General features: G+C 45.6%; 3 protein-coding genes across 7 annotated transcripts; 1 reads left to right on the forward strand and 2 right to left on the reverse strand.

The window, feature by feature from the left end:
* Positions 1–7,927: 7,927 nt before the first annotated feature.
* Positions 7,928–61,234, reverse strand: BATF2 (basic leucine zipper ATF-like transcription factor 2). The gene is made up of 3 exons (XM_069738812.1): positions 61,066–61,234; positions 53,942–54,049; positions 7,928–11,116 (listed from the first exon to the last, which is right to left on the reverse strand). The coding sequence occupies exons 1-3, from the start codon at positions 61,129–61,131 to the stop codon at positions 10,916–10,918; spliced, it is 375 nt and encodes a 124-aa protein (XP_069594913.1). The 5' UTR covers positions 61,132–61,234; the 3' UTR covers positions 7,928–10,915.
* Positions 61,235–77,515: 16,281 nt separating this feature from the next.
* On the reverse strand, positions 77,516–114,604 carry LOC138648856 (RNA-binding protein 4-like). Of its 5 annotated transcripts, none has more exons than XR_011315201.1 (5): positions 114,264–114,602; positions 105,199–105,262; positions 103,874–103,987; positions 95,987–96,110; positions 77,516–77,997 (listed from the first exon to the last, which is right to left on the reverse strand). XR_011315201.1 is itself a non-coding variant. In XM_069738810.1 (3 exons), the coding sequence occupies exon 3, from the start codon at positions 103,942–103,944 to the stop codon at positions 102,910–102,912; it is 1,035 nt and encodes a 344-aa protein (XP_069594911.1). In that variant the 5' UTR covers positions 103,945–103,987; positions 105,199–105,262; positions 114,264–114,603; the 3' UTR covers positions 96,238–102,909. The 5 variants fall into 5 exon arrangements, 2 of the variants coding, with proteins under 2 accessions (XP_069594911.1, XP_069594912.1); XR_011315200.1 differs by having other exon boundaries at positions 77,516–78,007; positions 114,264–114,561; XR_011315202.1 differs by lacking the exon at positions 105,199–105,262 and having other exon boundaries at positions 77,516–78,007; positions 114,264–114,599.
* Positions 114,605–114,797: 193 nt separating this feature from the next.
* Positions 114,798–137,603, forward strand: ARL2 (ARF like GTPase 2). The gene is made up of 5 exons (XM_069740291.1): positions 114,798–114,932; positions 116,992–117,102; positions 124,979–125,141; positions 126,810–126,890; positions 137,036–137,603. The coding sequence occupies exons 1-5, from the start codon at positions 114,868–114,870 to the stop codon at positions 137,168–137,170; spliced, it is 555 nt and encodes a 184-aa protein (XP_069596392.1). The 5' UTR covers positions 114,798–114,867; the 3' UTR covers positions 137,171–137,603.
* The last annotated feature ends 6,576 nt before the right edge of the window (positions 137,604–144,179 follow it).

Consider the following 144,179-nt stretch of genomic DNA (forward strand, 5'->3'; position numbering starts at 1 on the left):
TGGTGCTTTCAATATAAGCCCTATGCCCCAATTCTTATACTCACCCTCCAGCATCTTCATATAGTACTTCACAGCCACCACACTGGTCCTGCAGCTTCCAACATAATAACCTACTATTATATATAATAACACCACATATAATAGTATGTTATTAAATATTTTACCACATTTTTTTGCTTCAAATATTTGTTTCCCTATTTTCCACCTCTAAAACCTGGGTGCGCCTTATAGTCCGGTGCGTCTTATAGTCCGGAAAATACGGTAACTGTATGCTGGCACAGGAATCAGCACTAATTCAGTGCAGGGACTTTGAATGGTTTAAAATTGAAGATAATGTTTACTTTAAAGGGTCACTGTCACCCCCTCCAGCCGTTATAAACTAAAAGAGCCACCTTGTGCAGCAGTAATGCTGCATTCTAACAAGGTGGCTCTTTTAGTTTTTTGTTCATGTATTCCCAAAATAAAGCGCTTTGAAACTTATCCAAAATACCTGTCTTTGTCCATGGAGGTGGGTCCTCACTCCCCAGCTTGAACCGATACTCTGCTGTCACTCACATCTTCAGGGGCTTTCGGCGCCGCCCCCTCCGTGCTTTTTTCGCTTCAAAACCGGCGCCTGCGCTGTGTACAACTGTGTGGGGCAGGTGCAGTAAGCTCTGGCCGTCTGACGTCCAAGCTAGGCTTGCAGACTGCAGCTGTGCGGCCGCCCTGCCTATGAATCCCAGGTGTAAAACATAAAAACTGCAATTGAAGCAAGTGAATCCAGGATCCAGGTAGCATCAACCGCAGTGATTAGCAAAAAATCAATATAGGTGCTATTATTATGTGTAAAGCATAGAGTCTGTTGTTGAGGCAAGTGAATCCAGGTTTATCTTGGACCCAGATGCATCAACCGCAGTAATTTGCAAAAATATATATACAAAAAATACCTAAAATTGGACCAGACGTATGGAATTATACGTATCTGGAACACGTGTACAACTACCAAAAAGTTAGGCAGTATATTAAATATTAATAAAGTGACATTACAAGGTATGTAGTGATTCGCCAACTAAGTAAGCTTCGACACATACGGTATATTACAGCTTAAACACTTAGTCAAATACCACCTCTTTTCAGACATTTGGTTACTAACATATTTTTCCTTTGCTCTCTTTCTTTTTTGCTCCCCTGCTCCTTTCCTTCTCCCTCTCCCCTGGTTCCGCTCTCCCATTTCCCTGCTCCCAGTTTACCTCCTGCGGTGAGAGCGCTCCAACACTGTTCGGGTTACCGCGTTACCGTGGCAGCGCGTCCGTGACGTCACTGACTCCGCCCCCCGGCCTGACGCGTCGGACGGGAAAGTGGTACAGTGACGTTGGACGCCGACCTGCGCATGCGCCGGAGCCCGATTCAGTGATGTGAGCGCCATTGCCATGCCGCTGCCACCTATGAAGGATAGGGCTATAAATACCTCCAATACTGACACTTACACATACAGTTCTGTTGTGAGTTCTGTTTTTGGGCTCCCTCTGGTGGTTACTGATGGTACTGGGTGACTTGTGTTCTCTGCGGTCTCTGGTGTCCACCTGTTCCATCAGGTTATGGGAGTTTCCTATTTAACCTGGCATTTTTGTCATTTCCTCGCCGGCTATCAATGTAATCAGCGTGTCTTTTTACCTCTGCTCCCTGCGTCTGTTATCTTCAGGACAAGCTAAGTTTTGATTTTCCTGTTCCACGTTTTGCTTTATTTTTGTCTTAGTCCAGCTTGCAGATATTTGATTCCTTGCTGCTGGTTGCTCTAGTGGGCTGAAATTACTCCTCATGTTCCATGAGTTGGCACATGAGTTCAAGTAATTTCAGGATGGTTTTTTGAAGGGTTTTTCGCTGACCGCACAGTTCACTTTTGTAGCCTCTGCTATCTAGCTTTAGCGGGCCTCATTTTTGCTGATTCTATTTTCATAACTACGTATGTGCTTTCCTCTCATTTCACCGTTATTACATGTGGGGGGCTGCTATTTCTGTGGGGTGTTTCTCTGGAGGCAAGTGAGGTCTGTGTTTCTTCTGATAGGGGAAGTTAATCCTTCGGCTGGCGCGAGACGTCTAGGAATCATCGTAGGCACGTTCCCCGGCTACTGCTAGTTGTGTGTTTAGGTTCAGGATCGGGGTCAGCTCAGGTTCCATCACCCTAGAGCTTGTTTTGTTTTTGTGCTTGTCCTTTTGTGATCCCCTGCCATTGGGATCATGACAGTATAGCCGGCCCAAAAAAAAATTGGTCATCGTTTTGGCTGAAGTAGGAGGAAAAGTAGTCTGAGGAAGTTTTTTTTTTTTTTTTTTTCCCTCCTCAGTGTTTGCTGCCTAGCCTTAATTGCAGCTTGGCTACTTCTTTCCTCCTCTTAATCCTTGAATGGCTCTGACCTCAGCTGTTTATCATGGACGTCCAGAGTTTGGCTTCCAGCCTGAATAATCTTGCTGCTAAGGTTCAAAATATACAAGATTTTGTTGTACATACGCCTATGTCTGAACCTAGAATTCCTATCCCAGAGTTTTTTTTTCTGGAGATAGATCTAGTTTTCTGAATTTTAGGAAGCATTGCAAGTTGTTTCTTTCCTTGAAATCTCGCTCCTCTGGAGACCCTGCTCAGCAGGTCAAGATTGTTATATCTTTCCTGCGGGGTGACCCTCAGAATTGGGCATTTGCATTGGCACCAGGGGATCCTGCGTTGCTCAATGTGGATGCGTTTTTTCTGGCATTGGGTTTGCTCTATGAGGAACCTAACCTAGAGATTCAGGCTGAAAAAGCTTTATTGGCTCTCTCTCAGGGGCAAGATGAAGCAGAAATATATTGTCAGAAATTTCGGAAATGGTCGGTGCTTACTCAGTGGAATGAGTGCGCTCTGGCTGCAAAATTCAGAGATGGCCTTTCTGAGGCCATTAAAGATGTTATCGTGGGGTTCCCGGCGCCTACAGGTCTGAATGAGTCCATGACTATGGCTATTCAGATTGATCGGCGTTTACGGGAGCGCAAACCTGTGCACCATTTGGCGGTGTCTTCTGAACAGGCACCTGAGATAATGCAATGTGATAGAATTCAGTCCAGAAGTGAACGGCAAAATTATAGGCGGAAAAATGGATTGTTTTTATTGTGGTGATTCAGCTCATGTTATATCAGCATGCTCTAAACGCACAAAAAAGGTTGATAAGTCTGTTGCCATTGGTACTTTACAGTCTAAGTTCATTCTGTCTGTGACGCTGATTTGTTCATTATCATCCATTTCCGTTGATGCCTATGTGGATTCAGGCGCTGCCCTGAGTCTTATGGATTGGTCATTTGCCAATCGCTGTGGGTTTAGTCTGGAACCTCTGGAAGTTCCTATTCCTTTGAAAGGAATTGACTCTACACCTTTGGCTATGAATAAACCTCAGTACTGGACACAAGTGACCATGCGTATGACTCCCGTTCATCAGGAGGTGATTCGCTTCCTGGTACTGTATAATTTACATGATGTCTTAGTGCTTGGTCTGCCATGGTTACAAACTCATAACCCAGTCCTGGACTGGAAAACAATGTCTGTGTTAAGCTGGGGATGTCAGGGGGTTCATGATGATGCATCTCCGATTTCTATCGCTTCATCTACTCCTTCTGAGGTTCCGGTATTTCTGTCTGATTATCGGGAGGTTTTTGAGGAGCCTAAGCTCAGTTCGCTTCCTCCTCACAGGGATTGCGATTGTGCTATAGATTTGATTCCTGGCAGTAAATTCCCTAAAGGTCGTTTGTTCAATCTGTCAGTGCCAGAGCATACTGCTATGCGGAATTATGTTAAGGAGTCCTTGGAAAAGGGACATATCCGTCCATCTTCGTCCCCTTTGGGAGCAGGTTTTTTTTTTGTGGCCAAAAAAGATGGTTCCTTGAGGCCTTGCATAGATTATCGTCTTTTGAATAAGATTACAGTCAAATATCAGTATCCTTTGCCATTGTTGACTGATTTGTTCGCTCGCATTAAGGGGGCTAAATGGTTCACTAAGATTGATCTTCGGGGTGCGTATAATCTTGTGCGGATAAGGCAGGGTGATGAGTGGAAAACCGCATTTAATACGCCTGAGGGCCATTTCGAGTATTTGGTGATGCCTTTTGGACTTTCTAATGCTCCTTCTGTCTTCCAGTCTTTTATGCACGATATTTTCCGTGAATATCTGGATAAATTTATTATCGTGTATTTGGATGATGTTTTGGTTTTTTTCTGATGACTGGGAGTCTCATGTTCAGCAGGTCAGGAAGGTGTTTCAGGTCCTGCGGGCCAATTCTTTCTTTGTAAAAGGTTCTAAATGTCTCTTTGGAGTCCAGAAGATTTCTTTCTTGGGGTATATTTTTTCCCCTTCTACTATTGAGATGGATCCCGTCAAGGTTCAGGCTATTTGTGACTGGACGCAGCCTACATCTCTTAAGAGTCTACAGAAGTTCTTAGGCTTTGCTAATTTTTATTGTCGCTTCATAACTAATTTTTCTAGTGTTGTTAAGCCTTTGACGGATTTGACTAAAAAGGGTGCTGATGTTACTGATTGGTCTCCTGCGGCTGTGGAGGCCTTTCAGGAACTTAAGCGCCGGTTTTCTTCTGCTCCTGTGTTGCGTCAGCCAGATACGTCGCTTCCTTTTCAGGTTGAGGTTGATGCTTCCGAGATTGGAGCGGGGGCGGTTTTGTCACAGAGAAGCTCCGATGGCTCAGTGATGAAGCCATGTGCGTTCTTTTCTAGAAAATTTTCGCCCGCTGAACGGAATTATGATGTTGGTAATCGGGAGCTTTTGGCCATGAAGTGGGCATTTGAGGAGTGGCGTCATTGGCTTGAGGGTGCTAGACATCGTGTGGTGGTCTTGACTGATCACAAAAATCTGATGTACCTTGAGTCTGCCAAGCGTCTGAATCCTAGACAGGCTCGTTGGTCACTGTTTTTCTCCCGTTTCAATTTTGTGGTTTCATACCTGCCAGGTTCAAAGAATGTGAAGGCGGATGCTCTTTCTAGGAGTTTTGTGCCTGACTCCCCTGGAAATTCTGAGCCCACTGGTATCCTTAGGGATGGGGTGATTTTGTCGGCTGTCTCCCCAGACTTGCGACGTGCTTTGCAGGAGTTTCAGGCGGATAAACCTGATCGTTGTCCGCCGGAAAGACTGTTTGTTCCGGATAATTGGACCAGTAGAGTCATCTCCGAGGTCCATTCTTCTGTGTTGGCAGGTCATCCTGGAATATTTGGTACTAGAGACTTGGTGGCCAGGTCTTTTTGGTGGCCTTCCTTGTCGAGGGATGTGCGTTCTTTCGTGCAGTCTTGTGGAGTTTGCGCTCGGGCTAAGCCTTGCTGTTCTCGGGCCAGTGGATTGTTGTCACCTTTGCCTATCCCGAAGAGGCCTTGGACGCACATTTCCATGGACTTTATTTCGGATCTCCCTGTCTCTCAAAAAATGTCCGTCATATGGGTTGTGTGTGACCGCTTTTCTAAGATGGTTCATCTGGTACCCTTGCCTAAGTTACCTTCTTCCTCTGAGTTGGTCCCTCTGTTTTTTCAAAACGTGGTCCGTTTGCATGGCATTCCGGAGAACATCGTTGACAGGGGATCCCAGTTTGTGTCTAGATTTTGGCGGACGTTCTGTGCTAAGATGGGCATTGATTTGTCCTTTTCGTCTGCATTCCATCCCCAGACGAATGGCCAGACGGAACGAACTAATCAGACTTTAGAAACTTATTTAAGGTGTTTTGTTTCTGCTGATCAAGATGACTGGGTTTCCTTTTTGCCGCTTGCCGAGTTTGCCCTTAATAATCGGGCTAGTTCTGCTACCTTGGTTTCTCCTTTCTTTTGTAATTCGGGGTTTCATCCTCGTTTTTCCTCTGGTCAGGTGGAGCCTTCTGATTGTCCTGGAGTGGACATGGTGGTGGATAGGTTGCATCGGATTTGGAGTCATGTGGTGGACAATTTGAAGTTGTCCCAGGAGAGGGCTCAGCAGTTTGCTAATCGCCGTCACCGCGTGGGTCCTCGACTTCTTGTTGGGGACTTGGTGTGGTTGTCTTCTCGTTTTGTTCCTATGAAGGTCTCTTCTCCTAAGTTCAAGCCTCGGTTCATCGGTCCCTATAGGATCTTGGAAATTCTTAACCCTGTGTCGTTTCGTTTGGATCTCCCGGCATCGTTTGCTATTCATAATGTGTTCCATCGGTCGTTGTTGCGGAAGTATGAGGTACCTGTTGTTCCTTCGCTTGAGCCTCCTGCTCCGGTGCTGGTGGAGGGTGAATTGGAGTATGTTGTGGAGAAGATCTTGGATTCTCGTGTTTCCAGACGGAAACTCCAGTATTTGGTCAAGTGGAAGGGTTATGGTCAGGAGGATAATTCTTGGGTGATTGCCTCTGATGTTCATGCTGCTGATTTGGTCCGTGCTTTTCATAGGGCTCATCCTGGTCGCCCTGGTGGTTCTCGTGAGGGTTCGGTGACCCCTCCTCAAGGGGGGGTACTGTTGTGAGTTCTGTTTTTGGGCTCCCTCTGGTGGTTACCGATGGTACTGGGTGACTTGTGTTCTCTGCGGTCTCTGGTGTCCACCTGTTCCATCAGGTTATGGGAGTTTCCTATTTAACCTGGCCTTTTTGTCATTTCCTCGCCGGCTATCAATGTAATCAGCGTGTCTTTTTACCTCTGCTCCCTGCGTCTGTTATCTTCAGGACAAGCTAAGTTTTGATTTTCCTGTTCCACGTTTTGCTTTATTTTTGTCTTAGTCCAGCTTGCAGATATTTGATTCCTTGCTGCTGGTTGCTCTAGTGGGCTGAAATTACTCCTCATGTTCCATGAGTTGGCACATGAGTTCAAGTAATTTCAGGATGGTTTTTTGAAGGGTTTTTCGCTGACCGCGCAGTTCACTTTTGTATCCTCTGCTATCTAGCTTTAGCGGGCCTCATTTTTGCTGATTCTATTTTCATAACTACGTATGTGCTTTCCTCTCATTTCACCGTTATTACATGTGGGGGGCTGCTATTTCTGTGGGGTGTTTCTCTGGAGGCAAGTGAGGTCTGTGTTTCTTCTGATAGGGGAAGTTAATCCTTCGGCTGGCGCGAGACGTCTAGGAATCATCGTAGGCACGTTCCCCGGCTACTGCTAGTTGTGTGTTTAGGTTCAGGATCGTGGTCAGCTCAGGTTCCATCACCCTAGAGCTTGTTTTGTTTTTGTGCTTGTCCTTTTGTGATCCCCTGCCATTGGGATCATGACACAGTTCCCCCGGAAGAAGCTATACGCGAAACGCGCGTTGGGGCTCAGGACTACACGTGCAGGTTATGTATTGCCTCCATTTCCTTGACGGTTTATGTATATGACTTGGGGTTTGGCTTCTGGTGAGCCTTCAATGTATTAATATACTCTGACCACCACTGACTGCTCTCTGGGTGTGTCACTAAGGACCCTTACTATACCCTTTTTCTATGTGATTTTTTGAATACAGCTTGCTCTAGGACTCATCTATGTGGTGGACATAAATTACTATGCACTTTGCAAAAACAAAGCAAAGCACTCAAGCACTTTTTCTGCCTCCACCTCTGGATCAGTTCTATGTACCGGTTATTGGGTGTAGAAACCCTTACTAGGAGTGATACTTTTGACTCATTTGGATGGTCACCTTACCCCCATGTATATTAGAATTTTTGGATATATAAATGGTATGTGATACCTGATCTGTACTTTGTAGTCTATTTGCATGTGTATCTCCATTGTGGATATAAGAAAGAGAGTGTTTATCTTTTTTTTTTTTAAAGTGTTTTAATTAATGACTTAATAAAGATTTTTTGTAATTTATACTTATGACAGTGGCTTCCGTTCTATCTTTGGATTTTCTAAATTATATATCAGCCCACAATAAATACCGTAATACACGTAAAACGGTAATACTAAAACAATCAAAACAGATCAAAAGCAGCACTAAGACAGTTGTCTCGTAAAATTTTCTGTATTGTTTATTTGTAACTAGGTGTTTTCAGGAAAGCCATATGTTGGAAAGTGCAAATCTTTCACACCAATAAAGGTAATATAATTTAACAGCGTATAAAAACAAAGCTGATTCAGGAGATGAGGATAATGCTCATTAACACTTCTAAATCCTAATTCACAGCAACGTATAATTCTATGAATTCAAGTTCAATCAAGAAAAAGAACCTTCAGTACGTAAACATCCCCAGAATGTGAATGTCAGGTTGACAATGCGAAATAACGCATTGAACATCTTCAGTGCATAAGAGACTATGGCCCTGATTTATGATGGGGGTGGGTAGGAGTCAGACGCCTCTAATTCATTAAGGGGCGCACCCTTCCTAATGAATCAGGAGCTTCTAACCAGTCTCGTGTGCCTCCATGTGCCGCACCAGAAAACCTACACCAGTCTATGAAACTGGTGTGAAAACAACAAGTCACAAAAATTCTGCAAACATTTTCTTACTTTTAAAAGCAATTCACGCCAGAATTCTGGCAAAATAGCTTTGATGAATTGGGGACGATTAATCAAGACTTTCGTAGAGCACGCTCACGTTACGCGAGTCTTGCAGTTTTTCAAAACTTTTTTTGTCATTTTTCTGACATAATTTCATAAATTGGCCCCTTTAGCGTTAGGAATTTTGAACATTTTTCGGTCAAGTGCATCCACTAGAAATCATAGTGCACAATTCAACAACTTTTTTGTAAGCCATTACATTTTACCTTCAGCTGGTAAAAACAATTGGCAGAAAATGTTTTGATTGTGATGGATTTTGGTTTAATGCTACCCTTGACAATAAGTTTTTGCCAGGCAGGTCAGGGATAAAGTTGCAGAGATGAGTAAAGCTGGGTTAGGTTCTAAACAAAATAGCCCAAAAGCTGAACATCTCTCGGAGAACTGTTCAATCCATCATCCATGGAAGTAGGTTGGCACAACTGCAAACCTACCAAGACATGGCCGTCCACGTAAACGAACATCCCAAACAATGAGCACACAAATTAGAGAAGCAGTCAACAGGCCTATGGTCACTCTGTAGGAGCTGCAGGGATCCACAGCTCAGGTAGGAGAATCTTTCCACAGGAAAACTATTAGTCGTATGCTCCATAAATCTGGCCTTTATTGAAGAGTGGCAAGAAGAAAGCCATTTTTGAAAGCAAGTCAAAAGAAGACCCATTTGTAGTTTGCATAAAACCTGCGTAGGGGACACAGCTCTATGTGTAAAAAGGTCCTCTGGTCAGATGAGGCCAAAGTAGAACGTTTTACGCCAAATGCAAAACCCTATGTGTGGCGAAAAAAAAATACTAACACTGTACATCACCCTAAAAATATCATCCCCACCGTCAAAAGTAGTGGTGGCAACATCATGCTTTGGGGATACTTTCTTCAGCCAGGAGAAGGGAGCTGGTCAGAGTTGATGGGAAGATGATTGGAGATAAATACAGGTGAATCCCAGAGTAAAACCAGTTAAGAGGCCACAAAAGACTTGAGATTGGGGCGTAGTTTCACCTTCAAGCAGGATAGTGATGATGATGTCTGTAAAGCGCTGTGGAATTAATGGCGCAACATCCGCGAGTAAAATAAATGTGAGTTTATACTGTAATAAATCCATCTTTACTAAGCTGCTAAACTCTACCTAGTTGTTGCTACAGACAAACATATATAATACACCTATATGGCTGTGTGAAGAAATGCAGATCTGAGATTTTCTACTAAACTTTACTATGAGATTTTATACTAAACTGTTTGTAAAATATATTTTGGTGCTGCAGTTGCTGCGAGTAAAGAAGTGGATGCACATGCGCTGCTCTATTTATTGAAACATTAAAAAAAAATTAATAATTTTGTACAGTGTGAAAAGTTATGAAACTTTATAAATTACATTCTTAGAGGATTTATGATCATTCATTGCATGTACATGGATTTCAAACCTCTACTTTTCTCACAGTCTACAAATGCTTCTCACTAAATTAGAAGCAATTAGAGCAACAGTACAGTTCTTTTCCTCCTTGGCCCAGTTAAGACGCTTTGCAGGTGTTTTTTCTTAATTATTCTAATTTACTGAGATAATGACTTTTGGGTTTTCATTGGCTGTAAGCCATAATCATCAACATTAACAGAAATAAACACTTGAAATCGATCACTCTGTAATGACTATATATAATATATGAGTTTCACTTTTTGTATTGAAGAACTGAAATGAACTTTTGATGAACAGAACACTCAGAGGAGGACACAGGCGCTGACCCATCACTGCCATCCATCTGTACTCCAAATGAGTATGTTCTAATATCAATGCAGCTGAAGGCAGGAAAATAGACTGGTGAAAAGCAGGAGTTTGGATGCCACTTACATGGAAGGTTTTTTTCAGCAAGAAAGTCTAATTCCCTAATAAAGTGATTTGCATAAGTTTCCATGCTGAAAAAAATGAACGTTTAGTTACTTTTTAAGGATATCTGTTATAATCTGATCTGATGCTTTGCACTGAGGAGGGGCAGCAACCCGAAACACGTCTGCAAATTGAGATTTTGGTTTGGCTTTCACCCTAAGTCATGTGGCAAGGCTTGTTAAAGGGTCGATACTGACATTTAGGATTGCTACGTTTTTTTTTTATAACACAAACTTTATTGGTTCCAGGATTGCTACTTTTAATAGGTGACGCTAGAGTTCAAATTCTCTTCTTGTCTAAAGTGGAAATTTTATATTTAATTTCCCAGAGGAGCATTGCATGGCCTATAAGTCTCCTTACACTCGCATTTCTTTCTCACAAGGAGAAACATTACCCCTTATACACCAATCTATCAGTTTAGAACTTTTCAGTAGACCTTCTAAAAGAAAAAGTCATTGGGAGGGATTATGCATAAAGTTTGGAAGGTGCAAATTGGCATTATGTAGGCAATAAATCTAGTGTTTTATTTGGTGTTTGGTACTAAAAACCATAAGCGTCCCTGAATAATATTTAGAAATCAGTAAATTGGTCTATATCGTTTGAAGGGAACAGGGCTTCTGGTTTGAGTAACTCCCGGATGATATCGGGTGACAGAAGAATGCAGGTGTCTTCATGTTGTTGTAAGACTTTAGTCCAGTAGGTTTGTTCCTCTTGCAGCTTCTGGATCTCCTTACGCAAGGCAGCGTTATCCTTCTCTAATTTTTCAAATTCCTGAAAAGGAAACGATGTAAGTAAAATAAGTCAAGTCACTACAAACACAGCAACAAGACAATTTCCTTTAACGTTCTAAAAAGTCAAAAGGATTTACCAGCCGATGAAGCTCATTCTTAAAAAGGCTTCGAGAAGTAGAAAAAAATAAATGTATTGATTCTCACCCTCAGTCATCCATCGCAGATCTTGATTTACTGGTTAGGGCTTCCTGGTCCTTTTTTTTTTCAATACACCAGAAATGGCTGCTCAACCAATTACTGGATGAGACCGATCACCACTGAGGACAGTGATTGATTGAGAGGGAATTTCTGGCTAATTTTGGTTTGTTGAGGACCAGCAGGGACTTACGTGATCATTGGAATTGGACCCACAAGGGATCTTTGAAGTTGGGAGTCACTTCTATTATTAATTTAAAAAAAATGTTCATCTACTAGAAAATGTCTTTAAATTTTCTGTAGATATAATAGATATCTATATAAGCACTTCTCATATTTTAAATTTTTATACCCTTCAACAAGATGTTCCTTAGAGACACAAACAACTACTAGATATCACGTGACTTTATCCAAGGTTGAAACTACGATGGTAAGAGCCGTCAAATAATAAACCTGAGAAAGTTTCCATGACATCAGTTTTCCTGGTTTTTCCATGGGGTGGATGGTTGGATAGTTCTAAAGTATCAGAACAAGATGAGACAGCTAACATGGCTCATGCAATATCCACCCACAGTGTTTCTCCATGTTGCTAAGAGATAGTATATTTCAATAGAGTTCCACTAATCCGTGCTACTTGTAAATCACGGGACAATGTTTGCCGACCTTGTTGTGGCTTATTATATTCCAAACCACATGAATTCCATTAGATGCCAAATATCTTGAAAAGTACAAGCATGGCAAAATCTATGGAACAATATCCAGCTATAAGATCCAAAGGTGAGAAGAAACGTGTGATGGACGCAGAACGTAGCACAATAGAATAACAATTCTGCTGGTAGAAACTAACATATGGCTTGAATTGACCAGGAGCCATAGCAGAAGAACCATCTCAGGTCTCCAAACCATCTGGGCATCTACTGAACTGAATTCAGATCACAATTAGGCAGAGTTGCAAAGAAAATGCGTCTGCTTCCATAGCAAATTAGGTTTATTAGCAAAATTTACAAACTTTATGATGTTCGCAATAACTAAACAAGAATAATTAGAATAACTCAACACACATAATTTTAACAAGAGGTTTCTCCAAATCCATCACAAAATGCCACTTTTACTGACTACTGTAGTCTCAGAATTATTCACCCCATCATGGCAAGCGTCTTTAGTATTAAGTAGAGCACCTTTGGCTGTGATGAGCTGCAGCAAACATGATGCACAGTCATAGACCGTCATTCCTGAGCAATCCTAGTCCATTCGTCATAAGCAATGGCTTCCAGTTCACTAGTGTTCTTGGGTTGTGAAAGAGTGGGCCAAGAAGTTAAGCAAAGAGATTATTGAATTGCACAAGCAAGGAAAAGGATTCAAAAGATACAATGGCATTCAATGTTCATAGAGATAAAATTGAAGTCAAAGAACACAAATTCAAAGTTACAGGAACACTGGCTACACTACATTTATGTCGCTGAAAGAGGACATGCCACCAGATTCCTGAGAGACTGTAAAAGAGCTGCAGCAAAATTTAGTGGCAGCAACACTAAAGGTTCAGTTTTTTAAATAAAGTACATACTAAATGCAGAAAGACTCTGTGCCAAAACGCCAAGATGTTCACCTCTAATGGCCCAAAAGCAGAAGAAAAGTCTTATCTAACATCCTAAAAACGACATAAATTTTTCTGGTCTATGGATCAGCGATACGATATGTCAGGAGGAGTAAAAATGAAGCATATGGTGAAGAGGTAAAGAAAACACACTGCCTACAGTAAAGCATGGCGTTGTTATAGTGATGCCTACAGTGAACCATAGCGGTGACTTGGTGATGCCTACAGTATTGCATGATGGGTGCTCAGTGATGCCTACAGTGAAGCATTGCGTTGGTATGGTTATGCCTGCAATAAAGCATAGCGGTGGCTTGGTAATGCCTACAGTGATGCATGGCTGGTGCTTGATGATTCCCACAGCGAAGAATTGCTGGCGCTTGGTGATTCCCACAGTGAAACATGGCTGGCGCTCAGTGATGCCTACAGAAAAGCATGGCGGGGGCTCGGTGATGCCTTCAGTGAAGCAGGAAGGGGGCTCGGTGATGCCTACAGTGAAGCATTACTGGTGTTTAGTCATGCCTACAGTAAAGCATGGTGGAGGCTCGGTGATGCCTACAGTGATGCATGGCGGGTGATTGTTGATGCCTACAGTGAAGCATGTCGGGGGGCTTCGTGATGCTTTGGTGCTTCTTTGCTTACTCAGGTGCTGGAAACTTGCAACGTGTTTAAGGAAGATAAATCTGTTTAAGTGTCAGGAAATCTAAGGAGACAGCGCCGTGCATTCTGTGAGGAAATCAAAGCTTGGGCACCAATGAACCTTATAACAGGACAGTGATCTTAAGTAACCTCAAAGTCCACTAATTATTAGTTTCAGAAGAAGTCCTGGAAAGTTCTGGAGTGTCCGTTATAATTTACAAACTTAAACTCATAGTAGATCTTTGGTGAAATTTGAGGAAGGTGATTGTAGAACGCTTAACCCGAGAATATAAGTGAACTGGAATCATTGTCCTTGACGAATGAGCTGAGATTCACCAGGAACACTGCCCTAAGCTGGTGCCTGGCTATACATCATGTTTGCAGCCGATCATAACAGCTAAAAGTACTAAAGATGCTTGTCATGTGGGGTGAATAATTCTGACAATGGAGTAGTCAGTAAAAGTTATGTTTTGAGATGAATTTGGAGAAACCACTTGTTATATTAGATGTGTAGATCTATTTAAGTTCTTCTTGATTGATTGGATTGTTAAAAACAATCAAAATTTTGTAAGTTTTGCTAATAAACTGAATTGGAAATGTGGGTTGAATAATTTTGAATACATAAATAAATTTATCATATATTTATAGAAAAAGCAAAACAATAACACAAAGCTAATTTGTAGAACATTCCACCTTGGTCTATATACTAGTACGGGGTCTTACTGTATCTCTGTATGCCTCCAATGTTATGTTGAGGCAAAAAAACTTTTTTATATTCATATAACAAATAAAAAACAGGTGACCTGATGCATCGGGAAACTTACATCCAGTCTAGCCAACCTTCCGAGCTGTGCAATCTGCACTCGGGGCTCATAGATTTTGCTTACACTGAAATACATTTAGCTTACTACGGATTGTTTAGACTGGATGTTTCCAACAGTGACAAACATTAACGCAGTCAGGAAACTAAACTATTAAAGGGGTTGTACACTTTCTTCCGTTAACAGTGCCACACCTGTCCCATGGGTTGTTTGTTGTACCCCAGCTAATCTTTACCGGGCCTGGACTTCAATACCATATGATCTGTGATCAACACAAGTGTAGTGCCGTTTGTTGAAGAAGGCGACCATGTTTTCCTAACCCTATACAGCCTCCTTTAAAGACCTATTTTGAAACTTTAAAACATTTTAAAGACAATGAGTAAAAGGATCTGTAAGGTCAACATTTTATCATGACTGTTCCGATGAGTTATTTTACCAAACGGCCCAAAAATGTGTGTAAAAAACAAAAAGGAAGAATACAGCAGACTCAGTGATGAGTCCGCTGTGTCCATGAACCCACACCTCTCTCATACCCTCTTACCAATCAGTGATGGCCAGAGTCTACCGTAATCCTGTGAGCAACGCCCTCTTGGTAGAGACCATAAAAATTTACATAGAGTGCAATATATAAAAAGGAATTAAGTGGGCGTGGAGTGGAGAAATAAGAGCAAAAATTGGTCACTTTTGACCTGACAACAGGTCCTCTTTAAAGTGGTTGTTCTGCTTTAAGTTCCAAGTCTGCAGTTACTCTATGTGACTGCAGACTTGTGAATTTTTACAATGTCCACAATGCGCGCTGTGAAGATTCGCTGAAGCTGAGAGCGGGTGGTCATGTTACTGCAAGTATGCTATTTGTATACTTCCGCCCACATTCCGACTAGACTGTATCAATACAGTTGCACGTCTAGTCGGTACATGACCGCATGTATGCAAATCACAGGCGCATGCCGGTCCCAGCAACGGAGAATCCTCACAGCATGCGGGGCACATAGAGTGACTGCAGACTTGTAGCTTAAGGCCAAACAACCCCTTTAATGCTGTCACTGCTGGATCATGGGTGTTTGCGGTCAGTCATAGATAGTCACAAGCTGCAGTTGAAAGAGCTGTAATTTCATCATTATTTGGCCCATATGTATTGCTATTCTACCATTCATTCAACCACAAGGCTCAATATACACTGTGCCCCTCCTGCTCTTGTGTAAAGACACGAGTCCGACTGACATCTAGTGGTTAATGTAAAAATAATTCTACAAACCAAAACAGAAATATACTCAGGATGCATTTTATTTTAACCCTTTCAGGACCAGAGCTATTTGGACCTGTATTTTTCCATGGCACCGCCGATGCCACCAAGCACAAGATCTCGTGCTTTGCACTCATCAAGTGCTATATAAAAATAAAAAATATTAAAATGGCAACCATGAGAAAAATGTAACACAAATACCATAATCAGTCTTTATCATAGTATTATAATTAAATGATTACATGATTAAATCCAATTAAAAATACAGAGGATCGTCAAGTTACCAGGAATCAAAGGGGAAGAATACATCATTACTGCTCATCTATGGTAACAAAGCTCATATGCCAAGGGCTCCATTGATGACTATCATGCTGGGGAATGTTGATACAGTTAAGAGCTTCCTCACTGGTACATGAGTTTTATAAGTAAAGTATAAATGCAAGCATGAAAATTATTAAAGATCATATAAGATGCTAAGAATGCAAATGCATAGATACGTGGGAGACTACGATCCATATGCAGCTCTGGTAATTATCACTTACGCTGTCTATCTTCTTACCTGTGAGTCTTTTGTGCTCTGCTTTTGAGGTCAAATATGATCCGTACGTACAGTGGAATGTAAAAGTTTGAGCACCCCTGGTCACAATTACTGTTATTGTGAATTGTTAAGCAAGTTGACGATGAAATGATCTCTACTAGGGCTAAAGTTACAGTTGGCACATTTCCTTTGCATTTCAGGCAAAAAAAAATGTCATTTTTTAAATTTTAAAAATTACAAAATGGTAAAATGGGATGATGCAAAAGTTTGGGCACCCTGCATGGTTAGTACCTAGTAGCACCCCCTTTCGCAAGTATCACAGCTTGTAACTCTTTTTTTTAGCCAGCCAAGAGTCTCAATTCTTGTTTGAGGGATTTTCATCTGTACTTCCTTGGAAAAATATTTCAGTTCTGTGAGATTCCTGGGTCGTCTTGCATCATCTGCTATTTTGCAACCCCAAGGCTTGATTGATCCACCCCTATGCTCAATGGTTGGCGAGATGTTCTTTTCCTGAAATTCTGTGCCCTTTTATCTTCACACATACCTTTGATCATTGTGGCCAGCAAGTTCTATTTTAACCTCATCGGTCCACAGGACCTTTTTCCAACATACATCAGGGTTATTTAGATGTTCTTTTGCATACTCCTTATGCTGAATGTTATGGTGAGGATGCAGGAGAGGTTTTCTTCTGATGACTCTTCCATGAAGGCCATATTTGTGCAGGTGTCTCTGAACAGTAGAACAATGTACCACAATTACATAGTCTGCTAAATCTTTATCAAGGTATTTTGCAGTCAAGCGGGGGTTCTGATTTGCCTCTCTAGCAATCCTACCTGCAGCTCTCACTGATATCTAGCTTGGTCTTCCAGACCTTATCTTCTCCTTCACTGTTCTGTTATCTGCCATTTTTTTTAATTACATTTCAAACTGAGGAAAGGACAACTTGAAGACCCTTTGTTATCTTCTTATAGCCTTCTCCTCCATTGTAGGCCTTCACCATTTCATTTTCAGTGTGCTAGGAAGCTGCTTAGAAGAACCCATGGCTGCTGTTTTATGGCACAAGGTTAGAAGAGGCCCTGTTTTTATAAAGCTGGGAAATCTGCGTTACCTGGCCTTTCCTAATGATGACAGTCAGCAAGCCATAAACCTAACATGCTAATTAAGGTCTGAAGCCTTGGTCAAAGTTATTTGATCACCCAAATCTCCAAGTGTGACCGAACTTTTACATCAGTCCATTTTCCTTTTTGTAATTTTTAAAATGTAAAAAAATTACAATATATTTTGTTTGCCTAAAATACAATGGAATCTTTAACCCTAGGCCTTTTAGAGATCATTTTTAGAGTTGAGCGACCTTGACCTTTTTAGAGTCGAGCCGGGTTTCGCGAAACCCGACTATCTCAAAAGTCGGGTCGAGTGAAATCGGCCGATTATGACGTAAAGTCGGGATCGACCGAAACACGAAACCCAATGCAAGTCAATGGGGCAGCATAGTCGGCAGTGAGTGGGGGCCAGGAAAACACCTAGAGTGCCCATTTTAATGTCAAAACCATCCATTCTTCTTAATGAAGCTTGTCAAGCGTAATTTACCTTATAATAATTGGAAGGCATTTGAAATTGGGGGTCATTTGGCTAAAGTTGTGGTGGGTAGGGCTGGTTCAAGTAATTAGTGGGCCCAGGAAATCTGGACCACGTCACGGCAGTGGAGCAGGGAGAGGTAAGTATTTCAACTTTGCAAGTGCTGTGAACCTGAGCAAGCAGGGGGGGCCCACTCGTTGGCATTGGCACTGGCACAGGGCCCCTCAAAGTACAGCGGTGTGTTTGCACGGCGGGGGCGCCTCCCACCGGCAGCAACACTTTTGCGTACTATGAGAGGCCCTGTGCCAGTGACGTCGCCAACTAGTATTCCTCCCCCCACCTGATGAAGGAACCTGCACTTTCATCTGCACCTTCCTCTTTGTCCCCGTGTAAGGTGGTATGGTATGCGGGAAGAGCAACCTGACTTTCAGCAGGGTCACAATGTTGTTGTGTAGCGTGCACGGGGAATGTTGCGTTATGGGTCAATGTACCAGCAGACTCATCTATCACTGGCTGGGCAATGGGCAGGATGAGGAGGAAACACAGATATAGGCCCAAAGAATAAAGTTGGCTAAATGCAGTTCAAAATTGGTAACACAGGAATAACCAGGGGGCATTGCAGTGGAGGACAACTGGAATGAGAGGCTGACACAGAGAGTAGGCCCAAATCAGTAAGTAGTCGAAATGCAGTTCAAAATTGGCAACCGTAGTAAACAGGCGGCACAGCTTTGTTCAGTGGAAGAGAACAGCAAGGAGTGGCAGACACCGATAGTAGGCCCCAACCCAACTAGTAGGCCAAATGCAGTCTAACATTAACAACTACTTAACGAGCGCCTGAAAACGGAATTTCAGGACAGGAAACCAGGAGAACAGCAAGGAGTGGCAGACACCGATAGTAGGCCTCAAACCAACTAGTACGCCAAATGCAGTTGTTCCGTTTAACCACAATTTAATGAGAGCCTGAAGATAGAAGTTCAGGAAAGGCAACCTGGAGAACACCTTGGAGTGGAACACACCATCTCTCTACACCCCATACCCAATTTGTAGGCCTAATGCAGTGTAGTTTCCAAGAACTACTAAACGAGAGCCGGAAGATCGAAGCTCAGGAAAGGCAACCTGGAGAACACCTTGGAGTGGAACACACCATCTCTCTACACCCCATACCCAATTTGTAGGCCTAATGCAGTGTAGTTTCCAACAACTACTAAACGAGAGCCGGAAGATCGAAGCTCAGGAAAGGCAACCTGGAGAACACCTTGGAGTGGAACACACCATTTCTCTACACCCCATACCCAATTTGTAGGCCTAATGCAGCGTAGTTTCCAACAACTACTAAACGAGAGCATGAAGATCGAAGCATTGGCGAGGAAACCTGGGGAACACCTTGGAGTGGAACACACCATCTCTCTACACCCCATACCCAATTTGTAGGCCTAATGCAGCGTAGTTTCCAACAACTACTAAACGAGAGCCGGAAGATCGAAGCTCAGGAAAGGCAACCTGGGGAACACCTTGGAGTGGAACACACCATCTCTCTACACCCCATACCCAATTTGTAGGCCTAATGCAGTGTAGTTTCCAAGAACTACTAAACGAGAGCCGGAAGATCGAAGCTCAGGAAAGGCAACCTGGAGAACACCTTGGAGTGGAACACACCATCTCTCTACACCCCATACCCAATTTGTAGGCCTAATGCAGTGTAGTTTCGAAGAACTACTAAACGAGAGCCGGAAGATCGAAGCTCAGGAAAGGCAACCTGGGGAACACCTTGGAGTGGAACACACCATCTCTCTACACCCCATACCCAATTTGTAGGCCTAATGCAGTGTAGTTTCCAAGAACTAATAAACGAGAGCCGGAAGATCGAAGCTCAGGAAAGGCAACCTGGAGAACACCTTGAAGTGGAACACACCATCTCTCTACACCCCATACCCAATTTGTAGGCCTAATACAGCGTAGTTTCCAACAACTACTAAACGAGAGCATGATGATCGAAGCATTGGCGAGGAAACCTGGGGAACACCTTGGAGTGGAACACACCATCTCTCTACACCCCATACCCAATTTGTAGGCCTAATGCAGCGTAGTTTCCAACAACTAGTAAACGAGAGCATGAAGATCGAAGCATTGGCGAGGAAACCTGGGGAACACCTTGGAGTGGAACACACCATCTCTCTACACCCCATACCCAATTTGTAGGCCTAATGCAGCGTAGTTTCCAACAACTACTAAACGAGAGCCGGAAGATCGAAGCTCAGGAAAGGCAACCTGGAGAACACCTTGGAGTGGAACACACCATCTCTCTACACCCCATACCCAATTTGTAGGCCTAATGCAGCGTAGTTTCCAACAACTACTAAACGAGAGCATGATGATCGAAGCATTGGCGAGGAAACCTGGGGAACACCTTGGAGTGGAACACACCCTCTCTCTACACCCCATACCCAATTTGTAGGCCTAATGCAGCGTAGTTTCCAACAACTACTAAACGAGAGCCGGAAGATCGAAGCTCAGGAAAGGCAACCTGGAGAACACCTTGGAGTGGAACACACCATCTCTCTACACCCCATACCCAATTTGTAGGCCTAATGCAGCGTAGTTTCCAACAACTAGTAAACGAGAGCATGAAGATCGAAGCATTGGCGAGGAAACCTGGGGAACACCTTGGAGTGGAACACACCATCTCTCTACACCCCATACCCAATTTGTAGGCCTAATGCAGCGTAGTTTCCAACAACTACTAAACGAGAGCCGGAAGATCGAAGCTCCGGAAAGGCAACCTGGGGAACACCTTGGAGTGGAACACACCATCTCTCTACACCACATACCCAATTTGTAGGCCTAATGCAGTGTAGTTTCCAAGAACTACTAAACGAGAGCCGGAAGATCGAAGCTCAGGAAAGGCAACCTGGGGAACACCTTGGAGTGGAACACACCATCTCTCTACACCCCATACCCAATTTGTAGGCCTAATGCAGTGTAGTTTCCAAGAACTACTAAACGAGAGTCGGAAGATCGAAGCTCAGGAAAGGCAACCTGGAGAACACCTTGGAGTGGAACACACCATCTCTCTACACCCCATACCCAATTTGTAGGCCTAATGCAGCGTAGTTTCCAACAACTACTAAACGAGAGCATGATGATCGAAGCATTGGCGAGGAAACCTGGGGAACACCTTGGAGTGGAACACACCATCTCTCTACACCCCATACCCAATTTGTAGGCCTAATGCAGCGTAGTTTCCAACAACTACTAAACGAGAGCATGATGATCGAAGCATTGGCGAGGAAACCTGGGGAACACCTTGGAGTGGAACACACCATCTCTCTACACCCCATACCCAATTTGTAGGCCTAATGCAGCGTAGTTTCCAACAACTAGTAAACGAGAGCATGAAGATCGAAGCATTGGCGAGGAAACCTGGGGAACACCTTGGAGTGGAACACACCATCTCTCTACACCCCATACCCAATTTGTAGGCCTAATGCAGCGTAGTTTCCAACAACTACTAAACGAGAGCCGGAAGATCGAAGCTCAGGAAAGGCAACCTGGAGAACACCTTGGAGTGGAACACACCATCTCTCTACACCCCATACCCAATTTGTAGGCCTAATGCAGCGTAGTTTCCAACAACTAGTAAACGAGAGCATGATGATCGAAGCATTGGCGAGGAAACCTGGGGAACACCTTGGAGTGGAACACACCATCTCTCTACACCCCATACCCAATTTGTAGGCCTAATGCAGCGTAGTTTCCAACAACCACTAAACGAGAGCCGGAAGATCGAAGCTCAGGAAAGGCAACCTGGAGAACACCTTGGAGTGGAACACACCATCTCTCTACACCCCATACCCAATTTGTAGGCCTAATGCAGCGTAGTTTCCAACAACTACTAAACGAGAGCCGGAAGATCGAAGCTCAGGAAAGGCAACCTGGGGAACACCTTGGAATGGAACACACCATCTCTCTACACCCCATACCCAATTTGTAGGCCTAATGCAGCGTAATTTCCAACAACTACTAAACGAGAGCCGGAAGATCGAAGCTCAGGAAAGGCAACCTGGAGAACACCTTGGAGTGGAACACACCATCTCTCTACACCCCATACCCAATTTGTAGGCCTAATGCAGCGTAGTTTCCAACAACTACTAAACGAGAGCATGATGATCGAAGCATTGGCGAGGAAACCTGGGGAACACCTTGGAGTGGAACACACCATCTCTCTACACCCCATACCCAATTTGTAGGCCTAATGCAGCGTAGTTTCCAACAACTACTAAACGAGAGCATGAAGATCGAAGCATTGGCGAGGAAACCTGGGGAACACCTTGGAGTGGAACACACCATCTCTCTACTCCCCATACCCAATTTGTAGGCCTAATGCAGCGTAGTTTCCAACAACTACTAAACGAGAGCATGATGATCGAAGCATTGGCGAGGAAACCTGGGGAACACCTTGGAGTGGAACACACCATCTCTCTACACCCCATACCCAATTTGTAGGCCTAATGCAGTGTAGTTTCCAAGAACTACTAAACGAGAGCCGGAAGATCGAAGCTCAGGAAAGGCAACCTGGAGAACACCTTGGAGTGGAACACACCATCTCTCTACACCCCATACCCAATTTGTAGGCCTAATGCAGTGTAGTTTCCAAGAACTACTAAACGAGAGCCGGAAGATCGAAGCTCAGGAAAGGCAACCTGGGGAACACCTTGGAGTGGAACACACCATCTCTCTACACCCCATACCCAATTTGTAGGCCTAATGCAGTGTAGTTTCCAAGAACTACTAAACGAGAGCCGGAAGATCGAAGCTCAGGAAAGGCAACCTGGAGAACACCTTGGAGTGGAACACACCATCTCTCTACACCCCATACCCAATTTGTAGGCCTAATGCAGCGTAGTTTCCAACAACTACTAAACGAGAGCATGATGATCGGAGCATTGGCGAGGAAACCTGGGGAACACCTTGGAGTGGAACACACCATCTCTCTACACCCCATACCCAATTTGTAGGCCTAATGCAGCGTAGTTTCCAACAACTACTAAACGAGAGCATGATGATCGAAGCATTGGCGAGGAAACCTGGGGAACACCTTGGAGTGGAACACACCATCTCTCTACACCCCATACCCAATTTGTAGGCCTAATGCAGCGTAGTTTCCAACAACTAGTAAACGAGAGCATGAAGATCGAAGCATTGGCGAGGAAACCTGGGGAACACCTTGGAGTGGAACACACCATCTCTCTACACCCCATACCCAATTTGTAGGCCTAATGCAGCGTAGTTTCCAACAACTACTAAACGAGAGCCGGAAGATCGAAGCTCAGGAAAGGCAACCTGGAGAACACCTTGGAGTGGAACACACCATCTCTCTACACCCCATACCCAATTTGTAGGCCTAATGCAGCGTAGTTTCCAACAACTAGTAAACGAGAGCATGATGATCGAAGCATTGGCGAGGAAACCTGGGGAACACCTTGGAGTGGAACACACCATCTCTCTACACCCCATACCCAATTTGTAGGCCTAATGCAGCGTAGTTTCCAACAACTACTAAACGAGAGCCGGAAGATCGAAGCTCAGGAAAGGCAACCTGGAGAACACCTTGGAGTGGAACACACCATCTCTCTACACCCCATACCCAATTTGTAGGCCTAATGCAGCGTAGTTTCCAACAACTACTAAACGAGAGCATGATGATCGAAGCATTGGCGAGGAAACCTGGGGAACACCTTGGAGTGGAACACACCATCTCTCTACACCCCATACCCAATTTGTAGGCCTAATGCAGCGTAGTTTCCAACAACTACTAAACGAGAGCCGGAAGATCGAAGCTCAGGAAAGGCAACCTGGAGAACACCTTGGAGTGGAACACACCATCTCTCTACACCCCATACCCAATTTGTAGGCCTAATGCAGCGTAGTTTCCAACAACTACTAAACGAGAGCATGATGATCGAAGCATTGGCGAGGAAACCTGGGGAACACCTTGGAGTGGAACACACCATCTCTCTACACCCCATACCCAATTTGTAGGCCTAATGCAGCGTAGTTTCCAACAACTACTAAACGAGAGCCGGAAGATCGAAGCTCAGGAAAGGCAACCTGGAGAACACCTTGGAGTGGAACACACCATCTCTCTACACCCCATACCCAATTTGTAGGCCTAATGCAGCGTAGTTTCCAACAACTACTAAACGAGAGCATGATGATCGAAGCATTGGCGAGGAAACCTGGGGAACACCTTGGAGTGGAACACACCATCTCTCTACACCCCATACCCAATTTGTAGGCCTAATGCAGCGTAGTTTCCAACAACTACTAAACGAGAGCATGATGATCGAAGCATTGGCGAGGAAACCTGGGGAACACCTTGGAGTGGAACACACCATCTCTCTACACCCCATACCCAATTTGTAGGCCTAATGCAGCGTAGTTTCCAACAACTACTAAACGAGAGCCGGAAGATCGAAGCTCAGGAAAGGCAACCTGGAGAACACCTTGGAGTGGAACACACCATCTCTCTACACCCCATACCCAATTTGTAGGCCTAATGCAGCGTAGTTTCCAAGAACTACTAAACGAGAGCCGGAAGATCGAAGCTCAGGAAAGGCAACCTGGAGAACACCTTGGAGTGGAACACACCATCTCTCTACACCCCATACCCAATTTGTAGGCCTAATGCAGTGTAGTTTCCAAGAACTACTAAACGAGAGCCGGAAGATCGAAGCTCAGGAAAGGCAACCTGGGGAACACCTTGGAGTGGAACACACCATCTCTCTACACCCCATACCCAATTTGTAGGCCTAATGCAGTGTAGTTTCCAAGAACTACTAAACGAGAGCCGGAAGATCGAAGCTCAGGAAAGGCAACCTGGAGAACACCTTGGAGTGGAACACACCATCTCTCTACACCCCATACCCAATTTGTAGGCCTAATGCAGCGTAGTTTCCAACAACTACTAAACGAGAGCATGATGATCGAAGCATTGGCGAGGAAACCTGGGGAACACCTTGGAGTGGAACACACCATCTCTCTACACCCCATACCCAATTTGTAGGCCTAATGCAGCGTAGTTTCCAACAACTACTAAACGAGAGCATGATGATCGAAGCATTGGCGAGGAAACCTGGGGAACACCTTGGAGTGGAACACACCATCTCTCTACACCCCATACCCAATTTGTAGGCCTAATGCAGCGTAGTTTCCAACAACTAGTAAACGAGAGCATGAAGATCGAAGCATTGGCGAGGAAACCTGGGGAACACCTTGGAGTGGAACACACCATCTCTCTACACCCCATACCCAATTTGTAGGCCTAATGCAGCGTAGTTTCCAACAACTACTAAACGAGAGCCGGAAGATCGAAGCTCAGGAAAGGCAACCTGGAGAACACCTTGGAGTGGAACACACCATCTCTCTACACCCCATACCCAATTTGTAGGCCTAATGCAGCGTAGTTTCCAACAACTACTAAACGAGAGCATGATGATCGAAGCATTGGCAAGGAAACCTGGGGAACACCTTGGAGTGGAACACACCATCTCTCTACACCCCATACCCAATTTGTAGGCCTAATGCAGCGTAGTGTCCAACAACTACTAAACGAGAGCATGATGATCGAAGCATTGGCGAGGAAACCTGGGGAACACCTTGGAGTGGAACACACCATCTATCTACACCCCATACCCAATTTGTAGGCCTAATGCAGCGTAGTTTCCAACAACTACTAAACGAGAGCCGGAAGATCGAAGCTCAGAAAAGGCAACCTGGAGAACACCTTGGAGTGGAACACACCATCTCTCTACACCCCATACCCAATTTGTAGGCCTAATGCAGCGTAGTTTCCAACAACTACTAAACGAGAGCATGATGATCGAAGCATTGGCGAGGAAACCTGGGGAACACCTTGGAGTAGAACACACCATCTCTCTACACCCCATACCCAATTTGTAGGCCTAATGCAGCGTAGTTTCCAACAACTACTAAACGAGAGCATGAAGATCGAAGCATTGGCGAGGAAACCTGGGGAACACCTTGGAGTGGAACACACCATCTCTCTACACCCCATACCCAATTTGTAGGCCTAATGCAGCGTAGTTTCCAACAACTACTAAACGAGAGCATGATGATCGAAGCATTGGCAAGGAAACCTGGGGAACACCTTGGAGTGGAACACACCATCTCTCTACACCCCATACCCAATTTGTAGGCCTAATGCAGTGTAGTTTCCAAGAACTACTAAACGAGAGCCGGAAGATCGAAGCTCAGGAAAGGCAACCTGGAGAACACCTTGGAGTGGAACACACCATCTCTCTACACCCCATACCCAATTTGTAGGCCTAATGCAGTGTAGTTTCCAAGAACTACTAAACGAGAGCCGGAAGATCGAAGCTCAGGAAAGGCAACCTGGAGAACACCTTGGAGTGGAACACACCATCTCTCTACACCCCATACCCAATTTGTAGGCCTAATGCAGCGTAGTTTCCAACAACTACTAAACGAGAGCATGATGATCGAAGCATTGGCGAGGAAACCTGGGGAACACCTTGGAGTGGAACACACCATCTCTCTACACCCCATACCCAATTTGTAGGCCTAATGCAGCGTAGTTTCCAACAACTACTAAACGAGAGCATGATGATCGAAGCATTGGCGAGGAAACCTGGGGAACACCTTGGAGTGGAACACACCATCTCTCTACACCCCATACCCAATTTGTAGGCCTAATGCAGCGTAGTTTCCAACAACTACTAAACGAGAGCATGATGATCGAAGCATTGGCGAGGAAACCTGGGGAACACCTTGGAGTGGAACACACCATCTCTCTACACCCCATACCCAATTTGTAGGCCTAATGCAGCGTAGTTTCCAACAACTACTAAACGAGAGCATGAAGATCGAAGCATTGGCGAGGAAACCTGGGGAACACCTTGGAGTGGAACACACCATCTCTCTACACCCCATACCCAATTTGTAGGCCTAATGCAGCGTAGTTTCCAACAACTACTAAACGAGAGCATGATGATCGAAGCATTGGCGAGGAAACCTGAGGAACACCTTGGAGTGGAACACACCATCTCTCTACACCCCATACCCAATTTGTAGGCCTAATGCAGTGTAGTTTCCAAGAACTACTAAACGAGAGCCGGAAGATCGAAGCTCAGGAAAGGCAACCTGGAGAACACCTTGGAGTGGAACACACCATCTCTCTACACCCTATACCCAATTTGTAGGCCTAATGCAGTGTAGTTTCCAAGAACTACTAAACGAGAGCCGGAAGATCGAAGCTCAGGAAAGGCAACCTGGGGAACACCTTGGAGTGGAACACAACATCTCTCTACACCCCATACCCAATTTGTAGGCCTAATGCAGTGTAGTTTCCAAGAACTACTAAACGAGAGCCGGAAGATCGAAGCTCAGGAAAGGCAACCTGGAGAACACCTTGGAGTGGAACACACCATCTCTCTACACCCCATACCCAATTTGTAGGCCTAATGCAGCGTAGTTTCCAACAACTACTAAACGAGAGCATGATGATCGGAGCATTGGCGAGGAAACCTGGGGAACACCTTGGAGTGGAACACACCATCTCTCTACACCCCATACCCAATTTGTAGGCCTAATGCAGCGTAGTTTCCAACAACTAGTAAACGAGAGCATGAAGATCGAAGCATTGGCGAGGAAACCTGGGGAACACCTTGGAGTGGAACACACCATCTCTCTACACCCCATACCCAATTTGTAGGCCTAATGCAGCGTAGTTTCCAACAACTACTAAACGAGAGCCGGAAGATCGAAGCTCAGGAAAGGCAACCTGGAGAACACCTTGGAGTGGAACACACCATCTCTCTACACCCCATACCCAATTTGTAGGCCTAATGCAGCGTAGTTTCCAACAACTACTAAACGAGAGCCGGAAGATCGAAGCTCAGGAAAGGCAACCTGGAGAACACCTTGGAGTGGAACACACCATCTCTCTACACCCCATACCCAATTTGTAGGCCTAATGCAGCGTAGTTTCCAACAACTACTAAACGAGAGCCGGAAGATCGAAGCTCAGGAAAGGCAACCTGGAGAACACCTTGGAGTGGAACACACCATCTCTCTACACCCCATACCCAATTTGTAGGCCTAATGCAGCGTAGTTTCCAACAACTACTAAACGAGAGCATGATGATCGAAGCATTGGCGAGGAAACCTGGGGAACACCTTGGAGTGGAACACACCATCTCTCTACACCCCATACCCAATTTGTAGGCCTAATGCAGCGTAGTTTCCAACAACTACTAAACGAGAGCATGATGATCGAAGCATTGGCGAGGAAACCTGGGGAACACCTTGGAGTGGAACACACCATCTCTCTACACCCCATACCCAATTTGTAGGCCTAATGCAGCGTAGTTTCCAACAACTACTAAACGAGAGCCGGAAGATCGAAGCTCAGGAAAGGCAACCTGGAGAACACCTTGGAGTGGAACACACCATCTCTCTACACCCCATACCCAATTTGTAGGCCTAATGCAGCGTAGTTTCCAACAACTACTAAACGAGAGCCGGAAGATCGAAGCTCAGGAAAGGCAACCTGGAGAACACCTTGGAGTGGAACACACCATCTCTCTACACCCCATACCCAATTTGTAGGCCTAATGCAGCGTAGTTTCCAACAACTACTAAACGAGAGCATGATGATCGAAGCATTGGCGAGGAAACCTGGGGAACACCTTGGAGTGGAACACACCATCTCTCTACACCCCATACCCAATTTGTAGGCCTAATGCAGCGTAGTTTCCAACAACTACTAAACGAGAGCCGGAAGATCGAAGCTCAGGAAAGGCAACCTGGAGAACACCTTGGAGTGGAACACACCATCTCTCTACACCCCATACCCAATTTGTAGGCCTAATGCAGCGTAGTTTCCAACAACTACTAAACGAGAGCATGATGATCGAAGCTCAGGAAAGGCAACCTGGAGAACACCTTGGAGTGGAACACACCATCTCTCTACACCCCATACCCAATTTGTAGGCCTAATGCAGCGTAGTTTCCAACAACTACTAAACGAGAGCATGATGATCGAAGCATTGGCGAGGAAACCTGGGGAACACCTTGGAGTGGAACACACCATCTCTCTACACCCCATACCCAATTTGTAGGCCTAATGCAGCGTAGTTTCCAACAACTACTAAACGAGAGCATGAAGATCGAAGCATTGGCGAGGAAACCTGGGGAACACCTTGGAGTGGAACACACCATCTCTCTACACCCCATACCCAATTTGTAGGCCTAATGCAGCGTAGTTTCCAACAACTACTAAACGAGAGCATGATGATCGAAGCATTGGCAAGGAAACCTGGGGAACACCTTGGAGTGGAACACACCATCTCTCTACACCCCATACCCAATTTGTAGGCCTAATGCAGTGTAGTTTCCAAGAACTACTAAACGAGAGCCGGAAGATCGAAGCTCAGGAAAGGCAACCTGGAGAACACCTTGGAGTGGAACACACCATCTCTCTACACCCCATACCCAATTTGTAGGCCTAATGCAGTGTAGTTTCCAAGAACTACTAAACGAGAGCCGGAAGATCGAAGCTCAGGAAAGGCAACCTGGAGAACACCTTGGAGTGGAACACACCATCTCTCTACACCCCATACCCAATTTGTAGGCCTAATGCAGCGTAGTTTCCAACAACTACTAAACGAGAGCATGATGATCGAAGCATTGGCGAGGAAACCTGGGGAACACCTTGGAGTGGAACACACCATCTCTCTACACCCCATACCCAATTTGTAGGCCTAATGCAGCGTAGTTTCCAACAACTACTAAACGAGAGCCGGAAGATCGAAGCTCAGGAAAGGCAACCTGGAGAACACCTTGGAGTGGAACACACCATCTCTCTACACCCCATACCCAATTTGTAGGCCTAATGCAGCGTAGTTTCCAACAACTAGTAAACGAGAGCATGATGATCGAAGCATTGGCGAGGAAACCTGGGGAACACCTTGGAGTGGAACACACCATCTCTCTACACCCCATACCCAATTTGTAGGCCTAATGCAGCGTAGTTTCCAACAACTACTAAACGAGAGCCGGAAGATCGAAGCTCAGGAAAGGCAACCTGGAGAACACCTTGGAGTGGAACACACCATCTCTCTACACCCCATACCCAATTTGTAGGCCTAATGCAGCGTAGTTTCCAACAACTACTAAACGAGAGCCGGAAGATCGAAGCTCAGGAAAGGCAACCTGGAGAACACCTTGGAGTGGAACACACCATCTCTCTACACCCCATACCCAATTTGTAGGCCTAATGCAGCGTAGTTTCCAACAACTACTAAACGAGAGCCGGAAGATCGAAGCTCAGGAAAGGCAACCTGGAGAACACCTTGGAGTGGAACACACCATCTCTCTACACCCCATACCCAATTTATAGGCCTAATGCAGCGTAGTTTCCAACAACTACTAAATGAGAGCATGATGATCGAAGCATTGGCGAGGAAACCTGGGGAACACCTTGGAGTGGAACACACCATCTCTCTACACCCCATACCCAATTTGTAGGCCTAATGCAGCGTAGTTTCCAACAACTACTAAACGAGAGCATGATGATCGAAGCATTGGCGAGGAAACCTGGGGAACACCTTGGAGTGGAACACACCATCTCTCTACACCCCATACCCAATTTGTAGGCCTAATGCAGCGTAGTTTCCAACAACTACTAAACGAGAGCCGGAAGATCGAAGCTCAGGAAAGGCAACCTGGAGAACACCTTGGAGTGGAACACACCATCTCTCTACACCCCATACCCAATTTGTAGGCCTAATGCAGCGTAGTTTCCAACAACTAGTAAACGAGAGCATGAAGATCGAAGCATTGGCGAGGAAACCTGGGGAACACCTTGGAGTGGAACACACCATCTCTCTACACCCCATACCCAATTTGTAGGCCTAATGCAGCGTAGTTTCCAACAACTACTAAACGAGAGCATGATGATCGAAGCATTGGCGAGGAAACCTGGGGAACACCTTGGAGTGGAACACACCATCTCTCTACACCCCATACCCAATTTGTAGGCCTAATGCAGCGTAGTTTCCAACAACTAGTAAATGAGAGCATGAAGATCGAAGCATTGGCGAGGAAACCTGGGGAACACCGTGGAGTGGAACACACCATCTCTCTACACCCCATACCCAATTTGTAGGCCTAATGCAGCGTAGTTTCCAACAACTACTAAACGAGAGCCGGAAGATCGAAGCTCAGGAAAGGCAACCTGGAGAACACCTTGGAGTGGAACACACCATCTCTCTACACCCCATACCCAATTTGTAGGCCTAATGCAGCGTAGTTTCCAACAACTACTAAACGAGAGCATGATGATCGAAGCATTGGCGAGGAAACCTGGGGAACACCTTGGAGTGGAACACACCATCTCTCTACACCCCATACCCAATTTATAGGCCTAATGCAGCGTAGTTTCCAACAACTACTAAACGAGAGCATGATGATCGAAGCATTGGCGAGGAAACCTGGGGAACACCTTGGAGTGTAACACACCATCTCTCTACACCCCATACCCAATTTATAGGCCTAATGCAGCGTAGTTTCCAACAACTACTAAAAGAGAGCATGATGATCGAAGCATTGGCGAGGAAACCTGGGGAACACCTTGGAGTGGAACACACCATCTCTCTACACCCCATACCCAATTTATAGGCCTAATGCAGCGTAGTTTCCAACAACTACTAAACGAGAGCATGATGATCGAAGCAATGGAGAGGAAACCTGGGGAACACCTTGGAGTGTAACACACCATCTCTCTACACCCCATACCCAATTTGTAGGCCTAATGCAGCGTAGTTTCCAACAACTACTAAACGAGAGCATGATGATCGAAGCATTGGCGAGGAAACCTGGGGAACACCTTGGAGTGGAACACACCATCTCTCTACACCCCATACCCAATTTGTAGGCCTAATGCAGCGTAGTTTCCAACAACTACTAAACGAGAGCCGGAAGATCGAAGCTCAGGAAAGGCAACCTGGAGAACACCTTGGAGTGGAACACACCATCTCTCTACACCCCATACCCAATTTGTAGGCCTAATGCAGCGTAGTTTCCAACAACTAGTAAACGAGAGCATGAAGATCGAAGCATTGGCGAGGAAACCTGGGGAACACCTTGGAGTGGAACACACCATCTCTCTACACCCCATACCCAATTTGTAGGCCTAATGCAGCGTAGTTTCCAACAACTACTAAACGAGAGCATGATGATCGAAGCATTGGCGAGGAAACCTGGGGAACACCTTGGAGTGGAACACACCATCTCTCTACACCCCATACCCAATTTGTAGGCCTAATGCAGCGTAGTTTCCAACAACTAGTAAATGAGAGCATGAAGATCGAAGCATTGGCGAGGAAACCTGGGGAACACCTTGGAGTGGAACACACCATCTCTCTACACCCCATACCCAATTTGTAGGCCTAATGCAGCGTAGTTTCCAACAACTACTAAACGAGAGCCGGAAGATCGAAGCTCAGGAAAGGCAACCTGGAGAACACCTTGGAGTGGAACACACCATCTCTCTACACCCCATACCCAATTTGTAGGCCTAATGCAGCGTAGTTTCCAACAACTACTAAACGAGAGCATGATGATCGAAGCATTGGCGAGGAAACCTGGGGAACACCTTGGAGTGGAACACACCATCTCTCTACACCCCATACCCAATTTGTAGGCCTAATGCAGTGTAGTTTCCAACAACTACTAAACGAGAGCCGGAAGATCGAAGCTCAGGAAAGGCAACCTGGAGAACACCTTGGAGTGGAACACATCATCTCTCTACACCCCATACCCAATTTGTAGGCCTAATGCAGCGTAGTTTCCAACAACTAGTAAACGAGAGCATGAAGATCGAAGCATTGACGAGGAAACCTGGGGAACACCTTGGAGTGGAACACACCATCTCTCTACACCCCATACCCAATTTGTAGGCCTAATGCAGCGTATTTTCCAGCAACTACTAAACGAGAGCCGGAAGATCGAAGCTCAGGAAAGGCAACCTGGGGAACACCTTGGAGTGGAACACACCATCTCTCTACACCCCATACCCAATTTGTAGGCCTAATGCAGCGTAGTTTCCAACAACTACTAAACGAGAGCCGGAAGATCGAAGCTCAGGAAAGGCAACCTGGAGAACACCTTGGAGTGGAACACACCATCTCTCTACACCTCATACCCAATTTGTAGGCCTAATGCAGCGTAGTTTCCAACAACTACTAAACGAGAGCCGGAAGATCGAAGCTCAGGAAAGGCAACCTGGGGAACACCTTGGAGTGGAACACACCATCTCTCTACACCCCATACCCAATTTGTAGGCCTAATGCAGCGTAGTTTCCAACAACTACTAAACGAGAGCATGATGATCGAAGCATTGGCGAGGAAACCTGGGGAACACCTTGGAGTGGAACACACCATCTCTCTACACCCCATACCCAATTTGTAGGCCTAATGCAGCGTAGTTTCCAACAACTACTAAACGAGAGCATGATGATCGAAGCATTGGCAAGGAAACCTGGGGAACACCTTGGAGTGGAACACACCATCTCTCTACACCCCATACCCAATTTGTAGGCCTAATGCAGTGTAGTTTCCAAGAACTACTAAACGAGAGCCGGAAGATCGAAGCTCAGGAAAGGCAACCTGGAGAACACCTTGGAGTGGAACACACCATCTCTCTACACCCCATACCCAATTTGTAGGCCTAATGCAGTGTAGTTTCCAAGAACTACTAAACGAGAGCCGGAAGATCGAAGCTCAGGAAAGGCAACCTGGGGAACACCTTGGAGTGGAACACACCATCTCTCTACACCCCATACCCAATTTGTAGGCCTAATGCAGTGTAGTTTCCAAGAACTACTAAACGAGAGCCGGAAGATCGAAGCTCAGGAAAGGCAACCTGGAGAACACCTTGGAGTGGAACACACCATCTCTCTACACCCCATACCCAATTTGTAGGCCTAATGCAGCGTAGTTTCCAACAACTACTAAACGAGAGCATGATGATCAAAGCATTGGCGAGGAAACCTGGGGAACACCTTGGAGTGGAACACACCATCTCTCTACACCCCATACCAAATTTGTAGGCCTAATGCAGCGTAGTTTCTAACAACTACTAAACGAGAGCATGATGATCGAAGCATTGGCGAGGAAACCTAGGGAACACCTTGGAGTGGAACACACCATCTCTCTACACCCCATACCCAATTTGTAGGCCTAATGCAGCGTAGTTTCCAACAACTACTAAACGAGAGCCGGAAGATCGAAGCTCAGGAAAGGCAACCTGGAGAACACCTTGGAGTGGAACACACCATCTCTCTACACTCCATACCCAATTTGTAGGCCTAATGCAGCGTAGTTTCCAACAACTACTAAACGAGAGCCGGAAGATCGAAGCTCAGGAAAGGCAACCTGGAGAACACCTTGGAGTGGAACACACCATCTCTCTACACCCCATACCCAATTTGTAGGCCTAATGCAGCGTAGTTTCCAACAACTACTAAACGAGAGCATGATGATCGAAGCATTGGCGAGGAAACCTGGGGAACACCTTGGAGTGGAACACACCATCTCTCTACACCCCATACCCAATTTGTAGGCCTAATGCAGCGTAGTTTCCAACAACTACTAAACGAGAGCATGATGATCGAAGCATTGGCAAGGAAACCTGGGGAACACCTTGGAGTGGAACACACCATCTCTCTACACCCCATACCCAATTTGTAGGCCTAATGCAGTGTAGTTTCCAAGAACTACTAAACGAGAGCCGGAAGATCGAAGCTCAGGAAAGGCAACCTGGAGAACACCTTGGAGTGGAACACACCATCTCTCTACACCCCATACCCAATTTGTAGGCCTAATGCAGTGTAGTTTCCAAGAACTACTAAACGAGAGCCGGAAGATCGAAGCTCAGGAAAGGCAACCTGGAGAACACCTTGGAGTGGAACACACCATCTCTCTACACCCCATACCCAATTTGTAGGCCTAATGCAGCGTAGTTTCCAACAACTACTAAACGAGAGCATGATGATCGAAGCATTGGCGAGGAAACCTGGGGAACACCTTGGAGTGGAACACACCATCTCTCTACACCCCATACCCAATTTGTAGGCCTAATGCAGCGTAGTTTCCAACAACTACTAAACGAGAGCCGGAAGATCGAAGCTCAGGAAAGGCAACCTGGAGAACACCTTGGAGTGGAACACACCATCTCTCTACACCCCATACCCAATTTGTAGGCCTAATGCAGCGTAGTTTCCAACAACTAGTAAACGAGAGCATGATGATCGAAGCATTGGCGAGGAAACCTGGGGAACACCTTGGAGTGGAACACACCATCTCTCTACACCCCATACCCAATTTGTAGGCCTAATGCAGCGTAGTTTCCAACAACTACTAAACGAGAGCCGGAAGATCGAAGCTCAGGAAAGGCAACCTGGAGAACACCTTGGAGTGGAACACACCATCTCTCTACACCCCATACCCAATTTGTAGGCCTAATGCAGCGTAGTTTCCAACAACTACTAAACGAGAGCCGGAAGATCGAAGCTCAGGAAAGGCAACCTGGAGAACACCTTGGAGTGGAACACACCATCTCTCTACACCCCATACCCAATTTGTAGGCCTAATGCAGCGTAGTTTCCAACAACTACTAAACGAGAGCCGGAAGATCGAAGCTCAGGAAAGGCAACCTGGAGAACACCTTGGAGTGGAACACACCATCTCTCTACACCCCATACCCAATTTATAGGCCTAATGCAGCGTAGTTTCCAACAACTACTAAATGAGAGCATGATGATCGAAGCATTGGCGAGGAAACCTGGGGAACACCTTGGAGTGGAACACACCATCTCTCTACACCCCATACCCAATTTGTAGGCCTAATGCAGCGTAGTTTCCAACAACTACTAAACGAGAGCATGATGATCGAAGCATTGGCGAGGAAACCTGGGGAACACCTTGGAGTGGAACACACCATCTCTCTACACCCCATACCCAATTTGTAGGCCTAATGCAGCGTAGTTTCCAACAACTACTAAACGAGAGCCGGAAGATCGAAGCTCAGGAAAGGCAACCTGGAGAACACCTTGGAGTGGAACACACCATCTCTCTACACCCCATACCCAATTTGTAGGCCTAATGCAGCGTAGTTTCCAACAACTAGTAAACGAGAGCATGAAGATCGAAGCATTGGCGAGGAAACCTGGGGAACACCTTGGAGTGGAACACACCATCTCTCTACACCCCATACCCAATTTGTAGGCCTAATGCAGCGTAGTTTCCAACAACTACTAAACGAGAGCATGATGATCGAAGCATTGGCGAGGAAACCTGGGGAACACCTTGGAGTGGAACACACCATCTCTCTACACCCCATACCCAATTTGTAGGCCTAATGCAGCGTAGTTTCCAACAACTAGTAAATGAGAGCATGAAGATCGAAGCATTGGCGAGGAAACCTGGGGAACACCTTGGAGTGGAACACACCATCTCTCTACACCCCATACCCAATTTGTAGGCCTAATGCAGCGTAGTTTCCAACAACTACTAAACGAGAGCCGGAAGATCGAAGCTCAGGAAAGGCAACCTGGAGAACACCTTGGAGTGGAACACACCATCTCTCTACACCCCATACCCAATTTGTAGGCCTAATGCAGCGTAGTTTCCAACAACTACTAAACGAGAGCATGATGATCGAAGCATTGGCGAGGAAACCTGGGGAACACCTTGGAGTGGAACACACCATCTCTCTACACCCCATACCCAATTTATAGGCCTAATGCAGCGTAGTTTCCAACAACTACTAAACGAGAGCATGATGATCGAAGCATTGGCGAGGAAACCTGGGGAACACCTTGGAGTGTAACACACCATCTCTCTACACCCCATACCCAATTTATAGGCCTAATGCAGCGTAGTTTCCAACAACTACTAAAAGAGAGCATGATGATCGAAGCATTGGCGAGGAAACCTGGGGAACACCTTGGAGTGGAACACACCATCTCTCTACACCCCATACCCAATTTATAGGCCTAATGCAGCGTAGTTTCCAACAACTACTAAACGAGAGCATGATGATCGAAGCAATGGAGAGGAAACCTGGGGAACACCTTGGAGTGTAACACACCATCTCTCTACACCCCATACCCAATTTGTAGGCCTAATGCAGCGTAGTTTCCAACAACTACTAAACGAGAGCATGATGATCGAAGCATTGGCGAGGAAACCTGGGGAACACCTTGGAGTGGAACACACCATCTCTCTACACCCCATACCCAATTTGTAGGCCTAATGCAGCGTAGTTTCCAACAACTACTAAACGAGAGCCGGAAGATCGAAGCTCAGGAAAGGCAACCTGGAGAACACCTTGGAGTGGAACACACCATCTCTCTACACCCCATACCCAATTTGTAGGCCTAATGCAGCGTAGTTTCCAACAACTAGTAAACGAGAGCATGAAGATCGAAGCATTGGCGAGGAAACCTGGGGAACACCTTGGAGTGGAACACACCATCTCTCTACACCCCATACCCAATTTGTAGGCCTAATGCAGCGTAGTTTCCAACAACTACTAAACGAGAGCATGATGATCGAAGCATTGGCGAGGAAACCTGGGGAACACCTTGGAGTGGAACACACCATCTCTCTACACCCCATACCCAATTTGTAGGCCTAATGCAGCGTAGTTTCCAACAACTAGTAAATGAGAGCATGAAGATCGAAGCATTGGCGAGGAAACCTGGGGAACACCTTGGAGTGGAACACACCATCTCTCTACACCCCATACCCAATTTGTAGGCCTAATGCAGCGTAGTTTCCAACAACTACTAAACGAGAGCCGGAAGATCGAAGCTCAGGAAAGGCAACCTGGAGAACACCTTGGAGTGGAACACACCATCTCTCTACACCCCATACCCAATTTGTAGGCCTAATGCAGCGTAGTTTCCAACAACTACTAAACGAGAGCATGATGATCGAAGCATTGGCGAGGAAACCTGGGGAACACCTTGGAGTGGAACACACCATCTCTCTACACCCCATACCCAATTTGTAGGCCTAATGCAGTGTAGTTTCCAACAACTACTAAACGAGAGCCGGAAGATCGAAGCTCAGGAAAGGCAACCTGGAGAACACCTTGGAGTGGAACACATCATCTCTCTACACCCCATACCCAATTTGTAGGCCTAATGCAGCGTAGTTTCCAACAACTAGTAAACGAGAGCATGAAGATCGAAGCATTGACGAGGAAACCTGGGGAACACCTTGGAGTGGAACACACCATCTCTCTACACCCCATACCCAATTTGTAGGCCTAATGCAGCGTATTTTCCAGCAACTACTAAACGAGAGCCGGAAGATCGAAGCTCAGGAAAGGCAACCTGGGGAACACCTTGGAGTGGAACACACCATCTCTCTACACCCCATACCCAATTTGTAGGCCTAATGCAGCGTAGTTTCCAACAACTACTAAACGAGAGCCGGAAGATCGAAGCTCAGGAAAGGCAACCTGGAGAACACCTTGGAGTGGAACACACCATCTCTCTACACCTCATACCCAATTTGTAGGCCTAATGCAGCGTAGTTTCCAACAACTACTAAACGAGAGCCGGAAGATCGAAGCTCAGGAAAGGCAACCTGGGGAACACCTTGGAGTGGAACACACCATCTCTCTACACCCCATACCCAATTTGTAGGCCTAATGCAGCGTAGTTTCCAACAACTACTAAACGAGAGCATGATGATCGAAGCATTGGCGAGGAAACCTGGGGAACACCTTGGAGTGGAACACACCATCTCTCTACACCCCATACCCAATTTGTAGGCCTAATGCAGCGTAGTTTCCAACAACTACTAAACGAGAGCATGATGATCGAAGCATTGGCAAGGAAACCTGGGGAACACCTTGGAGTGGAACACACCATCTCTCTACACCCCATACCCAATTTGTAGGCCTAATGCAGTGTAGTTTCCAAGAACTACTAAACGAGAGCCGGAAGATCGAAGCTCAGGAAAGGCAACCTGGAGAACACCTTGGAGTGGAACACACCATCTCTCTACACCCCATACCCAATTTGTAGGCCTAATGCAGTGTAGTTTCCAAGAACTACTAAACGAGAGCCGGAAGATCGAAGCTCAGGAAAGGCAACCTGGGGAACACCTTGGAGTGGAACACACCATCTCTCTACACCCCATACCCAATTTGTAGGCCTAATGCAGTGTAGTTTCCAAGAACTACTAAACGAGAGCCGGAAGATCGAAGCTCAGGAAAGGCAACCTGGAGAACACCTTGGAGTGGAACACACCATCTCTCTACACCCCATACCCAATTTGTAGGCCTAATGCAGCGTAGTTTCCAACAACTACTAAACGAGAGCATGATGATCAAAGCATTGGCGAGGAAACCTGGGGAACACCTTGGAGTGGAACACACCATCTCTCTACACCCCATACCAAATTTGTAGGCCTAATGCAGCGTAGTTTCTAACAACTACTAAACGAGAGCATGATGATCGAAGCATTGGCGAGGAAACCTAGGGAACACCTTGGAGTGGAACACACCATCTCTCTACACCCCATACCCAATTTGTAGGCCTAATGCAGCGTAGTTTCCAACAACTACTAAACGAGAGCCGGAAGATCGAAGCTCAGGAAAGGCAACCTGGAGAACACCTTGGAGTGGAACACACCATCTCTCTACACTCCATACCCAATTTGTAGGCCTAATGCAGCGTAGTTTCCAACAACTACTAAACGAGAGCCGGAAGATCGAAGCTCAGGAAAGGCAACCTGGAGAACACCTTGGAGTGGAACACACCATCTCTCTACACCCCATACCCAATTTGTAGGCCTAATGCAGCGTAGTTTCCAACAACTACTAAACGAGAGCATGATGATCGAAGCATTGGCGAGGAAACCTGGGGAACACCTTGGAGTGGAACACACCATCTCTCTACACCCCATACCCAATTTGTAGGCCTAATGCAGCGTAGTTTCCAACAACTACTAAACGAGAGCATGATGATCGAAGCATTGGCGAGGAAACCTGGGGAACACCTTGGAGTGGAACACACCATCTCTCTACACCCCATACCCAATTTGTAGGCCTAATGCAGCGTAGTTTCCAACAACTAGTAAACGAGAGCATGAAGATCGAAGCATTGGCGAGGAAACCTGGGGAACACCTTGGAGTGGAACACACCATCTCTCTACACCCCATACCCAATTTGTAGGCCTAATGCAGCGTAGTTTCCAACAACTACTAAACGAGAGCCGGAAGATCGAAGCTCAGGAAAGGCAACCTGGAGAACACCTTGGAGCGGAACACACCATCTCTCTACACCCCATACCCAATTTGTAGGCCTAATGCAGCGTAGTTTCCAACAACTACTAAACGAGAGCATGATGATCGAAGCATTGGCGAGGAAACCTGGGGAACACCTTTGGAGTGGAACACACCATCTCTCTACACCCCATACCCAATTTGTAGGCCTAATGCAGCGTAGTTTCCAACAACTACTAAACGAGAGCCGGAAGATCGAAGCTCAGGAAAGGCAACCTGGAGAACACCTTGGAGCGGAACACACCATCTCTCTACACCCCATACCCAATTTGTAGGCCTAATGCAGCGTAGTTTCCAACAACTACTAAACGAGAGCATGATGATCGAAGCATTGGCGAGGAAACCTGGGGAACACCTTGGAGTGGAACACACCATCTCTCTACACCCCATACCCAATTTGTAGGCCTAATGCAGCGTAGTTTCCAACAACTAGTAAACGAGAGCATGAAGATCGAAGCATTGGCGAGGAAACCTGGGGAACACCTTGGAGTGGAACACACCATCTCTCTACACCCCATACCCAATTTGTAGGCCTAATGCAGCGTAGTTTCCAACAACTACTAAACGAGAGCCGGAAGATCGAAGCTCAGGAAAGGCAACCTGGGGAACACCTTGGAGTGGAACACACCATCTCTCTACACCCCATACCCAATTTGTAGGCCTAATGCAGCGTAGTTTCCAACAACTACTAAACGAGAGCCGGAAGATCGAAGCTCAGGAAAGGCAACCTGGAGAACACCTTGGAGTGGAACACACCATCTCTCTACACCCCATACCCAATTTGTAGGCCTAATGCAGCGTAGTTTCCAACAACTACTAAACGAGAGCCGGAAGATCGAAGCTCAGGAAAGGCAACCTGGAGAACACCTTGGAGTGGAACACACCATCTCTCTACACCCCATACCCAATTTGTAGGCCTAATGCAGCGTAGTTTCCAACAACTACTAAACGAGAGCATGATGATCGAAGCATTGGCGAGGAAACCTGGGGAACACCTTGGAGTGGAACACACCATCTCTCTACACCCCATACCCAATTTGTAGGCCTAATGCAGCGTAGTTTCCAACAACTACTAAACGAGAGCCGGAAGATCGAAGCTCAGGAAAGGCAACCTGGAGAACACCTTGGAGTGGAACACACCATCTCTCTACACCCCATACCCAATTTGTAGGCCTAATGCAGCGTAGTTTCCAACAACTACTAAACGAGAGCCGGAAGATCGAAGCTCAGGAAAGGCAACCTGGAGAACACCTTGGAGTGGAACACACCATCTCTCTACACCCCATACCCAATTTGTAGGCCTAATGCAGCGTAGTTTCCAACAACTAGTAAACGAGAGCATGAAGATCGAAGCATTGGCGAGGAAACCTGGGGAACACCTTGGAGTGGAACACACCATCTCTCTACACCCCATACCCAATTTGTAGGCCTAATGCAGCGTAGTTTCCAACAACTACTAAACGAGAGCCGGAAGATCGAAGCTCAGGAAAGGCAACCTGGGGAACACCTTGGAGTGGAACACACCATCTCTCTACACCCCATACCCAATTTGTAGGCCTAATGCAGCGTAGTTTCCAACAACTACTAAACGAGAGCCGGAAGATCGAAGCTCAGGAAAGGCAACCTAGAGAACACCTTGGAGTGGAACACACCATCTCTCTACACCCCATACCCAATTTGTAGGCCTAATGCAGCGTAGTTTCCAACAACTACTAAACGAGAGCCGGAAGATCGAAGCTCAGGAAAGGCAACCTGGAGAACACCTTGGAGTGGAACACACCATCTCTCTACACCCCATACCCAATTTGTAGGCCTAATGCAGCGTAGTTTCCAACAACTACTAAACGAGAGCATGATGATCGAAGCATTGGCGAGGAAACCTGGGGAACACCTTGGAGTGGAACACACCATCTCTCTACACCCCATACCCAATTTGTAGGCCTAATGCAGCGTAGTTTCCAACAACTACTAAACGAGAGCCGGAAGATCGAAGCTCAGGAAAGGCAACCTGGAGAACACCTTGGAGTGGAACACACCATCTCTCTACACCCCATACCCAATTTGTAGGCCTAATGCAGCGTAGTTTCCAACAACTACTAAACGAGAGCCGGAAGATCGAAGCTCAGGAAAGGCAACCTGGAGAACACCTTGGAGTGGAACACACCATCTCTCTACACCCCATACCCAATTTGTAGGCCTAATGCAGCGTATTTTCCAACAACTACTAAACGAGAGCATGAAGATCGAAGCTCAGGAAAGGCAACCTGGAGAACACCTTGGAGTGGAACACACCATCTCTCTACACCCCATACCCAATTTGTAGGCCTAATGCAGCGTAGTTTCCAACAACTACTAAACGAGAGCCGGAAGATCGAAGCTCAGGAAAGGCAACCTGGGGAACACCTTGGAGTGTAACAAACCCTCTCTCTACACCACGGAAGGGCTGATTCTTAGGAAGGAAGGCTGTCGGAAAGAAGCAGGGCGCGTCCGAGGGTGATTATATTCTTATTAGGTATATACTCACCCTCGGACGCGCCCTGCTTCTTTATTTGTAATGAATGTTTATTTGCAATGTGGTTTTGACTTACTCTATTTTTTTGGTAAATAATGATTTTATTATTTTCATTGTTTTGCATCTTCTTGGCAATAATATAAAGAAGACGCGACAGGACAACACTCAGTGGATGCCATATCTGTGTTTTAAATTGAAAAAAACTTTCAGTTAACTACTTGCAGGAGAAAGTTATTGTAGCTGGTGGCCATTTTTAGTACTGTACCAGATTTTTGTTGTATGTGTTTGTTTTTAATGTTAAAATGTCTGCATTTGATATCTCTCCAGTATTTTCTTTTTTTATAAGCAAAATACTTATTTTTATATTTTCTGATGTTGGTTCCAGGGGTACACGGGCAGCAGTGGTGTGGTCAGTGGAGGCCTAGTGGAAGGAGTGACCGCAGACAGGCATCGAAGGCCTAAAATAATAACACATGGCTGTAGGCAATTTTAAATTGGTTCCAGGGGTACACGGGCAGCAGTGGTGTGGTCAGTGGAGGCCTAGTGGAAGGAGTGACCGCAGACAGGCATCGAAGGCCTAAAGTAAAAAAATTGGGCTGGCTGTAGGCAATTTTAAATTGGTTCCAGGGGTACACGGGCAGCAGTGGTGTGGTCAGTGGAGGCCTAGTGGAAGGAGTGACCGCAGACAGGCATCAAAGGCCTAAAATAATAACACATGGCTGTAGGCAATTTTAAATTGGTTCCAGGGGTACACGGGCAGCAGTGGTGTGGTCAGTGGAGGCCTAGTGGAAGGAGTGACCGCAAACAGGCATCGAAGGCCTAAAGTAAAAAAATTGGGCTGGCTGTAGGCAATTTTAAATTGGTTCCAGGGGTACACGGGCAGCAGTGGTGTGGTCAGTGGAGGCCTAGTGGAAGGAGTGACCGCAGACAGGCATCGAAGGCCTAAAATAATAACACATGGCTGTAGGCAATTTTAAATTGGTTCCAGGGGTACACGGGCAGCAGTGGTGTGGTCAGTGGAGGCCTAGTGGAAGGAGTGACCGCAGACAGGCATCGAAGGCCTAAAGTAAAAAAAATTGGGCTGGCTGTAGGCAATTTTAAATTGGTTCCAGGGGTACACGGGCAGCAGTGGCCTGGTCAGTGTAGTAGTAGTAGAAAGAACGGACCGCAGACAGGCATCGAAGGCCTAAAATAAAAAAATTGGGCTGGCTGTAGGCAATTTTAAATTGGTTCCAGGGGTACACGGGCAGCAGTGGTGTGGTCAGTGGAGGCATATTGTAAGGAGTGACCGCAGACAGGCATCGAAGGCCTAAAATAATAACACATGGCTGTAGGCAATTTTAAATTGGTTCCAGGGGTACACGGGCAGCAGTGGTGTGGTCAGTGGAGGCCTAGTGGAAGGAGTGACCACAGACAGGCATCGAAGGCCTAAAATAATAACACATGGCTGTAGGCAATTTTAAATTGGTTCCAGGGGTACACGGGCAGCAGTGGTGTGGTCAGTGGAGGCCTAGTGGAAGGAGTGACCGCAGACAGGCATTGAAGGCCTAAAGTAAAAAAATTGGGCTGGCTGTAGGCAATTTTAAATTGGTTCCAGGGGTACACGGGCAGCAGTGGTGTGGTCAGTGGAGGCATATTGTAAGGAGTGACCGCAGACAGGCATCGAAGGCCTAAAATAATAACACATGGCTGTAGGCAATTTTAAATTGGTTCCAGGGGTACACGGGCAGCAGTGGTGTGGTCAGTGGAGGCCTAGTGGAAGGAGTGACCACAGACAGGCATCGAAGGCCTAAAATAATAACACATGGCTGTAGGCAATTTTAAATTGGTTCCAGGGGTACACGGGCAGCAGTGGTGTGGTCAGTGGAGGCCTAGTGGAAGGAGTGACCGCAGACAGGCATCGAAGGCCTAAAGTAAAAAAATTGGGCTGGCTGTAGGCAATTTTAAATTGGTTCCAGGGGTACACGGGCAGCAGTGGTGTGGTCAGTGGAGGCATATTGTAAGGAGTGACCGCAGACAGGCATCGAAGGCCTAAAATAATAACACATGGCTGTAGGCAATTTTAAATTGGTTCCAGGGGTACACGGGCAGCAGTGGTGTGGTCAGTGGAGGCTTAGTGGAAGGAGTGACCACAGACAGGCATCGTAGGCCTAAAATAATAACACATGGCTGTATGCAATTTTAAATTGGTTCCAGGGGTACACGGGCAGCAGTGGTGTGGTCAGTGGAGGCATATTGTAAGGAGTGACCGCAGACAGGCATCGAAGGCCTAAAATAATAACACATGGCTGTAGGCAATTTTAAAGTGGTTCCAGGGGTACACGGGCAGCAGTGGTGTGGTCAGTGGAGGCCTAGTGGAAGGAGTGACCACAGACAGGCATCGAAGGCCTAAAATAATAACACATGGCTGTAGGCAATTTTAAATTGGTTCCAGGGGTACACGGGCAGCAGTGGCCTGGTCAGTGTAGTAGTAGTAGAAAGAACGGACCGCAGACAGGCATCGAAGGCCTAAAATAAAAAAATTGGGCTGGCTGTAGGCAATTTTAAATTGGTTCCAGGGGTACACGGGCAGCAGTGGTGTGGTCAGTGGAGGCATATTGTAAGGAGTGACCGCAGACAGGCATCGAAGGCCTAAAATAATAACACATGGCTGTAGGCAATTTTAAATTGGTTCCAGGGGTACACGGGCAGCAGTGGTGTGGTCAGTGGAGGCCTAGTGGAAGGAGTGACCACAGACAGGCATCGAAGGCCTAAAATAATAACACATGGCTGTAGGCAATTTTAAATTGGTTCCAGGGGTACACGGGCAGCAGTGGTGTGGTCAGTGGAGGCCTAGTGGAAGGAGTGACCGCAGACAGGCATCGAAGGCCTAAAGTAAAAAAATTGGGCTGGCTGTAGGCAATTTTAAATTGGTTCCAGGGGTACACGGGCAGCAGTGGTGTGGTCAGTGGAGGCATATTGTAAGGAGTGACCGCAGACAGGCATCGAAGGCCTAAAATAATAACACATGGCTGTAGGCAATTTTAAAGTGGTTCCAGGGGTACACGGGTAGCAGTGGTGTGGTCAGTGGAGGCATAGTGGAAGGAGTGACCGCAGACAGGCTTCGAAGGCCTAACATAACAAAAATGTCAATACAATGGTATTGTCAGTGGCAGGCATTGAAGGATGTCAGCGCATAGACTAAACATTGGTGGAGCTGTGAGATAATTTTGCAAGTGGTAGAGCACTGTTTGAGCTGGGGGGGGGGGAACTGTCTTGTGGCCGGCGGTACAGGCCCAGGGCCCCTCATATTACAACGGTGTGTCTGACGTTGGGTGCGCACCACCACCGCCAGAGACATTTTATTGTACTAGGAGGGACCCAGTGGCAGTGCCGTCGACCAAAAGCGGGCACACCCACCTCTTCAGACAAACAGCACTCTCACGGGTGCTGTCGCCAAGTGTCGATACCACGGCCCCGTGTGGGGAGTTTGGCCATTTAGTGAGGTGTAAACATGTCGTATGCTGGACAATCAGGTGCAGAAAATTACGAGATTGGAAAAGGCATTCAGAATAGTCCACAGGCAAGACCTTTTCATAGGAAAGCTAGGTGTCAGCCGGGCAAGGTGGGGCAAAAGATTTCGAAATCCAGTTGTGGTTAATTTTAATGAAGGTTAGATCATCTACATTTTGGGTAGCCAGACGAGTCCTTTTTTCTGTTAGTATTGAACCTGCAGCACTGAATACTCTTTCTGATAGGACACTAGCTGCCGGGCAAGCAAGCTCCTGCAATGCATATTCTGCCAATTCTGGCCAGGTGTCTAATTTTGATGCCCAGTAATCAAATGGGAATGACGGTTGAGGGAGAACATCGATAAGGGATGAAAAATAGTTTGTAACCATACTGGACAAATGTTGTCTCCTGTCACTTTGAATTGATGCTGCAGTACCTGTCCTGTCTGCGGTCATAGCAAAATCACTCCACAACCTGGTCAGAAAACCCCTCTGGCCAACGCCACTTCTGATTTCTGCCCCTCTAACTCCTCTGGTCTGCTGGCCCCTGCAGCTCGTGTGAGAACGATCACGGGCGCTGTGTGCAGGGAATGCCAGAAGCAAACGGTCAACAAGAGTTGATTGTTTGGTTGCTAATATTAGTTCCAAGTTCTCATGTGGCATTATATTTTGCAATTTGCCTTTATAGCGAGGATCAAGGAGGCAGGCCAACCAGTAATCGTCATCGTTCATCATTTTAGTTATGCGTGTGTCCCTTTTGAGGATACGTAAGGCATAATCCGCCATGTGGGCCAAAGTTCCAGTTCTCAAATCTGCGGTTGTGCTTGGTTGAGGGGCAGTTTCAGGCAAATCCACGTCACTTGTGTCCCTCCAAAAACCAGAACCCGGCCTTGCCGCGCCACCAATTTCCAGTGGCCCCGGAAAAGCTTCCTCATTAAAAATATAATCATCCCCATCATCCTCCTCGTCCTCCTCCTCCTCTTCGCCCGCTAACTCGTCCTGTACACTGCCCTGGCCAGACAATGGCTGACTGTCATCAAGGCTTTCCTCTTCCTCAGCTGCAGACGCCTGACCCTTTATGTGCGTCAAACTTTGCATCAGCAGACGCATTAGGGGGATGCTCATGCTTATTATGGCGTTGTCTGCACTAACCAGCCGTGTGCATTCCTCAAAACACTGAAGGACTTGACACATGTCTTGAATCTTCGACCACTGCACACCTGACAACTCCATGTCTGCCATCCTACTGCCTGCCCGTGTATGTGTATCCTCCCACAAAAACATAACAGCCCGCCTCTGTTCACACAGTCTCTGAAGCATGTGCAGTGTTGAGTTCCACCTTGTTGCAACGTCTATGATTAGGCGATGCTGGGGAAGGTTCAAAGAATGCTGATAGGTCTGCATACGGCTGGAGTGTACGGGCGAACGGCGGATATGTGAGCAAAGTCCACGCACTTTGAGGAGCAGGTCGGATAACCCCGGATAACTTTTCAGGAAGCACTGCACCACCAGGTTTAAGGTGTGAGCCAGGCAAGGAATGTGTTTCAGTTGGGAAAGGGAGATGGCAGCCATGAAATTCCTTCCGTTATCACTCACTACCTTGCCTGCCTCAAGATCTACAGTGCCCAGCCACGACTGCGTTTCTTTCTGCAAGAACTCGGACAGAACTTCCGCGGTGTGTCTGTTGTCGCCCAAACACTTCATAGCCAATACAGCCTGCTGAAGTTTGCCAGTAGCTGCCCCATAATGGGAGACCTGGTGTGCAACAGTGGCAGCTGCGGATGGAGTGGTTGTGCGACTGCGGTCTGTGGACGAGCTCTCGCTTCTGCAGGAGGACGAAGAGGAGGAGGAGGGGGTGCGAACGGCTACAGCCAACTGTTTCCTAGACCGTGGGCTAGGCAGAACTGTCCCAAACTTGCTGTCCCCTGTGGACCCTGCATCCACCACATTTACCCAGTGTGCCGTGATGGACACGTAACGTCCCTGGCCATGCCTACTGGTCCATGCATCTGTTGTCAGGTGCACCTTTGTGCTCACAGATTGCCTGAGTGCATGGACGATGCGCTCTTTAACATGCTGGTGGAGGGCTGGGATGGCTTTTCTGGAAAAAAAGTGTCGACTGGGTAGCTCGTAGCGTGGTACAGCGTAGTCCATAAGGGCTTTGAAAGCTTCGCTTTCAACTAACCTGTAGGGCATCATCTCTAACGAGATTAGTCTAGCTATGTGTGCGTTCAAACCCTGTGTACTCGGATGCGAGGCTAAGTACTTCCTTTTTCTAACCATAGTCTCATGTAGGGTGAGCTGGACTGGAGAGCTGGAGATCGTGGAACTAGCGGGGGTGGCGGTGGACATGGCAGACTGAGAGACGGTGGGAGATGGTATTGTTGCCGCCGGTGCCCTACATGCAGTGTTTCCTACTACGAAACTGGTGATTCCCTGACCCTGACTGCTTTGGCCTGGCAAAGAAACCTGCACAGATACTGCAGGTGGTGCGGAAAATGGTGGCCCTACACTGCCGGAAGGGATGTTGCGTTGCTGACTAGCTTCATTGGCCGAGGGTGCTACAACCTTAAGGGACGTTTGGTAGTTAGTCCAGGCTTGCAAATGCATGGTGGTTAAATGTCTATGCATGCAACTTGTATTGAGACTTTTCAGATTCTGTCCTCTGCTTAAGGTAGTTGAACATTTTTGACAGATGACTTTGCGCTGATCAATTGGATGTTGTTTAAAAAAATGCCAGACTGCACTCTTTCTAGCATCGGATACCTTTTCAGGCATTGCAGACTGAGCTTTAACCGGATGGCCACGCTGTCCTCCAACAGGTTTTGGCTTTGCCACGCGTTTTGGGCAAGATACGGGCCCGGCAGATGGAACCTGTTGCGATGTTGATGCCTGCTGCGGCCCCTCCTCCTCCGCTTCAGAACTGCTGCCGCCTGCACCCTGTTCCCCCAATGGCTGCCAATCGGGGTCAAGAACTGGGTCATCTATTACCTCTTCTTGTAGCTCGTGTGCAACTTCGTCTGTGTCACCGTGTCGGTCGGTGGTATAGCGTTCGTGATGGGGCAACATAGTCTCATCAGGGTCTGATTCTTGATCATTACCCTGCGAGGGCAATGTTGTGGTCTGAGTCAAAGGACCAGCATAGTAGTCTGGCTGTGGCTGTGCATCAGTGCACTCCATGTCAGATTCAACTTGTAATGGGCATGGACTGTTAACTGCTTCACTTTCTAAGCCAGGGATGGTATGTGTAAAGAGCTCCATGGAGTAACCCGTTGTGTCGCCTGCTGCATTCTTCTGTGTTGTTGTTTTTGCTGAAGAGGACAAGGAAGCGACTTGTCCCTGACCGTGAACATCCACTAACGACGCGCTGCTTTGACATTTACCAGTTTCACGAGAGGAGGCAAAAGAGCTAGAGGCTGAGTCAGCAAGATAAGCCAAAACTTGCTCTTGCTGCTCCGGCTTTAAAAGCGGTTTTCCTACTCCCAGAAAAGGGAGCGTTCGAGGCCTTGTGTAGCCAGACGACGAACCTGGCTCCACAGCTCCAGACTTAGGTGCAATATTTTTTTTCCCACGACCAGCTGATGATCCACCACTACCACTACCCTCATTACCAGCTGACAATGAACGCCCCCGGCCACGACCTCTTCCACCAGACTTCCTCATTGTTTTAAAAACGTAAACAAACTAACGGTATTTGTTGCTGTCACACAAATTACACGGTGAGCTATAACTTCAGTATGATTTAGCTACCCCTTTACAGGTGAGTGAGACCACAACGAAAATCAGGCACAATGTTACACACTCTGTTGTTGGTGGCAACAAATGAGAGAGATGCCACACACGCAGGACTGTCACTGAAGCACAAATGTAAATATTAATCTCCCACTGATTTGATTTTTTTTTTTTTTCAGGGAGACTTTAGGAAAAAAAAATAATAGAATAAAATGATTTTTTTCAGGAAGAATTTAGAAACCAAATAAAATAAAATGATTTTTTCAGGGAGAATTTAGAAAACAAATAAAACAAAAAAAGGCTTTCTATGGCCCACTGAGTGAGAGATGACGCACACAGGAGTCAGGAGTGGCACACAAGCCCAGAGGCCAATATTTATCTCCCACTGATTGATGTAGTGATTTTTTCAGGTAGATTTTGGAACCCAAATCAAGCTAAAAAAAATAATAGGCTTTCTATGGCCCACAATTGGAGAGAGAGAGAGAGAGATGGCACACCCAGGAGTCAAGACTGGCACACAAGCAGAAAGAGCAATATTAATCTCCCACTGATTTGCTTTTTTTTTTTTTTTTTCAGGGAGACTTTAGGAAAAAAAAAAATAGAATAAAATGATTTTTTCAGGAAGAATTTAGAAACCAAATAAAATAAAATGATTTTTTCAGGGAGAATTTAGAAAACAAATAAAACAAAAAAAGGCTTTCTATGGCCCACTGAGTGAGAGATGACGCACACAGGAGTCAGGAGTGGCACACAAGCCCAGAGGCCAATATTTATCTCCCACTGATTGATGTAGTGATTTTTTCAGGTAGATTTTGGAACCCAAATCAAGCTAAAAAAATAATAGGCTTTCTATGGCCCACAATTGGAGAGAGAGAGAGAGATGGCACACCCAGGAGTCAAGACTGGCACACAAGCAGAAAGGGCAATATTAATCTCCCACTGATTTGCTTTTTTTTTTTTTTTTCAGGGAGACTTTAGGAAAAAAAAATAATAGAATAAAATGATTTTTTCAGGAAGAATTTAGAAACCAAATAAAATAAAATGATTTTTTCAGGGAGAATTTAGAAAACAAATAAAACAAAAAAAGGCTTTCTATGGCCCACTGAGTGAGAGATGACGCACACAGGAGTCAGGAGTGGCACACAAGCCCAGAGGCCAATATTTATCTCCCACTTTTTTTTTTTTGTTCCAGGGAAAATTTATAAACCCAATAAAAAAAATAATAAATAGGCTTTCTATGGCCCACTATCTGAGAGAGAGAGAGAGAGAGAGAGATGGCACGCTTAGGACTGGCACACAAGCCCAAAGACCAATATTAATCTCCCTTTTTTTTTTCAGGGAGAATTTATAAAACCAAAAAAAAATAAATAAATAGGCTTTCTATGGCCCACTATTTGTGAGAGAGATGGCACGCTCAGGACTAGCACACAAGCCCAGAGGCCAATATTAATCTCCCACTTTTTTTTTTTTTTTTCCAGGGAAAATTTATAAACCCAATAAAAAAAATAATAAATAGGCTTTCTATGGCCCACTATCTGAGAGAGAGATGGCACGCTTAGGACTGGCACACAAGCCCAAAGGCCAATATTAATCTCCCACTGATTGATTTATTGATTTTCTCAGGTAGAATTTAGAACCCAAATAAAGCAAAAAAAAAAAAAAAAAGGGCTTTCTATGGCCCACTGAGTGAGTGATGATGCACACAGGAGTCAGGAGTGGCACACAAGCCCTGAGGCCAATATTTTTCTCCCACTGATTGATGTAGTGATTTTTTCAGGTACATTTTAGAACCCAAATCAAGCAAAAAAATAAATAGGCTTTCTATGGCCCACTATTTGTGAGAGAGATGGCACGCTCAGGAGTGGCACACAAGCCCTGAGGCCAATATTTTTCTCCCACTGATTGATGTAGTGATTTTTTCAGGTAGATTTTATAACCCAAATCAAGCAAAAAAATAAATAGGCTTTCTATGGCCCACTGAGTGAGAGATGACACAGACAGGGATGGCACTCTAGCAGAAATGTCAATCTTAATCTCCCACAAAAAAAAAAAAAAAACAGGGAGTGTCCTTCAATTACTATCTCCCTGCAGTAATCTCAGCCAGGTATGGCAGGCAGCAATAAGGAGTGGACTGATGCACAAATTAAATAAAAAGTGTGTACAAACAAAAAAGATAGCTGTGCAGAAAGGAAGGAACAAGAGGATTTATGCTTTGAAAAAAGCAGTTGGTTTGCACAGCGGCGTACACACAGCAATGCAGCTATCAGGGAGCCTTCTAGGGCAGCCCAATGAGCTACAGCGCTGAGGGGGAAAAAAAAAAAAAATGTAGCTTCCACTGTCCCTGCACACCGAAGGTGGTGTTGGGCAGTGGAAATCGCTACAGCACAAGCGGTTTGGTGGTTAATGGACCCTGCCTAACGCTATCCCTGCTTCTGACGAAGCGGCAGCAACCTCTCCCTAAGCTCAGATCAGCAGCAGTAACATGGCGGGAACGCCCCTTTATAGCCCCTGTGACGCCGCAGTAAGCAAGCCAATCACTGCAATGCCCTTCTCTAAGATGGTGGGGACCAGGACCTATGTCATCACGCTGCCCACACTCTGCGTTTACCTTCATTGGCTGAGAAATGGCGCTTTTCGCGTCATTGAAACGCGACTTTGGCGCGAAAGTCGCGTACCGCATGGCCGACCCCGACAGGGGTCGGATCGGGTTTCATGAAACCCGACTTTGCCAAAAGTCGGCGACTTTTGAAAATGAACGACCCGTTTCGCTCAACCCTAATCATTTCATCTTGCTTAAGGCTATGTGCACACGTCAGGTTTTTTTCCTGACAAAATCCGGAGAAATCTGCCAGAAAATCGCGTTTTTTTCCGCGCGTTTTTCTCGCGTTTTTCTCGCGTTTTTCTCGCGTTTTTTGCGCGGATTTTTTGCGGATTTTTTGCGTTTTTTTTTTTTTTTTTCCTGAATGCATGAAATCCGCAGAAAATCCGCAAAAAGAATGAGCATGGCCATTCTTTTTGCGGATTGCGTTTTTTTTGCGGAAAAAAACGCATACATCTGCACAAAAAATGCGGAATGCATTCTAAATGATAGGATGCATAATTTGAGCATTTTTTATGCGGATTTATAGCGTTTTTATCGGGAAAATCCGCAAAAAAAACGCGAAAAATCCGGACGTGTGCACATACCCTAAGTCTTCACAATAACAGTAATTTTTACCACGTGTGCCCAAATGGATGTACCATTTCTGGGGTGGCTCAGGGCTTGGGTTATTAGTCTGGAATGGCCCCTTCCGAGCCTATTTATATCAGCCCACTGTGGTCTGCTTAGCTTCTGCTGGTTATTAAAAGTAGGGGGGACCCCACGTCATGTTGTAGGGGGGTTCTCCCCTTTTTAATAACCAGTAAAGGCTCAGTAGACAGCTATGAGCTGATAGTAATAGGGTGCGAAGATGCATGGATGTTGGCCCCGTCCCATACTATTAAGAGCAGTTCACAGCTGTCTGCTTTCTCTTAGCTGGTTATTAAAAATAAGGGGAGCCCTACGTCATTTATTTCTTTAATTTATTAACTAAAAACAAGTCCAGAAAACGACACAATGCACTGATTACATATATCACTTACATCTGTCAGTCTATTCGATTTATCTACTATCATTCTATATCGCTATGCAAGTCTGGTCCTGATAGGAGATTGTTATTTTAGCTAATTTTTCTCATTATGATTATTCTCATAGATTAAGTTGCAGCTTGCGAGCAGCAGAGCCGTCACTCCTTTTGGTATCTGATGAACTATGTGTTACTCTGTAATGTCTTTATTGTCTGTACAATAGAGGACTTAAAAAAAGGAATCATCTCCTTGTCCCCTATTAAAAATAAGACATGAAAAAAAAAACAGATTTGGTAATGCCATGTTCAAAATAATGGCTGGTTTATTGAAATAATAGATTATTTAGCACGTACGGTAATTGTGAGCACAAAAAAATCTAAAAGCCAAAACTGCAATGATCAAAGCATCTTATGTACCCCAACATATTATCAATAAAAAGTGCCAGCTAGCTAAGGGAATGCACACTTGGGACAATGTTCTTAGGCTATAGCAAGTGTTCTTGGTCCAATATCTATACCTGGTGAAGAGTGTCGGCTCGCTCCGTCTGCTTTTGCCGGCTCTTGCAGGCAGCTGCTCGGTTTCTCAACCTATTTTTCAGTTTTCCAGGTTCTGTTTTTTCCTCCTGCTGTAAAACAGATCATTAAAAATATATAATTTTGTCTACATTTATGTTCTTTTTCCTGTCATCACACCCTAATGTAAGTATTCAGATACACTCTAGAGTCTTCCATACACAGAAGCAGAACAGACCTAACCATTAGTGATGAGTGAACGTGCTGGGATAAGGTGTTATCTGAGCATGCTCGGGTGCTAGCCAAGTGTCTTTGGCGTTCTCGAATAATATGTTCGAGTGCATGTCTCGTTGATGTTAAACAGCCACAACACATGTAGGGATTTCCTGTTTGTTAGGTAATCCCTGCATGTGTTGTGGTTGTCTAACAGCCGCGAGCACACCGAAGACACTCAGTTAGCACCCGAGCATGCTCAGAAAACACCTTATCCCAGCATGTTCACTCATCACTACTAATCATCTATATATATATAATCGTCTAAGGGGCACTTCCATCTGTTTGTCTGTCTGTCTGTCACGGAAATCCCAAGTCGCTGATTGGTCGCAGCCAGCGACGGGCACAGTGCGGCCGCAAAATGGCTGCTCCCTACTCCCTTGCAGTCAGTGCCCCCTACATACTCCCCTCTCAGTCAGCGCCTGCCGCCTACATAGCATTTTAGCAGTCCGTTAAACCGACTGCGTTACACCGCGGCATAACGTAACCTCAGAGGAAATTATCTTGGGGAGCAGTGAAAATGTTGATAGAATTTTAGAGCTAAATGTTATCACTATATTCTTTAAAAAGCATTTAGCTTTAGTCGCTTTTTTTTATTTTCATAAGAGATAATTCAAGAGAAAGTATGACAGTATTTGTTACGGATTTCCCCTCACCCCTCCCGAGTCTGGAAATACTTGGAGCGCCATTCCAGCAGGGGGCAGCACTTTAAATGCAAGGCCCCTATCGCCATTTTTATACTCACCTTCCATTGGCTTCACCTCCAGTCCCGCACCATCTTGTTCCCGTTACTTCTGAATGTCCAGAAGTCAGAACTTACGTCATAAGAGCTCAATGAAAGTCAAGTCTGAGAGACAGAGCGAGGTACTGAAAAGTGACCCCCGACGCCCTCCATGAAACACTGGAGCTGCCGGCAGGTCACTTTTCACTAGAGACCGACGCTGGAAAAGGATGAAAGCGGCGGCAGGTGAGTATGAAACAGGGGGGAGGGGAGTTACACTAAAAGCACCATTCCAGCGATGCAATAAAAACCCCGCCGGAGTGGTGCTTTAATATGTGGCCATAAACTACTGTTTCGGCACTCGGCAGGGTTCAAAAGGGAAGGAGAAAGTGAAGTCAGGCTCTTGTGTGGATAAAAAGTGCAGCAACTTTAATTTTTCATGGGCTAAAATCCATAAAATGGTGTTTGGAGCGCGGTACGTGCCGCTAGTCACCATCTGGAGAAGACATTTCTTCCAATAAGTACCTAAAGCTAATAGCATGTTCACCATGGGTGATAAGAGTAGTGTGGCTGTACGTTGTTGCTTTGGAGGGCGCTGGGTTTCAGGGAGCACAGGAGGCCATGCGACTTTTTCAGCAATGTTTTTTAGGAATGTTTCCTTTCCAGAGCTCCTGAGATACCTACAGCAGGCATGCATGGCCTCCGACCAGAGCACAGACGCTGAAGGTCGGCCATGTCTAAAGGTACCGTCACATAAAAGCGACGCTGCAGCGATACCAACAACGATCCGGATCGCTGCAGCGTCGCTGCTTGGTCGCTGGAGAGCTGTCACACAGACCGCTCTCCAGCGACCAACGATCCCGAGGTCCCCGGGTAACCAGGGTAAACATCGGGTTACTAAGCGCAGGGTCGCGCTTAGTAACCCGATGTTTACCCTGGTTACCATCGTTAAAGTAAAAAAAAGAACCACTTCATACTTACCTACCGCTGTCTGTCCTCGGCGCTGTGCTTCTCTGCTCTGGCTGTGAGCGCAGCGGCCGGAAAGCAGAGCGGTGACATCACCGCTCTGCTTTCCGGCTGCCCGGCGCTCACAGCCAGAGCAGAGAAGCACAGCGCCGAGGACAGACAGCGGTAGGTAAGTATGTAGTGGTTGTTTTTTTTACTTTAACGATGGTAACCAGGGTAAACATCGGGTTACTAAGCGCGACCCTGCGCTTAGTAACCCGATGTTTACCCTGGTTACCAGCGAAGACATCGCTGAATCGGCGTCACACACGCCGATTCAGCGATGTCAGCGGGAGAGCCAGCAACGAAATAAAGTCCTGGCCTTTCTGCCCCGACCAGCGATATCACAGCAGGGGCCTGATCGCTGCTGCCTGTCACACTGGACGATATCGCTAGCCAGGACGCTGCAACGTCACGGATCGCTAGCGATATCGTCCAGTGTGACGGGGCCTTTACACTTTCTTTCTAAGGCCATGTTCACACTATGCGGTTTTTACTGCGGAACCGCGGCGATTTTGCCGCTGCGGGTCCGCAGCTGTTTTCCATGCAGGGTACAGTACAATGTTACCCTATGGAAAACAGAAACCGCAGTGCACATGATGCGGAAAAACCCGAAAAAACCCGCGCTGAATTGCTGCGGAAAAAAAGAAGGACCATGTCACTTCTTTGTGCAGAATCGCAGCGATTCTGCACCCATAGAAATGCATTGATCCGCTTACTTCCCGCATGGGGCTGTGCCCACCATGCGGGAAGTAAGCGGATAATGTGCGGGTTATACCCGGGGTGGCGGAGAGGAGACTCTCCTCCAGGCCCCGGGAACCATATTTGTATTAAAAAAAAAAGAATTAAAATAAAAAATCATGTTATACTCACCTCTGAAGTCTCAGCGCTGCACGCGGCCGTCCGGTCTCAGGTTTGCTATGCGACCAGGACCTTCGGTGACGTCGCGGTCACATGACCGTGACGTCACGAAGGTCCTGGTCGCACAGCATCTTTGGAACCGGACCGCCGCCTGCAGCGCCCAGGAGATCGGGACGTCAGAGGGTGAGTATATCATCATGATTTTATTATTTTTAACACTACTATTGATGCTGCATATTGCTGCATATGCAGCATCAATAGTAGGGGTAAATCCCGCAGCGGAACCCGCAGCGGAACCCGCAGGACAAACCGCGATAAATCTGCAGGGATAACCGCAGCGGGTTTGCCCTGCAGATTTATCAAATCCGCTGCGGGAGAACCCGCAGGATAAAAAGGAACATGTGAATGTGGCCTAAAGGGGAAGAAAATAAAAAAGCAACATTCACTAAGTAACCGCCCCACTACTGTGGGCCTCCTCCCAGGTTATCTCTGATTACTTTGCAGCAGCTTTTAGAAGATTAATAGAACACGTAGCACAGACTCGCTCTATTGTTCCATGGTAGGGAGCAGGTGATTAGGAGAAGCTGGCGAGGACTGGAACATGCCCAGTGATAGAATACAGCGCACCCATTAACTAGTCAACCATGGCTGTCTACACAACCTGCATTACCATTTTTATTAGCCCCAACAAAACAACGGGTTCAGCCAGCAGTCTAATTTATAATGGGGCGCCCAACAGATTATGTCGGAGCAGATAGGGATGCAGCCTGTCCAATTTCAGACTGCCAATATTTGGGTTCTCTAAAAGATATAAGTTTGAGAGAGCGCTATTGTGTATGGGAGAGTCAGCTAAGATAGCTGCCGGCCGCACAGCTATCTAAAGCGCATGGTGGGGTAAAGGCCACCACCCTTAAAGGGACTGTTAGCAGTTTTTTTGCTATGTAATCTGAGATCAGTATGATGTAGGGACAGAGACTCTGATTCCAGCAATGTATCACTTACCGGACTGCTTGGTGCAGTTTTGATAGAATCCCTGTTTCCATCGCTGAAGATCTAGCAGTGCTCTGAATGCTGAGCTCTGTATAACTCCGCCCACACCACTGGCTGGCAGATTCCTAATAGGCTGCAGCAAGCTGCCAATCCGTTGGGGGGGGAGGGGGGGGTTACACAGATTAGTCTGACTCTCTTGCAGGCACCGCCTAGTCCTCTAGTGATAATCTCCTGCCCATAAAGACCTGTATTGAAGCTACAGCAATCTGCAGAGCAAGTGACACTTCCCTGGAATCAGGCTCTCTGCCCCTACATGATGCCGTATGCTCAGATTAAATAGCAAAAACCTGCTGCCGATTCCCTTTAAAAGTGGTCAGTGCATCAAGTGACAGATTGCAGTGTTTTTGCGCACAACTATAAGTACTAGGCCGAATGCAGCAAGTGAATCTGGTATTGCCGGTACGTCAAGCTGTTGTTTCTGAACGTGTACTTTTATTGCAAGCCCCCTGTTCTTACAGATTGTCAGTTTATGCAGATGCCCAGTTACGGTAGCGTAGGAGACAGAGTTGCCAACTTGACTTTTTATTTTCTCCGCGCTGCTTATCAAAAAATCACGGACAGACAATATTTTATACGGAACGGACACACACGGACACATTGGAAAACCATAATAAATCATCATAAGTGATCCATGCCTACAGCCCAGAATTCTGATATGTAGACATCAGCTGCATTCACTGTAACCATAATAATCTGTATACATTTCTTCATCATAAAATAAAATCATGGACGCCTCAATTGTTTTTTTACGGACCCAGATAGGAGACCCCTATCCATACTGCAGAATATGGATACCATATGGGCACCTCATTCCCAAAGAGTTGCCCTTGTGCGCTCAGTCCATCCATCTAATACATTGCTCATTTAAATGGCCACCAAAAAATACTTCATTCTCTATGGAACAGCCATTGTGGGAAAATATTTGGTTATAAAAAGCTTCTCTTGGAGATAATAGATGATTAACAATGGCTACAGACGCCAGACACACAGCGATTAGCATATACAGGTCCTTCTCAAAAAATTAGCATATAGTGTTAAATTTCATTATTTACCATAATGTAATGATTACAATTAAACTTTCATATATTATAGATTCATTATCCACCAACTGAAATTTGTCAGGTCTTTTATTGTTTTAATACTGATGATTTTGGCATACAACTCCTGATAACCCAAAAAACCTGTCTCAATAAATTAGCATATCAAGAAAAGGTTCTCTAAACGACCTATTACCCTAATCTTCTGAATCAACTAATTAACTCTAAACACATGCAAAAGATACCTGAGGCTTTTATAAACTCCCTGCCTGGTTCATTACTCAAAACCCCCATCATGGGTAAGACTAGCGACCTGTCAGATGTCAAGAAGGCCATCATTGACACCCTCAAGCAAGAGGGTAAGACCCAGAAAGAAATTTCTCAACAAATAGGCTGTTCCCAGAGTGCTGTATCAAGGCACCTCAATGGTAAGTCTGTTGGAAGGAAACAATGTGGCAGAAAACGCTGTACAACGAGAAGAGGAGACCGGACCCTGAGGAAGATTGTGGAGAAGGACCGATTCCAGACCTTGGGGAACCTGAGGAAGCAGTGGACTGAGTCTGGTGTGGAAACATCCAGAGTCACCGTGCACAGGCGTGTGCAGGAAATGGGCTACAGGTGCCGCATTCCCCAGGTAAAGCCACTTTTGAACCATAAACAGCGGCAGAGGCGCCTGACCTGGGCTACAGAGAAGCAGCACTGGACTGTTGCTAAGTGGTCCCAAGTACTTTTTTCTGATGAAAGCAAATTTTGCATGTCATTCGGAAATCAAGGTGCCAGAGTCTGGAGGAAGACTGGGGAGAAGGAAATGCCAAAATGCCTGAAGTCCAGTGTCAAGTACCCACAGTCAGTGATGGTGTGGGGTGCCATGTCAGCTGCTGGTGTTGGTCCACTGTGTTTCATCAAGGGCAGGGTCAATGCAGCTAGCTATCAGGAGATTTTGGAGCACTTCATGCTTCCATCGGCTGAAATGCTTTATGGAGATGAAGATTTCATTTTTCAGCACGACCTGGCACCTGCTCACAGTGCCAAAACCACTGGTAAATGGTTTACTGACCATGGTATTACTGTGCTCAATTGGCCTGCCAACTCTCCTGACCTGAACCCCATAGAGAATCTGTGGGATATTGTGAAGAGAAAGTTGAGAGACGCAAGACCCAACACTCTGGATGAGCTTAAGGCCGCTATTGAAGCATCCTGGGCCTCCATAACATCTCAGCAGTGTCACAGGCTGATTGCCTCCATGCCACGCCGCATTGAAGCAGTCATTTCTGCCAAAGGATTCCCGACCAAGTATTGAGTGCATAACTGAACATTATTATTTGATGGTTTTTTTGTTTGTTATTAAAAAACACTTTTATTTGATTGGATGGGTGAAATATGCTAATTTATTGAGACAGGTTTTTTGGGTTATCAGGAGTTGTATGCCAAAATCATCAGTATTAAAACAATAAAAGACCTGACAAATTTCAGTTGGTGGATAATGAATCTATAATATATGAAAGTTTAATTGTAATCATTACATCATGGTAAATAATGAAATTTAACACTATATGCTAATTTTTTGAGAAGGACCTGTATATATATATATATATATATATATATATATATATATATATATACATATTAGACGTCAATATGAGACAACCCCTTCAACTATATAATATTGGAGAACGTTATGGCGGGTGCAGATGAGCGTGTATTCTCTCATCTGAGAAAAATAGGTCGATTATGCAAATGACACTCTGATCAGAGTGAGGAGAAAATGGAGAAAAAAAAATTCCATGTCCTTCATTCTGTGAGGCAGCAGAAATCGGGCTGCACTCAGATGTCATCCGAGTGCAGTCCGGTATTTCCCACACGCCCATAGCCTTGCATGGCCAGGTGTGATCTGATTGTTGGATGAAACGCGGGCATGCAACGTTTTTGTCCTGCCCGAGGAAACATGTGCTTGGTCCCATAGACTAACATTAGTCCGAGTGCGATCCGATGATTTGTCAGAGCGAAAATACGCTCGCCTGCACATGCCCATAGGAGAAGAAATAAGAGATCAAAGCAGGTATTCGACTAATAATGGATAAATAATAACACAAATAGAAACAACAATAAACCCTGGTTATAAAGCTCATAGGTATTTTAAGCTTTTATAATCTAACACAACAAAGAATAATTTCACACTTACACAGTCCCGGGTCCCACAAGCTGTCGCCGTTTCTGCCTTTCCATGGATGTTTTCTTCAATTTTCATATTTCAATTAAAAATTGTGAAAAAAAACAAAAAACGAATTCAATCTGCACATTGGCTTATATTAGTAACGAATAAATGGCGATGCCAATAAATAAGAGGTATTTCATACCAAGGGTTAAAGGACAAATCTAACATAAAAAATGTACATTATTCTAAAAAAAAAAAATGTATCTCATAATGAACTGTACAGAGAAGAATTGTAATTCTCAATATCTGATATAAGAAGCCAAGGGAGGTGGCAGAAAATCCTGTTAATCCAGGTGATGAGCCTGTAGGTAACTGCTTCTTGTGTAACCGGTGATAGTTTCGCTTTACGTTAATCCACTAGTGACTGGAGGAAATCACATGTGTATTCCCACTCCCCCGAGCGATCCACGGCTGGAGGAATAATGGCTTAAGAATGGACATCTAGAGTGAAAGCGAAAGCTGAAAATCAGGAGCCAAGTTCCTAAGAATGCTCGCTAAAGCACGTGTCAACTAATAATCCAGGACTTGTCTGTAGAAGGAATTTGTGATATGCTCAGATTATGGCAGTCACTGAGCTGTCACTTAGGTGCACAGTTGGCACAAATGGACTCACACAAATTAATCAAAATGTTAAACGTAAAGAATCTTACATTTATGTGTATAGTAAACATAGCCATTAATGCACAGACTGCAATACTCAGAAAAAAAAATTGGTTGATTCACTCCTATTTAAAGGGAACCCTGTTATGACGCGGTGGTTTAGGAGCAACATGGAACGAGCTCTGAAGGAAGTGGTAACTGTACTGACCGCAGTCCCTAAGCTCAACACAACACTAGAAGCAGTTGTGGAATGCTCCTAACTCTCCCTAGGCATCTCGTCACAGCCTAAGAGCTAACTACCCCTAAAGACAGAAGCAGGAAAACTATCTTGCCTCAGAGAAAATCCCCAAAGGATAGATTAGCCCCCACAAATAATGACTGTGAGTGGAGAGGGAAAAGACATACACAGAATGAAACCAGGATGAGCACAGGAGGCCAGTCTAGCTTGATAGATAGGACAGGATGGAATACTGTGCGGTCAGTATAAAACACTACAAAAATCCACGCAGAGTTTACAAAAAATCTCCACACCTGACTAAAGGTGTGGAGGGTAAATCTGCTTCCCAGAGCTTCCAGCAAGACAGAATTAATTCATACTGATAAGCTGGACAAACATAGAAAGCACTGAACGGATAAGTCCACAAACTGTGAACAGAACAGAGCAAGTAAGAACTTAGCTTTGCTGAACTGGTCAGGATAACAGGGAAATCCAAAGAGATGTGAATCCAACCAGAAACCATTTACAAGTGGCACTGGCTGAAGGAACAGCCAGACCTAAATAGCCGAGCAGAAGAGAAGATAAGTGGAGGCAGCTGATGACAGCTAACTCCAAGGAGCAGCCATACCACTTGAAACCACAAGAGGGAGCCCAAGAGCAGAACTCACAAAAGTGCCACTTACAACCACCGGAGGGAGCCCAAGAGCGGAATTCACAACAGAACCCTGTCATTTCCCAAAATGCTATTAACAAGAAGATACAGGGTAATTAATCGCGTTACACAGGCTGCACTGAAAGCACGGGGAGACCTTTATTCTTCCCGGGAGCCGCCGGCTTTCAGTCGTCGTTCACAGCATTGTGAGTAGCGGCTGTAATCACGCTCCGCCACTTTGATTGACATCTTGATCTGTACAGATGTGGTGCAGAGCAAGCTGTCAATCAAAGTGCTAGGTCGTGCTTACGGCCGCCGATCACAGTGCTGTGAACGGTAACTGTAGCTGATCCGAGTGTACGCCTCCATGACTGAAAGTTGGCAGCACTTGACAGATATAAAGTTAATATTTTCCTGGTAGCCGAACTTTCCATAAGGCAGCCGGACAGCACTGAAATGCTATCGACAGGCAGATTAACGCTATATTTACATTTGGGGACATGACAGGTTCCCTTTAAGCAATGTTTCAGTCCTCACAGAGGACCTATTTTAACCCTTTAAAGGGTTGGCCTCAAGATGCAGCATCAGGAGTGCACCGCTCCTGGTTTTCTGCTGTGCTGGGGTTGGTGCGCTCCTGCCGTATAGTTGTGCCGCTGACCTGAAATGTGCTCTCTCCGAGGCCCTAAGCAGAGGTAGATTTATCTCTGCAGCATGGGGAAAGCACAAGGGGACTGAAGCTGGCCAAGCAGGCAATCTCTACATGTGTGGCGGCTGTCGAACAGCCGCAAGACATCCAGCCGCAGGGACTCAAACTAATTTTTCGAGCACGCCGAAGGCACTCGGTTAGCATCCGAGCATGCTCGGATAAATAACGCCTTGTCCGAGCACGTTCGCTCATCACTGACAGCATAAGTCTATAAACGGCAGCAATCAGTGGGTGTTCAGATCGCTGTATGGTAAAAATAAACCAGCAACATGATTCAGGTCAGTACAATTATGGCAGTACCAAACTTGTACTGTTTGATTTATTTTAGTGGCTTTAAAAAAAATTGAAAGTTTAAAAAAAAAAAAAAAAAAGTTTTTTTTATCACCATTTTCAAGACCCATAGCGTTTTTATTTCTCTGCCAATGGAGCTTTGTCTGAAAGATCGGTGTTTTCTTTTTTTTTTTTTTGCATGTCCAGCTGTAGTTTTTATTGGCACCATCTTGGGGTACTTGTGATATTTTGGTCACCTTTACTGCATTTTTCGGGGAGCTGCGGAAACTGAAAAAAGCAATTAAGTTTATTTTCTATTTTTGTTATTTTTAGATGGGGAAAAGGGGGAGGTCAAATTATTTATACTTTTAACATTTTTTTTTTTGTTATACATTTCACCAACTAAGAGGACTTGAACCTGTTATCTTCTAGGGCAGCATGGTGGCTCAGTGGTTAGCACTGCAGCCTTGCAGCACTGGGGTCCTGGGATCCTCCACCCCGGATCAGCCTTCATCTAGCCCAGTGTGTAGTCAACTTACAGTGTGGGCCATTGATATGGATACACCTGGGTGGGCCATTTATAAAGTTGGATCCAAAATGGCCGACTTCAAAATGGCCTCCATCCATCTTGAAAACTTTCCCCCTCCCATATACTAATGTGCCACAAACAGGAAGCTGATATCACCAACTATATTTAGGTGTATCCATATACACGGCCCACCCAGGTCTATCCATATAAATGGCCCACCCTGTAGTTTATATCTCACATCCATTCAAAAAAGAACTATACTTCCCCAATGTGTCATCCATTTTTTTTTCCCATTTGACATCAAATTTTTAAAACTGAAGGAGGTAAACTGTGTGAAGTTTTTCATATTGACACTTAGGATCAGTTGGAAAGATTTGGAAACGGATGTCTTCCCGGAAAACCAAAAATGAATTTAAAAAGGGCTTGAGTTTAATGAAACGGAGACATGGATCCATAAGAAACGGATGTGTAAATGGCTCCATTATCTGTGCCAGCGTGCTACACTGTGCTTGGTCTAGTGCGAACCCTGAGGGGCTGGTGTATATCGAAGCCCATACGCATTAGATAAAACTGGAATGAAATGGCCAATTTCAACCATAATGAACGATCATCGCATGCCTCAGTGAGGTGAAGAAGCTGTTTGACCAACGACCAAACATAATCATCTAAAACACTGGTCTGGCACGTTGGATTTTTCCGGTGGATTAGGACTGGATGCATCATCGGCCAAAGGCTGGCTGATACAGTCCGTGATGTATTTGGGTCAATAAACGTACAATCATTCACATTTATACTCTACTACTTGATCATTCATCGGCCCAATTTCATCTAATGTGTCTGGAGACCTCAACAGAGATGTTCAAAGAAGACCAACGCTAAGACGTTGGGGGCGATTCATCAAGACCAGCGATTCTCTCTTTGGTCTTGATGAGAGGGCGTTTTGGAACACGATTAATTAAAAGGTGAATGTCGCCATCAGAATACTTACTCCAGTCTCTACTTGAGTATGATCTATGGCATAGCGGACGCTGCCTCACGTCCATTGTGAAGTCATGACTTCGATAAGTGGGGGTCGCCACACCCTGTACACTTCGTTGACGCTGGGGCAAGAATATTGTGCAAAAAATTTCAAGTTTTCAAACCTTTTTTTTGCGCCAGAAATCTAGCAAAAAAATTTGAATCACCCCTTATGCTCACATTGCATTTCTACAGTGCCTTTGGGTGATTATGTCTGAATTCCCCTAAAAACAGGATCCCCCTGACGGGGCCATAAACGACAATGACACAAATGGAGTTCAGTTTCTGAACGTGTGTTCTTAGGGCAAGTTCACACAGGGCGTTTTTGCTGCATTTTGTTATGCTAATTTTCAGCTGCTTTTTACAGTACCAGCAAAGCCTATGAGATTTCAGAAATCTCATGCACACACATTGTTTTTTTGTTTCATCAGTATTTTGTGATTTGCTGCGTTTTTTGGACATAGAGCGTGACACTTCTTTCAGCGTTCTTTCAGTGTTCTTTTCAACCATTGACTTGAATGGATGGTTGACTTTTCTTGCAGCGCATTTGCTGCAGAAAAGTCAAGGACAGCCTGGATGTGACGTCAAACTCGGCTCTGCTACATCTAGATGGCAGGCTGCAGGATGCACTTGAATGGGGGGTCCAACATTACAGTGTTTGACATGCTGTCATATGCATTACAGCGCAGCAAACGCCGCTTCTGATCGACGGGGAAATCATCGCTGCTGGTCAGAGAGCCGCGGCTCCCATGCTGTCAGAAAACAGCGGGAGTGCTCAGCTGTGATCGGACATCTAAACTTCACCTCCGATCACCGGTGTCAGCTGATGGGACTACTGCTCCCATCATCTGACACCTAGCCACTAATAACAGTGACAGCAGGAGCGGCAGATGGGAGTTTTCATCTGCCGCTCCTACGCTATAATTTTTAAAAAAAGGCGTGGGGTCCCCCCTATTTTTGATAACCAGCCAGACAAAACTCACAGCTCAGGGCTGCAACCCCCAGCTGTCGGCTTCAGCAAGGCTGGTTATCAAGAATAGAGGGGTCCTCATGCTTTTTTTTATTTAAATTATTTAAAAAAATAATGTGAGGTCCCCCCTTCATTTTTGACAACCAGCCTTGCTAAAGCTCACAGCTGGGGGCTGGTATTCTCAGGCTGGTAAGGGGCCATTGATATAGCCTCCCCCAGCCCAAAAATAGCAGCCCGCAGCTGCCCAGAAAAGGCGCATCTATTAGATGCGCAGATTCTGGCGCTTTGCCCGGCTCTTCCCACTTGCCCTGTAGTGGTGGCAGGTGGGGTACTAAGGGGTTAATGTCACCTTGCTATTGTAAGGTGACATCAATGCCGGCTTATTAATGGAGAGGTGTCAATAAGGCCTCTTTCATATTTCCATGTAGAAAAGCCGGGGAGACACCATCACGTGCCCTTCCCGTGGTTGTTCCTTCCCAGTGAAAGACCTGCCTATTTATTGCTTGCGTTGAGAAACACGTGATGGTGTCTCTGCGGCTTTTCTACATGCATTTGCATATTTCCCATAAGGGATGGGGGCAGTGTTCTTGATCACTGCATTGAGAAACACGTGATGGTGTCTCCGCGGTGTTGGATGTTTTGATCTCCCCGAGGTCATTCATCCTTATGTTTATAGTCTTTCACATTTCCATTGGTACAGGCCTGTCGCAATGCGTCGGGCCGACGTACCGACGGATGTTGTGAATTCTTTGCATGACGTGGGCAGCGGATGCAGTTTTTCGACGCATCCGCTGCCCATTCTGCAGTCCGGGGAGGAGGGGGGTGGAGTTTCGGCCGCACATGCGCGGTCGAAAATGGCGGACGCGACGCACAAAAAAAGTTACATTGAACTTTTTTTAGACGACGGTCCGCCAAAACACGACGGATCCGTCGCACGACAGACGGGACGTGTGGCCATCCATCGCGATCCGTTGCTAATACAAGTCTATGGGCAAAAAACGCATCCTGCGAGCACATTTGCAGGATACGTTTTTTGCCCTAAACGACGGATTGCGGCGGATTGCAAATGACGGAAGTGTGAAAGAGGCCTAAGATATCAATCCGTTACTAATCCTATAGTAGTTAAAGGGTGAAATAAACACACACATGCAGAAAAAAGTATTTTAATGAAATAAAACACCACAGTTTTGCCAGCTTTATTAGTCTGCCCTTCTAAGCGAAGCCATCGATCTTCTGAAATAAAAATAATAAACCAACACAAATACTCCCTGATCCGTCGTAGTCCAATATATCCAGTGTCCCACGAGTATCTGGGGGAGATAAAGCTTACAACCGGGAGCCCTGCTAATGTGACCGCTCCGGGCTGTAAGCTACTAGGGAATGAATGAGACGGAGCGGGCGCAGGCTCAGTAACTAGCGGTGACGTCACCGAGCCTGCACCCGCTCACAGCCTGACCTGAGGTAACCTCTGGACCGTGGGAAAATGCTGAGGAAAAGGTTACTGCAGGTAATGTATTGATCTATTCTATCTATTTATCTATGCTATCAATCTATCTATTCATTCTATCTACAGGAAGTAGTTTTTTTTCTCTGTGTGCACTCAACTTTATTGGCATGCACTAAGAGAAAAAAAAAGCGACAAAAAATGCACCTAAACCTGCATATTTGACGCAGCTTCTTTCCTGCCAAGAAGATCAGGTTTTGCTGCAGAAAAAAAACCCCACAGCAAAACGCCGTGTGAACGTACCCTTCATGATGTGTGTTTTGTCGGCATGATTAAGAACACATATAGCGTTCAAAACGCGTTGATGATCAGTCTCCACTGACCACTCTTCTATGGATTTTACCCTACGTAGACTGAGCTGGACAAACCCAACTCCTTTTTCTTAACTGATCACCGCCTTGCAATGGGTTTTGTTCCAGGCTCTCCAAAATCTAGTTATAAACATAGGGGAGTTGGTGATTTCCTTTTTCACCTTGTGCATGATCTCTTATCCCAAGCTTTACCATTGGGGGCCCTTTACTTGTTCTCCTTCCTCTCTTCGGAATAGAGACCATTCGATCATACGGGCGGTGATCCAGTGTGCCTCAGATGGAACAGATCATGTTAGGACATAAGACCATAAAGAAGGCAATAATACAAGATTGATCATAGGTGTGATAACCTGGGCGGCACATTCATCTTTATAGCCTTTTACAGGAATTGTCTCCGCTGATTGCTCTGTGTGGGAAATGTAAAGCTTTATTATAACACTAGTAGAATATTTACACATGAATGACACAAGTGTGACAGGTGAGAAGCACGAAACCAAGTAATACAATTGTGTAACACAATGCTTCATGCTGATATTCAGTTGATTTAATAATTCTAAGAAATCCATTATAAGGAGTTTCCCCATTAAAGTAGTAAGGAATAGTGATACAATAAAGTTATTTTTTATTATACATTGATTAGGCGTTCTATTGAAGAAATATACCTTAAAGTTACTGGGTCCAAATCTGTAACAGGAACATGTGCCAGTTAAAGGGAATCTATCAGTAGGATCAACCCTCCTAAGCCGTCTATATGGGCATGTAAGTCATAGGAAGCTGAATAAAATGATACCTTGATATATGTGATCCGATGTCTTATTCCAGAGAAATCCATATTTTTCTTAATATGTAAATTAGCTGTTACAATCTATGGGCGGTACATAGATCTCCCCGAGAATCTGCCTCCAGGGAATTTTCTTTATATGAAAGGCGGAGTTACTTGTGTGAGACATGTAGATCAGGAGAGCAGACTGTCAGTCATTACATGTCTCACACTGGTAACTCTCCCTTTCATTTAATATAAGCTCTGGAGGCAGATTCTTGGGGAGATCTATGTCTGGCCCATAGATCTGAACAGCTCATTTACATAAATTTAAAAAACTTGTTTTCTCAGGAATAAGACATCAGATCACAGATATCAAAGTATCGTTTTATAAACCGCTCGATTGACTGCCCATATAGATGGCTTAGGAGGGTTGATCCTAGTGACAGATTAATTGCAGTCCTTTTATGTGGCAGTGTGGCATCTGGGCTAGCTCAGGTACCAGGGGCTAACGATGATGGTTACCTCTGCATTCTCTACAGATTACAGATACATTAAGCAAATACTCAATTCTAAATTTCAAGAGGAAACTATGCCCGGAAGATAAGAAGATGACCAGGAGAAGAAAAACTCACTAAATAATGTTCTTTTGCCTGTCTGGGGAAAAAAAAAAGGCCAACGAGAACATTTGTGTCATTGCAGCCCACGGTTCTGTCAAGGGATCCGTCTGAACGATGTTTTCCAGTGACGCTGAAGGAATCCCTGGATATGTGGCAGAGTGAACAAGGGCCATATTTGGGGAAAAGTTAGAGACAGGATGGTCTATGGGAAGAAGACAGGGTGATATGCTGGACACTGTGATGCTAGGAACATTCGGTCACAGCATTCATGTGGATGTTTCTGTGACGTGGATCAGCTGCCCGAATATAGTTGGGAGCCAAGCACACCCCTCAATAATAATAATAATCTTTATTTTTTTATTTTTATATAGCGCTAACATATTCCACCGCGCTTTACAGGTTGCACACATTATCATCACTGTCCCTGATGGGGCTCACAATCTAGAATCCCTATCAGTATGTCTTTGGAATGTGGGAGGAAACCGGAGTGCCCGAAGGAAACCCACGCAAACACGGAGAGAACATACAAACTCCTTGCAGATGTTGTCCTGGGTGGGATTAGAACCCAGGACCCCAGCGCTGCAAGGCTGCAGAGCTAACCACTGCGCCACCGTGCTGCCCTCAATGATTCTGGATGCCACAGGGCACTATGGAAGGTCTCGTTTACACCGTGCCTTAAAGCCAAAGCTATTTTAATGTTATGGCTGATCCGAGTTTGTGTCTGATGTAAACTCAAAACACTGTGAATAACCCCCAAGGTCATGGTCCCAAGTAGCGTAAAGGCTGTGTCTTTTCCTGTTTTTGCTTTGTGCAGAATGTCTGCTAACGGTTTAAGTATAGTGGATGTGATTTAATGAATACTCATTCCCTTTGACTTGTCAGGTTAAAAAAACACACCCACTATTGGCCTGCAGATATGGGGTTAATCTGCATGTTAATGGCGTTCTGAAGCTGCCCGGTGCCCATACTGAGAGCCGTGCTACCATGAGGTAAATGAACTCTATTCGTACTGGCAGCCTCGGCTTTCAGTCATGGAGGCACCAGCATGTCTTCAGTCACTGCTCAGCACATAGTGACCGGCCCCGACTGACAGCTGGATCAGCATTAGGGACGGTCAGTGCCAGAGCGCGGTTACAGTTGCTGCTCACTATGCACACAGCGGTGACTAAGGCCAGTCTCACACGTCCAGATAATTCCGGTACCGGAAAAATGGGTACCGGTATTATCCGTGTCCGTGTGTTCACGTGGCACATCAGTGTGGCACACGTGCGCCATCCGTGTGCCGACTGGGTACCACACGCACCGTGCAGGAGACAGCGCTACAGTTAAGTGCTGTCCCCTGCATCTGGTGCTGAAGCCGCCATTCATTTCTTCTCTGCTGCAGCGTTCGCTGGAGAAAAGATATGAAAAATCTTTTTTTTGGTGTTTAAAAAAAAGATCCCTGTCCCCAACCCCCTCCCACCCTCTGCGCGCCCCCACGCTATTAATAAAATACTTACCCGACTTCCTCGCTGCTTCTTCTCCTCGCCGCAGCTTCTCCTGTATGAGCGGTCACGTGGTGCAGGTTATTACAGTGGTGAATATGCGGCTCCACCCCTACGTGAGTCAGTGTATCCGGTACGTGAGGAAACTGTCACCTCACGTACCATAGTTAGTAAGGCCGAAAAAAGACATTTGTCCATCCAGTTCAGCCTATATTCCATCATAATAATCCCCAGATCTACGTCCTTCTACAGAACCTAATAATTGTATGATACAATATTGTTCTGCTCCAGGAAGACATCCAGGCCTCTCTTGAACCCCTCGACTGAGTTCGCCATCACCACCTCCTCAGGCAAGCAATTCCAGATTCTCACTGCCCTAACAGTAAAGAATCCTCTTCTATGTTGGTGGAAAAACCTTCTCTCCTCCAGACGCAAAGAAAGTACCGGAGTCACTGACGTGTGAAACCGGCCTAAAGCCGTACCGGCCCACCCTATGACTGAAAGCCCGAGAACGGGAGGAAAAAAAAGTTAATTTCCTCTTGGCAGTGGAGCTCTCAGTGTGGGAGCTGGGCAGCTTCAGAACAGTATTAACCTACTAATTAACCCTATATCTGCAGGTTAATAGTGTTTTTTTTACATTACATGCTCTCTTTACAGATGCTGTTGAATTTAGTTTTTTTCCCTTTAGGCTAAGTGCACACGTTGCGGAATTGCTGCGGAAACTCCCGCGGCAATTCCGCAACTTCTGCCGCGGGTATATCGCATGAGGAATTGGCATGCATATTCCCGCTAAACAATAGCGTTTTCCAAGCGATCTGTAGCAATAGTAAAAAGATCTAATGTTAAAAATAATTTAAAAATAGTTATTCCCACGTCACCCGATCTCCTCAGCGGTGCACGCGGCGGCTGGAATGCTGTGTGCGAAGGACCTGGGATGACATCACGGTCACGTGACCGCAACGTCATCGCAGATCCTTCGTACACAGCATCCCAGCCGCCGCGTGCACCGCTGAGAGGCGGGAGGACTCCGGGGGCCATCAGAAGGTGAGTATATCACGATTTTTTATTTTAATTCTTTTTTAACAATTATATGGTGCCCAATCCGTGGAGGAGAGTCTCCTCTCCTCCACCCTGGGTACCATCCGCACATGATCTGCTTACTTCCTGCATGGTGGGCATAGCCACATGCGGGAAGTAAGCGGATCAATGCATTCCTATGTGTGCGGAATCCCCGCGATTCCGCAAATGAACATGCTGCGGTTTTTTTTTCTGGAATGCGTTTCCGCTCAGGAAAAAAATGCAGCATGTGCATACAAAATGCGGATTGCATTCTTTTAATAGGATGCTTAATGTGAGCGTTTTTGTCGCGGTTTTATCGCGTTTTTATAGCAAAAAAAACGCAAAAAATCCAGAACGTGTGCGCACAGCCTTAGTCTTCAGTGGGAAGAAAAAAATGCATGTAAAAAAAATAATAAAAAAAAAAATTACATTTTGTTTTTTTAATTCCTTCACCCCCCCAGCCTGTTTTCATCTTCCTGCCCAGTGTCACTTTATGGGGTGATAACTCTGGAACGCTTCAACGATTCTCACTGATTCTAAGATTGTTTTTTTTCTCAGCACATTGTATTTCATGTTAGTGGTAAATTTAGGCCAATATTTTTGGTGTTTGACAAAATATTGGAATTTTGAGGAAATTTTTTGAAAATCTCACAATTTTTAAACCTTTAATTTTTATGCCCTTAACCCCTTCACGACATGCGCCGTTATGTATGGTGCGGAGGGAGCTGAGTTCCCACAAAGCACCGTGTACGGCGCCGCAATCGCAGGGGCTCACGCTGAGCGCCGCTGCAATCAGGTGCAATGCCCAAATATATATATTACTCCAGCAAATACTTTTTTTATGTAAAAAACACCAAGGTTACTTACTGGTAGCCGGTTTTTCCGGAGCCCATGACAGCACACCTGAGAGAGGGATCCGCCCAGTCGGGACAGGAAACCTACCAAAACAAAAGGGCGGTACCTCTCCCTCACTTCAGTTGGTTTTCAGAGCATGAGAGGCCTCCTTGGTTAGTACACATGGTAATCCATCACCACATTATAATAATAACAAAAAACACCCAACTAAAAGTGCGCACCAAAGGGTGACAAAAGAAGGGAGGGAATATACAGGTGCTGTCATGGGCTCCGGAAAAACCGGCTACCAGTAAGTAACCTTGGTGTTTTCCCGTCTCCCATGACAGCACACCTGAGAGATTTTTGGAGAAAGGAACACCTTAGGGATGGACCACCGCTTGCAGCACCCTTCTACCAAAGGTAAGGTCAGTTGAGGAGGATAGATCTAGCCGGTAGTGTCTAAAGAAGGTAGACGGTGAGGACCAGGTAGCGGCCTTACAGATTTGATCAATCGATACCTCTGCTTTTTCTGCCCAGGAAGTAGCCACGGCTCTGGTGGAGTGAGCCTTGATGCCTTCAGGGATCGGGGCACCATGAGAAGCATAGGATAAGGAAATGGCCTCCCTAATCCACCTAGCAATAGTACCCTTGGATACCCCATATCCCTTCCTGCTACCCTGGAAAGCTATAAATAGTGATTGATCCTTCCTCCACTGACTAGTCAGAGATATATACTGTAAAATAGCTCTTCTTACGTCAAGCGTATGAAATTTCTCTTCCCCTGGGTTCTTAGGATTATTACAGAAAGAGGGCAACACAATTTCTTGACTCCTATGGAATTTAAGAACTACTTTCGGCAGATATGCCGGATCCGGTCTGAGCACTACTCTGTCATCAAATATCTGTGTGTAAGGAGGGGAGATGGACAGGGCTTGCAAGTCACTCACCCTACGGGCTGATGTCAACGCTACCAGAAGTACTGTCTTAAGTGTAAGTATTTTTATTGATGACTCCTGCAAGGGTTCAAACGGAACACTAGTCAGAGCTTCTAACACCAGATTTAAATCCCATGGAGGAACCCTCTGAATTACCACTGGTCTAGACCTACTACACGATTTAATAAAGCGGGACACCCATTTATTGGAGGCCAGATTACAGTTATACAAGGCTCCTAATGCCGACACTTGTACCTTGAGCGTATTAGTTGCTAATCCCAACTGCAACCCCGCCTGTAAAAATTCTAAAATAGTACCCACAGGAGCTTTGTCCCCCAAAGGTTGCCCTGAAAAATCTAGAAACTTTTTCCATGTCCTGCCATATATCCTTGATGTAACTGGTTTTCTACTTTTCAACAAGGTGGAGACAAGCCCTGGTGAAAACCCCTGCCTACTCAGTAATGCCCACTCAAATTCCAGGCTGCAAGATGGAAGCCCTTCACTTGAGAGTGGCATATTGGACCCTGAGTAAGCAGGTCCGGAATTTCTGGCAGGATCCATGGATCGGTCACTGACATTTGTCTCAGGAGGGAGAACCAAGGTCTTTTTGGCCAGAATGGAGCAATCAAAATTACTCTCGCCTGCTCTATTCTGATTTTTCTCACTACCGTCGGAATCATCGCTATTGGTGGAAACACATATGCGAGACTGAAATTCCATTGTATGTGGAGGGCATCTACTGCAAAGGGTTTTTCTCTTGGGTCTAGTGAACAGAAGTTCTCTACCTTCCTGTTGTTTAGGGTGGCAAACAAATCTATCACAGGTAGGCCCCAAGCCTGCACTATCTGTTGAAACACTCGGGGATTCAAAGACCACTCTCCTTGTTTCAGAGTTTTGCGACTTAGGAAGACTGCTTTCGTATTCTCGACTCCCTTTATATGGAGAGCCGAGAGGGAGAGTAGGTGGCGCTCCGCTAGTTGTAGGAGGACAGATGCTGACTTCATCAGGGAAGGGGATCTCGTCCCCCCTTGGTGGTTGATATATGCGACTACAGCGCGATTGTCTGACATGACCCTGGTGTGATGACCCTGGAGGATGGGTAGGAAATGTTTCACAGCTTTTTCTACTGCCCATAACTCTCTTAGGTTTGACGCTTGTTGTGATTCTGATTGGGACCAAGATCCCTGAACTGAGAGAGTCCCCAAATGAGCTCCCCATCCTGAACCGCTTGTGGTTATGATTTGATCTATCGGAGTTATCCACTGGACCCCTGATATCAAATGGTCTCTTACCGCCCACCATTTTAGGGAATCTGTTACCTCTAATGAAAGGCGTAGTTTCCCCTCTAAATGCCCTTTTAACCACCTCTGCGCTGACAGGACCTCCCATTGTAATTGTCTTAAATGGAACTGTGCCCATCTTACTGCCGGTATACATGAAGTCAGAGAACCCAACAGGGACATTGCCCTTCTCAATGTCATTACGGGGTGATGAATCGCTGCCGCCATCTTGGATCCGGCGCGCCTCTCTGACGTCAAGCAGGCACGCCCATTCCCAGCGTGCTCTGTTGCCGCACGCCAGCCACGCACCGGAAGTCGCCCAGCAGAGGGGGAGAGAGTGGCGTGGCAGCCGCAGAATGGCTCCAGAGATCCGGACTGCGCTGGACCAACGCCCGCGCATACGCAAGAGCCCGAGGGATCTGCGGACGGCGCTACCAGCAACCCGAAGGCCGACACACAGGCGTTCTGCCTGCGCTTCAAGTGCCGGGACGGGAGTGGGTAAGAGGATCTTCAATCAAGCACGATAAAAATAAAAAAGTACCGCCGTGATTCAGCACAAGGGTTCCCATCAGGACAGGAAACCCAACTGAAGCGAGGGAGAGGTACCGCCCTTTTGTTTCGGTAGGTTTCCTGTCCCGACTGGGCGGATCCCTCTCTCAGGTGTGCTGTCATGGGAGACGGGAAAACAAACAATATAAGTACACACATTATATACAGCGGGCAAAATGAGTATGGAATACGTCACCAATTTTGTAATGAAATAATTTTCTAAAGGTGCTATTGACATGAATTTCTCACTAGACTCTAACAACAACCCATCCAATCCACACAGGTAAAGAAATCATCCATACATGTCTATAAATTAAGTTATGTGTAATAATGGTAAGTGACATAGGGGAAAAACCAAAAGGGCTATTTGACCAAGAAGGAGAGTGATGGGGTGCTACGTCAGATGACCTGGCCTCCACAGTCACCAGACCTGAACCCAATCGAGATGGTTTGGGGTGAGCTGGACCGCAGAGTGAAAGTGCTAAGCATCTCTGGGAACTCCTTCAAGATTGTTGGAAGACCATTCCCGGTGACTACCTCTTGAAGCTCATCAAGAGAATGCCAAGAGTGTGCAAAGCAGTAATCAAAGCAAAATGGGGCTACTTTGAAGAACCTAGAATATAAGACATATTTTCAGTTGTTTCACACTTTTTTGTTAAGTATATAATTCCACATGTGGTAATTCATAGTTTTGATGCCTTCAGTGTGAATGTACAATTTCCATAGTCATGAAAATACAGAAAAATCTTTAAATGAGAAGGTGTGCCCAAACTTTTGGTCTGTACTGTAAGTGCAGAGACCCTGATTCCAGCAATGTAACACTTAGTTTACTGTGTGCTGTAATTTTGATAAAATCACTTTTATCTGCTGCAGATGTAGAAGTTCTCTATATGCTGAGCTGTGTATTACCCCACCCCCACCACTGATTGTCAGCTTTCTACTGATGCACAGTATACACAGAAAGCTGCCAATCAATGGTGGGGTCATGGTTGAGCTACCTGGCAGCAGGTTTACTAGCCCACTACATTAAGCATCCGAGTAAGTGACACATCATTGGAATCAGTGTCTCTTCCTCCACATTATGCTGCTCTCAGATTGAGCGACAAAATCCTGCGTACAGATTCCCTTTAGGAGGAGGGCATCTGGCATACATAATGTTAAATATATGGGCTTAGGACACTTGCATATATAGTTTTTTTTTTACATGAAGAACATGTTGGACCTGATTTTTACAAGTGTTACTCTCAGCATATAAGGTTATGTTCTCACTGAGGTTTTTACATGGATTTTGAGTGAATTCCGCTTCAAATATTCTTTGATTAACGTTTTCCAATGATATCAATTGGAAAACATCAGTGTACATTGTGCTGTTCTTTTCCACATGTTTTTTCTATGAGCGTGGATAAAGAAGCAACATTCTTGAAATATTTTTATGCCTTGATAAAAGCTCCAGTAGAACCACAAAATGCTAAGTAGAAAAAAAGTGACAAATATAAATTGACAAACCAAAATCAGCAAGAAGTAACTGTTTTTGATGTGTATGTTTCAGCTTGAAAAATCCACTTGAAGGCAATCTGTCACCAGCACGATGTAAAGACAGAGACCCTGATTCCAGCGATGTGTCACTTACTGGGCTGCTTGCTGTAGGTTTGATATAATCACGGTTATCAACAGGAGATTATCATTACAGGACTAGTAAACCTGCTGCCATGTAATCCTCCATATTTATGAGCTGTGTATAAAGCGAGGCCTTCTTTTCTGTAATTTTTAAGCGCAGACTCGGATGACCATTTATTTATGTTCCGCCTTTTATGTATGAACTAGTGAGCTTCTTGCGAGCAGCAGATGCCCAACGAATGCACCGATCACTTCTTTTAACTGCATGCCATCTTTACAAAAGTGAGAAGTTTAAAAGATGATCTAAAGCCTCAACAATATGCACAGCAAGTCGTTTTTACACTGCTGGGCATATTGCTTTTTTTTTTTTATATTTATTGAGCGCTTTTTCAGGTGGTTTATGGACGGAACCTCCTGAAAAAGCCAATGTGTGCACATACCATCAAATTACAAAGCATTTAAAAAAAAAATACCAACTAGAAAACAGACAATTTCACAATTGATTTCACTTTTCCAGTTTATTAAGTTCGTAATATAAAAAAAAAATAAGACATCTTAACTCGTGCAAACAAGATAAAGAGACAGTTTAATTCCCAAATCCCATATTGTTATTGACGATTAAACAAAGACAAGAGAGAAAACAGACGGTAACGGATAAAGCCGCACACACACCAGGCTACATGGATTGTTTGTGACGCAGAACAAAAGGCTCCACATACATGTGTAATCTGGAGCTTCACCGTTATTAATTTGTACTTTTTAGAATTTTATACAAGGCGATGATTAGTATGGCCTAATTAAAACAAAATGTCAGAGGTCCTGGGTTCAAATCCCACCTTGGACAACATCTGCAAGGAGTCTGTATGTTCTCCCCGTGTTCCCGTGGGTTTCCTCCGGGTTCTCCGGTTTCCTCCCACATTCCAAAGACGTACTGATAGGGAATGTAGATTGTGAGCCCCGATGGGGAGAGTGATGATGATGATGTCTGTAAAGATCTGTGGAATTAATGGTGCTATATAAGTGAGTAAAAATAAATAAAAATAACTTCCTGGAACACCAAGACTCAGTAAAGTCTATATTCAGACCTTTTCTAGCATGGTTTACAAATGGCCACGATCTCAGTATTGTTTTCCTCTTGCTTGACTGCATCGACAAGCTTATTCCAGGAATGTGAAATGGGGGGGACATAACATGCAAAATGACCGAAGCTGGAAATGTCTGCCCCTATTAATGACAAAAGGCACAGCCCCCATTTATTATTATAACGCCATTTACTCCACGGCGCTTTACATGTGAAAGAGAACGGGTCATCAGAAAATGACCTATTGTTTAAATCTGGGTTTTATCTATTTAAAAAAAAACTTTTATAACTTTTTATCCCATAACACAATATATATTTAAAAAAGAAGTGAGAAATTTTACAATCTTCACACTAGTCACTGGGGCTATTCTACACTCCTACTTCTTGCCTTTTCAGAAAATAACACATGCACATTAGCAGCGACAGACAGATGCTGACCCTTATCTTTTGTATTGAAGAGTCTAGTGAGCGTGTGCAAAGGTCATTATGAAGGGAGGGAGAAGCAGGGTCAGCTGTGACATTGAAGATAGTGATTGGTGGATCCTGTGTTATCAGCTGTGTGTAGAGGAGTTTACCGTACCCACCTTTGATAATTAGGAGACTGCTGAAAAGTCTTTCTGAAAGGACAGGAAGTATGGGTCTAAAACAAAGCCACAACGGCCAGTGTGAAAAATGTGCAATTTTGATATTTAAATAAAGTTCATGATCTAAAAGAAAAATCGTTGTCATTTTTTTAAAGCACGTGCTACACAAAAACCTGATTTACACAAGAGGTAATTTTCCAGTTCACCAGGTTTGGCTGATATGATATACGGGCACCACCCTTTCAGCTCTCATATATGGTATTCTATAATGCTGTATATCTGCCCCCAAACCGACCTGCAAGAAAAAGACCTCTTATTATGCTCACCTGCAGGGGGGTCTGGTCCGATGGGTGGCGATGTTCTTGGTCCGACGCCTCCCATCTTCTTGTGATGCGTCCTCCTTGCGGATAACGTGTCCCTACGACATCCACACAGTGTCCCCAGTCATCGCGCTCCTGCGCAGGCGGACTTCTCTGCCTTGTCGAAGGCAGTGAAAAGTACAGCATTGCGCATGGGCTGGGATCTTCATCAGGGCTGTGAAGCACGCCTGCGCAGGAGCGCGATGCCGGGGACACTGGGTGGATGATGTAGGGACGCGTCATCCACACAAAGGAAGGAGGACGGCATTGAAAGATGGGAGGCGCTGGACAAAACATCGACACCCATCGGACCAGACCGCCCCGCATGTGAGTATAGTAAAAGCTCTTTATCTGGTTGGGGGAAGATAGATAGAATGCTGTATATCAGGACTGAAAGGAAGCGGTCTTGTCTTATATCGGCCGAACCTGGTGACAGCTTCCCTTTAACGCAACCTACCATATCTTATTATTAACCATTATTTTACTCCTCTCTGTAAAAGATCATTAGCGATAAAGTTTAATCTTTTAGACTTTATATTGTCAAAATGGTTTCCTGATGGGAGAAACTTTTTAATCAGTTGTTTAAAGTGATCTCCTCCGGGTCTCCTGCCGCTAGGACCTCTGCTGAGGACGCCATCAGTACTTCCCACTATGTAAGGTATGGCCTTATCTTTCTGTGGATGTGTTGGGCCTTCCGGAAGAGAGACTCTGTGAAGCCGTTCTTAGCTCTGATAGATTATGGTTCCTTTACAAGGGGATTATTTTTTTGTTAAAGGGATGTCCCAATGTTACACAATTGTGGCATGTCTACTGGAAAAAATATAGGCATACAGTAATACATGTATACATACGGTATACGTTGTGAAAAGTTTCTAGAAGACCACCCTCTCGAAAGCACCACCCCTCGAAGAACAAATTATTCAGCGACTGTGTCCACCATGATAGGCTGCAGTCTTACTATATACAGAACACCCCTTCCTCCAACCAAAAACCAGTTTTCTACTGAGAACCACTTTGAAACAACCACAAATTGGACAGGTGGATGTAAGGAGAGTCTGCTCTGTGCCGGGTCACCAGATTAGTCTATAAAGGCACGGATGATTGACCTCGTGGAGACCAAAACACTGTGGAGACACCATCACGTGTTTCTCAACGCAGTGATCCAGAACACTGCCCCCAAATATGCAAATGCAAGTAGAAGAGCTGCGGAGACACCATCACGTGTTTCTCAACGCAGGCAGTGAATAGCCAGGTCTTTCCCCAGGAAGGAACAACCACGGGAAGGGCAGCATCCAATAAAGGAAAACATCCAATAAAGGAAAACCACCTATGCCAAGCATGGTATCCATCCACAGACAGCTGTGATGGTGTCTCCGCAGCTCCTCTACTTGCATTTGCATATTTGGGAGCAGTGTTCTGGATCAATGCGTTGAGAAACACGTGATGGTGTCTCCGCGGTGTTGGATGTTTTGGTCTCCCCGAGGTCAATCATCCGTGCCTTTATAAACTTTCTACTAGGCACTGCTCCTGATAGCCAGTTTCCTACTCCACACTGAGGAGGGGCAAAACCCCCAAAACAGCTGTCTGTGGATGGATACCATGCTTGGCATAGGTGGCTTTCCTTTATTATCTTGGGGTTTCTGTTGTAATTAAAAAAAAAAAAAAAACTGTATTCCGACAAACTCCAACAGAACTATTCACTTTAATGAAGCTGGCGAAGTCATTGTGGACACTGTATGGCATCCGTAATTGAGGCATTTGTCTTTTTCAGATGTGCTCAAAAACAAGGAATATATGAACACAATTCTTTACCATTTTACACCTATTAGCCAAACGCCACCATATTTATGTGATGTCTTAGCAAATATCAGATCTGTGCCCATACAATGCTGCCAGTACACAGCCTGAATCAATGACCCCATTGACTGACTTTCCGATAAGGGTCCAGCATGTTCTATTTCACACTGCCGATCCCTTTGTGTTCGGCAAGATAAGTCACTTCTGGTAGCTCTTTCATAGAAAATAGAGGCGCTCTTGGTGGAGAGGGCACTCCTGTGTATCGAGGGGTCAGTAGAGAAACGAGGAGTCAGAGGGGCAAACAGGAAGACAGTGGCGAGCATAGTGGTCACATACCGCTCCTGCCGGGGATTCAGCTGGCTCTGACAAGACAGGGCAGGGCTTCCAAGGTCATTCTGATTGACAGCCGGATGCCCCAGGTAGGCAGAGGGGATCAGGCTATCAGAATGACCTTTGAAGTCCCGCCTCGTCGATAGAGCGGAGCGGTAAAGAAGCCTCCGCTCTGTGGATGTGATGTCACCAGAGGCTTCCGAATCCCCGGCAGGAGCGGTCTGTGACACCTCTGTGCCGGGGAAGAACGGCATCGGGCACAACAGGCAGATAAGTTGTAATTACCTGCTTGTTAGTTATTAGGTACAATTTTTTTGTAATGTCCCAGATACACCCTTTAACCCCTTAGCGACCGCCGATACGCCTTTTAACGGCGGCCGCTAAGGGTACTTAAACCACAGCGCCGTTAATTAACGGCGCTGTGGAAAAAGTCCATAGCGCCCCCCAGAGGCCGATTTTCTCCGGGGTCTCGGCTGCCGAGGGTAGCCGAGACCCCAGAGAACATGATTCGGGGGGTTTTTAACCCACCCCGCATTTGCGATCGCCGGTAATTAACCGTTTACCGGCGATCGCAAAAAAAAAAAAAAAAAAAAAGCGATCTCTTTTTAATTTCTCTGTCCTCCGATGTGATCGCACATCGGAGGACAGAGAAAAGGGGTCCCAGGTGGCCCCCCAATACTCACCTAGCTCCCCCGATGCTCCTCGTGTCTCCCGGTGGGCGCCGCCATCTTCAAAATGGCGGGCGCATGCGCAGTGCGCCCGCCGGCCGGCACCGGGAGAATCTTTGGGGTCTCGGCTGCCGGGGGTAGCCGAGACCCCAAAGAGCATGATCGGGGTCGGTATTACCGACCCCTGTTTTGCGATCGCCGGTAATTAACTGTTTACCGGCGACCGCAAAAAAAAAAAAAAAAAAAGTAAAGTGTAATTCTCTGTCCTCTGATGTGATCGCACATCAGAGGACAGAGAAATAGGGGGATTCGGGGACCCTAGCATACTCACCTAGGTCCCTGGATCCTCTTGCTGCTCCTCCTGGCCGCCGGCAGAAGAACATGGCGGACGCATGCCCAGTGCGCCCGCCATCTGTCTCCATCTGCCGGCCGGCAGGAGAACAGCAGTTGGAGCTAAAATTAGGGTTAGGGGTAGGGTTAGGGCTAGGGTTGGGGCTAAATTTAGGGTTAGGGTTGTGGCTAAATTTAGGGTTAGGCTTCTTTCACACTTACGTCGGTACGGGGCCGTCGCAATGCGTCGGCCCGACATACCGACGCACGTTGTGAAAATTGTGCACAACGTGGGCAGCAGCTGTAGTTTTTCAACGCATCCGCTGCCCAATCTATGTCCTGGGGAGGAGGGGGCGGAGTTACGGCCACGCATGCGCGGTCAGAAATGGCGGATGCGACGTACAAAAAAAACGTTTCATTGAACTTTTTTTGTGCCGACGCTCCGCCAAAACACAACTGATCCAGTGCACGACGGACGCGACGTGTGGCCATCCGTTACGATCCGTCGGCAATACAAGTCTATGGGCAAAAAACGCATCCTGCGGGCACATTTGCAGGATCCGTTTCTTGTCCAAAACGACGGATTGCGACGGAATGCCAAACGACGCAAGTGTGAAAGTAGCCCTAGGGCTAGGGTTGGGGCTAAAGTTAGGGCTAGGGTTGGGGCTAAAGTTAGGGTTAGAGCTGGGATTAGGGTTAGGGTTTGGATTAGGGTTGGTATTAGGGTTAGCATTAGGGTTACGCTTGGGATTAGGGTTAGGTTTGGGATTAGGGTTAAGGTTAGGGTTGTGATTAGGGGTGTATTGGGATTAGGGTTAGGTTTGAGGTTAGGGTTGAGATTAGGATTAGGGGTGTGTTGGATTTAGGGTTTTGATTAGGGTTATGGTTAGGGTTGACATTAGGGTTGTTTTGGGGTAAGGGTTGTGATTATGGTTAGGGTTAGTGATTAGGATTATGGATCAGGTTGGGATTAGGGTTAGGGGTGTGTTGGGGTTAGGGTTGGAGCTAGAATTGGGGGGTTTCCACTGTTTAGGTACATCAGGGGGTCTCCAAACACGACAGCCAATTTTGCGCTCAAAAAGTCAAATGGTGCTCCCTCCCTTCTGAGCTCTGCCGTGCGCCCAAACAGTGGGTTACCCCCACATATGGGGCATCAGCGTACTCTGGATAAATTGGACAACAACTTCTGGGGTCCAATTTCTCTTGTTACCCTTGTGAAAATAAAAACTTGGGGGCTACAAAATCTTTTTTGTGAAAAAAAAAAAATATATTTTTTATTTTCACGACTCTGCATTCTAAACTTCTGTGAAGCACTTGGGCATTCAAAGTTCTCACCACACATCTAGATAAGTTCCTTGGGGGGGTCTAGTTTCCAAAATGGGGTCACTTGTGGGGGGTTACTACAGTTTAGGTACATCAGGGGCTCTGCAATCGCAACATAATGCCCACAGACCATTCTATCAAAGTCTGCATTCCAAAAAGGCGCTCCTTCCCTTCCGAGCTCTGCCGTGCGCCCAAACAGTGGTTTACCCCCACATATGGTGCATCAGCGTACTCGGGATAAATTGGACAACAACTATTGCAGTCCAATTTCTCCTGTTACCCTTGTGAAAATAAAAACTTGGGGGCTACAATATCTTTTTTGTGGAAAAAAAAAATATTTTTTATTTTCACGACTCTGCATTCTAAACTTCTGTGAAGCACTTGGGCATTCAAAGTTCTCACCACACATCTAGATAAGTTCCATGGGGGGTCTAGTTTCCAAAATGGTGTCACTTGTGGGGGGTTTCCACTGTTTAGGCACATCAGGGGCTCTCCAAACGCGACATGGCGTCCAATCTCAATTCCAGCCAATTCAACATTGAAAAAGTAAAACGGCGCTCCTTCACTTCCAAGCTCTGCGGTGCGCCCAAACAGTGGTTTACCCTCACATATGGGGTATCGACGTATTCAGGAGAAATCGCACAACAACTTTTGTGGTCTAATTTCTCCTGTTACCCTTGTGAAAATAAGAATTTGTGGGCGAAAAGATCATTTTTGTGTAAACAAAAGCGATTTTTTATTTTCACGGCTCTACGTTATAAACTTCTGTGAAGCACTTGGGGGTTCAAAGTGCTCACCACACATCTAGATAAGTTCCTTAAGGGGTCTAGTTTCCAAAATGGTGTCACTTGTGGGGGGTTTCCACTGTTTAGGCACATCAGGGGATCTCTAAACGTGACATGGCGTCCGATCTCAATTCCAGCCAATTCTGCATTGAAAAAGTCAAACGGCGCTCCTTCACTTCTAAGTTCTGCGGTGCGCCCTAACAGTGGTTTACCCCCACATATGGGGTATTGGCGTATTCAGGAGAAATTGCATAACAAAATTTATGGTTACATTTCTGTTTTTACACTTGTGAAAATAAAAAAAATGGTTCTGAATTAAGATGTTTGCAAAAAAAAGTTAAATGTTCATTTTTTCCTTCCACATTGTTTCAGTTCCTGTGAAGCACGTAAAGGGTTAATAAACTTCTTGAATGTGGTTTTGAGAACCTTGAGGGGTGTAGTTTTTAGAATGGTGTCACACTTCGTTATTTTCTATCATATAGACCCCTCAAAATGACTTCAAATGTGATGTGGTCCCTAAAAAAAAATGGTGTTGTAAAAATGAGAAATTGCTGGTCAACTTTTAACCCTTATAACTCCCTAACAAAAAAAAATTTTGTTTCCAAAATTGTGCTGATGTAAAGTAGACATGTGGGAAATGTTATTTATTAACTATTTTTCGTGACATATCTCTCTGATTTAAGGGCATAAAAATACAAAGTTTGAAAATTGAAAAATTTTAAAAATTTTCGCCATATTTCCATTTTTTTCATAAATAATCGCAAGTAATATCGAAGAAATGTTACCACTAACATGAAGTACAATATGTCACGAAAAAACAATCTCAGAATCAGCGGGATCCGTTGAAGCGTTCCAGAGTTATAACCTCATAAAGTGACAGTGGTCAGAATTGCAAAAATTGGCCTGGTCATTAAGTACCAAATTGGCTCTGTCACTAAGGGGTTAAAGGATTAACTGCTGATATTTACAAAATATCAGAAAAAAGCAAGGACATCTATCACATTGGTGAAATTTGTGTAGCACATTTGCTATGCGTAGATATCCGCCTGTAGGACTTTGTGGGAAACGTATTCATGTTAGGCTGGGTTCCCATTGCGTTATGGGACCGCGTTAAACGGACAGCGTTGCACGGCGAAATTAACGCCGTGCAACGCGGCCGTTAACGCGCCCATTCACGCTAATGGGAACGCGCTTCACTAGCGCGTGCCATGTTCGGCACGCGCTAGCGACGCGCCGGTGATTCCTGGCGCGCCGCGGACGCTGCTTGCAGCGTCCGAGGCGCGCCCGCGGTCCGTTCCCCGCTCTCGCAGATCGGGGATCTGCGAGAGCGGGGACGTTACCGCGACCCCGACCGCAGCCCCATAAAAAACATTGCGTTAGCGCAATCCGCTAGCGCTAAACGGATTGCACTAACGCAATGTGACCCTAGCTTTACAATAGTGTTTTCAACTTTCTAATGTCAGTACTGCTGCACAGGTCCCTTGTCATCTGTAATGAAAGAACTATGGCTGCAATTCATCGAGACCCAACACAAAAGGGTTTTAATCACTTTGATGTATTTATTGGGGCCTATGTCTTTGATTGAATTCTTTCTGTGATATTTTTTTTTTCGATGTCTATATTTTTGGATAAAGATAGGATGACACTGCAGCAGAGAATAGGAAAAAATGGTTTTACTTCCTTCACTCGCTGGAATGTAATTCTGTTTTTAAAGAGAAAAGGAAACAAAGCTGAGACAAGTGTGTAGACCTGAAACTGGACAGTACATGATGGGAAATGAATAAGCCGCTCCCATTAGGGTCTATTTCACAGAATATTTGCTGCAACACCAGGACCCCTTCCTGAGGTCACCATATGTCCCTATGGCAAGTTAAATTTAGTTCTGCAGAAACAAAGGGGTTAAGGGCCTGTCATCATTTACGCTTTTTAAGTCCCTTTCCTTTTTATCTAGTAGTATTCACCGAGCTTTATTGTGCCAATTCATCAAAATAGTGCAGGCAGTTCATGAAAGTTTTTTTTTTTCTTCCTAACTATTTTGTGACTTTTTAGAGTAAAAAGTCTCATCACTTTCAAAATGGATTAAAAAAAAAAACCTAAATATTTGCTGGTGCACATACAATCGCTTCAGGAGGACTGGAGTACATTTGCCACAAGTTTTGCGACTTTTCAAAAAATTGCACATGATGAATTTATTTTATCTAACTATGTGTCTATGTGCAGCGCATACAATCTTTTTCTGGTATGCACTGACTTTCCCCAACTCTCCCTGGATCCTAAATGTCTCTGTATATTGCATTGATTTTCTATGCTTTCCCTGGCACCTGAGTGTCTATGTGCAGCATATATAATCTTTTTCTGGCATGCTTTCTTACCCATCATCTTGTTTCCATGACCTGCTTCCTGTCTCTCATTATGCTATCCTGGCATCTCTTTGAGTGGTCAGTCCAACCCATCCCTCTCTTTATGACCTTTGCTTAACTCTCTACATCTGGGTCTTGCCATACCCACCCATCTCCTCATTCACACAATTGCCCTTAGCTGGGGATATATTCAGACCCAGGAGTCTGATCAAGACTTTAGTCTGATCCATGTATCTTTCAAATTACAGATTTCTAATTCCTATACTTTGAATTAGACTGAAATTTGACTGTAAGGTAACGGAATATCAAACCACTACCATGTTTTGGTTCCTTTTCTCTTTCACACCTATACTACTCTATTTCTCCCTACCTCCTGTAATCCCCCCACTTAGTAAGGAAGGAACTAGTAATTTCACCCTCCATCCTCCCCAGCCATCTCACCTCCTCCTCCCTGCTGTTCCTCCACATACAATCCTCTTTCTCCAGACACACAAGGCCGCATCATGTCCTATCCTGCTCCCACCTTCTATCGCTGTCTGCTACTTCTTATCGCTGGTGAAGTATCCCCAAATCCTGGCCCTCCTCAACACATCCCCACACTCATTTCTAACCCCCTACCACGATCCTCTACATGTTTTCCCAACCATGATAACCTCATATCCATTTATCCAGCCCCCACTCCCCTTACCTGGAGCACTATGGAACGCACGCCCCATCTGCAACAAACTGCCATTTATCCATGACCTCTTCATCACCAACAAACTCTCCTTCCTTGGCATCATTGAAACCTGGCTCACCCCCTCTGACTCGGCCTCTCCAGCTGCACTTTCCTATGGCGGATTCCACCTCTCTCACACCCCTCGCCCCAGTACCAAACGTGTTGGAGTTGGCTTGCTGCTGTTCGATACCTGCTCCTTTACTCCAATTCCACTACCACCCTCTGCTACTCTTCCCTCGTTTGAGGTGCACTCTGTCTGCATCTATTCCCCCTCCAACCTCCAGCTGGCTGTCATCTACCGCCCCCCAGAACTAGCCATCTCCACCTTTCTCGACCACTTCCCCACCTGGCTACTGCATTTCCTCTCGCTGACATCCCCACTATCATCATGAGTGACTTCAATATCCCCATTGACATTTCCACCTCAGCTACCTCTAAACTTTTATTGCTAACTGCCTCCTTCTGCCTCACTTAATGGTCTTCTGCGGCCACTCACAAAGATGGCCACACGCTGGACTTCATCTTCACTCACCTCTGCTCCCTTACTAATCTCACTAACTCACCCCTTCCCCAGTCTGACCACAGCCTACTGACATTCTCTTCCCTCTCCTCGTGCGCAACTCCCACTCCACAAACCCACTCGCTCTCGCAGAAATCTCAAACATCTCAATTTACATTCACTCTGAGTCCCTTCTCCCTCTTACAGACATAGCTTCCCTTCATGACACAGATGCTGCTGACACTTTTTATAACACCATAATAACAGCAACACTCGATTCGGCCACCCCCCTCATGCATAGCAAAACTCGTACAATCAACAGGCATCCCTGGCTGACCAGTCTGACCAAAGAACTGAGACAGGCTTCCAGGGTCGATGAGAGGAGATGGAAGAGATCCCACTCTGCCGAGCACTTCATCACATACAAGCAGTCCCTCGCCAGCTTCAAGTCCACGCTCACTGCCGCAAAACAAACTTATTTCTCACCCGTCATATCCTCCCTGTCTCACAACCCTAAACAGCTTTTCAACACTTTCAATTCTCTACTCCGTCCCCCTGCACCCCCTCCCCTCTCATTTCTGCTGAAGACTTTGCCTCTTTCTTTAAACAGAAGATCAATACGATAAGAGAAAGCTTTGGCCCACAGCTCCCAATGCCCCTCTTAGCTGCTCAACCCTGTTCCTCCAAATCCAGCTTCTCCAGCATGACAGAAGATCAGCTCTCCACCCTCCTGTCTAGATCACATCTCACCACTTGCACGCTTGATCCACTCCCATCCCACCTCATCCCTAACCTCACCACAGCCTTCATCCCAAACCCAACACCTCTTCAACGTCTCACTCACAATAGGCATCTTCCCCTCATCCTTCAAACCTACCAAGATCAAACACATCCTCAAAAAGCCCTCCCTCGACCCATCCTCTGTGTCTAGCTGTCGCCCGATATCTCTTCTCCCTTATGCCTCAAAACTACTGGAACAGCATGTCAATCTTGAACTGTCCTCCCACCTCTCCTCCTGCTCCCTCTTTGACCGGTTACAATCTGGCTTCAGACCCCATCACTCAACTGAAACTGCACTAAAGTCACCAATGACCTACTAACCACCAAGAGCAAGAAGCACTACTCTGTCCTCCTTCTCCTGAATCTGTCTTTTGCCTTTGATGCTATGGACTACTCCCTCCTGCTACAGATTCTATCATCTCTTGGCATCACAGACTTGGCCCTATCCTGGATCTCCTCATATCTAACAGACCAAACTTGTCTGTCGGTGTCCCTCAAGGCTCTGTTCTAGGACCCCTACTTTTCTCCATCTACACCTTCGGCCTGGGACAGCTCATAGAATCCCACGGTATGCAGTATCATCTCTACACCAATGACACTCAGATCTACCTATCCGGACCTGACCTCACCTCCTTACTCACCAAAATCCCACACTGTCTGCTAGCTCAGCCTTCTATTCTGCTCGCTTTCTAAAACTGAACATGGACAAAACAGAATTCATCATCTTTCCCCATCTCACTCTACCCCTCCACCAGACCTATTCATCAAGGTCAATGGCTGCTCACTTTCCCCAGTCCCGTATGCTCGGTGCCTCGGGGTGATCCTCGACTCTGCCCTCTCTTTCAAGCCACATATCCAAGCCCTTGCATCCTCCTGCCGTCTCAAACTCAAAATTATTTCCCGGATCTGTGCATTCCTCGACAACGAAACCACAAAAACACTAGTGCATGCCCTTATCTCCTGCCTTGACTACTGCAACCGCCTACTCTCTGGCCTCCCCTCCTCTAGCACCCCTCCAATCCATCCTACACTCTGCTGCCCGATTAATCCACCTGTCTCCCCGTTATTCACCAGCCTCTCCCCTATGCCAAGCCCTTCACTGGCTTCCTATCATCCAGAGACTCCAGTTCAAAACCCTAACTATGACATACAAAGCCATTCACAACCTGCCTCCTCCATACATCTGTGACATGGTCTCCCGGTACCTACCTACACGCAACCTTCGATCCTCACAAGACCTTCTCTACTCCCCTCTTCCCATAACCGCATCCAAGACTTCTCCCGTTCTTCCCCCATGCTCTGGAACTCTCTACCACAACACATCAGATTCTGGCCTACCATAGAAACCTTCAGAAATAATCTGAAGACTCACCTCTTCCGAAAAGCCGACAGCCTGCAGTGATCCTCAACCTACTGAACCGCCGCACAACCAGCTCTGTCTCCTAGGGCAGAGGTGTCAAACTGCATTCCTCGAGGGCTGCAAACAGGTCATGTTTTCAGGATTTCTTTAGTATTGCACAGGTGATGGAATCATTCTGTGCAGGTGATTAAATTATCACCTGTGCAACACAAGGAAATCCTGAAAACATGACCTGTTTGCAGCCCTCGAGGAATGCAGTTTGACACCTCTGTCCTAGTGTATCCTCACCCATCCCCTGCAGACTGTGAGCCCTCGCGGTCAGGGTCCTCCCTCCTTCTGTAACCGTTACTGCCTTGTTTTTTTGCTCATGTTTATTGTACTTGGCTATATTTGCCCCCTTTTCACATGTAAAGCGCCATGGAATAAATGGCGCTATAAAAATATATAATAAAAACAAAGAACCTAAATCTCTTCAAGTAACGAATAATAATTTATATAAAAAAAAAAAAGGCGTCCACAATCTAGATTTCAAAAAAGGTGCAAATGGAAAGATGAATTCAGTGCAAAAAAAAGGCACAAATGCAATAATGAATGAATGAGTTGGGCTCTAAGTGTGTTATGCCTGCATTATGGATGCTAAAATGGGTCTGTCTGCTACTAAACTTATGGGTATGGTGACCCTAAGGGCCTGTGCACAAATTGCAGATTTGGTGTGCCTGTCATGCAGATTTGCTAGCAAAACCTAGAGCAATCCTGTGCCACCAAAGTGAATGAGAAACCGGAATTGTCATGCACATGTTGCTAGTTTATGACTTACAGATTTGGTGAAGAAAATAATCTGCAGCGTGTCAATTTTCTGTGTGTTTTTCACCATAGACTTCACTCAAATCAGTCAAAAGCGCATTAAAAAAATGCATGTTTTTCCTACCAAGAGATGCAGATATTTCTGCATCTATTTCATCTACGTCTGCACAAAGCCAAAGGGTATATGAACATGCTCAGAATTTATAGCAGAAAATTCCGCTGCAAATCCTGTGTTGGTACAAAAACGTTGCGTACATTAAGTGCTTTTTTTATTTTTTGCAAATTTCACCCCCCCCCCCCCCCCACACTCATTAGTGATTGAAATCTGCAGCAGAAAGAATTGAAAAGTTTTCAGGTTTTGTGACAACACTGCGCAGAAAAATATACTTCAAAAACGCAACATGTGCACGTACAATTACCCCAGGCTCTATACACAATGTCTAAGCCCCAAAATATAGCAAAATGATTACCGTATGTGGGCTTTGGAGAGGAAAAAAAACAAAACCCAAACCTATAGGTGTATAAATTGATGCGGGCCGTCTCTTTAGCTCACATGGCTGTATAGGGCTGCCATAGATGAATTTCATCCTTTTGAAGGTGCTGCTGTCGGGTATTGATAAAACGTTTCTCTTTGGGTCAGGAATAGAAAATAATACTTTTCAAAATTGATTCTGAGGTTTCGTGTGCGGTGTTCTCTGTGCAAACTGACGGACATGTTAACCTCACATACTGTTCTTTATACTTTACAGAAAAAAAACTGATTAAAATCATCTTTTAAAGAACCAAAACTTTTTCTCTGCATTGCCATAATTTGTTCTTTGCTGGATAAGCTCTAATTTACATTGGAGGATGGACCTTTCTGATTTTTTTTTCTTTTTGGGAGGTTGAATGAACAAACTATTACCGTATTGTTTTTATTTTTTACATAATTCAGTGCTGACTTTATTCTGTTGGTGCTATTAGAGCAATAGGAAATCTAAAGTTTTGTTTTACTTCTTTGGCACAATATCAGCACATTTTTAAAATTATATATATATATATATACACACACATATACATTTTTCATATATTCAGAGACCAACAATTTTTATTTATTTTTGCATTGATGGAGTAGAATCTTGTCTTTTGCAAGACAAAGGCATTTTTATTGGTAACATTTTTTCTGGTGCTGGCTTTAATGGGTTTTTATTCCATTTTTTGGGGGGATACAGAATAAAGCCAAAATATAAATTCTGGCAATATATTTGTTTTTGCAACGTGACATTTTATCTTTATTCTACGAGTCAATACATTTATGTAAAAATCAAATTAATGTAGGGTTGTTGTTTTTTTTTTTAGTGATGAGCAAATGTCCTGTGATAAGGTGTTATCTGAGCATGCTCAGTTGCTAAGTGAGTGACTGACATGCTTGAAATATATATCAGGAGTCCTGGCAGCTGTTAGGTAATCCCAGCATGTGTTGCGCTAGACACGCAGCCGCGGGGATTTGAACATATTATTCGAGCACGCCGAGGTCACTCGGTTAGCACCCGAGCATGCTCAGATAACACCTTATCCCAGCACGTTCGCTCATCACTAGTTTTATTGCATCCCTAATGCTAAAAAAATTCATTGAAAAAAGCTATGTGAATGCTTGTTTTTTGCAGGATAAATTAATGTTTTAAACAATATTATTTTGCTAACTTTGTTATTAGCATAATAAAACTTATCTACAACATTCACTATATGGGTTAATTTTTACATTTTTTTTTCTATTCCTTCGATGGGCCTTTAAAGGTCCAATCTTCTGATCACAGGTATACTTTGTATACTTCTCATTTTTTTTTTTTGGGGGGGGGGGTATATACAATTGTATAATATCTGACTGGCACTAAGACGTAAGGATTTCATGTGTATCTTGTAATAATAATCTTTATTTTTATATAGCGCTAACATATTCGGCAGCGCTTTACAGTTTGGACACTTTATCATTACTGTCCCCGTTGGCACTCACAATCTAAATTCCCTATCAGTATGTCTTTGGAATGTGGGAGGAAACCCACGCAAACACGGAGAGAACATACAAACTCTTTGCAGATGTTGTCCAAGGTAGGATTAGAACCCAGGACCCCAGCACTGCAAGGCTGCAGAGCTAACCACTGCGCCACCGTGCTGCCTTGATTTGTCCCCACTGACTTCAATGATCATGTTATTTACATGTGGCAACTGAAGCCAGAAGACTGGCATAAACACATTCACAAATCTGTCTTTATGTTTTTGTTCCTCCCTTTTAATAAAATGATTTTGTGTGAGACAATAGTTCAATCCACTTGGCACAAATTGACCTTGAAGACGAAATAACGACTGACATATGGTAGAGTAACCAGGAGTGGTAAGAATTTGGTTATTTTTGGAAGGAATACCCTTGTAATGGGATGTAGTAGAACTTGATATATACAAGTGTGGCATACAGTATACAGCTCAGAACATGTATGGGGCCAGAACACAGTAAAATGAATTTTTCCCCCCTTTTAAACAAAAACATGTAAGGCAACGTTCACATTAGCGTTATGCTAGTTTGCATCGGGCGATGCAGCGGCGACGCATGACGCATGCGCCCCTATATTTAACATGGGGGACGCATGTGTTTTTGTTTGTTGCGTTGTGCGACGCATGCGTCTTTTTTGCCGCAAGCGTCGGACCAAGAAAACGCAACAAGTTGCATTTTTCTTGCGTCCAAATTTCGGCAAAAAACGACGCATGCGTCGCAAAACGCAGCGTTTTTGCGTGCGTTGCGTCGCCGACGCACAACGCTAATGTGAACGTAGCCTTACAAAAAAATACTCCAATTAGAACTTGGCCTTAAAAAAAATAATTCAGACATTTATGGTATGGAAAGAAAGTGCCCTGTACATCTAACAGGCTTGGGTCCCACCTCTTGGATCCTGACCTTACCGAGAACGGAGGACCCCTAAAAGGTCATCAATGTCAGTTTGGAGGGGGACTGATAACCGGGATCCCACCACTCAGAGGTTAAGATCGCGGCTGTGATATAGTCTATAGGAGTTCTGAACACAGACCAGTGTCTGCTTCGACAGCTAAATGGGAGTCACAGGACATCCCCATAGTTGCTGGTCCAAGAGGTGTCCTTTAAGTGGTGATCAATTCTCATTCTTCTCGTTTACTAATGGTCTAGAATCTGGGCTGGGTATATTTCAAGCATTTAAAAAAAAAAATCTGTCTGCAGGTTTTTGCTATGGAATCGAAAAACAAAATGTAGGGTAAGAGACTGACTCCAGCGATGTGTCACTTATTGGGCTGCTTGCTGCAGTTTTGATAAAATCCTCGTTTTCTCTGCTGCAGATTTAGCAGGGCTCCGACTGCTGAGCTCTATATAACCCCCGCCCACACCACTGATTGGCAGTTTACTGACCGTGTACAGAGGAAGCTGCCAATAAGTAGGGGGACAGATCAGCCCAACTTCCAAGCATGCAACACCTAGTCCTGTAGTGATAATCTCCTGCTGATAAAACACTGATTGTAATGAAACTACATAGTAGATATAGAAAAACTGACTGAACAGCAATCTAATCTGAACTGGTGCATAACCAAAAAAAGTCATATAGCAAATAGATTAATGGCTGCACTCAAAATTAATCTGTGCTAGAGCAAGGAAATGTGCGATACATGAAATGGGAATAGCATAATGGCTTGTGAAATATATGAAAAAACATATGAGATTCTTAGCACAAGATTTGGCCAAAAGTTGTGAGCCCATCCACCAATCGTCAAGGTAATCTCAGAACGGATGGGTAAGTGTTCACACTAGGCAGTCAGCTCAGGTACCCATCCGTTCTGAGATTACCTTGACGATTGGTGGATGGACTCACAACTTTTGGCCAAATCCTGTGCTAAGAATCTCATATGTTTTTTCATATATTTCACAAGCCACTATGCTATTCCCATTTCATGTATCGCACATTTCCTTGCTCTAGCAGATTAATTTTGAGTGCAGCCATTAATCTATTTGCTGTAATGAAACTACAGCAGGCCGATGAGCAATTGACAGATCGCCAACATCAGGGTCTCTGCCCCTACATTATGCTGCAAAAGCCTGCTGATAGATTCTCTTTAAAGTGTTATGAGGGTGTCTCAATACATCTTACAACATTTGCCATGTGGATTTTGTAGCAAATTCAAAGACACATAAGGACAGCGCTCAAACCAATGTCATTCAATTGAGCAGTGCAGGCAAGTGGTATTTTTCAGTGACTGAATCTGCTTGTGAAAAAGTCTCATCATGCACTAGATTCTTCCATACGTTGCATGAGTCTCACCCATTTAAGTATACGAGTGAAAAAAAAACCAATGCCATACAGTGCCACAGTAAAGCACCCGATTACTACGGATACAATTCAATGGACTGCACACGGATGACAAGTGTGAAAAGAATTGTTTGGGCTTTCTGGATGAACGGTTTTTTTTTTATAGGGTAGATTTACACGTAAGGATATGTGCACACGTTGCAGATTTGACAGTGGAATTTTCTGTGCAGATTCTGAATTTCTTGGCAGAAAACACAGGTCAGAATCTGCGCCTTTTTTTGGTATGTGCACACGTTGCAGATTTTTGTGCAGATTTCTTCCATTTTTTTTTACCCCTGCAGATTTCTATTATGGAATGGGTGAAGAAACGCAGCAGATCTGCACAAACAATTGACATGGTCCTTTTTTGAATCTGCTGCGTTTTCCGTGCAGATTTTTCCGCACCATTAGCACAGCATTTTTTTTTGCCATCGATTTACTTTGTACTGTAAATGACTTGCAGATCTGCAGCGTTTCTGCGCGGAAAAAAAAAGCTGCAGTTCTGCAGGAAATCTGCAACGTGTGCAAATACCCTAAACGTGGCCATACATATAAGTGTTGAGCAATTCCAAACCAATGCATGTGTGTAGAGCCATCTTGGGGAGGGGGGAAGATTAGGCATGTTGGATGTCAGCATGCACAATCCTTTGTTTGCACAGGAGATAAGCCAGTACCAAAAGTATGGCAGCGGGTAATTCTCCTCACCCCATTGAGAAACATGCATATAGGGAGGTCCGCACGATAACAGTCGACCGGCAGCTTCCTGAGGGTTTGGCTCCTTTACCGATTCATTGCATCCGGGAGAACACATTGAAACAGAATTTATTAACAGTGTAGTGACCTGTTTACTCACCTTTCAGGGACTCCCACCAAACTCTTTCCCTTCTTGTTAGAACCCAACTTTATCTGCTGTCTATTTCACGCATTCAACCATGATTTTTTGGGGGGGACAAAGGGGTTAAAAGTTGGAGATTTGTCTGCAAAAGAAGACAAAGGTGTAGGTTGTTGCATCCGTCTTTTTCAAGTGGCGAAAGCGTTGGACGAGGCGGAAAAAGAAGAGCGGAAGGGTGCGGGTGAGGAACGTCACGGAATCCCCAAACACAGTTCGGTTACAAGACTCAACTATTTAATTACAAAGCAATTTGTCACATTCCACTGGAAATTCAAAACATAGGATATTTAACGACCAAAGCATTTATTTTATTGGTTAAAGGTCCATTCATTCTTAATCCGATCAAAAGCGTTGTGTAATGATAAGTTGCATTTATTTTCTACATTATTTGGTAAAAAAAAAATTGAAATGACCAGAAAGTCCTTCCCGGCATCCAAACCCATCCCTTCTTTCATATTCAGACCTGCACTAAAAAAAAAAAAAAAAAAAAATCGACGTGGTAGCTGTGAGCAATTTTTCTTTTTACACAAGCCACCGTGTTTTAATTAGACAATTAACTACAAATGGCCACCCTTGTGTAAGGAAACAATGCTATGTCTTGAGTAAGAATGAATGGCCTTTTGCTTTTCACACTGACAGGGAGGAGACGGAACGGGTTCTAGGAGAAACGGTGCAGAAAGTTCGGCATCGGATGAAACGTCATATTCAAACTATGCAGCGTCACGGGGTTGGAAAAAGCTCGGTGTGGTATCCTTCCAAATTACGTTTATTGCATCTTTAATCAGCAGTCTTGTGAAATATGGAAAGGGGAAAAAAAAAAACACATTGGCAGGCAAGGGAGACATAAGGGGAAGGAGAAGGAAGGTGCCGGATCGTAGACGGAGGGCTGCAAACAATTTTACGGCAAACGATGGAAGAAGCCGGTAGTTTGACATTTTTTTTTTTGTACAAATGACATAACTTTATAGAAAAGAGGTTATAGAAATGGAGCATGCACGGTATACAGTCACCTATAAGGGAAAAACAAAGTTGTCACCTCTTCAGGCACTGATCACAAATGTAGTGCCTTTTATTATGCATTAATATTTTCAAAAAAAGCTTTACAGATTCCGTTTTGTTAAAAACAAACTCAATTACATGGATGTACGCTTTTTGATCCGTCCCCCGTTAAATAGATTTTCCGTGATTAGAAAAACATGGCTGCTTCCTTGCGAGGTTATGATTCTTTCTAGTATACGCCATTATCTTATATTGCTGAAAGTGCCACTTTAACTGCTTAGTTCATGATGATCCTTTAGAAGTTGCTTTGCACTGCAGCTCTAGCAAGAATCCACGGTCAAGCACCATTTCCAAACGCTCTCCCTGTGTGCGAGTCTCTGCTCGCCTCCCCCCCCATGCTCAAGCAGGGAGAGTGGCGTGCTAGTGCAAGGATTCTTGCTAAAGCTGCAGTTCAAAGCAGCTTCTAAAGGAGCATGATCTAGGCAGTTAAAGTAGCCCTTTCAGCACGAAGTTTTGAGATAGAAGAAAGCAAAATTAGGTAATGGAGAATATTAGGTAATTAGAGGGGAAAAAAAAACCACAACAAAAAAAAACAAAAACACACAGCTCGCCCTTCTAACGATTCAATCAGTGAGGAAGACTGTGATCCACGCCACTACATGGCGTTCATTAGTGCAGGAGAAAGGAAAGATGATCCAGCTTCCACTCCAAAATCCAATGACACATTAAAAAATATAGGTACTTTATTAATTACGTTTTTTTCATACATATAATTTTTTTTCTGTTCACTATCAAAGTTAAAATAATACAAGTACCCACATTTTTTAATACATCCTTGGATTTTGGATGGGAAGCTGGATCATCTTTCCTTTCTCAATGGAGAATATTACATAACTTTGCAAAAACTGATCAATAATTAAAAGCGTTTACGTGAATGCGCCAAGCTGCGGTATAGACATGCACGGCACTGTTTCTAAACTAAAACCGCCATGTATTTCTAATCCTGGGAAAGCCTTGGAAGATTCTCCCATACTATTACTGCTGAAAATCAATAAACCAGCTGACCAAAAACTTCACAGTGGTCTTCACTGGTTGGGTGCACCATCGGGCAATGTTCTGAGGACAGAAGTGTATTGACACGGTGTTGCTTATACAATTGGACTGTTAGCTAGATAACCTTGAATACACAATTATCCTGCTGGCTAATTAACTCATCAGCAGGTTTTTGTTTTTTTTTGTTGTTGTAAAGATCTATTGTGCCAGTCATTAGAAGTTGAACATAAAAGTCATATGCAAATCAGGCTGAGAGTGCATTGTGGGTGTGGCAATGCACTCAGATGTCCAACTGCAGTAACATTACCCTCCAATGCATTTCCAGCCTGATCGGCACATGGTTCCTTGATAGATTTCTCCAGACTACAAGTGATAACACTGATGAGGCCTCATTAAAGTTTAACAGGTAAGAATCAATCCCAAAAATGAGATGTCTTGCTCTTGAACAATCATCGAGATCTCTGCCGAAATGTTCCTCCTATCCTCCGAATACATGTTCCATTATTTCGGTGTGTACTATAAAATGAAGCAAAAAAGTACAGAACTGTCCTATGGCCGTTGATTGTATCCTATCAAACGGTCTCCTTAAATAAAATGTTAGGGGGTGCAGCATTTGCAACCCATAAATTATCCAATAGTGGATTGAAATTTACCCTGAAAACAACTATCTACATCTATTTAACAACTCTAGAAATGTATACATCAAAAACAGTGACATTAATAAATACATTTTACCTATTTTAATATAGTCTTTAATATATATGTGCATTCTGTTTCCTACACAAAAATCGTTTTTTTTTTTCATTTTATTTTTTCTTTTGGAGTATGCCAACGTTACTTACACATCTTAACTTTGTACAGAACTTTATGCAACAACTAGATATCTATAAATTGTAACAACCAGTAGATCTGAACATATCACAAACTATGAAATGGTAAGCTGTGCCGAGGCATTGAAATCACTAGTATCATTGTAAAATGGAATATAATTGCGATTTACCATAGTTTACACTGTTGTGAGAGCAAGTAGGGCGCTCTTATAACATGCACATCGTAGACTACTTTACTATAGGTAGAACTGTACATTCAGACACTATGAAATGCTCTGTGCTTCCACATCACGACCCTCCTGTGAGGGGGCGGAAGTGCGCAGGGGAATAGAGCAAATTACATTATTCCACGTCTTCATTCAATAAGTTCCCAGGATATGAGCACTTTAAAAACCTGTCTAATTTCGACATGTCAGCAATTTACATAGGTGGGAACCCATTTTCTCATGACCGGAATGAAGGGGTCTTAAGATGGCCAGATGTTTTTTACCCTCCCAGACAGCCTCAGGCAGATGCCTTCTCCCATGTGATCTAAATGGCAAAAGTTTGGTAGACAATAAGTCACCGTCAAGACATCTCTGGAGGCAGATTATCTCCAATGAGCACAAAAGATTGGGCATGTTAAAAATCCAACATGCCCGATCCTTCTCTCCCCTGACATGGTCTCATTTTGCAGCAACAGTTCCCTTGCCGATATAGGCAATATCTACACAAAAATGGATCGTGGTATATAAGGACGTACCTCAGAAGCACTGTTGTCCTTTTATTGTTACATGCCCAGGAGGAAAGACACAAGAAGCTCTAAGCAGAGACGCCCCGGAATTGTCATTCCTCAGCGAACGCATCCATTTCTTACAACAGACGTGTCAGGAGACCTAACAGACCCGATATAGAACTTATTGATGACTGGGCGATTAATCTGGAGGGCGCGGCCTCGCTACCTGGAGAGATATAGGGAATTCTTAAAAATGTAACGTGTAAATCTGAAGCAGAACGGCATTTCACCTATTACCGTTTACCTATTCTCCACTCAGTCAGATGGCCATGAACATCTCCTACAATTAAGAAGGATGCAACGTCTGCAAGATCAATGTGCTCATGTACGACTAAAAGTCACTTTATCCTGTTTACTCCATTAGATTCTTATAATCCATTAGGTAACAGATTCATAACCCGTGGTGAAATATAGATTAGAAGGTTGTTTAGTTTTCTCCTCCTGTTAACGGAGGATTGTGGACTCTGTTCGGTGCCTTTATTACAATGTCATACATATATAGATTTTAGTTCTAGTAGTAATAATTAAAACAAAGTCTTCCCAGCTAAGGGTCTTCGGGTACCGTCACACAGTGGCATTTTGATCGCTACGACGGTACGATCCGTGACGCTCCAGCATCGTAACAATATCGCTCCAGCGTCGTAGACTGCTGTCACACTTTGCAATGTACGACGCTGGAGCGATAATTTCATGACGTATGTGCGATGTAGAAGCCGTTGGTTACTATGCGCACATCGTATACGATATATGTTACACCATGCGATCATGCCGCCACAGCGGGACACTAGACGACGAAAGAAAGTTTCAAACGATCTGCTACGACGTACGATTCTCAGCGGGGTCCCTGATCGCAGGAGCGTGTCAGACACTGCGATATCGTAACTATATCGCTCGAACGTCACGAATCGTGCCGTCGTAGCGATCAAAATTGCACTGTGTGACGGTACCCTTAATCCAACAGGTTTAAAGGGGGGGGGGGGTTTATCTGCTGCTGCTGTCCAGACTAAATGACGTTATGACCCCAAAGACCTGCCGGGACGAGTGCACAATCGTCCGGTATCCTGCATGTCTCCTATTCTAATGGCCAGGACATGCGATTCTCAGCGGGTGCGCGGGGTCATAGTGACACTGGCAGGGCTCACTTTCGATGCGGTGAGCAACCCTGGCAGCACCGGGAAATCACTTGGAAGACAATCTCCACACCATATGCTCTAGTCAGACATCTTCATGTCAAGAGGGCGCCCTCTAACAGCCAGAGAGGAGAGCAGCTCTCACTATGGCAGATCCAGTAAGTCCAATTATTAGCTAGCTGGTCATATAATACTACGTTTTGACTGTCCTAGGAGAATTATCTGGCTGGAGGATTGGTACCCCTATTCTAGGGATTGGCTGGAGAAAGGTTGAAAAGTGATAAATGTCTTTAACTATAGCTTTTGGGTGATACTACTTCTACTGTTAATCCAATCAAACCATTACTCTTAAGGTGGCAGACCAGGTTTAGGACAAAAGTCAGCACGCTATGTGACTGCACGCTGCTGAATCGTGACAGCTTGTGGTAACAATTCCCAATATTCTCGTTTTTCGCAGGCGGTCACTTGACTGAGTGCATGCGATTTGCATACTAGATGCTTTCGTCTTATCATTGAGAGAAGTCAGATGAGTCTATTTGGCACATAACCGCATACATTCAGCCAGCCGGATCGCGCCCAGAACACCCGTGGAATCACAAACCGTCACGATTCAAGCCAGGACAGCCCCTTTAACATGTCCTCCACCAGGGTGAATAATCCACAAGATTACACATGAAGGTATTTTTCTACCATTATCAATTTAGGCTTCTGTCATCTCAAGAAATCAACTACTAGAACCAAATGAAGTGGTCACTAGACACATTCCCCCTCCCCCCGCAGCAAGAATGTAGGGGTTAATCAAACATTGGGGAACACCACTAGGATGTGTGTATGGAAAATGGTTATCCTAGTGAAACAAACCCTACTAGTGAAGTTGATTTTAACCAACTACTATTAGACTTCTACCATGTCCTGGATGTAGAAAACCATTATGTTAAAAGAAATCTATCAGGAGGTTTTTGCTATTTAATATAAGAGCAGCATAGGGGGCAGAGAACCTGATTCCAGCAAGGTGTCACTTGCTCAGCAGCTTGCTGTAGTTTCCATACAATCAGTATATTATCAACAGGAGATTATCACTATAGGACTATTTGCCGCTTGCAAGACAACCCAGCTAATCTGTGTGCCCCGCCCCCACCACTGATTGGCAGCGTGCTGACAGTGTACACCGTAAGCGGCCAGTCATGTGGGCGGGCTTATACACAGCTCAACAGTCAGAGCACTGCTAGATCTGCTGAAGAGAAGGGAATCAGGGTCTCCTCCCACTATATCATGCTGCTTTTAGATTACGTAGCAAAAACCCGCTGACAGATTAACCCAATTTAAAGCCAGGTCTGGAATCTACAAATGACTGCTGCAATTATTCTTTTTCTCAATACTTCCATTATATAAGCCTACCAACTAGCCATCTGTCTTCACTCTCCATGCATCCCAGCCTCCAAGTTATGGCCAAGATGAATAGTCCATTCCCAAAACATTTGTACATTCCTCGCGTCTTATATAAAAAATAAGCCTGATTTTTTTTTTTTATGTACTACTTTTAGCTTTATACAATGTGAAATACTATACGCTAACTGGTTATTTTGTGAGCAGCATACTGTATGTACAGATCTCAGGTAGTCCAGATGTCTTGTAAGGCTTACCAAACGAAGAGTTAAACCTGCGCTCCTCCCTGCTGATTAGTACCAAGCTTGTCGTAATACCTAATAATTTCCCATGGCTCCTAATCCTGCCTATACTTGGAATACAAAGACTTGTGTATGTGTGTATATATATATACACATACACGCATATATACACTGTTTGATAATTGCTTGTAGAGGATTAAGTCCTTATTAAAAAAAAAAAGAAACATGCTAATATTTTAGTTTCTCTAACCTGTACAAAACAGGAACTATTAAACTGACTAACATTAAAACAGTATATTAACCATTATTTTCCCATTTTCTGCATCCCTATCTTATGAGCAGACAGAGGATTAAATCCGGCCAGTCGGTTAATTTATGTAATCTCTCAACTTTCTGAAGAAGGTAAAGGAAGAAGCAGACTGGGGTAAAAAAAGAAAAAAAGAAAAAGGTGTGTGTGGATTTGTGTGGCTTAGTAAGTTTGGCTGTACTGGCCTGCATACCCATTAGCATATTTGTCGTAGTACTCGGCGGGACTGTAACCGGCTGCTCCCAGGCTATACTGAGAGAATGCAGACGCATAGGCTTGGCTGTAACTCTGGTTGTAGGCTTGAGTTGTACCATACGGATCGGCGTATTGTGCCATAACTGCGGCCGCTGCTGCCGTTCTTCGCCCGACAGGACTTCTGTCCCTGTAAGCTGCCGGAGCCAAGGCTGTACTGATTGACGGTTGTGCTTGAGGAGCAGCAGCAGCGGCGGCAGCTACAGGGGCAGCTGGCAGGGCTGCAGCGGCTGCGGCCACCACGGCGGCTGGAGTAAGGGCTCTGTCATACGTAGCACGGGCACCAAGCCCACTTCTGTCGTAGAAGTCGTAGGTGTACCTCTCATAGTACTCCCTTTCATACCAAGAGCGTGGTGGAAATGGAGAGAAAGGAGCTGGGGGTGGTGGAATACGTCCACGGTGGAAATAATAAGAAGGTGGCGGGGGAGGTGGTGGTGGAGGCGCACTGGAACTTGCCACCACGGCTGCGGAGGACAGCTTGGAGTTCTTTGGAGCGTTGTTGCTTTTAGACAGCGTGACGAAGATCTTCTGGTCTTCCAGAGGAGAGTCGTTAAGGTGCAAAATGGCATCCATGGCTTCCCTCTCCTTGGCCATGTGCACAAAAGCATAATTTTTGACAATGTCACACTCTACAACTTTGCCAAACTTTTCGAACAACTCTTTTACTTGTGATGTGGTCGCTCTGCTTGACACATTGCCCACGTAGATTTTGGTGGCATTACGGATCTTCGAGGTTGCGTATTCCACAGTGAGGTGAGAACCATAGAATTCTTGTTTGTGCAGCTCACCGATGGCACGATGGGCATCTTGCTCACGCTCCATATGAACAAAGGCATAATTTTTGAGGATATCACACTCATTTACCTGGCCATACCTCTCAAAGAGCTTCTTTAGTTCTTCAGGAGAAGCAGATGGTGATACACCACCCACAAAAATCTTCACCATGGCTTGGGCTGCTGTTCACGTATATACCAATTATTTTGTTCCCCTTTTAGTCAGAAAAGAAGAAAAAGACAAAGACATCGCATTACTAGACAAAATAGTTCAGGAAGAAAACACACCATTTGTCCTGACATTTTCATATTCTTGAGGGATTTTCCAAGATTAGGAAAATTGTGACCAGAAGTACAATTTTTTGAATTAAGTAAAAAAAAAGTTTACTCACCCTCCCTGGGTCCATTGCGAAGTCTCCATACTGCTGTTGGCTGCAGCGCTAACAGTGTCGACAGCGCAGCAGCCAGTAACTGAGCTTGGCGGCACGAGCCGCCCAGCGTCAGTGTTCACCTACTGGCTGTAGCGCTGTCGACGTGATGTCAACGCTGCAGATAATAATGGGAAAGCAGTGGAGACTCAGATTTAGACTTGGAGAGGGCGAGTAAAGCACAGTTTGCTTTTTAAACAAACAGCACTAGGGGTCAGGGCTTTTCTGAAAATGGAAAGGCCCTTTAAATGGTCAAGCGCATTTCAAGGAGCTTTACATAAATTAATAGTACAAGCAAATATAGGAAAGTTTAGAATTTTTCCTATCACAGAAATGAGCTTTTTTTGTCCTCTTATAAGCCACTTTTCCTCCCCCTGAATCCTGAACTGATCCGTCACTTCACAAAAAAAAAAAAGCTATGAAAGTTCTCTAACATTGTCACTGATGAAATGTATTTTGTAGAAGAGGAAAATTACAGTATAGGTTAAAATCTCACCTCTGAAGATCTTTAGACAAACAAAGCACTAATTAGGCACACACAATTTGTGTTAGGACTCCCAAGAAACATCCAGAAATGTGATGTGTGAAAAAAGTTCTTTTAACATTTCGAGTGAGCCTTTGTGCATTTACTGACGTATACCTCTGATGAAAGGCCCCATGTAAAGGCCCACGGTAAATGGAAGCCCTTGGTATAGTGTAGTTTGTCAGGCTATGCTATGCAGTTTATAAAAAAAAAAAAAAGATAAATGTTAAAAAAAAAAGGCCCAATACTGACCCTGGGATAGCACACTGTTAACAGTGACCAAAATCTGTGTGATTCATTAATAACCAATCTCTGCTTCTTATCACTGAGCCCACTGTTAACCCATTTACACATATTTTCCACAAATCCCATTGCTTATTTTACGTACCATGTTAACATGTTTTATGTTCATATTCAGTGTGTGATCTAGGGCGTCATTTTTAGGAATTTACGGTGATAATATATGACAACGTACCTTTTATTAATGACCTTGAAGAGGACACGGGGTCAAATTTCAAACTTGCAGATAATTCTAAACTCTGCAAGGTAATCAACATAGGAGGAGAATTTAATGTTACATAGAGGCTTACGTACGCTGCAGGCGTGGGCTGAGGAATGGCAACTGAAATTTAATATAGATAAATGTAAAATCATGCACTTGGGCAGAAGAAATAAATGTACAATTACGTACTGCAAGGTAAAATGGTGACTGAAGAAAACTTGGGTGAATGGGGCAACAGCACATTCAACATTAGTGACCAGTGCCAGGCAGCTGCTGCCAAGGAAAACAAAATTACAGACTAAAAGACAAGTACATAGTTTTGTGTCTATACAAGTCATTAGTGCAACCACACTTAAAATAAGCTGGACAATTTTGGGCTCTGGTATATAAATAGGACATAGCTAAACTAGAGCTGGTTCCCAGAAGAGCGACATAGGTTATTAAGGGAATAAGTGGACTGCCAAACCAAGATGGGTCAACCTTGGGGTTAATTCAGTTAGCAAAAAGACGACCAATTTTTATAAAGTACAAATACACAAAAGGATAATACAGAGTTCTACGCAATGTAGAGGAGGGAAGGAATTTTTCCCCTAAGGAAAGGAGCAGACAAGCGGATTTACTGTCTGAATGCAATCCGACAAAACATTGGATAGCACTCAGATCTGTTGGGGTATGTGCACACATTGCGGTTTTTACTGCAGATCCGCAGCAGTTTTCCATGCGGTGTACAGTACCATGTAAACCTATAGAAAATAAAAATCGCTGTGCACATGCTGCGGGAAAAAACGCAGCGGTTTATTTTCCGCAGCATGTCAATTCTTTGTGCGGAATCCGCAACGGTTTTACACCTGCTCCATATTAGAAAACTGCAGGTGTAACACCGCAGTAGAATCCGCACAAAAACCACGATAAATCCGCAGGACAAACGCAGTGTTTTTGCCCTGCGGATTTATCAAAATCAGTGCGGAAACATCCGCACACCAGTCCGCAACGTGTGCACATAGCCGAAGTCTATGGGGCCGTGTACATGTCTTGATTTTTTTTACTAGGACAGAGACAAGTACAAAAAAAAAATGCCACTCTTGAGTTTGAGCAAATAGCTGGATCACACTCTGCCATGCAAGCGCGTGGAAACAATTGGACTGCACTTGGATGCCATCTGATTGCAGTCAGATTTCAGCAAACTGACACAATGGAGAAGATAAGGGTACTTTCACACTAGCGTTTTTTTAAATCCGTCACAATGCGTCGTTTTGCAGAAAAAACGCATCCTGCAAAAGTGCTTGCAGGATGCGTTTTTTCCCCATAGACTTCTATTGACGACGCATTTGCGACGGATTGGCACACTTCGCATCCGTCTTGCGACGGATGCGTCGTGCTTTGGCGGACCGTCGGGAGAAAAAAAACCCTACATGTAACGTTTTTTTCTCCCGACGGAGCGCTTTTTACGACCGCGCATGTGCGGCCGGAACTCCGCCCCCACCTCCCCGCACCTTACAATGGGGCAGCGGATGCGCCGGAAAAATGCATCCGCTGCACCCATTGTGCAATGCAGCAAACGCTAGCGTCGGAATCTCTCCCCGACGCATTGCGACGGGGAGATTCCGATGCTAGTGTGAAAGAAGCCTAAGAGACATTTTTTTCTCCATCTTCTCATCTGAGTCGGATCACATTATGCTCACACTGCGATCAGAGTGTCATTTACATAACCGGCCCAATTCTCTCGGATGAGAGAATCCACGGCCATCTGCACCCAGCCTAATATGGCACAACTGGCATCTGCCTCATGGGGTTTTGGCCTCCCTCTGGATCAACAGGTTAGGTTATAGGTCAGACTTCTGTCTTCTTTCAACCTGGATGTGCAATACAAAAATGATATAGTGGTAGCCCCCTGTGCTCTGAAAGCTTGCCAATATAATGTTTCTGGTCAGCCAATAAAGGTATCACTCTTAGGTTATGTTTCTAAGATGCATTTTTAGAGGGCTTTTTTTTTTTTGCACCCAATCCTGCTCTTTTGGCAGGAAAGCTGCTTAAAACAAAAAAGCAAGTTTTCCTGAGTTTTCTGCACCAAAGACGCAGCAAAACCTGATACCGGCATTTATGCACATACTCATGCTTTCTACAAGTTTAAAAAACGCTGCAAAAAAAAAAAAAAGCACTGGAAAAAAAAAATACTGAAAGTAGTCCAGTTTTCCCATTCAGTTAGGAAAATCCCTCACTGTGCATGAGATTTCTGAAATCGCATAGCTTTTACTCGTACCGTAAAACACAGCTTTTAATTTGCATAAAAAAAAAAACGCAGCAAAAAACGCAACGAAGATATCCTTAGAATACTTGTCTTTTTGGCAATAAAAGTATTTACAAACTTAAAATTACAAGTAAAGGTTTGCAATGGAAATATTCACATAAAGTCATCTGCTGCACAGCGTTCTGCAAGCTTCCTAAACCAGAAAATTGTCTTGTAAAACATTTTCTAATTAATGAAAAAATTATATATATATATATATATATATATATATATATATATATATATATATATATATATATATATATATATAACACTGCACAAGGATGGGATGTTGTATTTGCACAGCACAGGCTTTCATTCGGGATTAGTGTCAACTGATTTGGCTTGATTGCCAGGTCTTCCCCTGTGTATAAGGGTACCGTCACACAGTGGCATTTTGATCGCTACGACGGCACGATTCGTGACGTTCCAGCGATATATCCGTGACGTTCCAGCGATCTCGCAGTGTCTGACAGGCTCCTGCGATCAGGGACCCCGCTGAGAATCGTACGTTGTAGCAGATCGTTTGAAACTTTCTTTCGTCATCTAGTGTCCCGCTGTGGCGGCATGATCGCATGGTGTAACAAAGGTGTGCACGATATTGTATACGATGTGCGCATAGTAACCAACGGCTTCTACATCGCACATACGTCATGAAATTATCGCTCCAGCGTCGTACATTGCAAAGTGTGACAGCAGTCGCTGGAGCGATATTGTTACGATGCTGGAGCGTCACGGATCGTGCCGTCGTAGCGATCAAAATGCCACTGTGTGACGGTACCCTAAGGCTGCTGTCACACTAGCAGTATTTGGTCAGTATTTTACATCAGTATTTGTAAGCCAAAACCAGGAGTGGAACAAATAGAGGAAAAGTATAATAGAAACATATGCACCACTTCTGGATTTATCACCCACTCCTGGTTTTGGCTTACAAATACTGATGTAAAATACTGACCAAATCCTGATAGTGTGACGACAGCCTAATACCTGGATGTTTAAAGATAAAGTACTGTGCAAAAGTTTTAGACATGTGTGGAAAGAATTCAGCAAAGCAGCAGATACTTACATAACATGCCATCAAGGAGGCGCCTGTCTCCAAACTTAGGCTATGTTCACACGTTGCGTTTTTTTGCTGCGATTTTTTAATGCCAAGTTTAAGCTGCTTACAAAAAGGAGGTTTTGCTAAGTTTTAGCAGCGTTTTTGTCAGGGCGCATAAAAAAATAAAAAAATTGGATTCAACTTCATCAGCTTTTGACACCAAAAACGCGGCAAAACATGATACTCGCGTTTTTTGTTTAGTTTTCGTACTACCCATTGCTTTCAATGGGGGATAGACGCTGAAATAAGTGACATGCTGCAGTTTGCAAAAACCAAGCACTAATGAGAGAGCAGTCAGAAAAAAACCAAAAACAAACCAAAGCTGTGTGCATGACTTCTGAAATCTCATTGACTCTGCTGGTGCAGCTAAAAATGTGCATTTAAAACCGCTGGGGGGAAAAACAGCTGCAAAAACGCAACGTCTGAACATAATCTTAGAAAGACAATGACCCCAAACATACAGCCAATGTCATTTTGACCTTTCGTCAGTGTAAAGAAGAACAAGGAGCCTTAGATGTGAAGATACGACCCACCAGAGCCCTGGTCTCAGCATCATGCAGTCTGTCTGGGATTACATGAACAGATAGAAGGATTTATACACGCGACATCCACAGAAGATCTGTGGTCAGTTCTCCAATATGATGGGAACAACCTCCCTGCAGAGTTCCTTTAAAAGCTGTGTACACGTACATCTAGAAGTGGTGCTGCTTTTAAGACGAAGGGCGGTCACAGCAACTATTGATTTGATTTAATTTCCCTTTTTGTACCTTCAAAAGGGTTGTCTCACAACCTGTTGCATTTTTGGAGTTTAAGACGCACTTTTTTCCCCTCCAAATTTGGGAGGAAAATGGGGGTGCCTCTTATAATCAAAGTGAGCTTACAGGTGGGGTGTGGGGAAGGGAGTTTGGCAGCAGTGTAGCGGGGTCACAGGAGGCAGAGTCAAAAGCGGGGCGATGCTGCAGTGCCTGGGGACTCAGATGTCGGTGCCATAATCTTCGGGAAAATGGCTGACGAATGTCCAGATCGAGCTTTCAGGAGATAAGGTCTCATCTTCCGAGATCTCAATATGCACACGTGCCACCGCTGGCAGCCATTTTTCCAAAGCCCACCGCAGGGAACTGAATGGCAAAGGAGAGTCCGCCCGCCCGCGGTCCGGCGCCTACTATCTTTATAGGATGACGCCGTCTTCTTGTCTTCACGCTGCGGATCCGGCGCAGGCGTACTTTGTCTGACCTGTTGAAGGCAGAGCACAGTACTGCAGTGCACAGGGAAAGGACAGAGGCCCGGCGCCTGCGCACTGCAGTAATTTGCTCTGCCCTCAACAGGGCAGACAAAGTACGCCTGTGCCGGAGCGTGAAGACAAGAAGAGGACGTCATCGTAAGAAGATAGGAGGCCCCGAACCGGACTGCGACACCCATCGGACAGGACCGCCAGCCCAGGTGGGCCTCTCTGACCTTTCCGCGCCTGCACACTGCAGTACTTTGCTCTGCCCTCAACAGGCCAGACAAAGTACGCCTGCGCCGGAGCGTGAAGACCAGAAGAGGACGTTATCCTATGAAGATGGGAGGCCCCGCACCGGACCGCAAAGCCACATTCATCGGATCGGACCGCCCAGCCCAGGTGAGTATAATCTAACCTCTTTTTCTCATCTTTCAGGTTACATCGGGGGTTTATCTACAGCATAACAGAATGCTGTAGATAAGCCCCTGATGACGGTGGGTTTAGCTCACCTTCGATTTTGGGGGTGACAGGTTCCCTTTACCTTAGTTTGTGGGAAAACTCCTTTATGGGAACATTCCCACGATGAGTATTTGGTGAGTTTTGATGTTGCAGCATTTCTGCATCCATAAATTAATTGCATTTTTTTTAAAAAATGTGTAACGTAAAAAAAAAAAAAAAACCTAATTGTGGGACCTGTAATTATAAAAAAATATTTTTTTAAAGCATTCTTACTTCCCAGTATTTTTTCCACTGTACTGAGTATAATAAAAAATTTAAAATAGATTCCATGCTCCCCATAAAAAGTTTTATTAAAATATATATATGATAGATATATTTGGTATTGTCGAGTGCATCAAAATGGTCAGAATGAAAGATGCTACTTATGGTGAATTAATATTAAAAATAAAGTCCAGACCCCGCAGGTTTGTCACCTCAGATGCTCAAAAACACCATATAGAGAAATATAGTTATATGTACCCCAAAATGGTACCAATAAAAACTGAAGCTAATCCTGCAAAAACACTCCAGCACTACTGGATTGAACGGAGAACATAATAGTATGCATCATTTATAATTCACTTGCGGTAAAACTTAAGATTACGGTGCAGAATCAACCCAAAGTTGTAGTGGAAACAGACACATAGCAATAGTAAAACTTTTTAGGATGAAAGTTCTCTGTATATTTTGTAGCCACTTTAAGATCGGAGGAGGCCCGGGTCCTGAGACCTCCACTGACTGCAGAAAAGTGTGCCGATAGAGAAGCAGGAGCGCACAGCCTCGGCCTGAGCGAGCGTAGTACAGGTATAAAGATACATTAGAAATCTTATTTCTACGATATTGATAATGCATTTTATGCTCGACCTTAGGAAGTAGCTGTGCCTGTGCTCTCCTGCCTCACAAGCAGCACACTTTTCAGCAGTTACCTTTGGACCCGGGAGCCAAAAGATCTGGAGATATGGAAAATGCCTATAAAACTATTTGAAAAAATAAATAAGGTTTAGTTACTCTTGGTTACACTCGCCAGCAAAAATGGGACTCATTGCTGAAAAGGATAGACTTTCATTCCAGTCTCCATTGCCTCTGCACCATGATGCCCTATGAGAACGGTGGCATGAGGTCAGTAGAGCATCTGTAGCTGGATGTCGAGTAACTGGTTTCTGATGGTTTGTGTAGAACCTGTTTGATGCCACACTATAGAATGGATAACTACGTGCCATGCTTCAAATTTTTGTTGAGACCACCAATAATGAAGGGATGTGTCACAGTTCCTACTTGGTTTAGGATGTGAGGTGGCATATAATATGTACGGTAGTCGGACCCCTCTAGTCTTTGCTCCAGGTCACTAACAGCGCAATGTATTAATTTCTGTATGTGGCGCTCTTACTCTATACTAAATATATTAAGGTTTTGAAAATGTTGTTTCCATTTTTCCATCACTGTGATTTCCATAATTCCAAGACTTCTTTCAAGGTGTTGCATTTCCAATGTTAAGGAGTGTATATATACACATATCACAGAAGAATACAACTTAGGCACAAGTGTAAAAAAAAAAAAATGAATTGAAATAAAAAGAAATCTTAGCAAATGATGTCAGGTAGTAAGATCCCTCTCTATTGGCAACGAAACACTACACGGGGTAACTGGCTTTGTTATACAAGTGCGCTGACCAACATCAATAAATGTCTCAATGTCTGTGTACGGCCTCGGTCAGACGTCTGTTTTTATATTCAGGTTTTTTCACATGCCTGATTTTTTTTGTGGACTTAATATCCACAAAAAATTGAGACATGTCTGGGCTGTTTATTTTTGTTTCTTTTTTTAAAATCTGGACCAAACTTGCCCCATTCAGATCAACAGGTCTGAAAAAACAACAAAACAACAGCACAAAAACAATCTAAGTGCTGCCAATTTTAACCATTTGATGGCTAGAAGCCTAGACATTTTTTTCTTTTTTGAGTATGTGAAAACTCTGATATGTACCAAAATGAATGAAACAAATCCAAACTCACTGCTGAAAAGTTTTTTTCATGTATGCAAAAAAACCACGTGGCGTAAATGAAGCCGTTGGTTCTTATCCAACCATACTAATCAGAGAGCCTTAAGGTACCTTCACACAACGATTTCGTTAACGATATCGTTGCTTTTTGTGACGTAGCAACAATATCGTTAACGAAATCGTTATGTGTGACAGCGACCAACGATCAGGCCCCTGCTGGGAGATCGTTGGTCGCTGGGGAATGATCAGGACCTTTTTTTTGGTCGCTGATCACCCGCTGTCATCGCTGGATCAGCGTGTGTGACGCCGATCCAGCGATGTGTTCACTGGTAACCAGGGTAAACATCGGGTTACTAAGCGCAGGGCCGCGCTTAGTAACCCGATGTTTACCCTGGTTACCATTGTAAAAGTTAAAAAAAAACAAACAGTACATACTTACATTCCGGTGTCAGCTTCCCGCATTGACTGTGAGCTCCGGCCGTAAAGCAGAGCGGTGACGTCACCGCTGTGCTCTGCTTTACGGCCGGCGCTGACACAGTGCAGGGAAGCTGACGCCGGGGGACGTGACAGACACCGGAATGTAAGTATGTAGTGTTTGTTTTTTTTTACTTTTACAATGAACCAGGTAAACATTGGGTTACTAAGCGCGGCCCTGCACTTAGTAACCCGATGTTTACCCTGGTTACCCGGAGACTTGGCATCGTTGGTTGCTGGAGAGCGGTCTGTGTGACAGCTCTCCAGCGACCACACAACGACCTAAACAGCGACGCTGCAGCGATCGGCATCATTGTCTATATCGCTGCAGTGTCGCTTAATGTGACGGTACCTTTAGAGAAGCAACGGGGATGACGAAACATTGCAGGGGGCCAACGTGTCAGATATATCAATGCTGTCTAGGTTTGTAGTAAACAATGTAAACCCCTATGGGGGCTATAATGGGGGGATACTCTAATGTGTATGGGGAGCCTATAGAGAGCTAGGACCCCGATATTCAGGCATGTCTCACTGACACATACTGGACTTGGCCTAACCAGAAGCGTATGCAGCAAAACTAAAACCGTGCCCCCAATTATCAGATGCAGAGCAGTAATGGTGCCAATCCTCTCATATGGGCAGAAATGTGACTGCAGGACCCCTGCAAATAATAGGACCCCACAGATCACAAGTGGTGTAGAAAGACCGATGGGGCACCAGAGAAACGTAACAAGGGGGGTAGAGCGTTCCTTTAGAACTTTGAGGAGCGCCTCTTTATGTGAACTGTTAAACTTAAGCAAAAGGTGCATGGAGTCAGTGGGGCCAAATTCCCCTCCCGTGGAGAGACCACCACATAGTCCCCTGTGGAGGAGACCACATAACCCCCCCCCCCCCCCACACACACACACACCGTGGGGAGGGGACCACATTATTCCCCCCCCCCGTGGGGTGGGGGACCACATTATTCCCCCCCCCCCGTGGGGTGGGGGACCACATTATTCCCCCCCCCCCCCCCGTGGGGTGGGGGACCACATTATTCCCCCCCCCCGTGGGGACCACATTATTCCCCCCCCCCCCGTGGGGTGGGGACCACATTACAACCCCCCCCCGGAGAGGGACCACATTCCCCCCGTGGAGAGGGGCCGCCGTGCTCCCTGCTCGGCCACTTCGCTGGGATAAGTTGCTCCGCACGGTGGCGGTCAGTGTGAACACCTCCACGGCCCTCCTGCCGCCAGGTAGCCGCGCCCCCGCCCTCCTTTGTTCTCCCGCTCGCCCCTGTGCGGCTCCCAAGTTTTCTCCCCGTCAGTCCCGCTCCCTCCCGTCCGCCTTCTTTGTGTCTCCAGCCTTCCCCTCCGAGCAGCCCGCCGCTCCTCTCTAGGCCGCACCTACAGCCTGCTGCCCGCCGCCTCATGCTCCGCTGTCCCGTCACGGGAACCTTTCCTGCCCGGGGATCACTCACCCGCTCCTCTGCTCCTTTCCTCTCGGCGCTTCCACACACAATCCGACACACAAAAGATGGCCGGACCGCCTGGTCACACGCCGGCAACGCCGCATCCCCATGGCAACCCTCAACCAATCAGCGCCTGCCGGTACCCGGCTGATGGACGCCGCGCGGCCTCATTGCTTGTACTGGCAGCGCGAGCCTGAGGCCAGGTCACGTGACAGGGGGCCCAGGGCGGGAAACTCTCTGTCACCCCGAGGCCGGAAGTCCCCGCGCCATTGTCTGTGAGGAGCTAGGCTACTTCTATGTACATAGACTGTAATGTACATATTCCCCATAAGCCATGGCTCGTTCACACTGGCAGGATTTCCACTAACAAAAACAAAACCGCACTACATTCCTACTATAATTATACGAGAAGCGCTGACATAAAACGTCATTCTTCAACTCATTGTGCATATACGCATAAAGTTGTTGAAAAAAAAAACCACTTCTCAATAACAGCGGTTATTATTGGTCCGCTCGCTCTAGGACACTGTTGATCACGTGGCGGCTATGCGGCTTTTGATTGGCTACTGGTACGACTGTGTGAGTGTCTAGGAAGCGAGTTTTCGGTGTCATCATGGGGCTGCTGACCATCCTGAAGAAGATGAAGCAGAAGGAGCGGGAGGTCCGGCTACTCATGCTGTATCCTGTGCTGAGGCTGCGGGGAGCAGGCAGGGACTGTGCCGTGGAGGAAGGTTATGGCTGGGAGCAGGGACTGAGTACATAGGGGGAGCAGCAGAGTAATGGGGAGCAGAGCTGGAATCAGGCTACTTTTTTTGACTAGATATGGACTTAAAGGGATTATCCAAAGAAAAAAAGACCATGGGGGTATATAAAGAGCCCTGAGCATATACCGTCCAGACTCCCAGCATATACCCTCCGGACATACTCTATATACCGTCCAGACCCCCAGCATATACCCTCCGGACATACTCTATATACCGTCCAGACCCCCAGCATATACCCTCCGGACATACTCTATATACCGTCCAGACCCCCAGCATATACCCTCCGGACATACTCTATATACCCTCCAGACCCCCAGCATATACCCTCCGGACATACTCTATATACCCTCCAGACCCCCAGCATATACCCTCCGGACATACTCTATATACCCTCCAGACCCCCAGCATATACCCTCCGGACATACTCTATATACCCTCCAGACCCCCAGCATATACCCTCCGGACATACTCTATATACCCTCCAGACCCCCAGCATATACCCTCCGGACATACTCTATATACCCTCCAGACCCCCAGCATATACCCTCCGGACATACTCTATATACCCTCCGGACATACTCTATATACCGTCCAGACCCCCAGCATATACCCTCCGGACATACTCTATATACCCTCCAGACCCCCAGCATATACCCTCCGGACATACTCTATATACCCTCCAGACCCCCAGCATATACCCTTCGGACATACTCTATATACCCTCCAGACCCCCAGCATATACCCTCCGGACATACTCTATATACCCTCCAGACCCCCAGCATATACCCTCCGGACATACTCTATATACCCTCCAGACCCCCAGCATATACCCTCCGGACATACTCTATATACCCTCCAGACCCCCAGCATATACCCTCCGGACATACTCTATATACCCTCCAGACCCCCAGCATATACCCTCCGGACATACTCTATATACCCTCCAGACCCCCAGCATATACCCTCCGGACATACTCTATATACCCTCCAGACCCCCAGCATATACCCTTCGGACATACTCCATATACCCTCCGGACCCCCAGCATATACTCTCCAGACTCCCAGCATATACCCTCCAGACTCCCAGCATATACCCTCCAGACCCCCTCCATATACCCTCTTGGCCCCCAGCATATACCTTCTGGGCCCCCTCCGTATACCTCCGGACCCCCTCCGTATACCCTCTTGGCTCCCAGCATATACCCTCCGGACCCCCTCCATATACCCTCTTGGCCCCCAGCATATACCCTCTGGACACCCTCCGTATACCTTCTTGGCCCCCAGCATATACCCTCCGGACACCCTCCGTATACCTTCTTGGCCCCCAGCATATACCCTCCGTATACCTTCTTGGCCCCCAGCATATACCCTCCGGACACCCTCCGTATACCTTCTTGGCCCCCAGCATGTACCCTCCGGACCCCCTTCATATACCCTCTGGACCCCTCCGTTTGTCTGTGTTCCCCGCCAATCTCCTGTTCTCCTCCTTGAGCAGGGGATGTCTGCTGCAGGCTTCACATTCCATCCGAACCAAAGTCCGGAGCTGTCACCTGATGTCAGGAGACAGGCGGACCCCTCCTGTGATAAGCAGCTCACTGTCTATAGACTCTGTACACTGAGAGCCTGGTGTGGGCGGGATTTGCTTTCTGAGCTCTTCTACATCCAAGCGCTGATTTTGTCAGATCTGCTGCACCCACTAACATAAGTGATACATCGCTGGATTCAGGGTCTCGTTTCCTACTTTGCGCTGCTCTCAGACGACGTAGTAAAATCCTTCTGACAGATTCCCTTTAGGCTAAGTGCACACGTTGCCGAATTGCACCCTGCTGCGTTTTTTTCGGAATTTTCGCCTCCAGTAATATTTTTTGCCTGCTGTAAATTGCCTGAATACAGATGTCTTGCTGTAGTTTTGATAAAACTTGTGTAGTAGTAGTTTGTTTTTTTCTTATGTTTTTCTCTTAACTCACTGTTAGAGGTTTAGATAACGCTGGTAAAACCACAATCCTGAAGAAATTTAATGGTGAAGATATAAACACGATTTCCCCAACTCTGGGATTCAACATCAAAACTCTGGAGCACAGAGGGTAACGTACCAGAATATATACGCTTGTAGATTGTGAGCCTTCGCTGGCAGGGTCCTCTCTCCTCCTGTACCAGTCATGACTTGTATTGTTTAAGATTAATGTACCTGTTTTTATTATGTATACCCCTCCTCACATGTAAAACGCCATGGAATAAATGGCGCTATAATAAATAATAATAATAATAATACGCTGTACACACCTGTATCAAGAATAGGTTAAATCAGCTCCATAGAAATCAGGTGGGCCCCCATAGCAAAAGTCTGAATGCCCTTCTTCACCCCCTCAACAACAAAAAAATATAACTTGTATTAAGTGAGGCCTCACCCATCTAGTAGTCGGCTTGTGATGGCATTTATGCAAATCACATACTTGCAGTCACGTGCCCGCCCACTCCCAGAGAATTCTCCGGGCACATAGTGCACATGATGTGACTGCAGACTTGTAGATTAAGACCAGACACATTTCAGAGTGCTGTACATGTGAAGAGAGTTTACAGCCTATATAAAATACAGCAATAGCTGGATGTATCTTTGCTCTTTATCCCCACATCTCGTAAATAGCTGCACCCACAGTTTACACATTATCGCCCCCTTAATCGTTGGGTGCACATAAAGGCCCCGTCACACATAGCGAGATCGCTAGCGAGATCGCTGCTGAGTCACAAGTTTTGTGACGCAACAGCGATCTCAGTAGCGATCTCGCTATGTGTGACACGTACCAGCGATCAGGCCCCTGCTGTGAGATCGCTGCTCGTGTCGGAATGGCCTGGGCCATTTTTTGATCGTTGAGGTCCCGCTGACATCGCTGAATCGGTGTGTGTGACGCCGATTCAGCGATGTCTTCGCTGGTAACCAGGGTAAACATCGGGTTACTAAGCGCAGGGCCGCGCTTAGTAACCCGATGTTTACCCTGGTTACCATCGTTAAAGTAAAAAAAACAAACGCTACATACTTACCTACCGCTGTCTGTCCCCGGCGCTGTGCTTCTCTGCTCTGGCTGTGAGCGGCGGGCAGCCGGAAAGCAGAGCGGTGACGTCACCGCTCTGCTTTCCGGCTGCTGTGCTCACAGCCAGAGCAGAGAAGCCCAGCGCCAGGGACAGACAGCGGTAGGTAAGTATGTAGTGGTTGTTTTTTTTACTTTAACGATGGTAACCAGGGTAAACATCGGGTTACTAAGCGCGGCCCTGCGCTTAGTAACCCGATGTTTACCCTGGTTACCCGGGGACTTCGGCATCGTTGAAGACAGTTTCAACGATGCCGAAGTCTTTCCCCTGATCGTTGGTCGCTGGAGAGCGGTCTGTGTGACAGCTCCCCAGCGACCACACAGCGACGCTGCAGCGATCCGGATCGTTGTCGGTATCGCTGCAGCGTCGCTAAAGTGTGACGGTACCTTTAGAGTTATTCCCCCCCCCCCTTGTGAATAGCTGGATGCACTTTTTGCACATTATCCCCCTCCAGTTATTTACAGAAGTGTATAGGGGGGATAAATATCTGGATGGACAATTTGTGCATTACAGGGAGGAAGATAATGTTCACAAATTACGGTACATCCAGAATAGTTACCCCCCTCCTCCTGGAATGTGCAAATTGTGCACTAAGAATATATACACCCCCTCCCTCTGTAATGTGCAAATTGTGCACCCAGAATATTTACACCCCCTCCCCCTGTAATGTGCAAATTGTGCACCCAGAATATTTACCCTCCTCCCCCTGTAATGTGCAAATTGTGCACCAAGAATATTTACACCCCCTCCCCCTGTAATGTGCAAATTGTGCACCCAGAATATTTACCCTCCTCCCCCTGTAATGTGCAAATTGTGCACCCAGAATATTTACCCCCCTCCCAAGTAGTGGGATCAGCATTTTTTTTGCAGCAGAAAAAAAAGTATGGAAATGGCAAGGGGACACATAAAAAAAATTAAGTTAATTTTAGTACCACCGCACGGCCCAGTTCACCGTCTTGCATCTCCAAAGGCAGTGCTCCCTGTTGATCACATATGGTTCCTCTATGGCTGGAAGGCTACGTCAGACCGGCGGTAGATCAGGAGGAGCGAGGAGGTATACGGCAGCGGTGCTGACATGTAATCAACGGCACACATACCACGCGGCTGCCGCACTGCACCTGGCCCGTCACCCGTCAGGTCCCATAGCAGTCATGGTTGCCGCCATTGACAGTACGCCACTGCCCACAAACCTACAGGGCAGGAGCAGCTGACATCAGAGTCTTCATTCTGCTGGGATTCACCAGTTTCTGACCTGGGACTGGAGGATATGTTTGCGTTATACATACTCCCGGCCAGAACCCGACTAGTGGGTGTGGCCTCGCTCCATACACTTCTATGGAGTGAGGCGGCCCCCTCTAGTCAGACACGCTCACTGCACAGGAGTACTATAACACATACATACCCTCCGTCCCGGGTCAGAAACCGGAGAATCCTCGCAGTGCACAATGCCTGTGCTGGGGGCATTCATAAGTCTGTAGTCACACGGACTGACTACAGACTTATCGATTTGGACCGGACAACCCCTTTAACCCTAGAGTAACCACTGCCATCGATCTAATTTGTAGGGGTCTCTGTAAATCCTGTTTTAACATTTTGTAGCCTGGGCATGTAGGATATTATCCTTAGGGGAAATACACAAGTTGCATATTTGCTGCATATTATGTTGTGGAAAGATTTGCATTTGTCATAGTTTTTTTTTTTCTTTTTTCGTGTATGAGTAAGTTTGATCAGCAAAGTAGATCAAAAATGGAATCTCGTGTGGGGATTTTTTTGTGGACGCTCAGTGTGAGAGAAAATGAACACGTGAGAGCCTCATGGATGATAATGAGTATGTGTTGTAACTGTGAAAATTACAGAACACCAACATAAAACGCAGACATCTGAATGAGGCCTCAGCGTCATCTTGTCAAACTCCAGAAGAAGTGTGGTTTTTCAAAATAGCCACCTTTGGCTTTGATGACTACTTTGCACACTCTTGGCATTCTCTTGGTGAGCTTCAAGAGGTAGTCACCGGGAATGGTCTTCCAACAATCTTGAAGGAGTTCCCAGAGATGCTTAGCACTTGTTGGCCCTTTTGCCTTCACTCTGCGGTCCAGCTCACCCCAAACCATCTCGATTGGGTTCAGGTCTGGTGACTGTGGAGGCCAGGTCATCTGGCACAGCACCCATCACTCTCCTTCTTGGTCAAATAGCCCTTACACAGCCTGGAGGTGTGTTTGGGGTCATTGTCCTGTTGAAAAATAAATGATGGTCCAACTAAACGCAAACCGGATGGAATAGCATGCCGCTGCAAGATGCTGTGGTAGCCATGCTGGTTCAGTTTGCCTTCAATTTTGAATAAATCCCCAATAGTCAATCGTAGAGAGATCAGGTGCACTACTATAATAATATATAATATATTCTAATAAACACCAGAACAGGGTGCTACCCAGTGCATGGAATATGCAATATCAGACCAAGGAAGGAAAAAGCCCATGCATAAAAATGTGCATACCTGTTCCAAAAAATACTGAAACTATATAAATTTATTTGTATGAACACCACGAAGACACAAGAATATAAAACCACAACAATACACCCTTCCCCATGTAAAGATGTACAATATAATGCCCTCTAAGTACATACATGTTAGAGTTACAATACACTGGAAGATAATCCAAATTGTGCTATAATGACAATCATGTGTACACAAGCTCTCCCCAAAGAAAATATACCAAAACAATTATACCATAATATATGGATGACCAAATCTTTAATACTATGTAAGAGAGCAAAATAAGGGCGTCCCCAAATTTGCTAAAGGACAGTGGTCACAACACATGTAAATATGTGGGATTTCATTTATATCTATTTTCCCACATATTTACATGTGTTGTGTTTACAACGTGTTTCTTCCAGTCTCATCTTCCAAAGTCCAAGGTGCACGCAGCTCCCTTTTACCAGGCCTTACAAGCCCTCCGCAACAGCACAGTAATCGTTCCGGTTCCTCCCACGGAAAGGTTCAAGGGTTTCTACTCAAACCTGTTTGTGGTCCCAAAGAAAGACAGAACCATGCGTCCCATCCTGGACCTGAAGTTGTTAAACAATTTCCTCTCAGTGCGCCACTTCAGGATGGAATCCCTGCGGTCTGTCATTGTTTGTTTGGAAAAAGGGGAATACCTTGGGTCAATCGACATCAAAGGCCCATATCTTCACATTCCCATCTTCGAAAGTCATCAAAGATTTCTACACTTTGCAGTCGGAGACGACCATTTCCAATTCTCTGCTCTGCCCTTTGGGCTCGCCACCGCCCCCAGGGTATTCACAAAGGTCATGGCAGCCGTCATGTCTATTCTACATTCCTGGGGCGTGGTGATTCTTCCCTATCTGGGCAATCTTCTCGTCAAAGGTCCGTCCTATCGGGCTTGCGAAGAGAGCGTCGCTATCGCCATCAACACTCTGTCTCGCCTAGGCTGGCTGGTGAACATGGAGAAATCCTTACCTGTTCCATCCCATGGATACCCCTTTTTGGGGATGATCTTAGACACTTCCCTAGGGTTTGTAATTCTCCCTCCGGAAAAGATTTCCTCTTTAATCCAGGGAGCCCAATTGCTATCTCTGGGCCGTTCTCACTCCCTGCGGTTCGCCATGCAGGTCCTTGGGAAGATGGTGGCATCCATCGAGGCAGTGCCGTTAGCCCAATTTCACTTCCGTCCCCCACAGCAGGCTTTGACCTCAGCATGGGACAAGAATCCAGCCTCCCTGGGTCACCGCTTTCGCCTGGCACCCAGAATCAGGCGATCTCTCAGGTGGTGGACTGCAACATCGTCCTTGGATCAGGAAAGGTCTTTCCTCCCCGTTCACTGGCTGGTTGTAACCACCGACGCCAGCCTCCTTGGATGGGGTGCGATTTTTCGCCACCACACGGCTCAGGGACGTTGGTCTGCTCAGGAAGCCAACCTTTCCGATCAACATCCTCGAGATCCGAGCGATAATGCTGGCTCTTCATCAATTCCATCACCTCTTGGCCGGACGTCCCTTCCGGATCCAATCAGACAACGCCACGGCGGTGGCGTACATCAATCGCCAGGGAGGCACGCGCAGCAGAAAGGCGATGATCAAGGCCTCGCACATTCTACAGTGGGCGAGACAAATTATTTGCTCATCTCCGCAGTTCATATTCCAAGGGTAGAGAATTGGTCGGCGGATTTTCTCAGCCACCAGGGCATAGCCTCAGAAAAAGTTGTCTCTTCACCCGGAAGTCTTTCATGGGATTTGCCAGCGTTGGGGCACTCCGGATGTGGACCTCATGGCCTCCAGGCTGAACACACAGGTTCCGGCATTCGTAGCCTGATCCCGTGATCCGTTAGCCATCGGCTCGGATGCTCTAGTACTTCCATGGAGCCAATTTGGTCTCCCTTACATCTTTCCGCCACTTCCGCTGATCCCAAGGGTCATCCAAAAAATCAAGGCGGAAGGTATTCCGGTGATCCTTGTCGCTCCGGACTGGCCTCGCCGAGCTTGGTTTGCGGAGCTGGTACATCTCGTCGCCGGCGTTCCCTGGCCATTACTGGATCGTCCGGACCTTCTCTCCCAGGGACCCATTTGCCACCAGAACTCGAGAGTTCTGAGTTTAACGGCCTGGCCATTGAATCCTTGATCCTAGCCCAGGCAGGGTTCTCCCGTAATGTGGCATTTAAAATGATTAACGCTAGGAAGCCTGTTTCCATGCGTATTTACCATCGCGTTTGGAAAACGTTTTTCTCATGGTGTAAAGATGAGGGTCTTTCTCCGTTGGTGTTTTCCATCCCTTCCATTCTGGAGTTTCTTCAAGCGGGCTTGGATTCAGGCTTAGCGCTTGCATCTCTAAAGGGCCAAATCTCAGCCCTATCCGTCCTTTTCCAGCGTCGGATAGCTTCCAAGCCTCAGGTTAAGACCATCATGCAGGGAGTTTCACATCTTGTCCCTCTGTACAAGATGCCTTTAGAACCTTGGGACCTTAACTTGGTCCTCAGTGCTTTACAAGAGACTCCCTTTGAGCCATTACAGGATCTCTCTCTCTCTCTCTCTCTCTCTCTCTCTCTCTCTCTCTCTCTCTTTTTTCTCTCTCTCTCTCTCTCTCTCTCTCTCTCTCTCTCTCTCTCTCTCTCTCTCTCTCTCTCTCTCTCTCTGTGTCTCTCTGTGTCTCTCTGTATCTCTGTCTCTTCATGGAAAGTTGCCTTTCTGGTGGCAATAACATCCATCAGACGGGTCTCGGAACTGGCAGCTTTGTCGTGCAGACCTCCATTTTTTTTATTTTTCCACCAGGACAAGGTGGTGCTCAGGACGTCCCCGTCCTTCTTGCCCAAAGTCGTCTCGGCTTTTCATCTGAATGAAGACATAGTTCTGCCCTCGTTCTGTCCGGCTCCAGTCCATCGTACTAAGACAGCCCTTCACACTCTGGACTTAGTGAGGGTTCTCAAAAAGTACATTTCCAGAACGGCGTCTTTTCGCAAAACAGATGCCTATTTGTGCTTCCGGAGGGACACAGAAAGGGTTTGCCTGCCTCGAAGGCCACGATAGCCAGATGGCGTCATTCAGCAATCCAAGAAGCTTACCGTGTCAAAGGCCAGCCTATTCCGGCGGGGATTAATGCACACTCCACTCGGTCAGTGGGGGCCTCCTGAGCCATTCGGCACCAGGCATCCGCACAGCAAGTGTGTAAGGCTGCGACTTGATCCAGACAGATTCTGCTAGGCAGTTTCACATCTGTAGGCTGCATTTAATCACGTAATTCTTTAAGCATTGGGTGCGTGAGGTTTCACCTGTTGTGACGTTTTCCCACCCAGGGACTGCTTTAGGACGTCCCATGGTCCTGTGTCCCCCAATGAGGCGAAGGAGAAACAGGGATTTTTGTGTACTCACCGTAAAATCCTTTTCTCCGAGCCAATCATTGGGGGACACAGAACCCACCCTGTTAGCCTGTTGGCTTATAGTCATTGTTGGTTTTGACATATTGCATTTCTGTTTGTGAGCTCCTACTGCTTTGACACCGAACTGGTTCACGAGAGAGCCAGCGGAGGGTGTATACTGCAGAAGGGGAGTTAACTTTTTTGTATATTTGCTTAGTGTCCTAGTGGCAGCAGCATAACACCCATGGTCCTGTGTTCCCAATGATTGGCTCGGAGAAAAGGATTTTACGGTGAGTACACAAAAATCCCTGGTTTCCATCTTTTTTTTTTCTTATGATCTTCATTCATTGCTTATTTAGTCTGAATTCGCACATCTGTGAATTAAAAGACCACGCACAGATGTAACACTGATGGCATCTTTGTGCTTTCCTTCACTTGATTCATTTGTCTGTGTTTGTTTGGCAAATTGACCTAAATTTTGACTTGTTTCCACTTATGTATGGCCCCATAGACTATATTATTATTATTTATTTATATAGCACCATTATTTCCATGGTGCTGTACATGAGAAAGGGTTACATACAGGGTTATAGATATCGTTTACAGTAAATGGGTTTACAGTGACAGACTGGTACAGAGGGGAGAGTTATTAGTGATGAGTGAATATACTCGTTGCTCGGAGATCTTGTTTTTATCGCGGAAGCTGAATGAGTTACAGCTACTAGCCAGGCTGAGTACATCTGGGGGTTGCCTGGTTGCTAGGGAATCCTTACGTGTAATCAGCTGGCTAGTAGCCGAAAATCATCTAGCTGCGGCAACGAAAACTAAATCTCCAAGCAGTCATAAATACTCGGAGACCACCCAAGCGTGCTCTGGAAAACCCGAGCAACGAGTACACTCGCTCATCACTAATGGTTATACAGTATGTTGTAAAAACTGCTAGCACATGTACGCAAGAAAAAAGCAAAATTTATTGAATGAGACTTTAATGTATTTCATGTAGGTTCAAACTGAATATGTGGGATGTCGGAGGCCAGAAATCCTTGCGTTCTTATTGGAGGAATTACTTTGAGAGCACAGATGGATTGATTTGGGTGGTAGACAGCGCAGACCGGGCCCGCTTACAAGACTGCGCTCAAGAACTGGCCGGGCTCTTGCTGGAAGAGGTAAGAACTAATGATGAGCGAGTGTGCTCAGAGAAGGTGTTATCTGAGCATGCTCGGCAGCTAACAGTGTCTTTGGTGTGCTCAAAAAATATGTTCGAGTCCCCGCGGCTGTTCGACAGTCGCAACACATGCAGGGATAATGTCACTGTGTGACTCGACCCAACGGATGGTCGGTCAGCTAACAGCACAATACACATACACCAGGGATGGTATAGGTGAGAGGAAGGCCCTATCCGTAGGGAATGGGGAATGTTCACCACCTGAGCTCAAACCTGAGTCTGACCCTGCACTCTCCTAACACCCTATGCGGGTCCTTCCCCCTTCCCGCCGCCATCATGATACTTCGTCCCTAGTAGTCACTTCTGCAAATAATACACACAGGAGAAAGTGACAAACACCAAAGGGACAAGGTAACAAAAAACACCACACTTAGCTTATGTCCACCGCTGCTAAGCGCCACACCGCAGGTAACAACAGCAACTGGACTCCAATAACCAGATGTGGCTAACACCAGAGCGCTGGTCTCCAGAAAGAACTGTATCGCCAACAGTCAGCTGATGCATCAGGTGACCTTTTAAAGGATGGTAGGAGTGGTCACCACCTGCATCAGCTGACCCAGCAGCACTGCAGTAACACCAGATTGCCAGCGGGGGAAAAACTGATATTAAGCCCCGATGGCAAAAAAGAAAAAAAGTTTTAAACTGAGTGGAACCAGAGCTGCCACATATCCAAAGATGGATCGTGACAGATTACCTGTTTGTTAGGAAATCCCTAACACCTTATCCCAGCACTTTCGCTCCTTCTTAGTAGGAACGTGTGTGCATGATTAATGTCGTCCCTTACTCCAAGTTACATAGGAGCTGTGGTACCTCTATTCCTATTTTTAAAGATGATTAGAGAAATGTGATTTTTGTAATGATACAATATATTAAAAATTAATTTCACAATCGGGCAGAGATTCCATTCTGAAGTCCGATTTCACATGGCTTCTTAAAGGGAACCTGTCACCCCCAAAATCGACGGTGAGCTAAGCCCACCGGCATCAGGCATCTGTAATGCTGTAGATAAGCCCCCGATGTATCCTAAAAGATGAGAAAAAGAGGTTAGATTATACTCACCTGGGCTGGGCGGTCCGATCCGATGAATGTGGCTTTGCGGTCCGGTGCGGGGCCTCCCATCTTCATAGGATAACGTCCTCTTCTGGTCTTCACGCTCCGGCGCAGGCGTACTTTGTCTGGCCTGTTGAGGGCAGAGCAAAGTACTGCAGTGTGCAGGCGCGGAAAGGTCAGAGAGGCCCGGCGCCTGTGCACTGCAGTACTTTGCCCTCAACAGGCCAGACAAAGTACGCCTGCGCCGGAGATACGGCGTGAAGACCACAAGAGGACGTTATCTGATGAAGATAGGAGGCGCCGGACCAGACCACGACACCCATCGGACCCGGACCACAGCGGGACCGCCCCTGGGTGAGTATAATCTAACCTCTTTTTCTCATCTTTTAGGATACGTTGGGGGCTTATCTACAGCATTCCAGAATCCTGTAAATAATCCCCTGATGCTGGTGGGCTTACCTCACCCTCGATTTCGGGGGTGACAAGTTCCCTTTAATGGTTCCTATTAGTCATGTTCCAGCAGGATCCTAGTCATCATGGGTTCTTTGTTTTGTTTCAGAGGTTGGCCGGGGCAACATTACTGGTGTTTGCCAATAAACAAGATTTGCCTGGTGCACTGTCCAAAGATGCTATCCGAGAGGTGAGTTCTTTCTAATATTTCATGCTTTTGCCATGTGTGATAAACAGCATAGTCCCAAAACAAGGTTTCCATAAAAAGTGCTATGTAGGTTATCTGGATCAATTACTTGAATTCTTAAAATAAATCTTTTTCTCCTTCGCCTCATTGGGGGAACACAGGACCATGGGTTATGCTGCTGTCACTAGGAGGCTGACACTAAGCTGAGACAAAAAAAGGTTAGCTCCTCCCCTGCAGTATACACCCTCGTACTGGCTTCCAGACACCCAGTTCAAGCTTAGTGTCCGTAGGAGGCACACTGATTTTCAATCTCACGGATTTTTTCTTTTTAATCTATTCCGGACGAAGGGGGCGACGGATTCTTTCAAGGTCCGATCTCCCCCGAACCAACAACAGGCGAGCACGGGAGTTTCACCTCACCGTATCCTCTCCTGCGACGTGGGAGCCACTGCCTGAGCTGACCTTTTTTGGGCGACGGTTTTTTTCCCTAAAAGGGCGCCGATCTCCCCATGTTGTACAGAGGAGCACTGGTGTTTTACCTCCAGTATCCTCCTCTGCAGCCAGGCCTTTTTATTGCCGGACATCTGCCCTGTCCACCAGGTTCTACCCTCGGCTGTACAGTGGCCCTATCCCTGTGGCGTCCGTGCAGACCACACTGCATCACCAATGTTCTGTGTGACTCAGGTGGTGGACGGTTCCTCTCCACCCCCCTGTCTGGGGCTGGTGGATGGAGGCTTCCCAACCCCTGCACCGTCCCAGCCATCCTAAGGCTCCTCTCACCTCTTCGGGGTAAGTGTCTCGTGGGGGATGGGGGGGGGGGTCGCCGGCGGTCCGGATGGCTCCTCCTAAGCATGGCACATTGGTGGGCTGTAGCGCAGTATCGGTGGGCTGAAGCGTTGGCACTTTGCGGCCGCGCGCCGGGCCGAGGCCGCAAATTTAGCCCCCGGCTTCGGCCTAGCCACTGGTCGCTGCCGATAGGCTCCGCCCACCCCTGCGCGTCATCGGCGGCGCCGCCCCCCGGTCCCTGGCGCTTCTCGCAGCCGCCGAGATCTCTCTCCTGATCTCGGCGGCCATCTTGGTCCTCACTGCACGCCGCAGCTCCAGCTCTGCCGCATCTCGGTGTCACAGCGCCCACGTGCAGTCAGTTTCCTATCCCAGGCTTCACAGTTCGGCTTCCCAGGACAGCGGGACACAGGACCGGGGTAAGGAGACATCGTCAGCTTCTCCTCTGCAGCGTCGCCCTCTGCTACCCAGGCAGTCATAGATTATAGTCCCTGTGGGGTTTTTTTTGCATTAGAATCATGTCGCAGTCAAGGTCTAAAAAATCCTCTAAGGTGCATACGACCTTTTTTTCTGCGTGTACCACCTGCCAGGCCCCACTTCCTAGGCCTCAAAGTTCTCCCCTCTGCTCTGCCTGCGATGCTCCAGGTGCCCAGGAGCCCGCCACCGACTCTGGCGTACCTAGTCCCCCCCCCCGTGGGTCGCTTCACTCTCGCAGTCCGTGGATTTTTTAGCCAACGCCATCAAATCCATTCAAAATCCTCCCGGGGAACGGGGTAATCCGTTACAGGCGTTAAGAGATCCCTCCATAGCAGGGGAATCGTCGGCCAGCAGGGGCCGCTCTCCACTTAAAGAGGCACGGTCATCCAAAAAACGGATCCGCACTACCTCTCCTGAGTGCTCTCCTCGCCGCTCAGACTCTGGCAGCTCCACCTCTCGCTCACCCTCTTTGGGGGCTCACAGCGTTCACGACTCTGAACATGAGTCCGAGGTATCATTGGACCCGGAGGCTACGGTTGACTCCCTCATTGTAGCAGTCAATCACGCACTTAAGGTGGATGATGACTCTAATTCCGCTCCGGAACACGCGGTCTCTTTTACTAGATCCAAACGTTCCCACAAATCTTTTGCCTCTCATCCAGCCTTTCTGGATATAGTCAGGCGTCACAGGGAGCGTCCAGATAAGCGTTTCACGGGTAAGAAGGACCTGGTATCGAAGTATCCCTTCTCAGCGGATCCCGTGAAAGACTGGACGGATCCCCCCTTTAGTAGATCCGCCGGTCTCACGCCTAGCTTCTAAAACGCTTCTTTCAGTTCCGGAGGGCGCTTCAATTAAGAGTCCCACTGAACGCCAGCTAGACTCTCTAGCTCGTTCAGTGTATGAAGCCTCTGGCTCTTCCCTGTCCCCCTCCTTCGCCGCGGCTTGGGTGACCAAGGCTATGGTTTCCTGGGCGGATGCTCTAGCGAAATCCATTAATGAACAGGACCTCCCGTCTGAGATGGCAGACCTAGCCAAGCAGTTAGCCATGGCTAGCGATTACATGATGTTCGCATCCCTCGACGCGGCGAATTGCGCAGCATCGGCGGCTTCCAACGCGATCGCTATCAGAAGGGCTCTTTTCTCAGAGAGTGGCGCGCAGATTCCTCCTCTAAGAAATCTCTGATCTCCCTCCCTTTTCAAAGCGGGCGTCTTTTCGGCGAAAAGCTTGACCAGCTTATTTCTGACGCCACAGGGGGAAAGAGCAAGTTCCTTCCCCAACAGAGGCCTAAGGCGGCTTTCCAGCGCCAGCCTTACTTTCGCTTTCGGCCTTTTCGTACCAGCCCAGCCTGGTCCAACCCCTCCGGTCTTCCCAGATCAGGCCGTTCCGCTCGCACAGACAGAGACGCTCGTCCCTCCTTCAGGCCGAATCCTTCCTGGCGCGGGAAACCGAGGCAGCCCAGAACCCGAGGTTCCAGACCTCCCAGATTCCCGTCTCAATGACTCGGGAACGGTGCCAGTCGATACCATCAGAGTAGGCGGACGCCTACTCCTTTTTCAGCAAGCCTGGCTCTCCGTCGTGCACGACGAATGGGTCAGGGATCTGGTATCGTCTGACTACAAGATAGAGTTCTCCTCTCCTCCTCCAACTCGGTTTTTCCCCTCTCGTCTTCCCAGTTCGGCAGCTCAGTCTCGCGCCCTTCTTTGCGCCATTCACATCCTCCGCCAGACCGGGGTCATTGTCCCGGTCCCGGAACACGAGAGGTTCAAAGGTTTCTACTCAAACCTCTTCGTCGTGCCAAAGAAGGACGGAAAAGTGCGGCCCATTTTGGATCTGAAGCTCCTGAACAAGTGCGTAAGAGTCCGGCACTTCAGGATGGAATCGCTCAGATCGGTCATCTCTTCGATGGAAAGAGGGGAATTTCTGTCCTCGATAGACATCAAGGATGCCTATCTTCACATCCCGATTTTCCCGTCTCATCAGAGGTTCCTCCGCTTTGCCATTCTGGAGGATCACTTCCAGTTCACGGCCTTACCCTTCGGTCTCGCCACGGCGCCCAGGGTATTTACCAAGGTCATGGCGGCTGTCATGGCCATCCTTCATTCTCGAGGAGTCGTCGTGTTACCTTACTTAGACGATCTCCTCATAAAGGGCCCGTCTTTTCAAGCCTGCGAGTCAAGCGTCCACATTACCCTGGATTCTCTTTCGTGCCTAGGTTGGTTGATCAACTTGGACAAGTCCTCTCCCGTTCCTGCCCGTCGGATCTCTTTTCTGGGAATGATCCTGGACACTTCGAGGGGGCTGGTCTTGCTTCCTCGGTCCAAGGCCCAAGCACTTCAGCAAGGAGCCCGAACGCTCTGTCATCCTCGCCCGCGAACCATTCGGTTCGCCATGAAGATCCTGGGAAAGATGGTTGCAGCAATCGAAGCAGTTCCTTTTGCTCAACTCCATCTCCGTCCCTTGCAACAGGCTTTGCTGGACAACTGGGACAGGAGTATCTGATCTCTCGACCGCCCTTGTCCCCTGTCCCCGCGGGTCAGACAATCTCTCGTATGGTGGACCCTGGGCCCATCTCTTCTCCAGGGGAAGTCCTTCCTCCCGATCCGCTGGTTAGTGGTAACTACCGACGCCAGTCTTCTTGGCTGGGGGGCGGTGTTCCTCCACCACTCTGCCCAGGGCCGCTGGACAGTTCGGGAATCCAAGCTCCCCATCAACATCCTGGAGATTCGTGCTATCAGACTTGCACTGAGTCGCTTTCACGCCCTGCTCGCGGGTCACCCAGTACGAGTCCAATCGGACAACGTCACGGCGGTGGCTTACATCAACCACCAGGGGGGTACCCGCAGCAGGGCGGCGATGCAGGAAGTCTCCCTCATCCTTCGTTGGGCCGAAACCAACCATTCCATCATCTCTGCGGTGCACATTCCGGGAGTCGAGAACTGGGCGGCGGACTTCCTGAGCCGCCAGGGCCTTGCCTCGGGGGAGTGGGAACTCCACCCAGAGGTTTTTCACCAGATCTGTCTTCGCTGGGGGACCCCGGACGTGGATCTGATGGCGTCCAGATGGAACGCCAAAGTCCACAACTTCATTTCTCGATCTCGGGATCCCCAGGCCATAGGAGTGGACGCGCTGATTTCTCCGTGGCATCAATTTCAGCTCCCATACGTGTTCCCTCCCCTTCCCTTACTGCCGAAGGTGATCCGAAAGATCAAGACGGAGGGAGTTCCAGTCATCCTGGTCGCCCCAGACTGGCCCCGTCGCGCTTGGTACGCGGAGCTCGTTCAGCTCGTAGCCGACGTTCCCTTGCGGTTGCCAGACCGCCCAGACCTGCTTCGCCAAGGACCGATCTACCATCAGAGCTCAAGGGCCCTACGTTTAACGGCGTGGCTGTTGAAACCTGGATTCTAACTCGTGCCGGTTTCTCTCAGCAGGTCATCCCACCATGTTAAGTGCTCGCAAGGCGTCTTCCGCCTCCATCTACCACCGCGTCTGGAAAACCACCTTCTCATGGTGCAGGCTCTGGGGTCACCCTCCGCTCGTTTTCTCTATCCCTTGCATCTTGAATTTCCTTCAGTCTGGTCTGGACTCCGGTTTGGCCCTGAGTTCCCTCAAAGGTCAGATCTCAGCGTTATCCGTGCTTTTCCAGCGTAGGATCGCCACCAACCTTCAGGTCAAGACTTTCATCCAGGGAGTCTCCCATGTGGTTCCTCCCTACAGGATGCCGCTAGAGACCTGGGATCTCAACTTGGTCCTGGGGGTTCTTCAGGAACCTCCGTTCGAACCCCTTCAAGACGTTCCACTCTCTGTCCTCTCTTGGAAGGTTGCCTTCCTGGTAGCGGTGACGTCCATCAGAAGGGTTTCAGAGCTCGACGCGTTATCCTGCCGGGCTCCTTTCCTTGCCTTCATCAGGACAAGGTAGTCCTACGTCCTTCTCCGGCGTTTCTTCCGAAGGTGGTCTCATCTTTCCACCTCAATGAGGACATCATTCTTCCCTCCTTTTGCCCGCAGCCCAAACATAGGGTCGAGATGGCTCTCCATACTCTGGACGTGGTAAGGGCCCTCAGGAGGTACATTTCCAGAACGGCTTCAGAAAATCGGACGCCCTTTTCGTGTTCCCGGAGGGTCACAGAAAGGGTTTGGCTGCGTCTAAATCCACGATAGCCAGATGGATCCGATCTGCTATCCAGGAATCCTATCGGGTCAGGGGCAGTCCTATCCCGGCGGGGATTAGAGCTCACTCCACTCGGTCGATGGGTGCTTCCTGGGCCATCCGGCACCAGGCAACAGCGGAGCAGGTTTGCAAGGCCGCAACGTGGTCCAGCCTGCATACTTTCACAAAGCATTACAATGTTCACATTCACTCCTCTGCGGACGCGGCCCTTGGCAGGCGTATCCTGCAGGCGGCCGTTGCGCATTTGTAGTCAGATGGTACACGGAGTTATTTGGTTGTATTGTTTCACTCCCAGGGACTGCTTTGGGACGTCCCATGGTCCTGTGTCCCCCAATGAGGCGAAGGAGAAATAGGGATTTTTGTATGTACTCACCGTAATATCCTTTTCTCCGAGCCACTCATTGGGGGACACAGCACCCACCCTGGTAGCCTTTCGGCTCGTGATCTTGTTTTTTTGATCTTGACTGTTTGTTTGACATGTTATATTCTAATGTTACTTGTTATATTGTTACTATCCTACTGCTTTTGCACTGAACTGGGTGTCTGGAAGCCAGTACGAGGGTGTATACTGCAGGGGAGGAGCTAACCTTTTTTTGTCTCAGCTTAGTGTCAGCCTCCTAGTGACAGCAGCATAACCCATGGTCCTGTGTCCCCCAATGAGTGGCTCGGAGAAAAGGATTTTACGGTGAGTACACACAAAAATCCCTATTTTTTTAGACGCCAAACCAAAAATAAAAATCACAGCATGCTTGGGTCTGATCCTATATTGGTATCACACTCGGTCATGCAAAGCAATGAGTCTGTGAAAAACATAGGACTGCACTCGGATGACATCTATGTGCAGTTTGATTTCCGCGAACTGACAGAATGGAGAATTTTTCTTTCTCCATCTTCTCCTTATGGCTGGGTGTGATGTGAGAAACTCGCACCTCAATACCCGGCACTGCCATTGGCACTCGGGACCGGAGCATTCAGCTGCATAGGAATACATGTAGCCGCACACTCCGGTCCTGAGTGCCGGTATTGATGCTCAAAACTGGTGCGAGTTTCTCTCATCACACTCGTAAGTGTGACCCCGGCCTGTCCGAGAGTATCGGAACACACTGCACCATGTTCCAAATTATTATGCAAATGACATTTTTCTCGGATTTTCTTAAATGGTCGGTGTAAATGACAGTCAGTCTAATAAAAGTCATCACCCGTTAGATTATACATCAAATTTTATTGAATAAACCTCCCAATGATAACAGTATAATCTCCAAAATGAATAAAAACTCAAAATGCACTGTTCCAAATTATTAGGCACAGTAGAATTTCTAAACATTTGATGTGTTTTAAAGAACTGAAAATGCTCATTTGTTGAACTTGCAGCATTAGGTCACATTCACTGAACAAAAAAGCTATTTAACTCCAAAATATCCTAACAGGCCAAGTTACATGGTAAGATGGGACCCTTTCTTTGATATCACCTTCACAATTCTTGCATCCATTGAACTTGTGAGTTTATGGAGAGTTTCTGCTTGTATTTCTTTGCATGAAGTCAGAATAGCCTCCCAGAGCTGCTGTTTTGATGTGAACTGCCTCCCACCCTCAAAGATCTTGTGCTGGATGATACTCCAAAGGTTTTCTATAGGGTTGAGGTCAGGCGAAGATGGTGGCCACACCAAGAGTTTATCTCCTTTTATGCCCATAGCAGCCAATGTCTCAGAGGTATTATTTGCAGCATGAGATGGGGCATTGTCAGCATGAAGATGATTTTGCACCTGAAGGCACGTTTCTGCTTTTTATACCATGGAAGAAAGTTGTCAGTCAGAAACTCTATATACTTTGCAGAGGTCATTTCACACCTTCAGGAACCTTAAAGGGCCCCACCAGCTGTTTCCCCATGATTCTGGCCAAAAACATGACTCCTCCACCTTCTTGCTGACATCGCAGCCTTGTTGCGACATGGTGGCCATCCACTACTCCATCCATCTGGACCATCCAGGGTTGCTCGACACACATCAGTAAACAAGACTGTTTGAAAATTAGTCTTCATGTATATCTGGGCCCACTGCAACCGTTTCTGCTCATAAACACTGTTTAGGGGTGGCTGAATAGTAGGTTTATGCACCACAGCAAGTCTTTGAAGGATCCTGCACCTTGAGGTTCGAGGGACTCCAGAGGCACCAGCAGCTTCAAATAACTGTTTGCTGCTTTGTAATGGCTTTTTAGCAGCTGCTTTCTTAATCCAATGAATTTGTTTGGCAGAAACCTTCCTCATTCTGCCTTTATCTGCATTAATTCTGTGCTCTGTTTCAGTCACAAATCTCTTCACAGTATGATGATCACGCTTAAGTTTTTGTGAAATATCTAATGTTTTCATACCTTGTCCAAGGCATTGCACTATTTAACGCTTTTCAACAGCAGAGAGATCCTTTTTAGTTCCCATATTACTTGAAACCTGTGGCCTGCTTAATAATGTAGAACATCATATTTAAGTAGTTTTCCTTTAATTAGAATCACCTGGAAAACTAATGATCACATGTGTTTAAGATTGATTTCAGTGATCCATTGAGCCCTGAGACACAATACCATCCACGAGTTTATTTGAAAAACAATTAAATCTTTGACACTTAAATCCAATTTGCATAATAATTTGGAACACGGTATATAATTACAACCTGATCAAACATTATTATTATTATTATACATTTTTATAGCGCCATTTATTCCATGGCGCTTTACATGTGAATACGGGGCAAATATAGACAAGTACATTAAACATGAGCAAAAAAAAAAAACAAGGCACACAGGTACATAAGGAGAGAGGACCCTGCCCGCAAGGGCTCACAGTCTGCAGCGGATGGGTGAGGATACACTAAACATTGAACAGATCAGCACACTGCAGGTTAATTTTATAAATAAATTGTAAGATACACAGTACACCCAATAATCGTGAGGATACTAATAATAACTTATTATAATTTAAAATAACACGGTAACCAAAATTATCAGGGTGCGCTGTGAGAAAGTGCAATGGACAAACCACTGCGAGAGGAGAACCAACAACCAACGTATTACACCATGGAACAAATTAAAGCTAAATCAGACCGAGGCGGGGAATGTGAAAAATATATGGCTTTATTACTAGGGTGCCTATGATTACATATCAATAAGAAAATTTAATCAATCCATTATACAAGCAAAAATTACATAAAAAATATAAAATAATTAATAAAATGCGTACACTGACAGATTATATATATGAGAAAAAAGACTATATATGTATCTCTTTATAGTACTAGAACCACCAACAGGGTAAAATATATGTCTCCAGAAACAAATATTTTATAGCTGCACCAGAAGTTTAATAAAGAAAAGAAAAATATATGTAAAAAAGATAATAAAAAGGAATAGGCACAGTATTTTATGTGATAATATATATGGGGAGAAAGGAAGGGAATGTATGATTGTGTACACAACTATGTAAATATAGTAAATAAAGTGACAAGTGCAACCAGAAAAGATGTGAAAAGACACTAAATCCGTTTTAAAATATGGTTATCTATGTGTATATGTATTCCTCACCAAATGTGTTAGAATAAGGTGGTCGTTGTAAATAACTTATTATATCGGAGAGGAATAATTAGAATTAGATTATTGGCTAAAAATCTATATATAAAAAACCAAATACTATATATATGCCACACAATGTGATGTGCAAAATCTGCCAACTAAAGTGACCAAGTGCAATACAAAAAAAGAAAAAGAGCCAACAAATCTAAAACCACATTCCTTCTATTATGCTACATCAGTATCTATTCCAGGAAATATAAAAAACTGTGGGTGGAAAAACTCCAACAGGAGTTATAATGGTGATAGAAGTAAAGTGTGCCTGTGCAATGTAATGGTTAAACTACCATGGTGCTCATAATCAGAGACTAAATGGTGCCACACTAATAGTCGCTATATACCTGAGGTGGTTCTGTCAGTGTACGCGCTACCCGACGCGCGTTTCGGAACGTGTGTTCTTTCCTTCGTCAGGGACGATCAGGGGAAAGACTTCGGCATCGTTGAAACTGTCTTCAACGATGCCGAAGTCCCCGGGTAACCAGGGTAAACATCGGGTTACTAAGCGCAGGGCCGCGCTTAGTAACCCGATGTTTACCCTGGTTACCATCGTTAAAGTAAAAAAAACAAACGCTACATACTTACCTACCGCTGTCTGTCCCCGGCGCTGTGCTTCTCTGCTCTGACTGTGAGCACAGCGGCCGGAAAGCAGAGCGGTGATGTCACCTCTGTGCTTTCCGGCTGCCCGGCGCTCACAGCCAGTGCAGAGAAGCAGAGCGCCGGGGACAGACAGCGGTAGGTAAGTATGTAGTGTTTGTTTTTTTTACTTTAATGATGGTAACCAGGGTAAACATCGGTTTACTAAGCGCGGCCCTGTGCTTAGTAACCCGATGTTTACCCTGGTTACCAGGGGACCGGCATCGTTGGTCGCTGGAGAGCGGTCTGTGTGACAGCTCTCCAGCGACCAAACAGCGACGCTGCAGCGATCGGGATCGTTGTCTGGATCGCTGCAGCGTCGCTAAATGTGACGGTACCTTTAGGTGTAGGATGGATCATCACTATCATAAGCCAGGAGAACATACTAGTAAGAGCATTACTGGTATATTTTTAATGCATGCCGTGTCTCTAGGTGGTAACCTTGGGTTCCCTTTCTCTTTTTTTTGCAGGCGTTGGAGTTGGATAACATCAAGACACATCACTGGTGCATACAAGGATGTAGTGCCGTCACTGGAGAAAATCTCCTGATAGGAATAGACTGGTTACTGGACGATATCTCTTGTCGTATATTTACTGCAGACTGAATAATACTGGAAGAAGTGAAGGAGAGAGCGGAGAATATGGCCTTTTTATTTATTAATGTTTTCTTACTGACAGTGTCTAACGTGTCTGTGGCACTCAGACGAGATGAAATGACGAGCATGCCGAGAGGCAGAAGACGTTATTGATGTGACTGGGTTTTTAAGGAATCGCAACTCTTTCTACAATACCAGTTCTCCGGTGCCCTGTGGTGTCAGTGCAGTAAGGCTCACATAGGATTTTTTCACCTAAAAATGAATACAGCAAGAAGAATTAAACTACTTATTACAATCCTCTGTTTGCATAGGAAGGATTTGAGTTACTATAACCAACATTAAGTATCTACTAAGTCTTGTACAACATGGGGTAGAAAAATATTTTTCCCCCAAAAAATTAATATTTGCATTCTAGGTTATTAAAATTTACAAGTACGTCTTATTTGTGCTGCTGTTTTTGTGAATAAATTACAGGAAGTGTTTATGGCACTTATTGATCAGAGCAAAGTGAATTGTGCCAAGTGACACGAGTTACGATTTAAAATCCACTCTGATCTCTAAGAAGATCCCATCAGGTGGCAATCTGTTTAGCTGCTACGTGCATCTCTGTGAGGATATGTGCCCACAACGGCTTTTTCGGGTAGATTTGCTCTGAAACCCACTTGAAAAAGCATCCTAAGAATGAACATGTGCATTTCTATATCAGTAAGACGATGTTCACATTTTCAGTCTATTTAACATGTTTTAACTTCTTCAGGTTTCAAAAGACACCTAGAGATTATAAGAAGTGACCTGACCATTCTTCTGGTGTCTTCAGCCTGGAAATCACACAAACAAAATAGAAAAGTCTATAAGGAGCCCAAAAAAGACAGACGGAAGCGTTTTATAAAGGCTGGCAGTTCCTGAAGTGTGCTTCGGTTAACCCCTTAACGACCGCCGATACCCTTTTTAATGGCAGCAGTTAAGGGTACTTAAAGGGACTCTGTCACCTGAATTTGGAGGGAACAATCTTCAGCCATAGGGGCGGGGTTTTCGGGTGTTTGATTCACCCTTTCCTTACCCGCTGGCTGCAATATTGGATTGAAGTTCATTCTCTGTCCTCCGTAGTACATGCCTGCACAAAGCATTCTTGCCTTGCGCAGGCGTGTACTATGGAGGACAGAGAATGAACTTCAATCCAATATTGCAGCCAGCGGGTAAGGAAAGGGTGAATCAAAAACCCCAAAACCCCGCCTCCATGGCTGAAGATTGTTCCCTCCAAATTCAGGTGACAGAGTCCCTTTAAACCCCAGCGCCGTTAATTGTGAAAAAACTATGAAAAAAGTGTATAGCGCCCCCCATAGTTGGATTTTCTTCGGGGTCTTGGCTGCCGGGGGGTAGCCGAGACCCCAGAAAGATGATTCGGGTTGGTTTTTACCAACCCCCGGGTTGCGATCGGCGTTATTAACCATATAACGGCTAATGCAACAAAAAAAAAAAAAGCGCGATTTGCCATTTAATTTCTCTGTCCTCCGATGTGATCGCACATCAGATGACAGAAAAATAAGGTCTCCGATCGCCCCCCGATACCAGTGTCTCCCAGTGACCATGGGTTCTCCTGCTTCCCCTTACTGCCGCTGGCGTTTTCCGGTAAGAAAATGGCAGATTCATGCAGAGTGCACCCGCCGACAATAGGAAGATCTTTCCTATTGGTTCATTTTGGACAATGTAATAGACACTATCACAGTGATAAAAATAAAATAAATGGTAAATAACTCCCCCCCCCCTCCCCCCTTCATCACCCCCTTAGTTAGGGAAAAATAATAAAATAAAGAAAATGTATTTATTTCCATTTTCCCATTAGGGTGCGAGTTGGGGCTAAAGTTAGAGTTGGGGCTAAAGATAGGGTTAAAGATGGGATTAGAGTTGGGATTAGGGTTGGGATTAGGGTTAGGGGTGTGTTGGGATTTGGGTTAGGGTTGTGATTAGGGTTATGTTTGGGATTAGGGTTAGGGGTGTGTTGGGGTTAGGGTTGGAATTAGAATTGGGGGGTTTCCACTGTTTAGGTTACATCAGGGGTCTCCAAACACGACAGCCAATTTTGCGCTCAAAAAGTCAAATGGTTCTCCCTCCCTTCTGAGCTCTGCCGTGCGCCCAAACAGTGGTCCCCCCCACATTTGCGCGGCTCTGCGTTATAAACTGTAGTGAAACACTTGGGGGTTCAAAGCTCTCACATCACATCTAGATGAGTTCCTTAGGGGGTCTACTTTCCAAAATGGTGTCACTTGTGGGGGTTTCTACTGTTTAACCCCTTTACCCCCAAGGGTGGTTTGCACGTCAATGACCAGGCCAATTTTTACAATTCTGACCACTGTCCCTTTATGAGGTTATAACTCTGGAACGCTTCAACGGATCCTGGTGATTCTGACATTGTTTTCTCGTGACATATTGTACTTCATGATAGTGGTAAAATTTCTTTGATATTACCTGCGTTTATTTGTGAAAAAAACGGAAATTTGGCAAAAATTTTGAAATTTTCGCAATTTTCAAACTTTGAATTTTTATGCAATTAAATCACAGAGATATGTCACACAAAATACTTAATAAGTAACATTTCCCACATGTCTCCTTTACATCAGCCTAATTTTGGAACCAAATTTTTTTTTTGTTAGGGAGTTATAAGGGTTAAAAGTTGACCAGCAATTTCTCATTTTTACAACACCATTTTTTTTTTAGGGACCACATCTCATTTGAAGTCATTTTGAGGGGTCTATATGATAGAAAATACCCAAGTGTGACACCATTCTAAAAACTACACCCCTCAAGGTGCTCAAAACCACATTCAAGAAGTTTATTAACCCTTCAGGTGTTTAATAGGAATTTTTGGAATGTTTAAATAAAAATGAACATTTAACTTTTTTACACAAAAAATTTATTTCAGCTCCAATTTGTTTTATTTTACCAAGGGTAACAGGAGAAAATGGACCCCAAAAGTTGTTGTCCAATTTGTCCTGAGTACGCTGATACCCCATATGTGGCAGTAAACCACTGTTTGGGCGCATGGGAGAGCTCGGAAGGGAAGGAGCGCCGTTTGACTTTTCAATGCAAAATTGACAGGAATTGAGATGGGACGCCATGTTGCGTTTGGAGAGCCACTGATGTGCCTAAACATTGAAACCCCCCACAAGTGACACCATTTTGGAAAGTAGACCCCCTAAGGAACTTATCTGGATGTGTGGTGAGCACTTTGACCCACCAAGTGCTTCACAGAAGTTTATAATGCAGAACCGTAAAAATAAAAAATCATTTTTTCACAAAAATTATATTTTTGCCCCCAATTTTTTATTTTTCCAAGGGTAAGAGAAGAAATTGGACCTCAAAAGTTGTTGTCCAATTTGTCCTGAGTACGCTGATACCCCATATGTGGCAGTAAACCACTGTTTGGGCGCATGGGAGAGCTCGGAAGGGAAGGAGCGCCGTTTGACTTTTCAATGCAAAATTGACAGGAATTGAGATGGGACGCCATGTTGCGTTTGGAGAGCCACAGATGTGCCTAAACATTGAAACCCCCCACAAGTGACACCATTTTGGAAAGTAGACCCCCTAAGGAACTTATCTGGATGTGTGGTGAGCACTTTGACCCACCAAGGGCTTCACAGAAGTTTATAATGCAGAGCCAAAAAAATAAAACAATTTTTTTCCCACAAAAATTATTTTTTAGCCCCCAGTTTTGTATTTTCCCTAGGGTAACAGGAGAAATTGGACCCCAAAAGTTGTTGTCCAATTTGTCCTGAGTACGCTGATACCCCATATGTGGGGGGGGACCACCGTTTGGGCGCATGGGAGGGCTCGGAAGGGAAGGAGCGCCATTTGGAATGCAGACTTAGATGGAATGGTCTGCAGGCGTCACATTGCGTTTGCAGAGCCCCTAATGTACCTAAACAGTAGAAACCCCCCACAAGTGACACCATTTTGGAAAGTAGACCCCCTAAGGAACTCATCTTGATGTGTTGTGAGAGCTTTGAACCCCCAAGTATTTCACTACAGTTTATAACGCAGAGCCGTGAAAATAAAAAATCTTTTTGTTTTCCCACAAAAATTATTTTTTAGCCCCCAGTTTTGTATTTTCCCAAGGGTAACAGGAGAAATTGGACCACAAAAGTTGTTGTCCTATTTGTCCTGAGTACGCTGATACCCCATATGTTGGGGTAAACTCCTGTTTGGGCACACGGGAGAACTCGGAAGGGAAGAAGCACTGTTTTACTTTTTCAACGCAGAATTGGCTGGAATTGAGATCGGACGCCATGTCGTGTTTGGAGAGCCCCTGATGTGCCGAAACAGTGGAAACCCCCCAATTATAACTGAAACCCTAATCTAAACACACCCCTAACCCTAATTCCAACGGTAACCCTAACCACACCTCTAACCCTGACACACCCCTAACCCTAATCCCAACCCTATTCCCAACTGTAAATGTAATCTAAACCCCAACCCTAACTTTAGCCCCAACCCTAACTGTAGCCCCAACCCTAACCCTAGCCCTAACGGGAAAATGGAAATAAATACATTTTTTTTTATTTTTCCCTAACTAAGGGGGTGATGAAGGGGGGTTTGATTTACTTTTATAGCAAGTTTTTTAGCGGATTTTTATGATTGGCAGCCGTCACACACTGAAAGACGCTTTTTATTGCAAAAAATATTTTTTGCAATACCACATTTTGAGAGCTATAATTTTTCCATATTTTGGTCCACAGAGTCATGTGAGGTCTTGTTTTTTGCGGGACGAGTTGACGTTTTTATTGAAAACATTTTCGGGCACGTGACATTTTTTTATCGCTTTTTATTCCGATTTTTGTGAGGAAGAATGACCAAAAACCAGCTATTCATGAATTTCTATTGGGGGAGGCGTTTATACCGTTCCGCGTTTGGTAAAATTGATAAAGCAGTTTTATTCTTCGGGTCAGTACGATTACAGCGATACCTCATTTATATCATTTTTTTATGTTTTGGCGCTTTTATACGATAAAAACTTTTACAGAAAAAATAATTATTTTTGCATCGCTTTATTCTCAGGACTATAACTTTTTTATTTTTTTGCTGATGATGCTGTATGGCAGCTCGTTTTTTGTGGGACAAGATGACGTTTTCAGCGGTACCATGGTTATTTATATCTGTCTTTTTGATCGCGTGCTATTCCACTTTTTGTTCGGCAGTATAATAAAGCGTTGTTTTTTGCCTCGTTTTTTTTTTTTTCTTACGGTGTTTACTGAAGGGGTTAACTAGTGGGACAGTTTTATAGGTCGGGTTGTTACGGACGCGGCGATACTAAATATGTGTACTTTTATTGGGGTTTTTTTTTATTTAGATGAAGAAATGTATTTATGGGAATAATATATTTTTTTTTTTTTTCACTATTTTGGAATATTTTTTATTTTTTTTTACACATTTAGAATTTTTTTTTTTTACTTTTTTATTTTGTCCCGGGGGGGACATCACAGATCGGTGATCTGACAGTTTACACAGCACTCTGTCAGATTACCGATCTGATAGGAGTGCAGGCTGCTTCACAGTGCCTGCTCTGAGCAGGCTCTGTGAAGCCACCTCCCTCCCTGCAGGACCCGGATCCGCGGCCATCTTGGATCCGGGGCTCGGGCAGGCAGGGAGGGAGGTAAGACCCCCGCAGCAACGCGATCACATCGCGTTGCTGCGGGGGGCTCAGGGAAGCCCGCAGGGAGCCCCCTCCCTGCGCGGTGCTTAACTGCACCGCCGGCACATCGCAATCATCTTTGATCGCGGTGTGCCAGGGGTTAATGTGCCGGGGGTGGTCCGTGACCGCTCCTGGCACATAGTGCCGGATGTCAGCTGCGATAGGCAGCTGACACCCGGCCTCGATCGCGCTGGACGTACTATCCCATCCAGGGTCAGATAAGCCCAGGGCACCTCGACGGGATAGTACGTCTAAAGTCACAGAGGGGTTAAGCACATCAAGGGGCTCTGCAAACGCAACATAATGCCCGCAGACCATTCTATCAAAATCTACATTCCAAAATGGTGCTCCTTCCCTTCCGAGCTCTGCGGTGCGCCCAAACAGTGGTTTTCCCCCCCACATATGGGGTATCGGTGTACTCAGGACAAATTGCACAACAACTTTTGGGGTCAAATCTCTCCTGTTACCCTTGTGAAAATAAAAATTTTGGGTCGAAAAGGCCATTTTTGTGGAAAAAATATGATTTTTTTTTTAATTTTCACGGCTCTACGTTATAAACTTCTGTGAAGCACTTGGGGGTTCGAAGTGCTCACCACACATCTAGATGAGCTGCATAGGGGTCTAGTTTCCAAAATGGTGTCACTTGTGGGGGGTTTCAACTCTTTAGGTTCTGCAAACGCAACATAACGCCCGCAGACCATTTGATCAAAGTTTGCATTCCAAAATGACGCTCCTTGCCTTCTGAGCTCTGTCATGTGCCCAAACAGTGGTTCTCCCCCACGTATGGGGTATCGGCGTACTCAGAAGAAATTGCACAACAAATTTTGTGGTTCATTTTCTCTTTTTACGCTTGTGAAAATAAATTGGTTCTGAAGTAAAATGTTTGTTAAAAAAAAAAAAAATTAAATGTTCATTTTTTCCTTCCACATTGCTTCAGTTCCCGTGAAGCATGTAAAGGGTTAATAAACTTCTTGAATGTGGTTTTGAGAACCTTGAGGGGTGCAGTTTTTAGAATGGTGTCACTTTTGGGTGTTTTCTGTCATGTACACTCCTCAAAGTGACTTTAAGTGTGACATGGTCCCTAAAAAAAAAAATGGTTTTGTAAATTTTGTTGTAAAAATGAGAAATCGCTGGTCAACTTTTAACCCTTATAACTTTGTTTCCAAAATTGTGCTGATGTAATGTAGACATGTGGGAAATGTTATTTATTAAGTAACATAGTAACATAGTTAGGCCGAAAAAAGACATTTGTCCATCCAGTTCAGCCTATATTCCATCATAATAAATCCCCAGATCTACGTCCTTCTACAGAACCTAATAATTGTATGATAC

Source organism: Ranitomeya imitator, chromosome 9 (genome assembly GCF_032444005.1).
Source record: "Ranitomeya imitator isolate aRanImi1 chromosome 9, aRanImi1.pri, whole genome shotgun sequence".
NCBI classification, from domain to species: domain Eukaryota; kingdom Metazoa; phylum Chordata; class Amphibia; order Anura; family Dendrobatidae; genus Ranitomeya; species Ranitomeya imitator.

Excerpts from the sequence above, each read along its gene's own strand:
- BATF2 (XM_069738812.1), bottom strand. The coding sequence starts at position 61,131 with ATGAAAATTGAAGAAAACATCCATGGAAAGGCAGAAACGGCGACAGCT. Across the intron at positions 54,050-61,065 it reads CTTGTGGGACCCGGGACTGT|CAGGAGGAAAAAACAGAACC; the intron begins GTAAGTGTGAAA and ends TCTGTTTTACAG. Across the intron at positions 11,117-53,941 it reads GAGCCGACACTCTTCACCAG|GAATTTGAAAAATTAGAGAA; the intron begins GTATAGATATTG and ends TTTCCTTTTCAG.
- LOC138648856 (XM_069738811.1), bottom strand. The coding sequence starts at position 103,944 with ATGGTGAAGATTTTTGTGGGTGGTGTATCACCATCTGCTTCTCCTGAA.
- ARL2 (XM_069740291.1), top strand. The coding sequence starts at position 114,868 with ATGGGGCTGCTGACCATCCTGAAGAAGATGAAGCAGAAGGAGCGGGAG. Across the intron at positions 114,933-116,991 it reads GAGGTCCGGCTACTCATGCT|AGGTTTAGATAACGCTGGTA; the intron begins GTATCCTGTGCT and ends ACTCACTGTTAG. Across the intron at positions 117,103-124,978 it reads AAAACTCTGGAGCACAGAGG|GTTCAAACTGAATATGTGGG; the intron begins GTAACGTACCAG and ends TATTTCATGTAG.